Here is a 123,991-nt window from a genome sequence, read left to right as displayed (position 1 = left end):
GCCCTCTCCTTCATTTCTATGTTTCTTTCTCTCTTGCTCTCTTTCTTTGTGCCATTCTTTCAACCCTTAGTCTGTTAAAAGTTGTACTTAGTCTGAAGATGCAGTTATTTTATATTATTATTTAATTGAATTGTGAAAATAATGTGTAATCAAATTTGTATCATTACAATTGTAAACTTCATGTAATTCAGCCCTTGGGCTGCGATGTGTTGTTTTTGCCAATAAATACCATTTTACTACTACTACTACATTCTTTTTAACACTTCAGGGGGCTTTTTTCTTTATGAGATACTACTTTCATAGAGTCATGCTTAAATGTTGACGCACATATGGTTTGCAACGTGCAATCTTATTGATTAATACGCAGTCGAGTATTCCCAAGTGCTTTGGCATTACAAAAGCACCATATGTGTCAGCAAATTGTACATGTGCCTCTACTGATCAGAGATTTGTGTCACAACTGCCAAATGGTATCCATACTCCGATTACAACTTTAGAACAGAATTCAGATTTAAATTAAGTTCAGAAAATGGACCAATGTGCTGTATACATGTACATAGTCAGTGGAGTACTTTCACCTGCAACCTCTCCTAGCGAGTTTTTCAAGAAGCAAATAGTTCATGATTTTCAGTGACTAATTCAATATCAGATGCAGGGATTTCAATAGCTGACAACAAGATCTGTGTATATAGCCAGTCTAGTGCATTTATTCATGAGTGACTTAAAGGGATAGTCCAGGCTGGAAATATTTATATCTCAATCAATAGAGTAACATTCACAAAGCAAAATGCTGAAAATTTGATCAAAATCGGATAACAAATAACGAAGTTATTGAATTTTAAAGATTTGCATTATTCCGGTGAAACAGTTCTAGGCATGTCTTTATAAATATCCAGTATGTAGACTGATGATGTCATATCCCCACTTATTCTTTTGTATTTTATTATTTGAAATTAGGTTTATTCAAAATTTTTCTACCAAGAACTAAAACAATGGGATCGACAACTGATAAGTGCATTAGTTATTTATTGCCGCAACTTATTTCATTACAATGGAGACACATCATTTATGAAAAAATGAAACATTACGATTTCATGTAATAACATAAGAAAAAGGAAAGTGGAGATGTGACATCATCAACCCACCTAATGAATATTCATGACGATGTGCATATAGCTGTTTTCACAAAATATTGATAAAATTTAAAATTCAATAACTTCGTTATTTGTTATCCGATTTTGAAGAAATTTTCAGCATTTTGCTCTGTGAATTTGACTCTAAATATTTAGATATAAATATTTTCAGCCCGGACCATCCCTTTAAAGAACTACTCCTGGGGAGTGTTTTCATGAACCAAAGAGTTCATGATTTTTACTTGATTGATTGATTGATTGAATTTATTTCCGTAAAAAAAACAGATAACAATACATATAAAATTATACATATGAATTGGTAAATAGAAAACGGGAGGATGGCCCTACTCAGCAGCATCAATCATGGTGCTGCTGGTCTACCGAGGGGTCCTCATATAGCATAAAACAAAATTACACATATTAATATAAATTATACATAATATAAGAATAACATACCAAAACAATAAGAAATAAAACTAATCGGTCATAACATCTAGCCCCCACCCCCCCCCCCCCCCCTACGTTAACACACCCTACATTTCAATGCATATGAATTAAGCAACAGAGAATAATGTACAGTCAGACCCAATTTAAGATGTGGTTATTAACTACATTATTAAATGAATTATAAGAAACAGAACATTTAGCATCACGTGGCAATTCATTAAAATATGTCGTACCCCTGTATGAAAACATTCTTCTACAGTATTCAGTCCGTGGTTTAGGGAGAGAAAGATTTTTATCAGAACGGAGAGAATATTTATGAGTAGAAAACTGAAATATATTATTCAAGTAAGGCGCACTAAGACCATTCAGACTCTTATACACCATTAAAAGAGTATGCTTTATACGCCTTGATTTTAATGACTCCCAGTTTAAGAGTTGATGAACAGTATGGTTTGATATATATATTTATACGGATTAATTTTGAGTATTATTCTGCAAGCTCTATTTTGTATCTTTTGCAATTGTTGGGTACATTTCAAATTTGATGAATCAAAGACTACATCAGCATAATCAAACAATGGCAAAATTACTGAACGGTAAATTAATTTCAGACTATCCTCATTTAAACATGAACGAAGCCGACCAAGGAAATTTACTAATTTACTGGTTTTAGCACAAAGTTTATCAATGTGGCAATTCCATTTTAACTCTGGATCAATAAAGACCCCCAAATATTTCACAAATTCTTTAGACTGAATACATTTTCCTGAAATTCTGACATTAAGAGACTTGTGCACAGACAACATATGACGTGACCCAAATAACATACTTTCAGTTTTGTCGATATTAAGACTTAATTTACTTAAACACATCCATTCGTATATACATTTTAGGTCAGCATTTAAATTGCTTTCAATGAGATTTACGTCATTATCAGAAAAATACAAAATAGAATCATCAGCGTATAGATGGATTTCACAGTGCTTAACTTGTTTAACTATGTCATCTATATATATAGTAAATAAAATAGGGCCCAATATTGAGCCCTGTGGTACTCCATAACTCACAAGCAAAGGATCAGATAGCGTAGAGCTAATGAATGTACTGATTTGACGATTACTCAGATAACTTTCGAACCATATGAGACTATCATTAGATATTCCAATTGATTTAAGTTTCTTCAACAAAGTATGATGTTCGACCGTATCGAAAGCCTTTTTCATATCGATAAAAACGGCTCCAGTATATAACCCAGAGTCAGTGGCGCGTAGCCAATCATCCGTAACTCGAATAAGAGACGTTATGGTCGAATGTTTTTTCCTAAAACCAGACTGTTCCATAGAAAGTATATTATTAGTTTGTAGATACTTGGTTAACTGTTTTTGAACTACTTTCTCCATAATTTTGGAAACAGGAGAGAGTATAGCGATTGGACGATAATTTGAAGGGGATGATTTGTCACCCGATTTATGTAAGGGAATTAATTTAGCTTGTTTCCATCTTATTGGTACGACACCATCTGACAATGATTTGTTTATAAGGTAAGTAAGAGAACGGACAACGATGGGGGCAGACAATTTGAGCATATTCATTGAGATACCATCGATTCCAACAGATTTCTTGTTTTTCAAACCACATATGATATTGAATACCTCGTCTTCAGTTACAGTATGAAGCGAAAAAAAAGAATCGGTAGAATCACAATGAGAGGAATTATGGGGAAATGTTGGAGGTATATTAGCAGCAAGGTCAGCACCAATGTTTGCAAAATAGCTATTGAATATATTAGCTCTGGGTTTATCTTTTCTGGTTGTATCAGTGGATTTCGATACGTCTTTAGGCATCACTGATTTAAGAATAGTCCACACATCATTTTGTGTATTTGTCGACGATATTTTATTCAAAAAGAAAGATCGTTTACGTTTTCTAATCCTACTTGTGACCAAGTTCCGCAATTTCTTATATCGGGTCCACAGTTCACCGTACTTCCTCTCCAAAAGTTTTCTTTGAGATTCCACTGTTTCGTTCAACAAATTATATTTAAGTTTCATAGCTTTTGCTTTACATCTGTCTCTCTCATTTATCAACTTTACAATATCAGGACACATCCAGGGAGAGGAATTGTTTTTAACACGTCTTTTACGGATTGGCATGTGTTTGTTAATAACTTCAAAAAAGAGATTCTCCCATACCTCCACAGCTTCGTCAATATCATCTTTATCAGAGACAAGTTGCCAGGGTTGTAATTTTAATTCCTCAATATATGCGTTAGGATCAAAGTTTTTCATTTTTCTATACGTTATGGTGAGAGGTGCATAATTAGTAATATGGTGCTTCCAAACTAGAAAACAAATAGAATGGTCAGAAATACCAGAGTGTATAATACCATGAGATGCAACCATATCAAAACAATTAGTCAACATATGATCAATAAGACTGCATGAGTCTTTTGATATCCTTGTATATTCTTCGGTGTTAATCTGGGATAAAGAATAAATATTATGAATTTGGTTTAAGTGTTTAGTCTCATTACTTGAATTCTGTTTCTTAATGTCACAATTTAAATCACCAACAATAACAATGTTTTTACCAAATGAATCAAGGAAAGAGAGTAATTCTTCATAATAATTAAAAATTCTGATGGAACTATTTGGAGGACGGTACCATGTTGTTAGAATAAAAGATCTCGAGTGGTTGGTACCCACCAACAATGGAATGGCTTCGATATGTTCTAAGCTACTATGATTTAACAGCTGAAATTGTAGGTTGTTTTTTACAAAAATTGCTACACCTCCACCATTTCTATTTCTATCTTTCCGTATTAATTGGTAGCCATCTACATGGACTTCATTATCTAAAACAGAGCCATCAAGCCAAGTTTCATTTAACGATAGAATATGCACATTATTTTCTATCAATATAGTCTTGATTTCTGAAAAATTGCGGAGTAAACTGCGAACATTCAAATGTAGCACTATGAGACCTTTTGGGTGATTTAGTTCTTTGAATTTCAGATTTTTATCTCCCTGTTTATCAGGATGAGACTGAATGAACGAAGATTGTGTGGATGCTACGAATGAGCAAGTCTTGTCATTATCTTCATCAGATATGTAGTTAGGCAAATATTGAAACAAACATTTGGGACATTTCCAGTCTAAAAATTCACATAATGGATCATCATAATCAACAATACTAATTCCAACACATGCGATGTGAACCCATTTATGACATATTGTACAACGTATTCCCTTTTGGTTGTGTTTTACAGGTTTAGAACAACTAACACAAGAAAAAACCCTGACCATTGAAACGGAAAAAAAAATAGATAAACAAACAAATAAATAAATTACTGAATGAAATTAAAATCAAAGTTCAAACAGGCAAGAGCTAAAATAGCAGGATGCACCAAAGTTCAAAGAGTACAATATTGCATACATAGCAAAGTACAACTGAGTTTATTTTCAAACTGATCAAATATTGTCCAAGTCTCCTTCATGCGTGATGAGACGTTTTATTGTTTTTCCGCCACTGGCTGGGAGCAACGCGAAAATCCTTCCGTCAGCGGACCACGAAGCAAGAACCTTTTGACAGTTTTTCACTTTGTATAGAAGTTGTGCGTTGGGCCTGGTTAGATCCTCCTCAATGCCCAACTTTGACCCCTTGAGGACACGCCTCTTCGAAAGGATCAATTCACTCTCAGCCAATTCAGCCAATTCACTGACCAATTCACTCTCAGCCAACCAGATGCAAGGATTTTAGTAGCTTACAACAGTAATCAGTTAAAAAATCACAGTCTCTTTGTTCATGAAATGCTCCCTTGAACTTCCTGCAATCTACAGGTCATTTCCTTTGATCTCTTTTAATCACCACTCGTAATATGATATATGTAAACGGAAAAACTCACTGCAGTTTGTACAAACACGTCACAGTTTAAAGGGCAAGTTCAACCCAATAAAAATTTGGTTTTCTGATAAAATGAGAAAAAAATATGAAACAAGCATTTAATGCACAAAATTTTCATTAAAAATCTTATGTAAAATAAGAAAGTTATTTACATTTTGAAATTTCACTGATTTTTCACAAAACAGATAAACATTTATGTAAAACACAGCGAAAGGCTAATTAATTAGAGTCAGTGATGTCACTCACTCACTACTGTACTCCCTCTTACTATATTTCATTGTTTTGAAATTTGCAGATTTGGCAATAAGGTCACTCTTCATTTGATCATAATTAATTATAATAATGGCAATTCTATATAAAGTTCAGAGAGGAATCAAATTTTGTTTTTCATATTTAGGAGAAAACTTAAATATTTCACTTTCTACAATAAAAAAAATCTAAAGAAATACTGAGTGGAGGAGGTCATCAGATGTTCATAAATCTGTTTTGTGAAAATTAGTAAAATTTGAGAATAATTCACATCAATTGTTAATTATTTGTCAGAGTTATGTTTGCTTGACTTTTTTGCATCCAATTTTGTTGTTGTTGGAGTGGATTTGCCCTTTAAGATTGCTACATTTTATGTAAGTTGTAAATTATGTACGAGTAGATATGCTCCTATTAATACTATAAATCATTTTAAATTATGCCAGTTATGGTTACACTCTTAAATTGAGTTCAAAAATAATTATGATCATCCATTGAAAGGATCATAACTTTGTTATTTTATTCAACATTTCTCAAAAAACTTCCATTGATCAGTTTCTTGGATATAACTTTGAAATGAAACTGTAAACTGGTTTCATTCCCTCTTTTTCAATCCTTCTCTCCTATAGTTCTTTCCTTTAATAGAGCAGGGATTCTAAAATGGTGGCGCGCGCCACTTGTGGCGCACCGAGCCTTGCGGAGTGGCGCTTGAGAGCCGGTACGAAAAAAAATACACCTGTACATGTACATGGCGGGAACGTTTGGTCTACTAGTAACCTGGAATCGATTTTTGATGATAATTTCATAACAAAGGGAAAACAAAAACCGAGTTATATTTGAAACTTAAGTCCTCATTGGTTTTATTTTTATTTGTTCTATGCTTGGTGTATGTGTGTGCAACCGTAACAAAGAGTATGTGCATGCCATCACAATGATAGAGATACGCAAATTATCTCTAAAAGATGATCACAAGTGATCTGAAATCTACATGTATCACGTTTTCAACTATTTCTACGGCTCGTAATTTCGCATTTCCAGATTATACACTGAAAATTGGTAGAATTGCTCAGATGCAGCACTTGAAATGATGAAAATAAATCCATGATTGAACAGAACTCTTATACATGGCAAGCCATAGTTTGATTAATAACTTGGGCTCCGGGCAAAGAACATCTTATTGGAAAATGTGGCATACAGATATAAAATCAAGTTCTTAATTTGCATTTTATTGTAGCATCACGAAATGTAAGTCGGTTAAGTTTTAACCATCAAATAATACGGGAATGAAGTAAGGAATTTTAGACGTACACCTGTATTGACAATCATAAACTTTGTTTCTGATACCGATTATTCAAAATCCAAGGTTGTAAAAGTGACATGCTGCGATGTATTGTCTGTCGTGGAGTCGCGCATATAATGAATGATACATGAGATAGATAGGTGAGATAATTTTCTGCCCTAGCAGCAAAAACAAGTACATGTCACTTCGATCTCTATATCTGAACTAGTGGTATCACCAATATATGTTTTGAAAAGTCACTTATCATTAAAAAAAATGGATTGTGTAGTTTGTTTGCATCTGTATCACTTCTGTTGATATATTGATTAAATCCCCTCTTCATATAAAAGGCCGCTCCTTCGTGCTAGTGGAGCAGAACAGATTCCCAACAAGAAATATGGAGCTTTCACAAAAGTAATTGAGAAGGCTGCTTTAGAGTAAATCTTACCAAGAGTAACCATGAGATTCTGTTCAATCCATTCCCAGTGCTTAATGATGTCTTTCTTGTGAAGAGCTGTTGCAATAGCTGTAGGGAGAATACAATTTCTTAATCAATTCCACCATCAGTTTCATTAGCAACTCACCTAATATTGCATGATTATTTTACTTCATTCCTATTTAACGCCTACATCATTCCTTTTCAATTATAATATTCATGCCATCATAATCCTTATCTCCTTGTCTTCATCATCACTATCAACATTACCACAACCACCCATTCAATCCCCTGATCACACCATTACCAACAGTACCAACATTAAAACCACACTACCTCCAAATTCAACTCAAACACTACTAATAAACACAACCAACATCAAATTCATCCTCAACATACTAATTATCATTGTCCTCCTCAATATCAGCATCTCCAGCATGATTATCATCGTCATCGTAATCATGGTTATCATCATCTTCGCAATCATCATCACCACCCGCACTTCCACCATCATCATCATCATCACCCCCACCATCATTGTCTTCATCATCATCTACACTATCATCCTCATCACCATCATTATCATGGTCATCACTATTACCATCATCATCATTATTGTCGCTATCATTTTCATCATCATCATCATCACTGTCAATATCGTCATCATTATCATCATCATCATCACTGTCACTAGCATCATCATCACCATCATTATCATCATCATTGTCGCTATCATCATCACCATTATAACTAGCATCATCATCATTATAACTAGCATCATCATCATCCTCATCATTATCACAAACATCAATATCATAATCATCGCTATCATCATCATGACCATTATCATTGTCACTTTTATCACCATCCTCATCATCACCATGATTACCATCATTATCACCATCATCATCATCATAATCACCACCACCACCACCATCATCATCATAATCACCAGTCTCATTGTTATCTTCAACATCATCACCGACACTACCAACAACATCATCACCAGCATCATTGTTACCATCACCATTTGCAACCATAATCTTCATCATTCATCACCATCAGCATCACCATCATTGTTGCTATGATCATCCTCATCATCATAATCATCATCATAATCATCATCATCATAAATATCATTATCATCATCATTGTAACTATCGTCATCGTCATCATTGTTGCTATCATCCTCATCATCATCATAATCATCACTACCACCATGACCATTATCACTTTTATCACTAGCATCATCATCATCACGGTCATCATCATCATCATAATCACCACCACCAGCCCCATCATCATCATAATCACCAGTCTCATTGTTATCTTCAACATCATCACCAACATCATTGTTACCATCACCATTTGCAACCATCATCATCATCATTCATCACCATCAGCATCATCATCATCACCTTCATCGTCATCATTATCAGTATTGTGATAAACATCAATCTACATCATGTACTTACTATGGTAAAGCTCCGATTGCGGCGTCTGATGAAGGATACGGTACGGAGCAGACTTGTTGTCAAGGACCGAGTCCAGAGTTCCAATAACAAGAGAAGTCAACCCACCCCCTCCATGTCCCTTCCGCCTCTGGAGGGCAAAATACGGGTTCGCTCGCTCCGTGATCCTGTCATAAAAATGAAAATATGGTCTTTCTCGATCGTATATTTGATTATTCAGATGTAATGTAGGGCAAGACATATACAGCATCCCTGGTTTGGTGTTTCATAAAACTCTTCATAAGTTACGAACGACTTTACAAACGACCATCTGGAATGTGTTCTTAGGTGCAAAGTTGACCAAATAGGAATGTCTTATTTAGCACAAGAAAGGGTCACCAGTCGTGCGTAAAGTCACTCGTTCAGCTTCATGAATCAACCACCAGGTGGGTGTTTCATAAAGCTGTTCGCAAGATACGAATGACTTTACGCACGACTGGTGACCCCTTCTTGTGCTAAATGACACATCCCTATGTCATTCATTTATGACCTAAGAACATGTTCCAGTCATGCGTAAAGTTCTGCGTAACTTTACGAGCAGCTTTATGAAACACCCACCTGGTTTCTAGAGTTCCGGTTGGGTATTTCATAATTCTGTTCGTAATTTACGAGTGACTTTGCAACCGACAGGTGATCCTCTCTTGTGGTAAATGATGAAACCAGATTTCAATTGGTGTTAAGTTTCAAAGGGTCATCAGTTGTTTGTAAAGTCAGTCGTAACTTACAAACAGCTTTATGAAAGAGTGACTTTAAGAACGACTGGTTATCCCAACGTTCATCTGTAACATTGGCGAAGAACAATAACTTATTGTGACAGTGATTTCCCGTTTCAAAAAATGGTCCTTTCCGTTTCTGAAAATCTGTAATTCCGTTTCAACTTGATCTAAAAATGGAAATTCCGTCTTGTCACTGATTATGTACACAGCAAAAACCTGAATTCCGTTTTGCAAAGGTGAATTCCATGAATTTTAACATGAAAAGTATAAGAACCAAACGGAATTTCCGTTTTAATTACCGGTAAAACGGAAAATCACTGTCCCTAAATAAGAACAAGATGGCGGCGTAAACATCAAGCAAGTTTCTCCCATATTTTCATAAATATTTTTCTCGATTTTTTAATGAATTCTTGTTTAAAAATGAACTAAATATCGTAGAAATGTCAGAAATGAAGTTGTATCCCATTTACATGATTTAGCCAGGCTAGATCTTTTAGAAGGAAAGTAGAAATCTCGGGGGCGAAAGTTTCAGATTTTTTCGCGGTACACGCACATGAATGGGACGCGATACCTGGCTCCGTGGAGAGTAAGCGCACGTTAGTAGAATGATTTTTACTCTGCTGGAGCCTCCTGGCTACACCAGCTGTGCACAACGACAAATCGTCCATAGACTGTGTACAACGGATAGATCGTCTCCGCACAGCGATTCGGAGACCGCTGATTGGTCAATCGAGCAGATCACGTCATGACTACGTGGTCGCCAAAATAATTCCTTCGGACTGCGTGCGGAAGTATCGATAGCGATAACGATGTACGGTCACGTTGTGTACGCGGGAAATGGTCTTGGTTCGTGATCGGATCGCTCCGATATCGATCGAAAATTATCGAAACTCTGCGATTTCATGCATATTCACGCGACGCTCCGAAACTTGGAAGCCAATTGACTTTGTGCACGTTGCGATAGACTCTACGAATTCCAACGAACACGATGCCATATCGACGCTAATTCGTAAGATTTTGACGGAAAAGCAAGAAGTAATCGAAATTCGCTTACCTGTGCGGTATCTGTGAGAAAATAGATCCTCCGAGAATACCTTTCATAATTCATATAGAATATAAGAAAGTGAAATTCTAGGTCGATTTAGGTACGAGGTGATAGAGAATTGCACACATGTTTTGGTGGAATACTGTGTGGGGAAAGGGAAGGCTTGCACTACGCATGCTTACTATATTTTCATTCATAAATTGGCTCTCGGCAAAGGCTGCCGGCTGGATGACGTCATGTAATAAGCAAAATGTACACGACCGCTAGCGTTGAACGCTCCGCTATCCGTTGTACACAATTTGTCGCTGTGCTGTGTCTGTGAAGTGTGATGTTCCATTCAGCAGACGACATTCAACACCAGCGCTCAACACAATCTGCCAGAAATACGTCTTAATATTTTCCAAGGTCAATCTATTCCTAACACCAGCATCATTTCAAGACAAGTACGGTGCTGTGGCTCACACCAACACCACATTTCAACACCATACTTGAAATCACCAATTGCCTTTTTGGCAATTCAATTGCCATGATTGCAGTGTTCATTTTGGTTTTGTTTTTTCCAAAAAATACAAATTTACAATTCTGCTCATTTCTTTGAGATTTATTTTATAAATACCCTTAGGCTTAGCTTCATAATAATAAGGAACAATATCACATGAAATTTGTGTGGAATATTGAAGAAATACAGGTTTAATGTTTGGTTCAAACACGCCCCCCCCCCCCCCCCCCCCAACACACACACCTCACAAACACATGCATACACGCCACGCAGAAGATTCGATCAATACTAGAACACAACACCAAAACATATGCATGGGACACGCTTTACTTTTAATCTGCCTCTTCGGCCTAACTTTTCCCGGTGTAATGAGAGAGTCAAAGCAGTAAATTAAAAGTTTATTTTACTCACCAAAGTGCATTCGCAATGAGAACCTCTTCCGGACGAACCCACATTGTGGTGATGGCTCACAAATGTTCTGATCCCAAACAAATGACACCTAACTTCACCGAGACTTCGTAAACATTAACTCACTTCTTCCTAAACCGTGACGTCATCATCTGGGACAGGCGATATCGGACGACCGCGTTGTATACATCTTCGGAAGATACTTGAAGTTTTTTCTGATCTACAGAGATGAATCTCTATGGTCTATTCAAATCACATTATATTCAGCCCGGGGTATGGATTGCCATTTTAAGCACACCAAAAATGCTTAATATATGACAAACCGAAACATAAAATCATATTATGAGCAGAATGGATGAATACACGAATATACATTCAACGTACACCTTATTCCTAAACTTAATTCATTTCACACTCAAATGCCTGTATATATACTCTCATATTATCCCACACCCACCCACCCTGACCCAAACTACATTCAACACCTTATTCATCTCACACTCAAATGTCTAGCTTACATCATCCCACACCCACTCATCCTGACCCAAATTACATTCAACACCTAAACCTTACTCATCTCACACTCAAATGTCTACACCATATCATCCTAGTCCAACTCACCCTGACCCAAACATTCAACACCTACACCTTATTCATCTCACACTCAAATTCCTTCTCTCATTATCATCCCACACCCACTCATTCTGACTCAAACTACATTCAACACCTTATTCATCTCACACTCAAATGTCTACTCTTATATCATCCCACACCTACCCACCATGATCCAAACTACATTCAACACCTTATTCATCTCACACTCAAATGTCTAGCTTACATCATCCCACTTCCACTCACTCACCCTGACCCAGCATGCAAACTACATTCAACACCTACACCTTATTCATCTCACACTCAAATGCCTTCTCTCATTATCATCACACACACACCCTGCCCCAACCCCCACTTTAAAATGCCAGCTCGGGAATGAGAAGGAATCACCTAAACCAAAATCATCGCACATTCAAATGTCTAATTGTCTAGACTTACATCATCCCACTCCAACTCATCCTGACACAATCTACATTCAACACCTAAACCTTATTCACCTCACACTCAAATTCAACCTAGCTTATTTCATATCATCCCACACCTACCCACCCTGACTCAAACTAAATTCAACATCTAAACCTTATTCATCTCACACTCAAATGTCTATACTCTCATATCATCCCACTCACCCACACTGACCCAAACTATACTTAACACCTAAACCTTATTCATCTCACGCTCAAATGCCTACTTACTTTACGAATTCAGTAATTGGATATAGATAGCGACCTAAAAGGATTATATCATTTTCAGCTCATCCTTTGTTTAAGAAGGGTTTTAAATAAACAAAAAAACACAGAGAAATTCTTGCAAGAAGTTCCAAATGTACCATGGTATAAAACTATGGACTATGCAGACATATTATTTTACTGCATACACTATGAAAAAAAATCAAATTAAGGACGTTCCACAGTTAAAGTGAAATCCATGTCATTTTCACCAAACTTTGCACATAGATACTTTAGAACCTTAATATTCGAAATATGCAAAAATTAACATAGGTCCATGTGCTTGATTTTTTGCTATAGAGCTTCAAAGTTCACCCAAATTGATGTTCTTAAGAATTGCGCATTCAAAAGAATTTGACATTTTTAGACCGCCTAAGATTACTACAATGAGTTTAAACCTCCATTACTCATTCAAAATACATGAAAAAGTCATCAAATTTCGCAAGAGAGTTAATAATTGTATCGTTGGAATGGAGAATCTATTAATAGTGCTATTTGTTTGCAATTTTAAGTTTAACAGCACTGTCAGTTCTTAAAAATGGCGTAAAAGATAACAAAATCCCAATCTGAAAAATGTAAAATTTCAGTAACAAAATACAAACGTACAATAAATGCTGCACTTTATTCAAAATCCATGTCATTTTCACCAAAATTTGCAGAGTTGTAGAGGAAGGTATACCTAAGAGGTAGAAACATTAAAAAATAGGGGTTCATGTGCTTGTTTTTAAACTATCAGCATTTTTATTAGAGCAAATGTGCTTTTTAAAACACCAAAAATGGGCCGAATGCTTACCCTTGTAAAAAAGTACTGCGGTAGTACTGCGGTACAAGTACCGCAGTACTACCGCAGTACAAGTACTGCGGTAGTACTCGTGGTAAATTGGTCGGTACTACTGCGGTAGTACCGCGGTAGTACCGCAGTACAGGTACTGCGGTAGTACCGCAGTACCGTGGTACCTATACTGCGGTAGTACTGCAGTAGTACCGCAGTACAGGTACTGCGGTAGTACCGCAGTACCTGTACTGCGGTAGTACCGCGGTACCTATACTGCGGTAGTACCGCAGTAGTACTGCAGTAGTACCGCGGTACCTATACTGCGGTAGTACTGCAGTAGTACCGCAGTACCTGTACTGCGGTACCTGTACTGCGGTACCTGTACTGCGGTAGTACCGCGGTACCTATACTGCGGTAGTACCGCAGTAGTACTGCCGTAGTACCGCAGTACCTGTACTGCGGTAGTACCGCGGTACCTATACTGCGGTAGTACCGCAGTACAGGTACTGCGGTAGAACCGCGGTACCTGTACTGCGGTAGTACCGCGGTACCTGTACTGCGGTAGTACCGCGGTACCTATACTGCGGTACTACCGCAGTAGTACCGCTGTACCTGTAAACCTGTACTGCGATAGTACTGCGATAGTACCGTGGTACCTGTACCATGGTACTACCCTGGTGCTACTGCGGTACTTGCACACCTTTATGAAAACGATCACAATTTCATTTAGCTTAATCACAGTAATAAGAAAATTACAAAAGTATTAATATTATAAAAAGTTTATTTTGAGATATGTATATATATATATATATATATATATATGTTTTAACATCTGTAATCATGTACTTTCTTACTAACATGACTAAGTTTTGGCACACACAATGGCTAAATGGTTGGTTGAGGTAACGGGATTCCTGAAGTTTTAGCACACATAATGGCTGAATGGTTGGTTGAAGTAAAGGCAAGTTAAAGTTATATGCTTAATATTTTACATGATAAAAACTGTAGTGAAAATCATCTGTACTCGAGTTGCAACAAAAACAAAGATATCTAACATCTCTACTTTAGTACTTTTATAACAACTATGACTAACGAGTTTTAGGTTCACGCACAATGTTTGTGGTGAAGGCAAGTTGAGATTACGCTTCATATAAAAAGTCTATACAATTTCCAAGAACTGTTGAGTTGTAAAACACTGTCCACGTACTTGTATCAAAGTTGCAACAAAAACATAAATCTTCCAATCTTTGACAAGGTAAGTAAATAGAAGTAAAACATGATTATTTAAAACCATTAAAACTTAACACATGCATCATATATGTAGAAATTGCAGCAGATAATCTATCAATAATATCTCAAAACTGTAGTTAAAAACATCTCTACTGAGTTGCAACAAAAACATGTAGATATCTAACATCTCTACTTTAGTACTTTTTTATAACTACTATAACTAACGAGTTTTAGGTTCGAGCACAATGTTTATGGTAAAGGCAAGTTGAGATTACGCTTCATATAAAGTCTATAAAATTTTCAAGAACTGTTGAGTTGTAAAACACGTACTTGTATCCAAGTTGGAACAAAAACATACATCAATCAAGTTCCTTCCAATCTTTGACAAGTAACACGAATAATACAGTCAATTCAATCTTTATTTCCAAATAAAGATTGAATTGAGCGGAGAATTAAACTGACCATAAATATATATTATAGGTAATAAAGAGCAAAGAAAATGGGGTTCCATCGGGATTCGAACCCGAGACCTCCGGATTGCTAGCCCGGTGCTCTACCGACTGAGCTATGGACGGCCCTAGTCGATAATTCGTCCCATAAACCCCTTAACTTTCAATGCTCGTATGGTCAGAAGCTATAGAAACCTGACATAAACCCAAAGGATAGAATCAACTTTATAGGCCTATGCGAGGGATCACGGCGAAGTGATGCAGCTTTTTGAATATATAATTAACACGAATAATACAGTCAATTCAATCTTTATTTCCAAATAAAGATTGAATTGAGTGGAGAATTAAACTGAACATAAATATATATTATAGGTAATGAAGAGCAAAGAAAATCTTTGACAAGGTAAGTAAATAGAAGTAAAATATGATTATTTAAAATAATGAATCATAAATAAATAAATGAATCATATATGTAGAAATTGTAGCAGATAATCTATCAATAATATCTCAAAACTGTAGTTAAAAACATCTGTACTGAGTTGCAACAAAAACATGAAGATATCTAACATCTCTACTTTAGTACTTTTTTATAACTACTACAGATAATCTATCAATAATATAACAATATTTGTTACAGCACTTTATCAATGTGACCTTACACAACAAATAAGTAGGGTAAATATATTGTGTACACATATAGAAGACAATGCCTTTAAAATGTTACATGAGCATACTTTGTTATTTGGCACAAGGCAAAGTTTTTAAAGGACGAGAGGAAATTTGCCACTTAAATAAATGGCGTCAAACGCATACACATTATCAAAGTTATTTTTCAGCACACAATGAATACATTTCAGCAATATCTTTGGCAAATAGAGTACGGAACATGAAATAATTTGGTATATTCCCGTCATTCAAAATCATAACAAAAGCAATTTTAATTCCATTCGCTTTTGTTTAAAGACCAGATTAACAATACCAAATGTCTCAAATTTCAATGCATGTTTGAGGCAATTTAGGTTCCCCATATAAATTTTGATGTCTTCCAAGAGACGTAGTTTCTTGTTAGTCTGATTTGATTCCATTCTTCAAGGTGAATTTGGGCTTTTATCCGTAGATCATATATAAATGCCATTTTTTGCACAAAAAAATCTCAAATTGTTTCCTTATCAGATCAAAATTTACTCAACAAGAAAGTTCTTGACACTTATTTGTTTAGAAGGGTGCCAACAAAGAACACTGATTGATGCGTGCGCACTGTCATTTGATATCCACATGCCAAAACATAAAATTTAATATATTAGTACCAGCTGGACGGAAAACACAATACATGCCTAGAATTGATGTGATGGCCCATGAAGAGCTTTTTATCAAAATAGCTTTAGAAACAGGTGAAATGTTAAAGATCATCAAGCGTTGGGATGCTACGCTACAGATCGCCATTTTGAACTAGGCTAGTTTGTGCGCAAGATGGCACTGTGTGTATGATAAACGATGCAGGAGCACCTTTAATATATCAGATAAGGATAATTCTGGCCCCTATTAAAACATTATTATTATTTTTTTTAATGTTGGTCTGTAGCAAGCATTATAGCAATGCCTGTGGTCTAAAACATATTCCAATCAACCAAAAAAATACACAGGAGCGACGGGCGATTCAGAAGTGCCAGAAACGTACCAAACATGGCATACTCGGATAGGTCGCATCATGATGATCATACTAAATTATATTTGGAACAGAATATGCATGTGCTTGTTAAGTCCTCTGATGCTGGCAGTGTTCGGCAGGCCCATGTTACTGACCTCGTCACTGAATGGTGCGAAGAATGTGGCAGGTCGCGCAAATTTGCCTCCTCTGGACAGTGAACAGGGGATAATTAGTAAGTAACAAGACTTAGCTCATTATTAATTAATTAGTCATCTTGACAAAGTGCTTCATTCGGTCTCATCTTGTGGTTCTTGGTTTAATTCTTTGGCTTGGTTCTCTTTCGGTTGAGATCTACGTTTGGCCAACTTAATTTCGTTGCCAACTTTGTTCCGCATAACGATGCGGATTTCCGATGATGACACTCCTGGGAACTTTGACTTGACATGACCTGCAAAGGAACACGTAAAAAACAAAAAAAAAAAGATTATAGTCAAGGTAGGTAAATGAGAATCATAGCACGACTTGGGTGCCAATGGCCACTTGAAATTTTATTTGGCCACTAGAAATAAGAAAGAAGCTCTGTATTAGCCACAAACTTGTTAGGTTCTACAACACACAAGTCTATGATCAAATATATTTAATGTGTTATGTTCACCTGTAAATAAAAAGCTAAGCACTAGCCCTGCATAGATTGGGCAGTGATATCTTTTTATAATAAGTAGGCTGATACGGGCTATTCCAGAGTCAAAGACATTACAAATATGAACTAGATGGATCTTCGATTGCGAACTATAAAAAATCCTGCTTCCGCTATCGCACAATTTAAAGGATGTAACTTGTACTTTGAATACAAAGCTATGAACAAGTTTATACACTACAAGTTTACAAACATTTGGCTCATCAAATGTTCAGCTATTTCATAAAATGTGTACCATCAGGATCCATTACATAATTTGCCCAAATATGTAATGTCCATGATGGCACACATTTTCCACTATAAACGAACAATGAATGAAGAAAATATTATCAAATCAAAATTGCTGGTAGCTTTGTAATCTGAGTAAAAATTACATAATGGACGGGTACATCTGTCAGAAGTGATCATGATATTGGGAAACCCTGTTATAACGAGCTCGCTTATAATGAAGTACAGGTAACCCTGTTTTAACAAGGTGGTCGGGACCATCAAATTTACCTCGTTATATTAAGCGGTACTTCGTTATAAACGGCAGATTTAATAATACATATAAAACACAGATTTACGATCGGGACCAAAGGATTCCCCTCGTTATAAGCGAGTTCGTTATAACGGGGTTTCCCTGTACCGCTTATAACAAGGAGAATCCTTTGGTCCCAATTGTAAATGTGTTTCTATATGTGTTATTGAATCTGCCGTTTATAACGAGATACCGCTTATGACAAGGTAAAATCGATGGTCCCAAACACCTCGTTATAAGGGGCCGAGATTTCTTGTGGGGGGGGGGGGGGTGCGGGCTATAGACTAACCTGGCCTGGTGAGGACTAAATACTGTTAACAATATTGACAGTACACACTTAATGCAACAAATAAATGTTTCTGAAATATTTTGCCGATTTGCAAGCTCGAACCATCATATAATTAGAAATTGTTATCTTGTATACGAGCAGTAATCAATGTTAATCATGGTTATGTACAAATTTTCTTTTTGAATCTGGGCCACTTAGTCGAACTAAAATATTTATACATGAAGTAATTACCTGTGGTCGTGCTGATGATGGCGAGGATTGGGTGGAGGACTGGGTGGAGGAACGAACGGGCGAGGAACGAGCGGGCGAGGATGATGTAGATGACCCTCCTGATGGACAGTTCATCTCTTCATGATCAGCCTGCCAATGAAAACGAAAATCCATATTTCATACCATCAAATATTTACCAAGATTTTACTGCAAAGTAGGTCAAGCAATCAAAGGAAACAAAAGCAAACAGAAAATAGCAAATAGCATAAGAGATTTGCATGCATGTTTCCTCCTCTAAAAAATGACTTCTAAATAGTTACTAATTCCCACTGATTCAGTTTTCATAGACCTATACAATATAACGATCCATCCAGAGTAATTCATCATAAACACAAATGCACGCTGGCCTGGAATCGCTTTGCCTAAAGGAGTGATCACACAGTCATGACTATACCCACAAATGCTGTACACATTTGCCTGCGGTATTAACCTGTACGATCGTAGTTCGCCATGTATCGACCATACCTACATATGCTCAATGCATACTGTATGCATATTTGCGAATGCCACAAGAATGCAGTGAGACAGCAGTAAATATGCGATACTCTTCCATCAAGAAAGAAGAACCAGTACGAGGGTTACACACTTGGTACAATTGCAGTAAGAATGTCATAGGTATTGTCCACCATTCTTACTGCAATCATACTGAGTTCGCAAGACATCGTACTGGTTCTTCTCCATTCTTGATGGAAGTGTCATCGGATTCTTACTGCTTTCTCATGGCATTGGCAAATATGTGAACAGTAGACATAGAGCACTAGTTCGTACCACATGCATACAGCAAATTCGTGGGTATAGTCATGTCCAGTGTGACCACCCCTTAAGATTCACAACATACCTTGAGTCTCGACATCTCCTCCATATCCACTATGAACCCTTTAAAGGTTTCGATGAATTTAGGCACTCCTTGAACAAAAACAAAATAACATAGATATTTATTCATACCACTAAAAATTGAACTATTTAAAACTATGAAGGTATTATATGAAGAAAAATTTGCCAAACCGAAGCTGAATACTCTAGAATGGAGAAGAGAGCTGGAGATTTAATACAAACATAAGATCATGACACAGATAAGAAAAAGTAGAAAACTTCTTTGAGAGATTGGGATACCTCAGAAAAAGAAGCCACTCCATGAATTTCACAAAGTTCAGAAGGCTTATACAGAGTTGTTAACATATGGAACAAGTCCCCTCATTCCAACTTTTTTTTTTACCAACTATTCAACATGAATTATTTAAATGGGCTCAAAAGGGCACCATAAACTAAAGGTTTGTTTAACGAATATGTGAGGTATATGACTATGAGGTATTGTCCAAGCATTTGAATACTAAATAATGGGAGGAAATACTGTACCTTGCAAAAACAACAGCTGTTGCTGTATCTTTTCCCTAACTGCCTTCTCCTTAGTCAGCTTCACCTGCAGATCCTCAGTCTCTCTCCTTGATTTCTCCAACTGCTTTTTCAGGTCAATTATCTCACCACTTGTTCCACTTCCCGTTGCCGTACGTCCATTTGATTTTTTCTGTAAGAATGATAACAAATCGGACACTAGTTAAAAAGTATGGTTTATGAATGTGAACCAGCGCAATTACCTCGTCATAACAGGATTTAGTTAATTTTGACCAATAACAAGGTTTCACTGTGAATTAGGATTTGTAAGATTTTACATGGCAATTAGCATACTTATCTAACTAAATATATTGACTTTGTACATTTATAATGTTGAATTACTTAGCTAAATATGTTCAATGAAAATTTTAAAGGATTCATTCAAATGTGTTAAAATTGTAGCAATCAATAGGAGGGCAAGTCCAAGATAAGGTCCCCTGAGAAGACAAAATTTCATCTTTGCTCAACATTGAAATGTTTGGTGTCATTTTGAAGCATGATAGTTGAAATTTAAAATTCTGTGAAGGAATAAATTGTATCATGCAAATTTATGCAAATTTCAGTGACTTAATTTGCATAAATTAGAAATGCTGTGTTACGTATGGGACAAATATAAAAAATCATTATTATTTAAAGAGGAAGATCAGTAGTGGGCGAGAGGGCGTTGGAACCATTTAACTATTTTGGGAGCTGGAATGAAAATAACTAAAAATACTGAAGTAAGATCATTGATTTTAATGCCATTACTGTCAGCCTCGGAATCATGAGGAAGAAAACAAGTCTTGCAAAACAAAGTTCAGCTTTGCTAATGAACCAGAGACAGATTTTTTTTTTTTACCTCCACCAGTTACTACCAATCAAGAAATTCACATCTTTACAGAGGAAAGTGTAGCTACTGAGTAAGATAAATACAGTGAAGAGGGATAACAAAACAAAAAAAAGAACAAATTTTACAAAAATTATGTGATGATGCAGAAGATGCCCATAAAAAATAGCCTTTCAGAAAAGTTTTGTTAGAAACTGTGACAACATCAAGAATTTTAACTGTGTATTATTTCATATTGTGGCCCCCCTGTTCAAGATTAAATCTACAGGTAGTAAAGATGTATTTGATAAAAGCAAGGGTGTGTATGCTTTCATTTTAGAAATCATGCAACTGTTTCATGGCATTTCATATTTAGGGAAAATACACTAATATAGACCAAGAACGGTGCACGGTGGTTCATTATATTCGCACAGAATGATCATACTTGTTTGTAGATCTATAGCTGGTATTACTCAAGTGGTTCTTCTTGAACAATAGAAAAGGCATTTTCACACAGTTTAATTATACAACTTAAAAGCCCAGTGAATGTATAAAAATTGCCCCCACCCCCAAATAAAAAAAACAAAAAAATATCATCAAAACTTCTATAATAATTAGCACTAGTAAATACATGTTCAAATCAGTTAGTGGTTGATTAGCAGCATGCCCGTATGAAACAAAATAGATAAAAATGAAAAATATAATCAAATATGATTATGGTTGTAAATTTTATTGGAATTTCATTTTCCTGACAATTTGCAAACAAATCTGATTAATTACAGCTTATTTCACTTTGGTAACCAGACCAAAAATCCAATATACGCTTTCCACACACTAAACGAATAGGGGGAAAAATGTCCCATACGTAACACGTCATATCTGTCTTTAATCAGAGCCTGTACTTAGAGCTTTCTGCCTTTTTACATGAAATTTATCCTTGGTAAACTTGAGTGCTGTGACTTTTATCACAGTGAGTTTCAAGGTTTTAAATGAAATACTTTCTGAGCAATTTCAACTTGAAAAAGAAATTAAAAAAATCTCTTTTCTTCTGGTCCCATACGTAACAGCACACATTTTCTCTTCTAAAATCTCATTGTCAAGGTCATTTCTCACAATTTTTTACATGAATACACTTCTCCTGGATATCAATCACCATGGTTAAATTCAATGCAATCAAAGTTCCTTTACACCATTTTTCTGGAAATAAAAGCCTCTGAAATGTCCCATACGTAACACGCGCGTTATCTTGGACTTGCCCAGGACTGAGCATTTAGTTAATTGTCATATAACAGTGATTTTAGGACACTTTGCATATGTGAACAAACTTATAGCTTACTATGCATCAACAGGTACCTTAGATTAATCACGCTTGCAAGTTGCAATTCCAAGGTGTTTAAATAGCTGCACATACCGTTTCATTGGCACCAAACATTTGCTTCCTGAGATCCCTGGCCATCTCATTGCACTGTGAAATTTTTTATTTTGATTTCTGAAAAAGGAAAAGATAGTTTAAGTAAAAACAATTTTATGATTTTTTTTAAATAGTACTGTTTAGCATCTTGGGAATTGTCTAGGCACACAAGTTACACAACCATTGGCGATTGCAGTTACTTCATGAAGAAAAATTTAGCAATATGTAGACGCTTAGAACCATCTGTATTAAGCACCCAAGAAATTTAAAAAAAGAGCAAAAACATGTTATTCTGTTTCTACAAATTGAAAACAAATATCCCTCCTTATACATTTTAACCAGAACATTTGTTTATAAATATGATTGAGCTGCATAATATTGAAACAAAGCCAACAATGTTATTTCTGTAAACTGTAAAGGATTTATTGACTATGTTTGTTGATGAGTTTATAAATGATAACTGGATAGAAAGATTTTGTTAATCTGTCAGTCATCAAAAATTACTTCCAGTGTTGGGATATCATATGACACATGTACACACACCTTTGTTTCTTTTGGTTGAGGCTCCTCATCATCCGTCTCCAACTCAGAAGATGAATACATGTATGTGCGTGTTGGTTTCTTCTTTCTCTTCCCTCTCCCAGTTTCCTTATCAGTCTCCATTGATTGCCCGTCACACATCTTGTTCCTTTTTCTGATGAGATTATCCTTGGATCCTTTAAACAATTTTGAAACAAATTAAAAAATTAACTATACAATTTCAAACAAACTCACTTGGAGCTTTCCCACTCCTCATTTGGTTTGGTTTATGGAAATAATTAATACAAAAATCACTTTTCAAATGTCTCCATAATCATGATAATTGCTTTAACATATCAGGGAGACCCCGAAATTTTTTTTTAACAGGCTAGGGCACTTCTAAAAAATAATCATGCACATAATCATGTTTATGTCAGATTGTCAATTTCTAGTACCTACCTCATCATTCATGCAGCTCGTCAGCGCCACACATACAGACATAACTCTGGGGCGATCCGAATCCACTCAAAAGTGAACAAAAAACTAAAAAAGTTCACATTTGTGCAGTTGGCCACGGGAGGGAAGTCTCGGAAGCCATTAAATGACTGAATTTGTGCCGAATGGAGGGGGAAATCCGATTCTTTTATGGAGGCACAGCAAAGCTAGCATATTGCGTCATATTTTGGTGGTAATTAAGTATTGCATGATTTTATTATTTTAAAGCTGAATTCAGCTGCACAAATGTGAACTTTTTTTGTTCACTTTTGAGTGGATTCGGATCGCCACGCGCAGCGTGGCAATCCTTGGAGTTAACAGACATGTAACTCCGGGGATCGCTAGCGCGACAGCGCTAGTGATCCGGAGCCAAAAATGTCTAATGGGAGTAATGCGCAGCAAAAAACTGCTTTAAAATAATTTCAAAAAAAAAAAAAAAAAAAATCTGCTAGCGATGCCCGGAGTTAAATAACAGACATGTTGATAATGCATGTGAGGCTTGGTCTTGGAAATTTACTAGTACTACGTGATCATGTGGTCAGTGCCACTGTTTACATCGCACTCACTGCAATATACCAACATCATGGCAATGTACGAACATCAGAACATAAATCACAGACAATGTTTATAATATAGAAGAGTAGCTAGTAGAACATTCAAATACAAAGTCAAATTCAGTTAACAAAAATAACGGTAAAGCCTAAAGGTCTACAATTGCACACCCCCCTGGCATTTCAAAAGTGTATGGCCGATTGAGATGAAATTTGCACAAATTGATGCTCTAATAATGATTAATACATTACGATATCGGCATCGACATCCAATGCGATCGCAATGGAGAGTAGTTGTTGCCTCCGATCGTACAACCAATTGTGATCAATCCCAAACAATAATAACGCTGATCATAACATGTGATAAACTTTTTTCCATTATGAATATAAATTATAAGGGAAAAAATAACAGAAAAAAATGTAAAAAGTCTTGTTAATGTTATCACACTCACAGCGTTATAATTGTTTGTGATCCATCACAATTGGTTGTACGATCGGAGGCAACAACTACTCTCCATCGGCATCGCAATCGCAGCCATTGCCATGTTGACACCGATAAGGCGATATCGTGAGTTCCCGCCTTCGAATTTCTTTGCAATTTTTGTCACATATCAATCATTATTAGTTAGAGCATCAATTTGTGCAAATTTCAATCGGCCAAATATTTGTTGAAATGCCAGGGGGGTGTGCAATTGTAGACCTTTTTTTACCAAAATAACAATTTGAATCAATATAGATCTAATTAATAGTACATTGACTGTAATACTGGTAGTGGTACAAGTCAATGGACCATGTCAATTGACTGTTAACCCATCAGTGCCTAAGGCTAAGCCCCGCATATTTGTGGGTAACCCAGAGAGCTCCCGCCCGCTACGCGGGCGGGAGCCCAGAAGCTTACCGTGTATTTTACCATTGTCACCGGACTAGGGTGATTTATGGTCTAAATATTTCTCCAAATGAATTGTGAAAACGGAAAGTATACAATTACCACGATTATATGGATGAAGGTCTAACGAGTGGCAGATTCCTGACATCTGGGCACAGTCTGGAACCTCAAAAAAACGAAAAGTTCTCTCCTTCTACCCAGTCTCGATCGGCCATTTTGTTACGATTTTTAACAAAAATGGCCGATCGAGACGGGGTAGAAGGAGAGAACTTTTAGTTTTTTTGAGGTTCCAGACTGTGCCCAGATGTCAGGAATCTGCCACTCGTTAGACCTTCATCCATATAATCATGGTAATTGTATACTTTCTGTTTTCACAATTCATTTGGAGAAATATTTAGACCATAAATCACCCTAGTCCGGTGACAATGGTAAAATACACGGTAAGCTTCTGGGCTCCCGCCCGCTGTGCGGGCGGGAGCTCTCTGGGTTAATTTGTGGGATGGTAGTGATATTTTAACGAATAATGGCCAACAAAATTTACGACAAATACGAGTTGCCAATTTGTAGAGGAAAACAATGATCAATTTGGCCTTTAGCCTTTAAATAGCTCTCGTCCTTGATGGGTTAATGAGTCACAAGTAGATCTACTAACATACACAAGGTGTTTTACACATATGACAAGAATATATAGATAGGATTAGGAATGGTGGCAGTGAGTGAGCATGTCAACAATAATGTTACATTCCCATGGCCATGCACACGTTTGTCTTCGGCTTCGCAGACGCAGTTTCTTTTTGGAAGGTTTAGATCTATTAATTGAAAGTCGATTTGAACTTGAAGAAAAATATGTAGGCCTACGTTAAATTCTTTAGACTTAAATATTGTATGACATCAGATGTGTTCATTATGAGATTGTGCAGCCGATCATATAATTTTCAATTTGATTTTATGCAGAGAATATGTATTTTTGACATTATTCGTTGACATGTACGTCATTGTAAATATGTATGACCACAATTATCGTATAGTAATGCATGCATGATGCATGGGACTGAGTTGCATGGGTACACCGTACGGACTAGACCAAAAGCTTCGGTCTCTGTTATGTTGGTTGTTCAGCTGAACTCCGTTGGCTTCACTCACCAAATACAGAGACCGAAGTTCTAGCGCGATCTGTACAGGGGACTCAATGGCCATATGTTTATGTGTATTAAGTTTGGATAAAACAGGGCAGTGAAGTTGCGCGACAGCCGAGGTAAGTCACTGTTTTTGTTCCTTTTAACTTGATTTTCCCCGTTTTTTGGCAATTAATGCCAAGAGGGAATATTAATTTGCATTTCGGTCGCGTTAATTTTCAAAAAATTGATTCATTAAAGACAAAAATTGAAGAGCCCCGACGGGGGGATTTTGCATTGTAAGTCCCCTAATGGTGGCTGCACGATAGCGAGCCGTCTGTGTATGAGGAGAAATAAAAAAAATTTAAAAAATGTTTTAAAACTCCTCGAAACAGACGGCTGCCAGCTGTCTACGTACGGACTTACTAATTACAGCCAACACTGTTGCTCGATACTTCTCCGTTTTGCTGCCACTGACCCACATAACTTCAACAGCTTGATCGACATAGCTTTCAGGATCCACATCCTTGTCCGTGTCTAATATCCAAGAAAATGGTCCAATTTCGACGCTGTCATCGCTTTCAAATTCAAAAAGACAGAAGAACTCGTCTGAAGCTGGTGGCGGCATAGTGAAGCTGAGATCTTGAATGAAAAATAGACGATCGCGCGCGCCTTTCTACGATCCAATAAAAAAGGTGCACGCGCGTCACGTGATTTTTCGAGATACGCGCATGCGTCCTTCAGGTGATCACGATTGTCAAACAATCGCGTACATATTACATCGCATGATTTTACTGTTCAATGTCCATATTGCATGTAAAGATTAATTAGCCTATATAAATTTGTGTACAAATCCTGTGGGAATTGTTTTTTTTTTCAAAGAATAGTCAAAACCCTCATTATTTTTCTTTTTCATCACTGCAATCATTTGATTTGGGGCTAAAAGTTGTTGAATAATGTTCAACATTTTTTCCATAAAAAGAAAAACAAAAAAAATATAATATCAAACAAATACATAAGAAATTAAAAACCAAGAAATACATGAGGAATTTGTTGGCTATCACAATTTGTAATGTTAAAAACCAGTTTATTTAGTAAAAATGGATGTTGATACAGATAATAAGCATATTCTGAGCCATATTTAGTGATTAGGAGTACCACGGTAGTACCACGGTAGTACCACGATAGTACCACGGTTCTACAAGTACTTCAATTGTACCGCGGTACTATTGCAAGAGTACCACGGTAGTACCACGATAGTACCACGGTTCTACAAGTACTTCAATTGTACTGCGGTACTACTGCATAAGTACCACGGAAGTACCACGGTAGTACCACGATAGTACCACGGTTCTACAAGTACTTCAATTGTACTGCGGTACTACTGCATAAGTACCACGGTAGTACCACGATAGTACCACGGTTCTACAAGTACTTCAATTGTACTGCGGTACTACTGCATAAGTACCACGGTAGTACCGCGGTAGTACCGCGGTACTACAAGTACTTCAATTGTACCGCAGTAGTACTGTGGTAGTACCGCAGTAGTACCGCGGTAATCGCAGTACTTTTTTACAAGGGTAGTATCTATGTGAAGAAAAAATAAAAACCATTCTACCATTTATTCAAACTCGGGGTAATATTCGTGAATCTTGGCAGCACTGCAGAGTAAAGTATTTTAAAATTGTAGAGAATATTTTTTTGAATGGTCCATGGAATAATTCAATTTTTTAGCTTCATGAAATAACGCATCGGATCTGCAGTTAAAGTGCAGAAGATGAGAAAAATCAGCTCATACCCGCAGTTAATTAATCACCTGTTCATCCATTGTGACGTCAGCGCGCAGAGTGTAAACTATGCGCAGATCATAATGCGCACAAACATAACTGTGGAACGTCCTTAAATGCATGCAGTTGTAGCACCCTTTTGGTATGAGGCGCCGAATGTACCAATATTATATAGAACAATTATTTGTTATATAATCATTATTTATTAAATAATAACTATTATTTATATATAATTGACATTTTATTTGTAAATAACTACTATTATATAAAATATCATTTCTAATTATTTATATATAATTCCAAGTAATACTTCATTATTTGTAAATAATAATAGTTCGACATTCCATTATTTATAAATAATGATTATTTGTTTTTCATTATTTATAAATAATGATTATTTGTTTTTCATTATTTATAAATAATGATTATTTGTTTTTCATTATTTATAAATAATGATTATTTGTTTTTCATTATTTATAAATAATGATTATTTGTTTTTCATTATTTATAAATAATGATTATTTGTTTTTCATTATTTACAAATAATGATTATTTGTTTTTCATTATTTATAAATAATGATTATTTGTTTTTCATTATTTATAAATAATTTGTTGAGTTTTCCATTATTTATAAATAATGATTATTTGTTAAATAATGAAAACGTCTACTTCATTATTTATAAATAATTTTTTCGAGTGCACCATTATTCTCATTATTTATAAATAATCATTATTTAATGTTCGAGTTTTCCATTATTTATAAATAAAGATTATTTGTTAAATAATGAAATATCTACTTCATTATTTATAAATAATAATTTTGTTTCAATATCCCATTATTTATAAATAATCATTATTTATAAACAATTTTTACAGTTTGCCATTATATACAAATAATCATTATTTATATACAAATAACCATTATTTATTAAATAATGCCATTATTTATTAAATAATGCCATTATTTATTAAATAATGGAAAACTCGCTATAACATGCAAATGTGGGACCGCCCATGATATGAATATTCATGATGCGATTTCCTTTTTCGTGATTTTTCTTCACAAATTTTTGTCCATTTCCTCTTCATAATGACATTTCTTGAAGCAATTTTCTAGGGATATGGTCTGATTGTAATATTCTTCATTTTCTATATAACTTCGTCTTCGTAGAAATATCAAAAAGTGTAATTTTATACGATTTTTCCTACAGTTCACAATCCCCATGGGCGCGCGTGTACGGTAGGGACAACCGGTGAATCGACGGAGTGCTCTTCATCGAAATACTACGTTGGTTGGTCCCCGGAAGTGGCGGGCGGAATTTAGCCCGAATCCTCGATGGAAGTCGATCAAGTGCATATGAGCTGAGAGAGTGAAATATCAGTGTACTTGTACAGGCCCTTCTACTTTTTATAAATATTTCTTGTTGCTTTTTTTGTTAAGTTAATTTTTCCTGGTGTAGAAATAAGTTTCAGTTCTAATAATGCACTTCAAATACATTTTGGAGTGTCTGTTTGAGGCGTTTGGGTCGATTTCACCCTGGCACCAAAATGCTCGCAACGACAATACGGGGGCATGATGACCCCTAATTTTTTAAAAACTTATTTTTCTATTGAAAATTATCACAAAATTCACCATAAGTGTGCACGAAAGCCTTCGTATTTCACTTTTAAAACTCCAAAAAGTGCCCAAATGACAAGCTTGGTCGCTTCGCTGTGTCGCTTTCAACTTGAGAACGTTTACGCGTCTGCTTCCCCCCCCCCCCCCCCCTCCTCCGAAAGAAATTCTGTATACGGCCATGCTCTAAAGAGCCTGGCACATTGATTTATGTATACTTCATTTTCATTATTTTTATCTCATTATCATCATGGCCTTACGCAGAATTTTTTCCGGGGGGGGGGGGGTGGGGGGAGCAGGACGCGCGTAAACTTTCTCATAAAAATCTTGAGAAAGCGAAGCGACCAAGCTTGTCATTTGAGCTTGGTCGCGTCGCTGTCTCGCTTTCAAGATTTTTTTGAGAAACTTTACGCGCGTCCTAGCTGCCCCCCCCCCCCCGGTAAAAATTCTGCGTAAGGCCATGTTGATAATGAGATAAAAATAATGAAAATGAAAGTATACATAAATCAATGTGCCAGGCTCTTTAGAGCATGGCCGTATACAGAATTTCTTTCGGAGGAGGGGGGGGGGGAGCAGACGCGTAAACGTTCTCAAGTTGAAAGCGACACAGCGAAGCGACCAAGCTTGTCATTTGGGCACTTTTCGGAGTTTTAAAAGTGAAATACGAAGGCTTTCGTGCACACTTATGGTGAATTTTGTGATAATTTTCAATAGAAAAATAAGTTTTTAAAAATATAGGGGTCATCATGCCCCCGTATTGTCGTTGCGAGCATTTTGGGGCCAGGGTGAAATCGCCCCAAACGCCTCAAACAGACACTCCAAAATGTATTTGAAGTGCATTATTAGAACTGAAACTTATCTCTACACCAGGAAAAATTAACTTAACAAAAAAAGCAACAAGAAATATTTATAAAAAGTAGAAGGGCCTGTACAAGTACACTGATATTTCACTCTCTCAGCTCATATGCACTTGATCGACTTCCATCGAGGATTCGGGCTAAATTCCGCCCGCCACTTCCGGGGACCAACCAACGTAGTATTTCGATGAAGAGCACTCCGTCGATTCACTGGTTGTCCCTACCGTACACGCGCGCCTATGGGGATTGTGAACTGTAGGAAAAATCGTATAAAATTACACTTTTTGATATTTCTACGAAGACGAAGTTATATAGAAAATGAAGAATATTACAATCAGACCATATCCCTAGAAAATTGCTTCAAGAAATGTCATTATGAAGAGGAAATGGACAAAAATTTGTGAAGAAAAATCACGAAAAAGGAAATCGCATCATGAATATTCATATCATGGGCGGTCCCACATTTGCATGTTATAGCGAGTTTTCCATTATTTAATAAATAATGGCATTATTTAATAAATAATGGCATTATTTAATAAATAATGGCATTATTTAATAAATAATGGCATTATTTAATAAATAATGGTTATTTGTATATAAATAATGATTATTTGTATATAATGGCAAACTGTAAAAATTGTTTATAAATAATGATTATTTATAAATAATGGGATATTGAAACAAAATTATTATTTATAAATAATGAAGTAGATATTTCATTATTTAACAAATAATCTTTATTTATAAATAATGGAAAACTCGAACATTAAATAATGATTATTTATAAATAATGAGAATAATGGTGCACTCGAAAAAATTATTTATAAATAATGAAGTAGACGTTTTCATTATTTAACAAATAATCATTATTTATAAATAATGGAAAACTCAACAAATTATTTATAAATAATGAAAAACAAATAATCATTATTTATAAATAATGAAAAACAAATAATCATTATTTGTAAATAATGAAAAACAAATAATCATTATTTATAAATAATGAAAAACAAATAATCATTATTTATAAATAATGAAAAACAAATAATCATTATTTATAAATAATGAAAAACAAATAATCATTATTTATAAATAATGAAAAACAAATAATCATTATTTATAAATAATGAAAAACAAATAATCATTATTTATAAATAATGGAATGTCGAACTATTATTATTTACAAATAATGAAGCATTACTTGGAATTATATATAAATAATTAGAAATGATATTTTATATAATAGTAGTTATTTACAAATAAAATGTAAATTATATATAAATAATATAGTTATTATTTAATAAATAATGATTATATAACAAATAATTGTTCTATATAATAATGGTACATTCGGCGCCTCATATTTTGGTGCTACATAATATTTTATATGTAGTGAAAAGGATAAAGACCTTGTAATAATTACCCCCCCCCCCCCCTTGTATGGATATGGATATTGAACATCCATAACTGGATGGTCAGAGCAGAGAGTTTTTATGACCTCTGTACAGACTGAGAGAGAGTGAGCGAAAGAGAGAGCCAGCGGTCAGTTCTGGGTAGTATGAGTCAGGGGTCTGGTGGTCATTATTCTCAGAAATAATGACGTGAATGACATGAATGACGTAGAAGTATTTTGGGGAAATGTTGATGGACTCTTCCATCTTTGCTACCCTAAAGGGGTTAGCAATTAATGTTTACTGGTTTTTGTTTATTAAAAGAGATGACTAAGGATCAACAAGTATTACTAGTTATAAATATACACACCCCTTTTAAAAAATAATGGTACTGTCGAAAATACCTTTATATAGAAGTTCTGGAGGCATCTTCTTCACAACTTTCGAGATGGAGAGGAAACATCCTCCATAAAGTTACTATCATGTAACTTCTCTTTTTCCTGATTCTCAGGTAAGATCCAAAGTCATCCTTCCATATTTCAGTTTATAAGATAATTTGATAACTGATCTTATAGATTTATTTTTTAATGTTAAGTTACTTTTCCAAAATTGCCTTTTACACATTTGGCTTATTATCAATCTTCGATTGAATAATATACTAAAGTTTAGTTTTATATATCTGATGATAGATATTATTCTATAATCTACATCTTATTGAATGTTTGAATTTCTTATAATTGTTTCTAACCATCTATGATTATTGTTCATGGTAAAGCACTTGTTATTTATGATTGTCTAGCAGCGCGAGCATGGTGCGAGTTTCATATAGTTGAGCCTTTTGAACTTTGCGAACTACAAATTCTAAGCAAGTCGCGAATCCAAAACAACTAAACGGTATTATTCTGGTCAAGCAGATAGGCCGAGTTCCCTATCTTGCCGCGTTAATACTGTGCGGACTCTAATGTATCTTATTAAAGACTTTCCTGAATATCATTGTGCTAAACCATTCTATTTCATTATTGATTTGATATGTTATTGTAAAATGGATTACTGATCCTAGTTATAAAAGTATTGAGATGAAGTTTGATATTTGATATTTAGTATAAGAAATAATTAATCATATTTTGATTAAACTCACAACTTTCGAGATGGAGAGGAAACATCCTCCATAGAGTTACTATCATGTAACTTCTCTTTTTTCTGATTCTCAGGTCACTGGTTGTCTGACCATGAACGGCATCAACGTTTTATGTATTTCTGCACTGAGACCCTCAATGTTAATAGTTTTAATGTTATGGTAGTCTTAATATCAGTAGTTGTTCGACAACTGTTGTAAAAGTTATGTCCAGTTAAGTAAATTCTAAGTATCATTTGAACTATATGTTCATACCCGTTCGGATAATTATGTAACCAAGAGTTACATCACCTTTTATCTTTGTAAATATCATGTATATAATGTTCATTTATTAGTGTAGAATTAAAGGAACATATATCCTTTATATTATGTGTATGTTAGTTTATTTTATGGAGTATTATTATTTACATTAATTAATAACATAGTGTGAATGTTGTTGATTGATGGTGTTTGATTATGTGATGTGTGATTATTACATAGTAAAATAATTACAACCATATAGTTATATTTAAGTTCTACCTCCGTAGACGGACAGGGTGGGGATTCTTTGTTTCAAATCCTTCCGCTGCGCTGTTGTTATTGTAAAGTAAAAGATCCTCCCCCACCCAAAACGGACCCGTGCTACACTTTGACAAAGGGCGCTAAAGGGAAGCGGGATAATATGAGAAATTTGTACAATCCATGGTTCTGTTCAATGGTACAATTTTGAATCATCTTGAGAATATAGGCCATAATGTAAACAAATTTTGATATTTCAGCTTTCCATGGTTTTAGCCAAAATTTAGACCATGGATTAACTTAAACTAGATTTCAGAATACAGGCTTATGCCACTAAATTCCACTAGCTATAACAAAACAAAAAAATACAAATCAGGCATATCGATGTATATGTTTCTATATTTCATATCATTCATTAAAGCTGTTAACACTCTCAAACTATACAAATATATCACCTTACCTCAATACATGGTGACAGTACATAGGCCTTCACGACCAAATTCATTAAACAAAGAAATAAACATAACTTTGTCGTGTCGATGCAAGAACACCCTTGGCAAAACATTTTTGCGCACCCCATCGGTGCAGAAACGCCATTATGCAATGCCCTTTATATGCGTGCTGCCAAGGGCTTTTTTCCGCACATGCGATGCACGAAAGCGTGGTGTTACGCTGGGGCGTTCTCGCATCGAAACGACGACTTACAGACTTAATATTTCAAGTTATTTGTTGCAGAACAAATTCTTTAAATCTAGCATCATGAAATAAAGGTGAATATCGTACATGTACACTGTAAAAAGTGAAGTGCAAAATTAGCACTTAAAGTGCTTGTATAGTGACTGCACTACGAGTGCTGATTTTCTAATTTAAATTTGAACTAGAAACTCAGCAATCGTAGTGCAGTCACTATACAAGCACTGTAAGTGCTAAATTAGCACTTCATTTTTTAAAGTGTAGTAAGCATGCATGTTTTTCTCCACAATAATTGGCTTGGTCCTTGACTCCTCGGCGGCTTGCATATACACGTACAGGTGTTCCATGAAATGCCTCAGAGAGGGATTTACACTGACAAATTTGCTCTGAGCCAATCAGATGCAAGGATTTCAGTAGCTTATAACAAACACTCAGTAACTATTTCTTTCTTGAAATGCTCCCAAAATAAAAACATAGGAATATGTAATCAAAATAGGAGGAGAATATGCAAAGCCAAGGCCCACACTTAAATATTCCATAATAGAATTACATTGTCAAATTCTGGGCCCCGTCTTTTTGAGTTATTATTGATCCAATCAATCGTAACTCTATGGAAATCCATAAGGGTCATAATTTTTTCTGCAGGAAATTTGCAAAATCTCCCACGTAAACAAAGGAGAACACACCAAATTGTCTAGAAATCAATGAATTTATAGATATACATTCATATCTAGATATTTTCTGGAACATGCATTTTATATGTTGACTTTGCTGGCTTTCCATAGTTGCGATTGATCGGATCAACCGCAACCCTGGTGAATTGCAATATATATTAAATTGCAATCTGGGGCTTGTTGCAGACAGAGTTGCATTTAAACGCAAGTCAAAAAATCAATCGCAAGTCAAAAAATCAATCGCAAGTCCCAAATGCGCGCGTGACTTTTAGAGTTGCGGTTGATTGCAACTCTTTCTGCAATGGGCCCCAGGTAAGACAACATTGCTACAATCAAATTTGACCCACCTTCCCCACCCCAAAAAGTCCCCCGCCACCCCAAAAGACTCCCCACCACCCCACCCCAAAGCCCCCAACACCCCACCCCAAAACACCCCCACCACCCCAGCCCAAACACACCCTACCCCACCCCATTCTTAGCACTTATGAGGGTGACAAAATTACTTTTTCCTTTAACATCTCAGCACTTGTGTTTCACAAAGGAAGATAAACAAATCAAATTATGGTCCAAGATTAAAACTAAATGCATACAAAAAAATATGATCTTTCTGAATGAAAATACATACAACTTTAAATAAGTGGGGGAAATAACTGAACATAGTATATAAATACATAGGAGTTAAAACCATTTCAATCATCAAATATTGCACAAAAGCAACAAAAAAAGGTGAATAATAATAACAAGACAGTTCCTGTGAACCCTTGTATAGCAAATATCATATTATAATATAACACATTTTTGCGCTTCAATAGGACTTGAATATTATTAACCTGTGCTCAGGGACGGATCCAGGATTTTCCACAAGGGGGGGGGGACACATTTTCCAGAGGAAAAACTGACAAGCAAAAAAAATGTCTCAAGGTCTTCACTTTCAAAAGGGGGGGGCACATTTCTGTTTTAACAGCATTTTAACATTGTAAAATTTAATTGGGCCTCTCAAAGGGGGGGGCACGGGCTGGCTTTGCCCAACCCATCCCCTCCCCCCCCCCCCCGATCCGTCAGTGCCAGTGCTTTAACCCTGCAGCCTTTTAAAGATGGAGGGAACTGACCAATGCTTTGTGCGGTCTTTCGTTGCCCGTTTGTTATATATATGTCTAGTTTAAAAAAATATTTGAAATAAACATCCATAATGTACAGAAAATGAATTAGCCTAGAATTTAATTCATACAGAGAAACTAAAATGTTTTTTAAGCAGAAAGTACTTGTTTTGTTCCTTGGTAACATAATTAGTGTGGTAAATAAAGAGGCTTTAATAGGAGGAAAATATAATTTGTAAACAAATTTTTGGCATTACTCCTATGTGTTTAAGATTTTCATTCAATTTCGTTCAAACATTACACTACAAATCATGTGTTCATGAAAGGGGATTATAGGAATGAACTCTCAAATAAAATAGATTATTAAAAAATATACGGCTCATTATGATTAAATATCGTTGAGCTATTTTTTTGGCCAAATATAAGCATAACTTGGAAAACACTTACCCATCCACAGCATGTACCAACCATGACAAGGTAACAAAAAATATCTAGCCAAAAAAAATGCATTAAATTCATTTGAAAATTATTGAATTATTAGTATCATTGTTCGCAGTATTCTACTATCGATAATCTAAATTTGTTCCAATTATGGGTATCACCATTAGCTATATGATGTATAAAGGTGGACCTACATGTAGCCTGTCTACAAGGTCATGTGCCTGTAATGATGTTTATATTACATGCCTACCAACTGAAAGCAAAGACTAGTCGCAAAAAGCCGGATGGATGCGAGCGATGTCACAGGGCCTTTAGGAACCATATTATTTGTGCACAATGAAAGGCCCCCCAAAACCACTGAATCAAATCCGGCTATATCCGCACAGTAAAAGGATATATCTTCTAGGGAATTAATATTTGTTTGCTCGACTCACAATATATGCAGCGGAACCTATAGGCTATTTTTCTGAAGTCCAGTTCAATTTAAACTTTTATCAAACTCTGTGCTCAAATTATGGTAAGCCAAGAGTGTCAAAATTTAATTTACAATGTTTGTTTCTTATGTATTCTGTGTTCGACCCCCATGCTTGAATGATGAAGAAAACTATTTCAGTTATTATTCCCAGACAGTCGTGAATAAATTGAGCGCCAAAGTTGCTGACGCGATGAATCTGTACTGCTACTGATTGTTGATGCATTTGGCTGTCCACAGTTAAACTACAACTTAAGATTTGAAATCAAACCAGAGTTCAGAATCATAATAACATAATAATAATAACAATAATAATAACAGCTGTATTTATATATCGCTTTTTGCCTGAGGATACTAAGTACTCGCTATTATTACCCTGGCTTTAGCTCGAGCTACCATCACCGGCGCTCAGTGCATGCAAGGAATCAATCCTGCCGGGTACCGATTCACCTCACCTGGGTCGAGTGCAGCACAGTGTGGATAAATTTCTTGCTGAAGGGAAACATGCCATGGCTAGGATTCAAACTCAAGACCCTCTGTTTGAAAGGCGAGAATCAGAACCACTAGACCACGACGCACCCAAATACAGGGATTAAATAAAAGTATGTATCATTTCTCTCTACATTATGATTTGTCTTCATCTTCTCTCTTTACAAGCACTGTGTAGCCAGGACCTAGTCTCCTGGAAACATAAGAACAATCCTCATTGGCTATCTCTCTATTGTCTTTCCCCTCAGAACCAATCACAGAGTCCGATAGATTGATGTCTCCTTGAGATGGGTTTGTATTCGTTGCTCCCTGAGAGGAGCTACTGGCAGGTAGCTCAGCGGTGATGTTGGGAGGGAGCTGCGAACTGGGTTCAGAGGCTGTCCTGTTTATTGCCGCCTCTTGCGATATTGCACCAATCACGGGTTCCGTCGTAGACCTCCGTAGCTCAGCCACCAGAGAAGCTGTCTGTGATTGGTTGAAAGGTTCTGGCATGGGTTGATCAGAGGCGTCCACCTCCATTGGTGTAGGCTTACTCGTTTCGACCGCCTCATCCTCAACATCCATAGGAATTTCCCTTTCTCCTTTCCCTCCTTCAGTCATCCCCTCACCTTCTCCCCTCTGAATGCCTGCACCTTCTTTGGAATGCTCCATTTCAACACACTGCCCCTGCTTCAGAATGGACTCATCCATTCCACCATAGGGGTGTTCCGATCGGCTTGGAATGTGACTCTCCTCGTATTGCACTTGGTCCATGGCCATCTCTAAACCCTGCTTTCCATCGCCTTCACAGTCCCCACCAAACTTGGGATATTTCCTTGAAGCTGTAGCTCCATCAGCTACTGTAGCCCCTCCATCAACGCTCAACGAATGACCCCTCCCAGCAAATGCAACGTACCCACTGGACGAAGCCTCAAGGTCGACCTCACTCTCGCTCATCTCCAACGACCTCTGACCCAAGGCCACGTCCTTGAACTTCTCAAGGTCGTCCACCTCAGATGAGACGGGGAAGTGACCTAGGGGTTCTAGACAGAGCTCCAGACGATCATTGGGTTGGGAGAAACGGAATCTCTGTCCAACACAAGATAGAAAGAAATACATGTTAGAATAATAATATAATAATAGCTGGATTTATATAGCGCTTTTTGCCTGAGGATAAAAAGCGCTTGCTATTATTACCCAGGCTTTAGCGCGAGCTACCATCATCTGCGCTCAGCGCATTTCAAGAAATTAATCCTGCTGGGACCCATTCACCTCACCTGGGTTGAGTGCAACACAATATGGATAAATTTCTTGCTGAAGGAAAACACGCCATGGCCAGGATTCAAACCCAAAATCCCGTTTGAAAGCAGAGGGTCAGAACCACTAGACCATGACACGCCCACAAAAAGCTATTGATTGATCTAATCGTACTATTTACTATATCTTATGGTGTCAAAATAGACGCAGATTCGAACTTTAACATGCAGAGAAAACCAGTTACACTTAGTACTAACAAGTAAATAACTTGGACATCATGTGGCCTTCCAAGAGCAATAATGAATCATAAATCAATCCAATTAAATAACTCATTAATTTTCTATTCATTTTTATACTTTTTCCAAAAAATGAAATATTGATATTTCAAAACTAATGATAAATAATAAATTTACAAAAAAAGTTACCAATTTTCATTTTAAAACAGTGATTTTGTTATTTTCCTTGTATTGCAAATTTAAAGTGTGTGATAATTAACTCAAGTGAAACGGCTCATTCAGTATAATTAGAAACCAGTTGCAAAAGGGTCTTCAAAAGGAGAAAACTGTAACTCTTTTAAAACAATAAATATATTACCTTCTTGGGTATAGAGGGCAGCATGCAATGTTTGCCATCTTCAAGACCTAGGTCCCTCTCAACAATGTTGTAAAATAACCCCCCTCTTGAGAATAGTTCAGGCTTCCTCTTTGAATAGTTCCACAGGTCCAATCCATTCAATGCAGCCATCAGGGTATGGGAAGTCAGTTGGACCTCTAGATTGCTTTCTGTAGGGGTGTAAATACATGTAGATATTATTGCATTCCTTTCATTCAACTCCACTCACTCAATTGCATTCCTTCCATTTTAAAAATTACATATTTCGAATTGAATTCATTTCATTCAACTTGACTCCTATTTTCACTTTACATTCCTTTCATTAAACTCAACTCCTATTTCACGTGTATTCCTTTCATTCATCTCCACCCATATTCAGAATTGAATTCATTTCATTCAACTCTGATCATAAGACTGGACTCATATTTTCAACTGCATCTCTTTCATTCAACTCAACATATAGCAGGCCAAGGCTTCAAGTCACATATTTTTGATTGAATTCCTTTCATTCAACTCGAGTCGTATTTTACATTGCATTCCTTTTATTAAATAAGATTCAAACTATCAATTCAATTAATTTCATTCAACTCAAATCCTATTTCCCTATTTCAACTCGAGTCAAAATTTCATTGGAATTCTTTTCACTCAACTCAATGCATATTTTCAATTGAATTCCTTCAATTCAACTATTTTCATGTCATGCAACTCAACTCATATCTTCAACTGCATTTCTTTCCTTCAACTCAACTTATATCTCCAAATGAATATCTTTTTATGCAACTCAACTCATATCTTCAACTGAATTTCTTTCATGCAACTCAACTCATATTTTCAATTGCATCTATTTCATTCAACTCAACATATACATGTAGCAGGCCAAGGCTTCAAGTTACATATTTTCAATTGAATTTCTTTCATTCAACTCGACTCAGACTATTACAAATTATAATCTTTTCATTCAACTCGAGTCATATTTTACATTGCATTCCTTTTATTAAACAAGATTCAAACTGTCAATTCAATTAATTTCATTCGACTCAAATCCTAAACATAAGAAATATACAATGTAAACTTAATTTTTGAAATTTTGGCTCCCCATAATTTTAGTACAGGGTTAGACCGTGGTCTAGGTTGAACCTGACTTCAGAATCAGGGCCCTAGGGATAAACTGATGCTTACCGTCACTATCTCTCAAATGGACTCATAATTTTGATTGCATTCCGTTCATTCAACTCTACTCACAAACTGGAGTCATAATTTTGATAGCATTCCTGTCATTCAACTCTATTCATAAACGGGACTCATAATTTTGATTGCATTCCTGTCATTAAACTATACTCATAAACTTGACTCATAATTTGATTGCATTCCTGTCATTCAACTCTACTCATGAACGGGACTCATAATTTTGATTGCATTCCTGTCTCTATTCATAAACTGATCTCCTCATTTTGATTGCATTCCTGTCATTCAACTCTATTTATAAACTGAACTCCTTATTTTGATAGCATTCCTGTCATTCAGTATGATTCTTTTTTTCCATTGATAAATGGATGCTTACCATCACTCTCATGCATCTTGTTGATGTCTTTCTGAAATTCTTTCAGAATAGCACCTTGATTTAATCCTTGTTCGCTGATCCTCTTTTGCTTGGTAGCTGCTATTCCAGATGCCATGTAATGGGGATCAGCTAAATGATAAGAAAGTCACAAAATGATTAAGGTCAATTTTTATTCGTCATTTTCTGTGATATTCCATTATCATAATGCCTATATCAAATGGTCACAAGCTTATCATGTTTTTTTTTTTAACTAACCCATGCCCCCTCATTCTGGTTTAAAGATAAATACCAGTTGTGGGAATAATGTCAAAATGAGTTTGAACAGAATCCAATTAAATTGCCATCAAAGTGTTTGTATATATTATTATTAATAAAAATTATGTGCCAAATAGCTCTGGAAGAAAATGCGTAATTGCTGAGAAATGAGCTATAATAAGCATGAAATTCCATCAAAAGTCAGGTACTTTTCCAAGCAATATCAATACACTGTCCCACACTGCTTTTCTGTGTTTGTGATCAACAGCACTATCGGTTTTGAGCTAAGTTTTTATGATTTCACAAAGATAAGTTTTTATTTATATACCACTTCTAGATATATGATAATATGGTTACATTCATCTTGATTTACAAGACTTTCTCAGGAAATAATTGTTTGCTGCAACTACTTTCTTTTACCTTTAGAACGTTTTTAATAATCTTTAAAACAAAATTGGTTTAATATATATTCTAGAACAAAATGTCATTGCTATGCCAACCCTAGTTCAAAGAAAATAGTAAATAAAACAAAAGAATTTGAACGTATGAAAAGTTTAACAATACCTCTACTAATATCCTGTATGACTTCAACGGTTACTTTATCTCCATTCCTCAATGGCAGCGAACTACCTTCCTCACCACTAGGGGGCGCCCTAAGCTCTTTCGGGGGAAAGCCATACTTGATCCTCTGCTTGGCTGAAGCAATGTGCAACTTAGATTCTATGAGGGTCTGGAGCTGAGAATAAGTAGTTGATGCAGCCAGGACCAGTGTAGTCTGAAAGGCAGAATATGAAAGTAGTTGAATATTGACATTTGAATTCAATAAGCCAGTTCGTAGTTCCTTTCTGCGCATGATCAAAAGATTCAACGCATGATCAGAGGAAGGTCATTTGTACTAAAGTGACATGGTGGTTTAAAATCTAATGAGATAAGCACCAACTTTGATGTCTTGATTATTCATATATTCTTTTGAATTGTGGTTTTCATTTACATCCACAAAAAAAAACAACGCGTCCACGAACGACTGGTATTTCACAGTTTGCCAAGTACATTGTGCAACATGCTATGATATGCATTCAAAGTAGGAATGCAACAAATACCTTCATAAAGTGTTCATTGGTGTGCTATTCTAGTCACCAGGAGGCCGTTTCATAAAGCTGTTCGTGAGTTAAGAGCGACTTTAAGAACGACTGGTGATCCTTTCGTACGCGCTAAACCATCGCCTATGGTGTATACCATTTACCAACATAAAGGATCACCGGTCGTTCTTAAAGTCGTTCTTATCTTACGAACAGCTTTATGAAACACCCACCTGGTCTATTCAATTTCTTCATCCTGCTATGTAAGGCAAGCTTACGTAATATTTTGCTTTGAAATCTGCCTATCATAATGAAAGAAATGAAAGGTCATTTGACCGAAAATTGTCCATGAGTAACTACGAACTGGTCTATAAGGGTCCGGAGCTAACAATAACTAGTTGACACATCCAAGAGATATGTAGTCTGAAAAGTAGAATAAGATAGTAGCTGAATATTGATACTTATATTTGATCAGGGTCTGAAGCTGAGAATAAGTAACTGATGCATCAAAGACCAGTGTATTTAGAAAAGGAGAATATTAATAATGTAGCCGAATATTGAAAATTTAATTCAACCACGGCATACATGTAGTGTCCCTTGGTAATGCATCAATGCACACTTTGTCACTTTCTAACCAGGCGGGTGTTTCATAAAGCTGTTCGTAAGTTAAGAGCGACTTAAAGAACGACTGGTGATCCTTTCTTGTAGTAAATGGTACACACCATTGCATGATTGGCGATGATTTTGCGCGCAAGAAAGGATCACCAGTCGTTCTTAAAGTTGCTCTTAACTTACGAACAGCTTTATGAAACGACCCCCAAGTGTGTGTTTCATAAAGCTGTTCGTAAGTTACGAGCGACTTTAAGAACGACTGGTAAACCTTTCTTGTGGTAAATGGTATATTCATTGGCGATGATTAAGCGCCTAAAAAAGGTTCACCAGTCGTTCTTAAAGTCGCTCTTAACTTACGAACAGCTTTATGAAACGGCCACCAGGTGTTTAATCCAATCAGATACGAATGCCTTTGTAGTATTCATAGAAATTGAATATGAAAACTCTTGAACTGCTCCTCAAGGGGTGGAGAAAGTGCATACATTGTATCCGGCCAAGCCAGGATCCAATAACCTTTGTAATAATGTTTCTGTGTACAGAGACGTCTTTGCAATGCATCAAGGGCTATATAAAAAGCAGAATACAAATATCATACATCATCTATGACTTACGTGTTTCCCGTCAGAGGAGCTAAGCTTGATCCGTATATCACTCGGGGGCTCTATTGTCCTTGACGACACGGTCTCCATGGCAACAAACTTCATCTCCCCGACCCCTGACGAAGATGACGACTGGTTGGATCGATCCAACTGTTCTAAGGATTTCTTTTGTTGATTTTGAGGAGCGTTCTTCGCTATCTTCTTTCTGAGAGCTCTCTCCGTTTCACTCATCGTCAGTTCCTCCTTATGCAGTGATTTTGACTGCAAAAAAAAAATAATAAAGAAATAATGGAAATGATGCCAAGCAATCATAATAACCATCATCATAATAATATCAATAATGTTGTGTCGGTGCAAGAACGCCCTTAACACCTCACCTTCAAGCTTCACAGGCACACAAGAAAAAAATTAAGTGCATTGCATATAGGGCATTTCTGCACCAAAACGATGATGTATAATAAAAACAATAATATCATTATACATACAGATAATAATAATGATAAAAATAGTAATAATAATGTATTAATAATAACGATTATAATAATATTTATGATAATAATAAAATAAGAAGGCATCTATACAAATGGAAATCATCAGTTTCAAGATACTGAAGTGGCTACCCTGGGTGAAATTTGAGAAATTTGAAAAAAAAGTAGTAGTAGTAGTAACAGTAGTAGTAGTAGCAGTAGCAGTAGCAGTAGTAGTAGCAGTAGCAAAAGTAGTAGTAGCAAAAGTAGTAGTAGTAGAAGTAGTAGTAGTAGTAGTAGTAGTAGTAGTAGTAGTAGTAGCAGTAGTAGCAGTAGTAGCAGTAGTAGCAGTAGTAGCAGTAGTAGTAGTAGTAGTAGTAGTAGTAGTAGAAGTAGTAGTAGTAGTAGTAGTAGTAGTAGTAGTAGTAGTAGTATCATCATCATCAGTAGTAGTAGTAGTAGTAGTAGTAGTAGTAGTAGTATGAATTATTATTATTATTATCATCATCATCATCATCATCATCATATTATTATTAAAACTACTACTAATGAAAGTAAAATATGAATGGATTGAACTTACCCCACCGGAGAGGATAATCTTAGATGGTGAATTCATGGATGAAGAGCTTGCAACAGATGCTTCCTTGTTTTTCATCCCCAATTGCTTCCTCGGCGAGTCTCTCCCTTCGATTGGTAAACTCTCCACACCTTCTGTTGGGAGGAATGTTACGTAAGAGCCTCATATCAATGATTATCATCATTACCACCATGTAAATGATGTTTTCCCATGACATATATGTTATGCTCAGAAGGAGGCAAGATGCAATTTGAAAGATAAAGGGGAAAATCTGAAAAATTGTGTACAAAACAAATGGAGAGTTGACCACAATATCTGTCATTCTGAAGGATGTTTGCCAATATGAGAATCCACAAAGAAAGCAAATCAAAGACTTTCTAAACGTCCATAACTTGCTTATTTCAAAACCGATTTTGATGAAACTTGTTTTAAATTGTTCCTCTCATTTTACTCTTTCTAATATTGTGGGTGCGTCGTGGTCTAGTGGTTCTGACTCTCGCCTTTGAAACAGAGGGTAGTGGGTTCGAATCCCAGCCACGGCGTGTTTTCCTTCAGCAAGAAATTTATCCACACTGTGCTGCACTCGACCCAGGTGAGGTGAATGGGTACCCGCAGGAGTAATTCCTTGCATGCACTGAGCGCCGTTGATGGTAGCTCAAGCTAAAGCAGGGGTAACAATAGCAGCGCTTTGTATCCTCAGGCAAAACGCTCTTTATAAATCCAGCTATTATTATTATCAATAATAAGATTGATTCTCTTCTTGGGATTTGGTTTCCTTTAAAACCGTACTACTCTATAGTGAAGTATTGTTACCTGGCTTTTCAGTAGAGCTACTTGAAGCTTCCTCTGGTTTTACCGTTGATGATGTACTCGGGCGAGGCATATCAGACAGTGAGGGTGGTTGGTAGGCTGCCTCCCTGCTTGCAGTCTGTGGGGAATCAATTTTGAGTTAAAGGTAAAAGAAATTAGTTGCAGCAAACAATTATTTCATGAAAAAGCCTTTAAAATCAAGGTCAATTAACACCATATTATCATAGATATAGATCTAATACATTGACATCAGCTTACCTTCATGAAATATGAAATCTTAGCTGAAAACTGATATTCTGATGATAACTAGCACAAAAAGGCATATGTGGGACAGTGTATTAATATTGCGTGGAAAAATACCGGGCATTTTTTGAAAATCATGCTTATCTTGCTCATTTCTCAGCAAAAAAAAAAGATAAGGCATAGTTATATGATACACATAGAATATCTGGTCAAGCAACCCAGGCATTTTTATAGATTCTGCTTAAAAATTCTAAGACGGATGCTGTGCGCTCGGAAACGTCAGACCTAAAATGGGAAGTTAACCCCCTTGGGAAGTTGGTTTTAATAAAAGCAGAAAAATATAACATAGCAGTGAAAATTTGGCTAAAATCAACTTAACATTAACACAGATACAGTTTTTTTAAGTTTTGGTTTTGTGACGTCAGGTGCAATCAGCTCTCTTATTGGTAATACAGTGCTTTTGAGAAACTTGAGAATGATTTCATTTGAGCATTTATTACATAATCAGACATATCATTTGGTACCGGCTTCAATGAGGAAAAAAATTTCAGTCACCATAAACAATTCTGTTCCAACTAGGGCTGTTATCGTTGAGAAAATTCTCTGTCGAAATCATGCTAAAAATATCTGAACCATATCGATAACTATCGACAAAAGAACATAATCAATACACATTTTTTATGCATTATAGCGATGTCACACACTAGCTATAATAATAGCGAAGTGGGGGTGAGATTGTGTTTTGTGGCTAGTTATTTTGTTGAGATTTTGGAGTAATTTCTGTTGCTGTTCTGTGCAGTTTGATGAAAAATACGTTTTTTTCGTGATTTTCTGTTCGAAAAGCCACTTTCAAAGGGCCGTTTCCGTGAATTCCTTGAAATCGCGGAAAATCACTGTGCCCCTACATAATAGTGGGTATTATCGACAAAGAGAGAAAGGTTATCGATATCGCTAAGTGGCAAAAACAAGCGATTATCAACGAGACTATCGATAAAGACATTATCGATAACAGCCCTAGTTCCAACTGGTATTTATGTGTCGATAACAAATTTCTGATGTGTGAAGTACGTTCAAGTTAAATTTTCGTACGTTGTGTAGTATTGCTTTTACCAGCTTCTGTACGAATTGTTCATTACTAAGTTCCCCATGGAAACGTTTATTGACATACAGTATTACTGCGGGTGACGTGACATTTGCTCCTGCGACATATGCTCAGGTCTTCGACGTCTATAAGCGCTTTACAGACATATTATAACCCCGGTCATCGGATCCTTGCATGCCCGCATACAATGTATGCACCTTCTCCACTCCCTGGGGAGCATTCCAACAAGAGTTCCAAGACTCAATTGCTAGGCATACTACATATAGGCTTTCACATCCTACCGGGTACCCATTTAACACCTGGGTGGAGAGCGGCAAAGTGTGGATTAACGCCTTGCCAAAGGACGCTAGGCCATGGTGGGATTCGAACACATGACCCTCTGATTACAAGGCGACAGTCAGAACCGCTACACCACGACGCTTAGGATTATATTAGGATTGTGAAAGAGTTTTTTGTTCAGAATAATGTAAAGATAAGAATTGGGGTTTATTTAGTTCTGGAGGTTAGAGCTTGTGTTTGGCTTAACGTGCAGATTTTCCAATAGAGCATTTGTCGCCAGAGCAAGTTTCATAAAGCCATTTCTGTGGTGTGAAGTACGGTTCCCATGGCATTTGCTCTGGCGACAATTGCTCCACTGTTAATTCCGCACACAAATGGAATGACCAACTTCATCCCTGGACTAACACTTGTACCCCACCCTAAACCTAACAAAAAACCCTATTGCAACCCTAACCCTATCTTAGACGAAATAAAGCCCAGAGCAATTGTCGCCGGAGCAAATGTCGTGTCACCGTGCCATACATACAAGTTAATTTTTCTTACATTGTGTAGTATGGATTCGACCACCTTCTGGACGAGTTGTTCGTTACCGAATTCTCCCGGATAATGTTTATTGACCAGAGACTCTGCAAGTTTGAATGCATTGCTGTTCATGAACGGATCCGGCTCGTTCTGGAACCAAACGACCTCCTCCTCTATCGTCTTTCCCTTCCAAACAAGAGGAACTTTGAATCTACGAAAGATGAAAAAAAAAAAAAACGCATACATGAAAAGGAGCAAAGACAATATGCATGAGTCCTCTTTGATAGTAATTCCCTTCCAAATGGGAGGAACTTTGAATTTAAGAGATGGACAAAAAAGAGAGAAACTAAGAAAAAGGAGCATGGACAAAATGTATAAGTCCTCTTTGATAGTAGTTCCCTTCCAAACAAGAGGAACTTTGAATCTCAGACATATTATAAAAAAGACAAACATACAAAGGGTCAAGGACAATATGTATATTTTGTCTTTGCTATGATAGTCACTCCCTTCCAAGCAAGAGGAAATTTGAATCTTGGGGGTTAGAAAAAGAGGTTCTGATATTTATAGAATTGTCAATCTTTTACTTGTTTACTTGTTACTTGTTTACTTGTTTACTTTTATTTGAAGCATTTAAAAAGCTCCTAAAATCTATCTATTTTCATCTTAATTTTTGTTGAATATTGAAACGAAAATGTTCATGCACCCACACAAATGTAAGATAATTTTATCAGTAATTCCTTAGCTCCCTTATCGTTGATAGGTTATTGCTGATAACCTCTTATTCAAATCCACTTATTTTGGGGGATGTTCTTAAAATGGAATTAAAAAACGATTACAGGCAGGGTTGACCCAACAACAAATGTTTTGTTACAAAATGCATTTAAAATCAATGTCATAAAGCATTAAATGAAATTTGAAATGTTTTTAAAACAATTCTCACTACACGTGAAAATGAAGAAATAAACTTACATTTTAGGAGGGTTATCATACTCCACGCCATCCCAGAAATGTTTATGGCCGCAGTTACAAGTCGTAGAACTTGACGCAGCACTGGTCCTATCGCCGTTCATGTAGACAATACTGCCATCGGTTTTCACCCGGCGAAGCTGCTTGCTAGAAAATACAATAGAAACATCGACATTGTAGACCTTGTGCATTGACGTCATCGTCCCGCCATCTTAGAGGCTGAAGCCATTGCCTTGCATGTGTTTTACTCACTGACTGGGCGTGAAAAGAAGGCAAGACCCTAATGGTTTTCATGAATAACAAAAATAATAAGGGACCTAATACTGATCCCTGAGGAACACCATAGGTGTTATGTCTTATTTCAGAAGATACACTATTTACACATACATATTGAGTTCTTTTGTTCAAGTAACTTAGTAATTGATCATGGGGCTGATCTTAAGCTGAATCATACAAAAAAAATCATTGCAATAAATCATAGAATCAACCGTGTGATCAATATCTAAGCCTTATCTTACTCGGACCAGACCACGTCAAGGCCCTATATGTTATGTGCAATATTAATCCTGAAAAGGTCTGTTATTGGAAGTTATCAGGGCCTGAAATAAAAAAAAAATCCTGAAAACTGGTTTTGCTGCAATATACAATTATAAGTGTAATATGTAAATAACATAGAAGACAGAACACAGCCCTGGGGCACTCCGATACCAATAGATTTAGCCTTGTAATTTCTGTTTTTCAGATGAAGAACAAATATAACAAAATATGTAGCAATTAACAAAAAGAACCAAAAAAAAGCTTTGCAACCATTGCAACTCAACGACCTTTGAAACATAACGACCTTTGAGACACAATGACGAGACCATATATGGCCCTTGAAACCCAACGAATTTTGAGTCTCAATGATCTCTGTGACCCAATAACCATTAAACCCAATTAACCCGATATGCTACGACAGCTACAGTGGCCCACCCTTAAAGAGAGAAGAGCCTAGTTCAAGGTGGTGATAGTTTATCGCTTGGTAAATACAATTGTTGATGTACCAACGGTACAGTACTTCAACCAGGCTGCTACGTTCACCTCGCTTCGTGGTCATCAGATGAGGTTACACGTCCCACATGCTTGCACTGTTACCAGAAAACCTTTATTCCTGATGCCATTACACTGGAATATTCTCCCTGCCACTACAGTTAATTGCATTTCAGTAGCCAGCTTCAAGGATGAGGTGCAGAAAATCTAACTGCGCCAAGACTGCGCTGATTCTTTTTAACCGCAGTAGAATAGATCTTCCACAGCACTGCACATACTCTTGCACAGTTCTACAAGTAAGATGAAACACCAACCTGGTAGACTGTTCTTTCACGGAAGATGATAACTTGAAACTCAACCTTTTTTATCAATTAGGCCTTGAAACTCAATGTGCGACCTTTGAATTCCTTTGAACTTGTGACATTTGAACCCTGCCTTGACATTCATTTAACACTAACCCTTTACACCATGGGCACGTGGCATCCTGATTGAAGGTATGGTCCGGAATGAGTTCATCTGAGGATGCATCGTAGGTACACTGGATGTCTGTTGACAAACAAGAAAAGAAAAAAAAAACACATCAATTTGCTATTTGACATTTTATTGACCATGTAACAGGTAAAATCCCTGATTTTCTGCAATACTGAAGACTAAAACATTTCTCAGAATCTGGGAAGAATCATGAAAAATTATGGAAAATGAAAGCAAACTCCAATAAACAAAACCTTGCATCAGTGGAAAATCTGCCAATCAAACTTGCTTGCCATGTTGAGAATGCCTTCAACAAGTTTTATCTGAATACCACAGTATCCATATAATGGAAACTTACATGTTTTTTCTTAGACTTTACTACTTCCATAATTATTGCTTTAACATATATGTTTTGTCAATAATACTGAAGTACACAGAATATGATGTCCTGAACACCAAAGAATAAGGAATTTGCATTTATGAAAACACAAAACCTTTGGTAAGATTTATAATTATTCATGAGACTATGCAAAGAAATTCCAAATCCTTGATGCTGATAGGCTATTGAGCATGACAAACTTACTAAATAGCAACTTTTTAAAGCAATGGGCCTTTGACCAAAAAAAATACTAACCACCTATAATTAAGGATTAACATAATTATTACCTTGTGTAGGGAAGTCATAGACCCGTCCTTCTTGTAAAGTGCCATTGGTTTGTTTAGCCAATAGGTAGAGTTCTCCTCCTTCCTTGAGACCAGAGGGTGTGCCACTGTAGCCTTGAGGATAGGGTACCTGGGACACTGCAGAACAGATGAGGCATCTGTATAATTGATGATCCTGAACCGATGCTCTGGTATGCTCAATGATCACATTCTGGTGAATACCACCAATACCTGTACATCAAGAATATCAAAAGAAAATTAACTCAACAACAATGGTCCCAGAAACATTGGTTTGTTAAGCCATCAGGTAGAGTTCTCCGCCTTCCTTCAGACCAGAGGATGAGCTATTGTAGCCTTGAGGATAAGGTACCTGAGACACTGCAGATTAGATGAGGCATGACGATCTGCTTCATAGCCATCAGGTTGAGTTCTCCGCCTTCCTTCAGACCAGAGGATGAGCTATTGTAGCCTTGAGGATAAGGTACCTGAGACACTGCAGATTAGATGAGGCATGACGATCTGCTTCATAGCCATCAGGTTGAGTTCTCCGCCTTCCTTCAGACCAGAGGATGAGCTATTGTAGCCTTGAGGATAAGGTACCTGAGACACTGCAGATTAGATGAGGCATGACGATCTGCTTCATAGCCATCAGGTTGAGTTCTCCGCCTTCCTTCAGACCAGAGGATGAGCTATTGTAGCCTTGAGGATAAGGCACCTGAGACACTGCAGATTAGATGAGGCATGACGATCTGCTTCATAGCCATCTGGGGAGTGTTTCATCAACATTTTCATCCAACAAGTTGTCAGATCTGACATCTTTCTCTGATGTTGATTGGCTGAGAGGTACTGTTACTATGGTAACTATCGGATAAAATCCTTTCATGAAACACCCACCAGGTAGAGTTCTCCTCCTTCTCCTTGTGATCTGGGGCCCGTAACACAAAGCTTAGCAATGATCGTAGAACATTTTTCTACGATTGACTACAATGTACAATCAATCGTAACAATCAAGCTTACGATTAATTGCTAACCTTTGTGTTACGGGACCCAGGGTGAGGAGCAGCTCCAACTACACACTTGGTCAATAACTTGCAATATCCTGACTGGAAGGCAATAGCAGTTTCCATGGGCACATCTTGGGAGCAACTAGATGCCTAACAACAAACTGCAAAAGTATATACAGAGTTTGAAATAACACTAGCCCGCTAGCCAATGGCCAGTAAAAATCACAGCAGGCAAACTAAGAATTTAAGTTGCTAGCCCGTGTAACTAGTCAAACTGTTACTTCAGTGTTGCATGTGATATTGTGAATTAATGAAAAATTCGACAAAATAACTTCTGGCGGGCAAGCCAGACAGGCTAGTTGGGGGAAAAAAAATAAGCGCGACCCCTGATATGCTACAAAGCAGCTCCTGATAAAACCAAATTTTATTATTTATTTTATTCATACCTGTTCTCTTAGAGATAAAGTTGTAGACATCAGACACTAATGACGGATGGACACCATGTTTGTCTTGGAACTGATCTTCCATTGCGGTAACTAGACGCTGTACATAATTCTCCTACATATGAAAAAAAATCAAATCAAAACATAACACAGTGTTGCCAACCTCAATTGTGAAAAAAAAATCCTATCCTTTATTTCCTACCCTATTTTCAAGCCTAAAATCTTAAAAAACATACCAAACATCATTCTTACAAATTTCAACAATCCTTCTACAGGAAAAATTCTATTTAGTGTTAATCCCCCCTTAAAAATCCGAATAAATAGGATAAGATCCTTGGCAGCTGTGATGACAGAGCAGGCTTTGGAGTAGCCACTTGCGCTCTGTAGAACAAAGGTTAGTAATCTATCTCTGAATGGTGCCGGCCAATCAAGAGCAGTGATACATGTGCATTTTGTTCAGAACACGGACCAGGAACCAATCAGAAGTGCTCTTTCATGTTCTGTTCATTCCATCATGTTGGGGGGATTATTTGCGACATGCCAAAAACTAGAAAAACGCGCCACATTTAAATTCAACATGGATCCAATAATCACTTCAGCACAAAAATGTTGACCCACTAAGGTGGCTCAGTGGTAGAGCGTCCGCCTCATGAACGGGAGGTTGTGGGTTCGATCCTCGGCCGAGTCATACCAAAGACTTATACAAATGGGACCTTCTGCCTTCTTGCTAGGCGCTCAGCATTTAGATTGGAGAAGGGTAATAATAACATCTTATGTTATGCAGGGCCCGCTGGTAGAGCAGTGTCCTAACTGAAGTGGCTACCCTGGGTAAATAAAACGTTATTATTTTTATTATTCTCAAACATCATGAGAACTGGTGTGTTAGCTCAGTTTGTAGAGCATCCGTCTCAAAACCGAGAGAGTTAGAGTTCATGCCCCAGCCACATCAGACCAAAAGATGTTAAAAGATGGGAGCTGCTGCTACCCTGTTTTACGTTCAACGAATAAAGGGATAGAGCTACGTCGATCTGGCCCTGTGCATTGGCTGCCGGGCCCAGGATAACATGGAAAAAATTAATTTTCGAAATATTTCTATTTCGAACAATAAAATATGGATTTTGATTTTATTTTCATATTGCATATTTAAGACCTGCAATGCCCGTGTAATAGAGGTAAACGATAAAAGGGACAGAGCTAAATTTATTTGAACTGCAACAAATGTATTGTGAAACGCTCGAAGAGATTTTAAAGTTGGTCGTTATGACTAAACACTTACGGTAAGTGCCCTGTCTCCCCCTACGGTGCACATGCCATCGCCATCAAACTCAATGTATCTATTGACCTCTTCTTGCGACGTCCCCCAGGCTTTCGAGAGCATCCACCTTGGTAACCGTGGCAACGGACGACCTGATGGGAATCAAAGGGGAAAGGTCAAGTATCGTGCAGGAATGAGGGAGTTGGAGTATTGCATTGAGTTGTGAACTGCAACTTATAATTTAAGTGCGTCCTAATATTTAGCTTGATTTTTAGCAACGGAATTCGAAGTTGGTGATGTGAAGCAACAAGAGACTCAGAACATGCTCAAACAACCTTGCCTGATATATCAACATGTCACATTAATGGCTTTTCCCCAGTTTCATATCATAATTTAGATTAAATAGAAACTTGCAATGAAGAAAGAGTGAGTGGGTAACATCATCAATTCCCTCATTTGCAGACAGAGAAGAATGTGCATTTAACTGTTTTGTGAAATCAAGCTTAAATCTAAAATGTCACAACTTTCTTTTCTTACCTCTGATTTTGATGAAATTTTCAGTGTTACACTTTTTTCTTAATTTTCTCTTTTTATTTCATTGCTAGGGTTTCAGAGGTTGGCATTACTGGGCCTAATAAGTACACTTAGCGATTGATCAGGTGGTTGATTTGTATTATCGATTTACATTGACTATTGTGTATGTGTACTTTCAAAAAAAAATTTAAAGTTTATTTGTTATTTGACATATTAATTTCATTTCAATTCAAATTTTAGCCTATATTAATTTTAAAATTCTACCAGAGAGAGAGATGGGAAAGGGGTTTGGGACAGGGGGGCAAGACGTTGAATTCAAATACATGTGCCATCTAATATTATTATTATATTTGTATTTTGTTAACTTTTGGACTCCTGCCAATGACCAGCTTTTAAAAAAAAGCTTTCTACAGGTGTTCCATTTTCCATTTATTTCTCTTACTTACAATATTAATTTGCTATGCTTATGTATTTGATCTATTTTTTTGTATATAAGTATGTGTATTTCAACTGTACATATTTTGATGTTTTTTAATGGAAAAAATAAATGAATTGAATTGTATTGAATTGATCAGTCGTAGAAATGATCTCTAGGATCAATCGCTTAGCTTTATTTAACATGGTCCTGTACTTACCTTTGACCCCTACAAGGGCTATGAAGTGGTTTCTTCCAGAGCTGCTCCAAGCGACACAAAGAGGTTTGTTGAGTTTACCGTCCTTTCCACTGCATTCAGCCGGTGTATTTAACACAGGGAGAAATACTCCTACACCGGATAAAAGCAAACACCTTAAATTGAGTTTACATGTACATGTATCATACTTTACGCTGTATTCACCAGGTGTATTTAAGACAGAAAGAAACACTCCTACACCGGATAATAACACACCTTACACCGAGGTCACTATCCTTTTACAGGTGTATTTAACAAGGGAGAAACACTCATACACTGGTATGAAAACAAACACCTTACATTATCCTTCCACTGTATTCAGCAAGTGCATCTAAGACAGGGAGAAACACTCCTACAGCAGAATAAAAGCAAACAACAAATGCTCAGTGATAACAAGTCTGGTATTAGTGCTGGTGTTAGTAAAACACCTTACATTGAGTGATATCAAGTTTGGTGTTAGAGATGGTATTGGTGTTGGAGGTATAATTCAGATTGCTATGAAAACAAACACCTTACATTGAGTGGTTTCAAGTTAGGTGTTATAGCTGGTGTCGGTGTTGTAAGCATAGTTTAGATTGCCTTCCTTAGCTCAAATACATAATGTTTACCAAAAAAATTCAAATCCCAAGACCAGTTTTATTATATGGTGCTGTGCGAAGTACTAAGAATCAACCTATTCAACAATCAAGGATCAAAAAGAAGAAAAATATAGGATAAACCAATTACCTGAATAATCACCAAAGCTTTCTAGTCCACTGAGCGAGTCAAGAAGGACGATAGGTCTTCGAAGGATGTTAGCAAGACCAAAGATATGAATATTCTGGAGCCCCATGGCCTCATTGGGCCCCGGTAGATAGTCTGGGTCACTCTCAGCTATAATCTGGGGCCATTCGCTATTATCCACAAAATCCTTGAACATGTTCTTGTAACGGTCCAAGTTCTCTTCAAAGTGATTCTTGAGGTTTGTTCTCAAGGCGTGCCAGAAGAGTTCACGACCAACGAGAGCCCTGGAGATACCGTGGACGAGACAATGTCCATCCCCATCGGCATGTATCGGTATCAGGACTTCCTCGTCTCCGTTGACTTGTTTGATCTGTTCCAAAGTGTTGCAAAGGTAGTGAGCGCTTCCGGTCTGGTCCCGCCCGTACCCCATGATGTCAATGTGCTCCGGTTGGATCAGAAAGGCACGGCCGCCCAGGTTGGAACAGTTGAAGACGTTGCTCTGCGTCAAGCTCTCCAACGGCTGGGCCTTGCCTTGTTTGTCCATGCCAAAGTTCGTCAGCAGAGGGCTCAGAAGCTTGCAGTGGTAGTTGGACAGACCCAGGACCTTGATGGAATCGGTTGTCTTCTTCGGCGCGAAGTTGCCCATCAGAAGGTTCCGCACCATGTTGTGGAGAACAACATCTGGGTCGGTGACTTCCGCAACGGATCGTAAGGAACGGCATTCATGTATTTGTCCGCAGCTGGTACACTCTACGGTGCGATCATATGATGGGAAGTACAGTTTGGATTGGCAGTGTTCATCTGGGCAGACACCAGAAAGAAAGCAGTGACGCTCGTGTTTCTTCATCCTAACCTTGGAGATCAGGTCCTAGATCCTTAAGAATTTGTGCAAACCTGAAAATAACAACAAAATGGTCATCATTTTGAGGGTGATTGGTGGTGATTTTTCACCTTGATTGCTATGAAAGCATGAATGCTTAAGTTAGCTCAAGCAACCAGAGTACCGACAGCTTAAGGTCCTCTCCTAGGGACCTGGTAATGTGGATTAATGCCTAGGCCCAATACCAAAGGGCACTAGCGCACCAAGTGAGAATCTAACCCACGTCACCAGAATCCGAAATCAAATTATTCAAATTCGCTATTCATTTGTCACTTTGCTACATTATGAAATGTGAAATAAATTAACATGTTCAGCCTCTTGCCATCAGTTTTAAGTATGTTTGCACCCTAGTCTAGCAAAAATGTTAAGATAGCGAAAAAGCGAAAAATTAGCATTTTAATCAAACAGTAAATAGAAAATTGTGACAAAATAACCATTGTTCAATTAGACTCAGCTATGGTGTTAGGGGGGTTGATTTCCAAGTAGTAGTTTAAGCAGACGACATAGATAGCAGACTACACACGACCACTCCATACGTGAGTCACCTGACCCACCGGCTGGAATACACAGACTTTGCACACAGTACACAAACGCAGCACACATGTATACTACACACATAATCCAAGAAGCAATTCTCCACTCAACCCCCGGACGGAGCGGACCTATAGCATACGAGTGAGCTGTGCCTGGCAATATAAGAGTGATATTAAGGTAGGACCTTTTACCGATACATTATATATGAGTGTATGACTGTTTCTTTATACCGGCCCCTCCACAATACAATCAATCTATTTAAATGCACTCTAGGAAGGGTGGGCAATGGCACCAGATTTGTGCTGTAGACATGTGTCCAAAAAGTCAATGGGTGGATTTGCCTCAAATTTTCATTCTATATTTTGAGAGCACAATGTAGTAAAATGTAGCAACATCTTCACATTTTCTGGTAGCCAAGTTGATTATCTATCAATGTGACATGTTTCCATGGCAGCTCACAGAGGCTCAAACAGTCTAGGTAAGCATAAAGACTTAAAAATGCCAATTTTCAGCCACTAGCTCACACAGTATAGCCTATGGCCTGGGGATACTCCTGCACAATTCTACAAGTACGATGATACACCAACCTGATGGACTGTACTTTAACGGATGATGATGATGATGGGCCTAAATACTGGTATGCATTTCCAGACACATTTTATGGAGCATTTCAGCCTTATTTTTCACTATTTAGGAAATGTAATGGTAAGTTTTGAGCAATGTTTTTGACAATAATGCTAATAAAGAATATATTACTGGCCATGAGAAGGTATCGGATTTGCGTCCGAAATTTTTTCAAATGACATGAGGCTTTTTTTCATTATTCATTATTTACTTCCAGTACCTACTTTTGACGATATTCTTGCTATCTACTTGCATATAGTGTATGCAAACATTACTGTACAGTGGCAAATTGTATAGAACGGATAGCGGTGAGTTCAACACTAGCGGGCGTGTACATTTTGCTTATTACATGACGTCATCCAGCCACTGCATGCCGAGAGCCAATTTATGAATGAAAATATAGTAAGCATGCGCACTGCAAGCCTTCCATTTCCCCACACAGTATTCCACCAAAACATGTGTGCAATTCTCTATCACCTTGTACCTAAATCGACCTAGAATTTCACTTTCCCATAATTTATATGAATTATGAAAGGTACTCTTGGAGGATCTATTTTCTCACCGATACCACACAGGTAAGTGAATTTCAATTACTTCTTGCTTTTCGGTCAAAATCTTACGAATTAGCGTCGATATGGTACCGTGTTCGTTGGAGTTTGTAGAGTCTATCGCAACGTGTACAAAGTCAATTGATTTCCGGGTTTCGGAGCGTCGCGTGAATATGCATGAAATTGCTGAGTCTCGATAATTTTCGATCGATACTGGAGCGATCCAATCACGAACCAAGACCATTTCCCGCGGACACAACGTGACCGGTTATCGCTATCGATACTTCCGCACGCAGTCCGGAGGAATTATTTTGGCGACCACGTAGTCATGACGTGATCTGCGCGATTGTCCAATCAGCGGTCTCCGAATCGCTGTGCGTAGACGATCAATCTTTTGTACACAGTCTATAGACGATTTGTCGTTGTGGTTTATTTCTTTCATTTTTCTTTGCCTTGGCTTTGGTCTAAAGTTAGTTTAGATCTATTTTTATTTTCATTTTTTGCTCCTTTTCATACATTTTTTCTCTCTCTTTCTCTGAGAACTCCTCTTTTTCTTTCATTTTTTTTAATTCATTTCTCATTCTCTTTTTCCTTCTTTTGCCAGCTTCTTTCTCTTTCCTGTGTTTTTTTCTTCCTTAACTTATTCCTTTCTCTCTTTCCTTCCTTCATTTTATTTCCTTCCTGACAGTAGAGGCGCACGGCCAATATTGGAGACTGTCTCCAATGTGGGAGATTATCTCCAATATCAGAGACTTTTGTAAGAAATTTGGGTATCCAATTTCAGAGACAGTCTCCAGTTTTGGAGACCAATTTCCTTTGTTTACATTTTCTGCAAAAGGATTACCTTGGCGGCAAATAAAAATGTGATAAGCAGATTCCTCATGAAAAATTACCCCTTTTCACCGTCTACTTTAAAAATTCACCGTCTACCTTTGTTTTGATAAGGATTTTTGTTGTAAATCACACACAAAACAAATGGGCTTCTGACCTCAGTGAGACAAAATTTTGGGTGGAAAAAATCATGCTTTTGTTGGTGTTGTTTCTTTTGTCCTTATGCAAAGCAAGTTCCCAATGTGGGAGATTGTCTCCCCTATTGGAGAGAGTCTCCCATATTGGCCATGCGCCTCTAGTATGATGGTGGGCCCTAAGTCTGCGCACCTAACAATTTGAGTTAAGATTTAACATGAATTTCTTCTTATTTCACAAAATCTTTTGGATAATAATGTTCCTTATATTATTGAGAGTAAGTATACCAAATTTCTCATTAAAAAATGAAAGAGAATATAGGATTTTCTTGAAAAAACCTTGGGCAGTCATTTTCAGATTGAAAAAAAAAATGGTACCCCATGTCTGCGCACTCATTCACTTTGCACACGATTCGGAGATTTTGATGAGAAAGGCTGTATTTTGAGGGCGTCACATGAAATGCCCTGAATTCATTATTTTTTCACCATTTTGAGTCGGATTTTTTTATGAATACCTGTCTATGTATTGCATGTGTAAAGTTCGTGCTCGTTGCGTATCTTCTTTTACTAGAATCGCGCAGATACGCGGGTGCGCAGACTTGGGAGACCGCGCAGACATGGGGGAACTGACCATAGTCCATACTGCCTGAAGTTCCTCTAGAGTCTAGTCTTAGTCTTACTAGTTACTTTTCTTATTTCCTCCTCTCTTATTTTTTTATTGTAGTCTAACTCTAAGTTGTAATAATGTTAAGAAAATGTTGGGCAAATATTTGAAGTTTTTATCTCTCTTTTTTGTGTTGTATGGACATCGCACCATATGGAGTCTTGTGTCGTTCTTGTTCATGTGCAATCCAAATTGCCGTGCCACGGAATCGTGATGACCGTATTTAACTTGCGTGCATAAAAATTGCATGCGCTGGTGATGGTAAAAGCTTCCAACTCTTTTCCACAGTGCGGGCGCGCGTTCTTTCATTTGAACGAGTAACTTTAGTTTCCGATAAAAATTGAGGCCCAAAACTCGAATTTAGAAATCAATAGGATTATCAAGATTATTCTTACCTTGTTTCAGACCTTGTTTTCAGTCCATTCTGGAAACTTGCACTCGTACAGTGAGCGTGTAAATTAAAATTATCTCATAGAATTCAGCCTCTTATTTATTACGTTATAAATATTCCCCGAGGCCAATTGTATTGTGCAATGTTTACAAAAAAAAATCTGAGCTGAGTACCTGTACCGTAATTTAAATGCAACGAATTCCGAACGTAGAGAGCGTCAACACTGACTTGTATGTAGAGACAAACTGTTCAATTCAATACAAAGTAATATAAATCATATACAAATTTAAGGATTGACATTATGATTTTAAAGAAAAGCAGTATGAAATAAAGGACATTATAGAAATGAGGGGTCCACCAAGAGCTGGTGTGGTTCCCCCTTGCGTACGTGATAATTAGGAAAGAAAAAAAAAAGAGGAGAACTGAAATCACACGGGGAGGTCTCTGGCATGAATGATGATTTGCGCATATTTAGAAAAGAAAGAAAGAAAAAAAAAATAAGAAAGAAAGAGAGAAAGAAAGAAGATCGAAGGACAAGACAAGAAAGGAAAAGATTTGATAAGAAGAACACGGCGATAAACAGATAAGAAAGGGGATTTCATGGTTGTTCAAGGAATATTTTCGTAAAGAAACAACAATAAACAATTCATTTTGATAGCAAGATCCTAAAATCATTTAGGGCCTACTCACTATTTCAAGAAAATACAGCTAGAACTACTCATTTTAATATTTTCAAACAGGCCAAAACTTATTCAAATGAAGAAAAAAAATGCAAAAGTAAGGAAATAAAGTCTATACTGTTAATTCTGAGAAAATCTATGGGACACGAAATGAGCTTGGCGAAAACCTCGTGAAGTTTCAAGTTAATGCCAATTTCGCAATTCACTCCTATTTACCGAATCATTACAAAATATTACGATAGGAATAACGTTTGGGGGATTTTTGAAGTTTCATTGACATCACATATAAGATAGAGGAAAATTATGACGTTTTGTGGGTTTTTGGGTCGGAATCGAAGCTACCTAAAGTGGAAATTATCAATACAGTTTTTGGTCCACCCCGCAAACTCTTGTGAGCTTGTTTAAAGGACAAGTCCATCCCAACAAAAAGTTGATATGAATAAAAAGAGAAAGATCCAACAAGCTTAACCCTGAAAGTTTCATCAAAATCGGATGTAAAATAAGAAAGTTATGACATTTTAAAATGTCACTTAATGTCACAAAACAGTTATACGCACATCCTGGTCGGTATGCAAATGAGGAGACTGATGACGTCATCCACTTACTATTTCTTTTGTATTTTATTGGATGAGATATAGAAAAAAAATCCTCATTTTCTCTTCATTGTCAAGTGAAACAATAATCAACTCCTTCCTGAACATGTGGACTTATCATTATTCAGTACTATAATGTTTTACTATTTTTTTATATAGTCAAGTTGGTCCTTATTGTCAAATCTGTAAAAAAAAATATTGTATAATTCAAAGAATAAAAACAAAAGAAATAGTGAGTGAGGGACATGATCGACTGTCTCATTTGCATGCATAGATTACGCGTTATGTGTATGTATCTCTATGTTTGCATGTCACTCTGTTGTGCATATCACTGTTTTGAGAAAAATAAGGAAAACTTTAAAATGTCATAACTTTCTTATTTTACATCCGATTTTGCTGAAATTTTCTGCGTTATGCTAGTTTGATTTTTTTTTTCTATTTTAATTATTCAAATCAACATTTTTCTGGGGTGGACTTGACCGTTAACAGACTACAATTAATTCGCACAAATAGGAGTTTCAAGAAACCTTTATCAAAGTTATTTACGATCAATAATAATAACATAGTATTGGCAAACCATCAACATATGACGATATTAAAGCAGATACGAACCAATGGCGCCATCTCAAGTCCTCAACTACTCATACCTGGCCAGTTTCCTGACCCATAATGCTAGTGTAGTCTAGTAATATAGACCCACTTGAATGATAACATGTAATTAACTACACAATACATTTTATACCGCAATAGTTAAGTTACAAAGTAGCAAAACAGTTACTTTTCCTCTCAAAACATTTTAGTTTCTCGATACAAGTACAATTAGGTCAATTTATTATCTGTAGTCTTAAGATATCTGAAAACGTATATTTTAAGACTATGTATTTATAACACACAGCCAATGAGAGACCACACACAGTTCACTTCCGCTTTAAAAAATGTATGCAATGCAATAATGCTTTACTATACTTCTTCTTTAATTGATGCTCATATTTCTTCCTTGAGTTTCTTGACAATGACTATATCGTCTGCCGTTATAGCCCCTGTTTCTGGATAGACCGAGACCAATGATTCCGTCCCGTCTATCTAAAGGTCAAGTCCATGCACCCCAGATAATGGTGTTGATATGAAAGAATAGATAAAATCAAACAAGCATAACGCTGACATTTCAACGAAATCGGAAGAAAGCCACGGCATTTTTAAGTTTCGCTGATTTTTCACAATTTTATATGCATTCAGTGGTTACACTTCGTAATTCCGAAGGTTCATAATTCCGAAGGTTCTTTATTCCGAAGGTTCGTAATTCCGAAACACGTAAATTGCCGATACCTCGATGTTCGTTAATCCGAAAACGAAAAAGGGTTCGTTAATCCGAACATTTGTGGCGTAATGCGGAAGGTTCGTTAATCCGAACAGGAAATGAGAGTCGTAGTTCCGAAGGTTCATTAGTCCGAAAACGAATGGAGGTTTGTAATTCCGAAGGTTCGTTAATTCGAAAACGAAATGAGGCTCGTAATTCCGAAGGTTCGTTAGTCCGAAAACGAAATGAACAACGAACCTCATTTCGTTTTCGGATAAACGAACCTTCGGAACAACGAACCTTATTTCGCTTTCGGATTAACGAACCTTCGGAATAACGAAGCTTCGGAATTACGAATGTATACGGCATTGGGTTACACTGCAAATGAAAGAGTCAACGATGTACCTCACTCACCATTTCTTTTTCTTTTTTTATTGTTTGAATTATCCAATATTTCATTTTTTACAGATTTGACGGAACCATGAAAACCAAGAGTATAATACCACATGTTCAGGCAAAAATAAAATTTTGTTTCACAGGACAATGAAGAGAAAATTGGTATATTTCATATTTCAGATAATAAAATACACAAGAATTAGTGAGTGAGTGACGTCATCAGTTCCCTTCATTTGCATAGATGGACCAGGATGTGCATATAACTTTTGTTATTTCAAAGGTCTTCACTTTCAAAAGGGGGCACGCTTCTGTTTTAAAGGCATTTTTACATTAAAAATCTTAATTGTGCCTCTCAAAAGGGATGTGATTCTTTTTTATTTAGTAAGGAGATTATGAGCATTTTCCTGTAGAAAAAAAAATTATGGTATGGATTACCATACAGTCGAGATTGACTGGATCTATCGTAACTCTTGGTAAGACGGTGCCCAGGTCCCTCGGAGAGGACCTTACACAGCAAAAACTACGGTGTTAACCGGTGTACATAGAGGACCACATCGGTTATTTTACACTGGTGTTAAATTTACAGTGTTAGTTTAACACCTATAGGTGTTATTACAACACCTTTGGTTGTTACATTTACACTCTATGGTGTTATGTCCAATCTCTAGGGTGTAATTTCAATACCTCAGGGTGTGGTCCTCTCTTAACACCAACTGGTGTCAGTTTTAACACCACAGTTTTTACAGTGTAAGCCTTTGGTCCTCAACATAATTTGTTGCTTTTAAGCATTCAAGATTAATTGCTATATAACAACAATCAGGTTGAAAAAAAAACAAAAGAATCAGCACCACACTACCACTACAACAGCCACAACCACCACCGTGACCACCGCCACTACCACAGATCACTAAAACCTACACCATGTAAACACCCTGTCAAGTCAAATATACATAGATAAATTATAGGCCTATTAGTTATACCCTTTTCTAGTGATTTGTTAAAAAAACCAAACATTTATAGACATATATCAGGTTAAATTCTCTTGGCATGTTAAACATATCTGTTTAAAAAAGAATGTAGTTATTATTTTCCAAAAGTATATATTTCACCACCTTCATCAACTTGTCCTATAGTAAATAATAAATCATCTTTGCATGATACTAATACAATATTCTTGGCACCATCACAATATTCACCTATTAACACTCAGAATGATAATATATCCTGCAAGCCTACATAATAAAATCAAAATCCGTTTTTTTTTACAATAAAAAAATATGTGATATTAAAATAATATTATGTACTCACAATTTCTCGTTGGTTTTACTTCCGTAATATAACGATTCTAATTTTGCAAATGTGGAATCCCAAGAAGAGCCAGACACTCAGGTTGTCATTAACAACAACTTGTTGTATTCACCGAGAGCTGAATATAGTATTTTGATGAAGACGATCAACTCGTTATACCTGTGTGCAGTATCTCTGACGAGTAGTATGTCTGTTGAATTACAGTACTGGCTTAGAATAAAATTTTAGCTAAATTTACAATAATTTTATCCCATAGACCCAATCAATTGATAATGATAATGAGTTTGGGATCTCTGATAATAATATTCTTAGAAAGTATTCTGAAGTATACGCCCCTCTAAATATTATTGGCTATTGACTTATCCCTACTGTATTTGATTGGTTAAAAGCTTTCTCGGCTGTACCAGCCGAAAGTGGTACGTGTATACGAAACAGAGCGCGCATTTCTCTAGGAATTTTGTCTGACCGTTTTATTTGGCTGTTCCGTAAGTAGATCATTCCACATGCGTTCGTGTATATGCTCTTTCCTTTTGTGGTATTATGCAGAGAGTGGCGTAATCCGTTCCGAGTAGTGGGGAATGATATAGCAATGTATTGACACTTTCGTGAAAGTTCAAAATTTCGGGGGCTTCCCCGCGTCAAGGGCCCGGGGGGGGGGGGCACTTACATTGACGAGTGGATAGCATGCGCGACCAAAAAAACACGTAAAAAGGATGTCTTTTTCAAGATAGGGCACGTTACGTACGTTATAATACGTAACGTGATAAGGGTGTCAAAAACAAAAAATAATCAAAAAAGGATATCTATTTCGCTAGGAAAGCTACGTGTTTAGGGTCAAATTTAAAACAAATTGAAATGTTTTATAAAGGATGTCCTTTTTGCCCCAACACTACGCGTTTAGAGTCCGATTTGCGCGAGGTGTGGAAGGTGGGGCCGTACTAAACCAAATGATGTGTAAAGGTAAAGCCGACGACCGACGTACGGACCCGTGACATAACAATAAAATATCGCTATACTTGTTTAGGGGTTCATTTCAGGGAATACTTGCCAAGAGTATCATTATGTTTCCAATACTTGTTAAGGGTAGGGTTTCAGACGCTAAAACTTGTTAAGGGGTACATTTTCAGAATATGGAAAATACGTGTTTAGGGTGCTTTTCGAGACCCCATGGTCGCGCATGGTATCCACGTACTCGTCAATGGAAGTGCCCCCCCCCCCTATATGGGGGTAAATAAAACGTGTCAATATTACCATCTATCACGTTTTGTAATGAAAGTTAAAAAACATGATGCGATTTTTTTTTGTCGATGGCTGTTGTAATGGTTTTCTTGTGAAAGAGATTATTGATTTACAGATGGGTTGACCATGCATATGACTGTGCGAGCGAGCAAATTTTCAGTGGTTTGAAGACTGAATGGTATCCAGAAATGTCTTTCACGGGGTGTAAGTGTCAAAGACTGAAAGCTAGCGGCGAGCGAGTGTAGTGAGCTATAGCTTTGAAAAAGTTGTTTCAGTCGTTTGAAATAAAATTCATATATTACTGAGGAAATTAAGGTTCACTTGCTTATCAATCAACGAAATGAAAATCGTGAAGAAAAATGAAACGAAATATAAAGCTGCTATTCCAGAACGAAAGTTTGAGCAATCCTTATATCTATTTAATGAAAACTCATTTACTCACTGGTTAGAAGTGACATGAGAATGAGAAAAACTGATGTTATGTTGATTATCGGGAATAATCCCTACTGGAAAGAAGCCAGTGTTCCACAGTGTGTTCACAGTGTGGAACACAATGTGAAATCACCTTCACGCTGTTAAATTTCAGCATTTAAACCATAGAGCTATTACAGAAATAGCTCTATGTTTAAACGGTGTGAATCGCATACTCACATAGTCCCCCTTGTGAACACGCTGTAAACAGTCACACTGTCGCTTTTACCTATTCCTCTAGCTGCAGGCACAAAGCCCGATCGGAACTTTGATTAACAAGTAGGTCTTCACACAAGACTAGCATAATTATATGAGATTGAGGGCCCTCGTTATATGCACAAGTCATTGTATTCTTCGTATTTAGACCACTTAACTCGACTGAAGGGTTTTCACAGCAGAATAACTTCTACTATGACCCCCTCCCCCTCTCAACCCGTAGTAAAGAGGGCTTTCATCGGGTTCTAGGACAACTACCCCCTGGACAATCACCCCCCGGACAACTACCCCCCGGACAATTACCCCCCGAGGACAATTACCCCCCGGACAATTACCCCCCGGACAATTACCCCCCGAGGACAACTACCCCCCGAGGACAATTACCCCCCGGACAATTACCCCCCGGACAACTACCCCCCGGACAATTACCCCCCGGACAATTACCCCCGGACAACTACCCCCCGGACAATTACCCCCCGGACAACTACCCCCCGGACAATTACCCCCCGGACAACTACCCCCCGGACAACTACCCCCCGGACAATTACCCCCCGGAAAATTACCCCCCGGACATTTACCCCCCGGAAAATTACCCCCTGGACAACTACCCCCCCGGACAATTACCCCCAGACAATTACCTTCAGAAAATCCCCCCTTCTATCCAGCATCAATGTTAGAATAAGGCGGGACCCATTGTAAGTTTTGGTTGGTGGCACAGGTTTCCGAAATATTTTCTACTTTATCTTACTTTAATAACTTTTTCTTTCTCTTTTATATTGCTCTTTCTCCTGTTTTCTCACTTTCTTCTTTTTTCCTTTTTTGTTTTTGTTTAGCGGCGCCTTCTGCATCATGAAAAATGGGGGGGGGGGCTTGCACCCGAAACCTCCCGTTTGGCTATGCATATATACATCAGAAAATTTGTAAACTGGCCCTCATTCTAAGTTTTCATAGAACAATTGAACACGATTAGTCATAATAATCACATATGCTGAATATCCCTGATTCCAACTGATCTGATTTTTTTAAATATTTATTTTGGGTTTAATTTCAGGTAAGAAATCAGGCAAATAGATAAAACGTAAAAAAAACACCTTAATAGGTAGAAAAATTGAAAGTCGATAACGCAACTATGAACACTAACACTGTCAAGTAGACCTATAAATCTGTTTTTTTAACAGTTCAACTAACAAGAAGCTAAGAATTATGAAACAATTGGTGCACATTCCAGATTAAGATGTGGCTTTATAACTTAATACAGTTAGCTAAAAAACTTTATGCAAAGATAATACACACAAGAACACCTTGTAAATTACAAGGTGTGTTTGTGTGTATTATTCTTGGGTGAAAGCAATTAAACATTAAAGAAGGAAATTAAGTACCAAATTTACTAAATTGTAAACAATATGACATAATCAAATACAGTGTTTTTTCTATACAAATTGGCAATCATGATAGTATACAATTCGTTTAAGGTGCATTTTAAGGACGGTTTGTAAGAATTTATAAAGAAGTAGGCCCATGCAAATCAAATAATGCGACCGAGCACCGTGAGCTGAAAATATTAATATTTAGACCATAAAACGGACATTTTACAGAGCACTTGAAAAATCAATTTGTAAATTAAAACAATAATGAAAGCTCGATATCCGAGATGAAATATGTTTTGTATATTGACTTCGAAACTTGATATTTTAAGCTCCATATCAGCCTATATTGAGCATGATATTAATCTCATCGAAAAAGCAATGCGAGCGCGAAGCGCGAGCGGAAAATACTTGATATTCCGGTATGAAAATTGTGAATTTGAGCACTATCTAAAGCATTGTGAATGGAAATTGTGAAGTGGATGTGGAAAGCACTTAATAAATGATGCGAGTGTGAAGCGCGAGCTGATATCTTCATTATTATTTTGACCTAGGACCTGGACATTCTAGGTCTAAGGACATTTTGTCATCATATGAAAATGATGACAACTTTCTTATTCCTCTTCCTGAGCGCGATATGAAACATATGAAACTGTGATATTGTCGATATTTTTTTCTGAAAAGGGACAATTTAGTCATTAAGAATTCATGAAAATTTTATTATCATATTTATTAATGTAATAAGCCTAAATGAGTGAGTAAAATGTGTTGACACTGAGGCCTGAAAACTGGATATTTTAAGCACTTTTGTAATCATGAATAGGATATGTGAGTTGATATATTTTAAACAAAAATGCGAGCGCAAATCGTAAGACGAAATTTTTGGTAAACTGTCATAAAAGGGGGGTTTTAAGTAGTTTGTTATATAATTTGGCAAATCAAATAATGCGAGCGCATAGCGCAAGCTGCAAGTTATATTCACACCATAAAACGGACATTTAACAGAGCACTTAAAAATCAGTTTGTAAATCAAACAAAATTATGAATATTGTCCGAGCTGAAATATGCTTTGTAAAATCGACTTCAAAACTTGACATTTTAAGCTACATATCAGCCTATTTAGCAAGATGTGTATCTCATCGAACAGGCTATGCGAGCCCGAAGCGCGAGCGAAAAAATTAATATAGTGACATGAAATATATTTTTTTATCATTTTCCAAGTCATCCCCTGACCTTTTTTTTTTTCACTCGTCTCCCTCTTATTTTAACTCTTATTTTAACTCTTATTTTTCCTCCTTTCTTTCCCCTTCTTTTTCTTTTTTCTTTCTTTCCCCCCTTTTTTCTTCATTTGTTTTGCTCTGCCGATAGGGGGGGGGGGGGCGGGCCCCTCGCCCCCCCCTGGATCCGCCTATGGATGGAGCTCAATTTTACAGCTTTCCTACGGCGTACGTTTGATTCCAAGATACTCGAGAATGCCTTGAGTACTTCTTACGTCAAACGTACGGCCGACGTATGACTCTGTGCACTCCCTTTGTCTATATAGGGGGTAATTGTCCGGGGGGTAGTTGTCCGGGGGGTAGTTGTCCGGGGGGTAGTTGTCCGGGGGGTAATTGTCCGGGGGGTAGTTGTCCGGGGGGTAGTTGTCCGGGGGTAATTGTCCGGGGGGTAATTGTCCGGGGGGGTAGTTGTCCGGGGGGTAATTGTCCGGGGGGTAGTTGTCCGGGGGGTAATTGTCCGGGGGGTAGTTGTCCGGGGGGTAGTTGTCCGGGGGGTAATTGTCCGGGGGGTAATTGTCCTCGGGGGGTAGTTGTCCTCAGGGGGTAATTGTCCGGGGGGTAATTGTCCGGGGGGTAATTGTCCTAGGGGGGTAATTGTCCGGGGGGTAGTTGTCCGGGGGGTGATTGTCCAGGGGGTAGTTGTCCTGATACCCTTTCATCGGTTTATGATCAAAGTGATAACCACATATTTCAAAATCATTGGAATCAAACAATTAAAAAATGTATTGATTATTATCATACTCTCGTGATGCAGCGAATACAAGGGTTTATTTCCAATTGGTCTAATACCAAGTCGTCCAATGACCAACTCGTCTACTATCATTTGGTCTACGTCTACCATCATCAACTATCCGCATGCAGGGGCGTCGATCCATTTTTCAGATTGGGGGGGCAAAATCATGAATCAGCGTTCCAAAGGGCTCGATCACAAAAAACACCCACCCACCCACACACACACATAGGCATATATATATATATGTCATATATATATATATATATATATATATGTGTGTGTAAAGTTATACATGTACAACAGCTTTGGCAACTATTTTATTTAAATATTGTAAAGAAATGGATGAAGAGAACAATGGTAGGCGTAGCTTAAATCAAGGTTCCCCAGAGCTATCTACCCTTTGGAAAAATTGGTGATGCCGAAAAAATGTCTCTGACGGGAATCGAACCCGGGCCCCCAGCTTTGAACGCCGGTGCCTTAACCACTAGACCACAGAGACGGGTTAGTGGCTAGGGCGACCCCGATCCGATTGTCATTGTTCGAAACCCACCTTGATTTGATTTGATTTGATTTGATTTATTTATTTACCAACAATATTCACATGTTTACAGGTTATAAAACAAATTGCATAACAGTTACACATGTATAAAAATACAATGGTAAATGGGACCAGAAAATAGCACAAGTGCTAATCGAGCCTGGCCCTACAAATATTACAAAATGCACATTTAAGAAGGAAAAACAAAACAAAACAAAAATCTAAATTACAATATATTCCTTGTAATGGGTTATCATCAACATTTTTTGAAGTATCTTAATTGTATTAATTATTTACTGTAGACTTACACGTTGATGGCGTGAATTTATGAAGACAAATAACTTTTTAGAGAATTCCTAAAACTTTTTCTTGATTTCTTCAATTTGATTTCGACTGGTACTTTATTCCAGAAATTGCTACCTAGAAAAGAAAGTGAAAATTGACCTTGACCTTCACCCGACAAAGGAAATTATAATTGGTATAGTGTCGAAAATTTGTCTATCTGACGGTCAATCGGATCGGGGTCGCCCTAGCCACTAACCCGTCTCTGTGGTCTAGTGGTTAAGGCACCGGCGTTCAAAGCTGGGGGCCCAGGTTCGATTCCCGGCAGAGACATTTTTCGGCATCACCAATTTTTCCAAAGGGTAGATAGCTCTGGGGAACCTTGATTTAAGCTACGCCTACCATTGTTCTCTTCATCCATTTCTTTACAATATATATATGTGACACGTCCTGTCAAAAGCAGACAGAATTCGATTTTTTGAAACATAATTTTTTCTAAGATTATGATTCTCCATTTCTCAAGCTTTAATTTGGTATATAGCACATGCTAAGGGACATAGTATTTGCTGAGAAAATAGTCTTTAAATGTCCCAGGTACGAGAGTTTATAAAAAGTATTTTTACGAGAAAATCGCTTCTGAAGTTTCGCCCGCTTTCAGACTTCTCGGAGCCTTTTTCACATGTTTCACGCGGAAAGTCATCCTTTCATTGAATGAAAGTGCTTAGCAACTGTCAATGATTTACAATAAAATTGGGTTTTCCTGAATCCTTGAGATCTCTCCTCAAAGAAAATAAGTTTTTGTAATCGTTTCAACCATTAATTATACGTTTTTTTTAGAGAGAAACACAAGCTATTTTATTGGACCGTGAGGCATTTTGCGTGCCTTTTGCCGTGTCTGGTATTGTTCTCTGTCTATTGTCACATCGTGCTTTCAGGCGCGATTGTGCGTGGCGTCCATGTTGAATGCGGACTAAACATTTTTGAGTCTATACCAGCGCCTGTATCGGCCCTATACTACCATGAGTCTAATCCGGGAGTTTAATCTCCTCATTTTTCTTCTCCTTCATCTCTTCCTTCTTTTTTGAAGTTATTATCAATTTCGTGGCATCTTAAGAACTTTCATCACCTTTATGAGAAGAGTTTAAAACGTAAAATGCCGGGGTAAAATGAGTAAAGCGAACTGTGTTTATACCACCGTAAAAACCAACACACAGAGGCACACGCCGTCTTTGTTTTTATTCCGCTTTATTTTTCTTCCATTAATTCCATGAAGGATATTTTCACAGATGTGTTTCTTAAAATCATGCAAGAAGTCTAACATCCCCCAACTCATAGACCCCGCTTTTAAGGATTTGAAAATCTTTCTTTTGAAAATGTTAAAAACGCTGATAAAAAAATCGTAATCATGATTAAAAGAAACTTTCTTAATTCTGCATATCCTTGATAATTTCAATGAAATTAATTAATCGTCACATACGACAGTTTTTTTAATACGTCTTGTCCTTGGTTATTTCGCGTTCATTGTTCATTATCAAATCTGTCTTTTTTCTACGTAAAGGCCTATGCTTGCACCATCAAAAGTAATAATAGGAATCTGGACAGATTGGTTTCTGATTGTGTTGTTTGTATTTCGTCATGAAGGCCTACTTAAGCCAGACACAGATGCTAACTCGAACATAATTGTTTGTTTTTTATTATAATTTTATATCATAACTTTTTTATTAAACCACAAGCAAGATTCAGTATTGATGCCATGTTTTTTATCAACCATCAAAGAACGCTATCATGCCTATGACAAATTAAGATTAAGCTTATTAGTCATTATTTCATTTTAATAGCCAGTACTATTGAGATACGGATAATAGATCAAGCTCCTATTATTTTTAGAAAAATCATCATTCATAATCAACATTTTTACCATTACAGGCCTATCATCATTATCATTTTTATTTTATATCTATGATTACTGTTATTATCGTTAGTATTACTGTCATTGTTATTTCCATGTTATTTTTTTCAATTATCATGATTATTGATGGTGATGAATTAGGCCATCAATTTCTTTCTTTTTCTTACATAATTCACTATTGTGAAAGGGGCTTCACTTGGATAGCGCAAACTTTGACGTTCGATTTAGTTTCTTTATTTATTCTTTTAAACTAATAGATTAGCACACGTTCACGGATCGGACTATCAATATTTTCTAAAAATTTGAAAATCTTTAATTCTTTTGAAAATGCCATCTCCGGGAAAAAAAATGTTTTAAATAATGAAAAGATTCTGATCATGGCCTATGATAGAGAAAGTACCTGTTATCATTGTCTCCTTGATAGTATCCTTTGTAATTCTAAGGAAATTAATCCTCAAAACCGTGTTTTGAATACGTTTTGCCCTTGGCTCTTATTTCGCGATTATACGCGAGCTCATTATCCATCGCCCACGCCCCCGCCCGGCCCAGTGCCATTATCGCCACACCTACGCCTTTAGAATTCGCATCCTCTTTGTAAACTTTTCTTAAAAACATGCTTTTGAGAACACTAAAAGCGATGCCTTTGATCTATTTGAAGCGCGGGCGGGAAGGCGAGGGGGATGCTTCCTTTCTTTACCCTAATCTAGCTTTTATAATTAGAAGAAGAAAAGAACCTAAGCCTTTTGAAGTATTTTACAAAAACTTTGCACCTGGCGCAGGCCGGGAGCATCCCCACCCCCATCGCTACACCCTGGACTATCTTCATTGTTCATTATCAAATCTGTCTTTTTTTTCTACGTAAAGGCCTATATATGCTTGCACCATCAAAAGTAAAAAAATAGGAATCGTAACAGTTTTTTTTTATTTATTTTTGTAATGATTGCGTTGTTAGCATTTCGTCATGAATAGGCCTACCAAAGCCAGACACAGATGCTAACTCGAACATGCTTGTTTTGTTTTTTATTATTATTTTCTATCACAATAACGTTAAACCACAACCAAGATTCAGTATTAATGCCATGTTTCTTCTCACCCATCAGAGAACGTTATTATGCCTATAGCTATAGGCCTATAGCAAGAAAACACTAAGATTAAGCCTAGTAGTTTATGATTCCTATTGATTAGAATTATTTTATTTTGATAGCCATAACTGTTGAGATACGGAAAAGGCAGTACAAGCTCAATTTGATTTTTATATTTAATTATTGATTTTCTTTTAATTATCATAATTATCATTTTGACGATTATCATCACCATCATCCCTGTAATTATAATTGTTATTTTATTTATTTATTTATTTAGTTATTTGGTATTATTTATACAGGGTAACCCCATCAGTAGTCAAATACTGTTGTACTTGGGGGCCCTGTATAACATGAAACAAAACAAAATACAAACATAATGAAAAATACAAATCCTGAACATAAACAGATGGAAATTTCAAGTACAAATCTAATAGCAAAATTTTGTATTATCATTATTATTATCTTCGTTAGTATTATACTATTATTATCATTGTAGTTACCCTGAATCACGATTATCGTCGGGTGATTGTGATTGATTAAGCAATCAATATTTTTTCTTGTTTCATCTCTCTATTGGATTTGTTGGTATCTTTGTTAACATTTCGCTAATGCTATTGTTTCTTCAAACGACATGAGAAAATTTGACGGCGAGAGGTTTGAATCATAAAGGGTTTGATATGATTCTAATCCTATCAGTTCACAAAGTGTACGGTAAACAGTATACATTTCCAGATCCCGCTTTCCCTATCTTGAATAAGTGATTATGATTATTCCCGCTACAGTTTTAGTTCAGTTCAGTTTTTATTTTTTTTCTCATTTCCCAAAAAATACAAATTTCATAGAAGTATCATGACAATAATGCAAAGTAGAATACATGCAATCTACCTTTCAGTTATATTTATATATTTTCAGTTACATTTATAAATGTGAAACCAAAATTGATAAAAACTCATTGCAATAAAAAAAAAACTATGGTGAATTAATAATATTTCGCTAGAAATGGAGAGGTCCACTTAGAAGCTGGATCATAGACCCCTCGGATAACAATAGTTATAATGAATTCCATGTGAAATAAATACCTATGACAATGGCCAACGGAGAGAACCATGCAAAAAAAGACATGGGAATACACAGTGAACCAACATAGTGAGGGGAAAATGATAGATTTGATCTCTTTCGTTCTGTTGAACTTTATAAATCAACACGCATTCACTGACGATCAATATTTTAAAGAATTTGAGAAACATTCTTTTGAAAATGCCATCTCAAGTTTACCGCTTAATGAAAAAATCCTGATAATGGGCCTAAGATTAAATAAAAGATTTTCTCAACTCAGCATATCCTTTGTAATTCAATGAAATTAATCCTCACTTACAAACCGTGTTTTGAATACGTTTTGTCCTTGGCTTTTATTGAGACCCAATGATCGAGCTCATCGCCCACGCCCCCGCCCCCGCCCCCGCCCCCGCCCCCGCCCTTCCCAGTTGTATTACAACCTCCCCGCCCGCGCTTCAAAAAGATAGATCAAAAGCATCGCTTTTCAAAGAATCGAACGTAAGAACTGATTTCGGCAAAGTCGTAATAAAACACTTGATTGATACTGAGAGTAATGATGACGCGATCGAAAGCTGTATTGTGTTGTTATGTAAGCACGAGCGGAATGACAATGTCTGATTAAAACGCGAGTTTAAATGGCTTCAGCGAGCTCATCGATTTCAGCTAAATCCCACTATGAATAGCCAGCCAATCAACAATAGCGTACGTTGCTAGGGGCGGAGCTTAGTACAGCGCGAAGATTTGAGCTTGCTGAACGAGCGGAGTGTCAGAAAAGTTCGAACTGACCGAAAAAAAAACACTCGCAGAAAAACAGCTTTTTCGACACTTTCCCGTTATCATTTTCGATTGATTTTTTGACAGAGTATACTTGAAATATAAACATCCCTAAAATGGAAAAAAAAAATTCGACATTTTTGAAGATTTTTAACATTTTACTCATTTTCTCAATACGGTATCGAGCGAATTCTGTCTGATTTCGACAGGTCAAGTCACATATATATATATATATATATATATATATATGACTCCCTACAGACACGTATCTCACCAACAAAATAATGCGAGCGCGAAGCGCGAGCTGAAATTTTTTAGTATACTGACCTTAAAACAGGAAAAGCAGGACTGTTTGTAGTGACCCATGAGGAGGATACATATCTTACTAAACAGATAATGCGAGTGCCTAGAGCGAGCTGAAATTTCTTTATATTCTGACCTGAAAGCTTGATATATTGTAAGCATTTTTAGTACCAATGATTAAGATTGGTATCTAAAAGAACAATAGATGCGAGCGCGAAGCGTGAGCTGAAAATTTTGATATTTCGATCTGAAAAAATGACAGTTTAATGGCCGTTTGATAAAAACAAGATGTATATTATTGAAAATCGAAGCGGTAGTTCTTTGGAGGTTTAGAACTTAAAACAGGACATTATACTCACCTATTTAATCATGAAAAGTATGGCTTTTTGCTATAGAAATGATGCGAGCGCAAAGCGCGAGTTAAAATTTTGTATATTCCAATCTGGAAAGCGGACATTTTGAGCACGATTTGTGTATCTCAATCTCGCTTGCTGAACATTACAATCTTATTTTATTTTTGCACATCCGGAATTATTGGGGGGCAAAACGATATGTTTGCCCCCCCCCCCCAATATTTTCATTGGTGGGGCGATCGCCCCCCCCTGCCCCCCCCCCCCCAGGATCGACGCCTCTGTCCGCATGGTCTAATGGCCATATTTCGTCCACTCACCATTTTCGTATATAATAACCAGTTACACTGTTAGAAAATTTCTACTTATAAAAAAAAAATTCCTGCAGCAGAGTCTCGAGAACACCTGTAATCTTACTGCACTGAGTAATATTACATGCATTTGTGTAAAATTACAGAAAATAGATATTTGGTGTATGTAACCTTACAAATTTATTGTAATAAAACTGTTTTCACCCTTTTTAAAACAGACCTGTTCTGTAAAATTCTATAAAAAATTGTATGAAATCTTTCCTGTTTTAACAATTTACAGATTGATTTGGTTACTTCTTTCTGTAAAATCTGTTTTTTTAATTTTTCTTCTGTAAAATCTTATGTTTTTCTAACAGTGCACCCGTTTCGTCCATATATTGGATCAAGTGTTAATTGGATGAGATGAATGAAAAGAAAATGGGTATTAGACCAACTGGTTATGAGACGAAATGGTCATAGACTAACTGGTGATTAGAAGAAGTGATTATTGGACCAAATGGCTGTTAGACGAAATGTTGAAGGATGAGATGACATTAGACTTAATGAAAGTATAGGCAATGTCATGAGTGGACGACTTGGCAGAAGACGAATCGGCAGTTTACCAGTATAACATCTGTAATAATTGCCTGTGTGTGTGTGTGTGTGTGTGGGGGGGGGTGATATATCCATCACCATCCCCGGGATCCGGGATGTACACCAGTGTCACAAGGCTTCCCTGTTAGGGATAATCCTAATCCTGAGTAATCTGACTCACAAATAGTGTGACGTTTGACCAACGTCAATATCACTTGGAAAACTCTCACCGGCATGACCGGAAATGTTCTTCTTCCTTCCAAAGAATTTCATTCATAACTTTCGATTGTTTTACTACTACTACGATGACTACTATTTTTTTTTTGGCTGTTGTATAGAACCTACATAATTTTATGGTAGATAAGGAATAACCAAGTTCAAAATACACCAATTTCTCCCTTTCTTCAATAACATGCATTTAAAAAAAAAAAGAAATCTACAGCTGACATCAAGTCTCACGATTCTAGTATTCCTCAGAAATTTTACTCTTCACCTTTCTTTTATGTGACCCCAACAAAAAGTCGATTTGAATAAAAAGAGAAAATTCCAACAAGCATTACACTAAAAATTACATTGAAATCAAATGTAAAATAGGAAAGTTAGTGACATATTAAAGTTTCCCTTGATTTCATAAAACAGTTATATGCATATCCTGGTCGGTATGCAAATGAGGAGACTGATGACGTCATCCACTCTGACCACTCACTATTTCTTTTGTATTTTATTATGAAATATGAAATATTATAATTTTCTCCTCATTGCCAAGAGAAACAACGATTATACTTCATCCCTGAACATGTGGAATTAGCATTAAATACTATTTAGTTCAGTCAAGTCGGTCCTTATTGTCAAATCTGTAAAAAATTAAATATTGTATAAGTCAAACAATAAAAAAAAAAAAATAGCGAGTGAAGGACATCATCGTCTGTCTCATTTGCATGTCATTGAGTTGTGCATATCACTGTTTTGTGAAAAATGAGCGAAATTTTAAAACTTCCTTATTTTACATCAGATTTTGATGAAATTTTCAGCGTTATGCTAGATTGATTTTCTCTATTTATTCAAAACAACATTTTTCTGGGGTGGACTTGATCTTTAAGGGTATGGTGTTGGATGTTGGGGTCACACAGCCCTACCCTTTCCAAAATGGAGTGCCGCCCCCGCCCTAGTTTGAAGGCACAGACCCTGATAGAAACTTTTATCAAGAAGTGTGTTTTCCCCACAAAGACTAGCGCACATAAAACTTGCTGGGTCAATTCAGAGTGAGCGAAAAGGCACTCAGTACACAGTTTATTGTAGGATTTGCATTCGGACCCCTCAACTCGAGAGAAGGGATCGCTGAGCAGACTACCCCCCCCCCTCCGCCATAACGGGTTTCGAACAATCGAATTTCTTCTGTCATATTCCCATCCCGGGGGGAGGGGGCACTTACATTGACGAGTGGATACCATGCGCGACCAAAAAACACGTAAAAAGGAAGGATGTCTTTTTTAAAATAGGGCACGTTACGTACGTAACGTAATAAGGGTGTCAAAAACACTAAAATAATGAAAAAGGGTATCTATTTTCGCTAGGAAAGCTACGTGTTTAGGGTCAAATTTGTGAGGGTGTACAAAATCAAGACTAAAATGTTTATAAAGGATGTACTTTTTGCCCAAAGAGTCAACACTACGTGTTTAGAGTATGATTTGCGCGAGGTGTGGGAGGTGGGGCTGTACTAAACCCAAGAGGTAAAGGTAAAACCGACGACAGTGACATAACAATGAAAATATCGTTGTACTTGTTTAGGGGGTCAATTCAGGGAATACTTGCCAAGAGTATTGTTTAGTTTCCAATACTTGTTAACATGGTTAAGGGTAGGGTTTCACACACCAATACTTGTTAAGGGGTGCATTTTCAGAATATGGAAAATACGTGTTTAGGGTGCTTTTCGAGACCCCAGGGTCGCGCATGGTATCCACTCGTCAATGGAAGTGCCCCCCCCCGGGATTCCCATTCGACCGTTATTTGCTTTTTTTCACTCGAAACGTTATATCTTTGGAATTGACTATATATTTTCGCTCGGCAACGATCTTTCGTATAAACAATTTCAACTGAAATAGAGCAATGTCTATGTGATTCAAAACATAAATCACCAAATTCACCTACGAAGAAATTCGCAACATTAACAAATATTTCGGAAGGAGCTAATGCATTATCCGAAGCAACTGCACTCTTTATATTTCCCGTCCCATAAGTCCTCACCACCGGCTCTTCCGGTTACAATGTGCATGTGAATGATTTTGCACAGATCTAAAAACCTCCATCATGGTTATAATTGACGGAGTTGTTAGCACAAAGGGAAAGTTCATCCTGAAGAAAAGTTTGTTGTAAAATAGCAGAAAAAATGATTTAAAAAATATTGGTGAAAGTTTGAGGAAAATCCATTATTATAATTTTAAGTTTTGGATTTGTGGCGTCATGCATAAACGAGCAGCTGCCCCATAATTATGTGATGTATACATATAAAATGCATGAATTTCATTATTTTAATGGTTCCTGATGACTTATTTTTATTTTCTCTTCATGATCGGGTGTGAAATCGTTGTCTATTGATATAAAAAGGTACAGTTAAAAACCGTTTTCAATTTTCTAAGAAAATGACAATTCATTTATTTTTTTACCATTCGCTATGTCGGAATGCCGCTCGCACATGACGTCAAAAATCACATATTTGAAATTCTAATAACTTTTTAATAAACCTTTGATGGATTTTTCTCAAACCTTCTCCAATATTGTTTATTAAAATGTATCAGCTATTTTTTAAAATTATTTTTTTGTCAGAGTGAACTTCCTCTTTAAAACGCTGCAACACAAATACAAAAAAAGTTCAGATTTAGTATGTTGTGAGTCACCTTGTTTACCTGAAATAGCTTGGGGAAAGTTGTGTCGGATAGTTGTCCGGAAAAGTTCCTAAGAAAAAAGTGCGTCCGGTAATGATCCATGGGCGGAAATCCCAGGGGGGGACAGGGACGTGTCCCCCCTACTCAAAATAGTAGGGGGGACACAATATCAAATTCCCCCCTACTATTTGTCTGTTTGTGGTCTTTTATGATGGTAAGAAATACATGATTCAAAATCGTATTAAAACATGTATTTTAGGACGAGATCACCTTGCTTTGGGGATGATAACCTTTTTTTTTGCTTATCAAATTTATTTTCGTCGAAATGACCTTAAATTTGGGGTGGCAACCCTATTTTTTTTTTTGCTTGTCAAATTTTCCAGCCCTTGTCCCCCCCCCCCCTACCTTTTGGGAGAGATTTCCGCCCCTCCGGTAATCCTGGAGGATGATTATCCAATATTATTTTGGGTAACATCCAATCTTATACAACGTTGTTTACTATGAAACTTACAGTTGTTTAAACAGTTTAAACAAGTGAATAAATATTTAAACAACAAAGTTGAGCCTTGAACCCTTAATACTTAACAAATTTAGCATGGTTGTTTAAGATTTTGAATAACTACTGTAAGGTCATATAGTAAACTGCGTTGTATAAAGTTCTAAACATGTTTTTTTTTCGTCATGAAGGGTGAAAGGGAGTAGCTTAATTGGGTAAACTTCCAAGAGAATGCTATAGGGGTTAGGGTTTATTTTCAATTGGTTTAATAATAATAATAATAATACCAACATGCTTATATAGCGCATATCACTGCCAAATGCGTCCCTATGCGCTTAATTGGATATTATTACCCTGGCTTTAGCCTCGCAGCCGTTTACAGCGCGTTGGCATTTCAAAGAATAAATTCCTGCCAGGTACCCATTTACCTCACCTGGGTCGAGTGCAGCACAATGTGGATAAATTTCTTGCCGAAGGAAATTACGCCATGGCTGGGATTTGAACCCACGACCCTATGTTTCAAAGTCCGAAGATTAATGCCAATCGGTCCAATTACCAACTTGTCTACTATCATTTGGTCTACCATCAGTTCGTCCACTACCCACGTTGTCTATTTGCCTTTTCGTGACGAGTGAGTATTGAGAAAAGCCAATCCGAGAAATACATCTTGTTTCAACATAATTATGACGGTCATTTATTTATGTTATTACACATAATCAAGGTCCTTAGGTTGCAAAACAATTTACGTTTCCACCTCAAAGAAAGCAATTCGCACTGCATGCTAAATGGAACACCAAATATGTCAAATAATCAAAATAAACCTTACACGACAAAGGTCATAATTTCAATCTACCATGGATGTTAGGATGTTATTTTAACCATGACAAAATGTGGTTATTGACAGGATACATTGCAAAAACTCCGGTGTTGATTTAACACCAGCCCGGAATCTATGTATGTCCACACCAGAGAAGTATTGAAACACACCAGTTTGGAATCAAACCCATGCCGTTTTAATACCTATTGGTGTTGTATAAACACCTATCTGGTGTTAGACCAAAACCAAACTGGTGTTGTTTAACACTTCTCTGGTGTGGACCTATATAGATTCCGGGCTGGAGTTAAATCAACACCGGTGTTTTTGCAGTGTATGGTTTTCATTGGTTTATCATAACCACAGTCGTCATGAAAAGACACTATGACAAGCATTATCTACAACCCCGGGGGCCACTTGCATTGACGAGTGGATACCATGAGCGACCCCAAAAACGTAAAAAGTATGTCTTTTTCAATATAGGGCACGTTACGTACGTAACGTAATAAGGGTGTCAAAAACAGAGCACTAAAATAATGAAAAAAGGGTGTCTATTTTCACTAGGTAGCTACGCGTTTAGGGTCGAATTTGCGACGGTACAAAAAGACTAAATTGTTGCCCCAAGTGGAGGTGGGGCTGTACTAAACCCAACCTTAGGCAAAGGTAAAACCGACGACCGACGTCCGTGACACAACAATTAAAATATTGCTGTACCTGTTTAGGGGTTCTATTCAGGGAATACTTGCCAAGAGTATCGTTTTGTTTCCGATACTTGGTAAGGGTATAGGGTTTTATCACACGCCAATACTTGTTAAGGGGTGCATTTTCAGAACATGGAAATTACGTGTTTAGGGTGCTTTCCGAGACCACATGGTCGCGCATGGTATCCACTCGTCAATGGAAGTGGCCCCCGGGTCTAATTACAATGCATCGATTCCCTTGAAAATGCAATTAAAATCACAATGGAGAGCTCATAGAGGCTTTTGTCGAGAGTAATTGGTGGACTGGCCTGGACAGTAGATCATCCGAAGATTTGCACCGGACGAACAATTGCAAATATGTCGTTGTCCAGAGTCGAGATTCCGATGCTGTTCCGGTCCATCAACTTTCGACAAAAGCCTTTCAGCTCTCCGTTGTGATTTGACTTGTATATTCAAAGGAATTTTGTGCGTTGTAGAGTGTCTCCGTAGTAAATGCGAAAAGTTCGGATGTTTGAGCTATAAAGAATTAATGTGAATGTTGATAGAATGAACATAAATTTTTACATAATTTCTCTCAAAGACAAAATTAATATAGTTTCGGAGACTGGTACTAATGGTTATGAGCTATGAGCCAAATACCTGAAGGATTTCTGTAGCCTATAACAAAACAAAAAAAAGCCAGTGAGAAAAATCACTATGCCTGCCATAAAGTTCCCCCGTCAAATTTGACATTCAAATCAAAACTTACCATTAGTTTGCCATGGAATATAGGTTCGAATAGAAGCCTGGACATTACAATTATAATATAGGGTATTTATATTGCGCACATATCCACCTTGTTAGGTGCTCAAGGCGCTCCTATATTACCCGGCTAAGCTAAGCGTTCATAGCGCACACAGCTTTTTAAGGAATTACTTCCTACCGGTACCCATTTACCTCACCTGGGTTGAGTGCAGCACACTGTGGATCAGTTTCTTGTTGAAAGAAATTACGCCATGGCTGGGATTCGAACCCACGACCCTCTGTTTCAAAGTCCGAAGACTAATCCACTGGGCCACAACGCTATCTGTAGTAAGTTTAGAATATGTGTTTAAGAAGGGGTTGATCATGTATAGAGACTTAGCAAATTGCAATAAGATTAACGAAGTTCAAACAATTCCTGAGATCTTTTTTAGCATTGGAGTTAGAAATCAAAAGACTAAATTCCAACATTATTCACGAAATTCATCCAAATTTAGAGGATTACTATTGCAAGCCTAGAAGTAGCAAAATGCACTTGGATTAACGAAATTCAACCAAATCTAGAGGGATTTTTTAAATATATAAATTGTAGTTTAGACATAAGCAGAACACATTAAGATATATGAAATTCAAATATTGTTTTTAATTGGATCGAGATTAATAGACTAACATTGGGAATATCAAAATTCAACTAAATGTAGATTTATTTTATTATTGCAGTCTAGGGATTAGCAGACAGCATTTGGGATTAACTAAGTGTAACGAAAGTCTTGATTTTTTTCTCATAATTACAGACTGCGGTTGGATTAACAAAATACAACCAAATCTAGTTTATTATTATTGCAGTTTTGAGAATTCTTGACCGCATTAGAATTAACAAAAATTCTATTCGAGTCTAGATTTTAATTTAAAAAAAAGTCATTGCAGTTTATAGAGATCAGCAAACTGCGTTTGGATTAACGAAGTTTAACCAAATCTTCACTAGTTTCTCGACGTCATCGTGGACATGCATCACCATGAATTCTTTGTTCCTGAGGGAACATGTATCGGTCGGACCCATTCTGTAGTGAAAGCCATCATTGTAAATCAAAGGCACATCTAATCTCCTCAGGAGGATACCAACGAATACATCATCCCTTGAGGACACCAACGGTGTCCGCAGCGACTCCTTGAGAAGACGATCTATAAGGTCTATGGAGAGGATGTAGCCCCCGCCAACGCAATACTGAGGGAAGACCCTGCCATTGTATTCCTCAGACGCTACATGGTACTTCTTATCCTGATTTTTGTTGCGGTATTCCCTTCCGCCGTCTCCGAGGTAGAGTTCTTGAAGACCTTTGCCATGGCTGTTCATTTCCTGCAGAAGGTGCAAGATGTTTCTGAGGTTGGCGAATACGTCGTCATCACCCTTGAGGAAGTATTTTGCATTGTTGCAGTGTTTAGCTGTCCAGGTTAAACCAAACATATGTTTTAAGGTCAGGTTCTTGAAGGTATCCAAGAAATTCCCTTCCAGGAGATCGCCGTCCTGCCCGTGCTCCTCGTCTAGAGATAATCTCAGTGCAGGATCGGGTGGGTAGGGTTGTCCGATGAGAAACAACACTTTGACCTTCCTTGAGAGAGAACTCAAGAATCCCTTGTTGGCCCAGGTTTGTCGGATGGCATCTCTGGAGGTCTTGCGGGCTGGATGGGATGCGATGAGAACCAGCATGAACACATCCGGATCAGTGCAAGTGACGTCAGAACTTTGCTTCACAGTTGTCAACACCGTTTCAAAATACTTGGCATTGTTTGCTGATTTTCCAGCGTAGATGATGTCCATGTCGGGGTCCTCACATTCCTTCATGAACGTCTTGTCTTTCAGTTCTTCCCATATTTTGGGGATATGGTAAAAGCTGGGAGAGATTGCGGTGAAGTGTGAACTTATTGGACAAGCGTCGTTGGGTTCAATATGTTTAAGAGAGAAAGCGTTGCTCTGTCTGACTTCCCAGCCATACTCTTCTGCAGTCAGACCTATCAAGGCGTCGGCAAATGGAACCAGTGACGGCGTTGACCAAGTGTATTTGTAATAGCTCATAGCCAGATCAAAAGGAATGACAATGCCAGCTTGCAAAGAGCAGTAAGGTGGGTAGTATTCTCGATTTAAAACGGCACTTCCGACGTAGAATTCACTCGGGGAGTTATGGTCCACCCTGGAGGTGTTCGATCGAGCCCCGAGAATAAATTGAGGATGTTTTTCCCTTTTGAAGATCTGCAGAACCTTCGGCAGTTTTTCCAGCCATATGAAGGTATTGTCTCTTGCCTCGATGATGTACTTGATTCGAGAACAAAACGCAAAAGTCCATCGAAGCCCCAGCAGAGATTTCAAGGTCGTTGCTCGGACAGTATCGGTGAAATTCCCAACCAAGATATCCCCATGGGCATCCGACTCTTCTTGGAGCAGCTTTTCTTCGCTCTGACTTTCTGGTCCACCCATGACAAACTGCACAAGGACACCGAGTTTCTGGCGTTCCTCAGGGTTCGCCCATGTCTCCCGTATTTTACCTCTGAGTGCCCTCTGAGATGGGGAAGAATGTAGAATGATTACCACGCTCACAGAACGACGAACATCTTTCCTGTCATCAGGACCAACTTCCTGGCATTTACTAGAAAAGCCCAGCAGATCTACAAGAGCTTCCGACAGGTACTTCCAGTGCCTTCCCCTGTAGCTGAAACTCTTCGCTTTGTCAACTCGTAATTTATTTGGAGCTTGTATCCAGGTCATTGCATGCAAGAAGTCCCCTTTCATTCCTCCAGGACCTTGGACACTCGAAAAAGTCTCCTGGCGGCTTTCAAGTGTTTCTATTAGGATGATGACGAGAGCGATGGCTATTCCTACACTGATAGCTTTGGCCAGGGTCTTCCGAGTGGAGCGGTTTAAAAATGCCATCGTGATAACACCTTGAACAGATCTCCTCCAAATCAAAGTGGACACAGTCTAGTCTTTACAAAGGAATATATGCCCTCTACTGCGAATAATCCTAATCTTCTCGATGAAATATTGTCACTTTGATCCTTATTCCTCATAAGGTGTTCAAGATACAAGTATGAAAAGAAATCTTCATACTGAAACAACACAGAATTAGACACATGTTGAGATCATTTACATACTAGAAGGGCTTTCGTTTCACACAAAAAAGAACAAAAAATGCGAATCGATATTCGAATAGAATTGTTCACACGGACAATGTTTCTATCACCCAGATTGAACACTTGTAGAATGGTGCATGTGTGACACACGGAGTAAGATTTTTCATCAGGCGGGCAGTGTGAACACTTTCTTTATGAATGGATAAAACGTGCTATAATGACAATAGGCATATCCAGAACAGCGCAGTTAAATTCATATTTCAGATCACCACCTGTTGTCGATGGATATTCTCTATTCAGTACTCAAACCTTAGCTAGTTTACTTACCACCAATACGATCAAAATCAGGCAGTATATTACCATGCGCGGAATAGGGAGGGGGGTGGCAAAACCCCACATTTCGTGCCCCTCCCCATTTAATGACTTAAAAAAATCAAATGCTTCTTATGGTGGTGACCTGTGTCCCATGGCTTGTCATAGAACAACCCCCCATCTTGAATTCGCCCCTGGATCAGAATATTTCTCTTTAGTCAATATAATACCAATAATTTAAACATGCAGCTAAGAAAAAGGGCAAGCTGTGTCTATTTTGACCATGAAGCCGAATGTTTTAAGGTTAGTTTCAGTCTATAAGATTTTCATTTGAAATCTAACTCTAGATCTGGAGAGAAGTATTGATCTTTTGTATAATACATTTTTTTTTTCAGGGAGAAAGGAAAAAGGGTATAACTATACTCTGTTTGCTGATGTTCTCTCTAACTCATAAATTCCATTAGTCAATATTTTCATTTTTGTTAATTCATTTATTATACATGTCATCCATTTATTTGACTCCTCTACCCTTTAAATCCACTTAGTCATCATTCATTCATTCTATCATTCATTCGTTCATTCATTCTATCATTCATTCTATCATTCATTAATTCATTTTATCATTCATTCACTCACTCATTCATTGATTGATTCATTCACTCATTCATTTGTTCTATCATTCATTCATTTATTCATTCGTTCATTCATTCATTCATTCATTCTATCATTCATTCATTCATTTATTCGTTCTTTCATTCATTCTATCATTCATTCATTCTATCATTCATTCTATCATTCATTCATTCATTCTATCTATCATTCATTCATTCATTCATAATTCATTCATTCATAATTCATTTATTCATAATTTCGTTCATTCTATCATCCATCCATCCATCCATTCATTCATAATTCATTCATTCTTTCATTCATTCATCCGTTCATCATTCCATATATTCAACCATCCATCCATTTTTCATTAGCCATCCATTCATTCAGTCATTCATCAAACAACTATTTGCTAATTCATCCATCGATCCTTCAATTTATTCATCCATCCAATCCCAATCTTCTTATTATCTATTCATCCATCTGTCCAGCCATTGAACTCTCATATTTATCGATGACGCATAAACTTAATGAGTCATATTCAACTAAACTTTATAATATGTAAGTACGACATCACCATCATGATGATCATCATCACCACCATCACATCATATCATCATCATCAACACCATCACCACCACCAACATCATCATCATCATATCATTATATCATCATCATCACCATCATCATCATCACAGCCATCACCATCATCACTAATATCATCACCATCACCATCATAATCATCATCATCACCACCACCACCATCATCACCATCATCATAATCATCATCACCACCACAATCATCATTATCATCATCACCATCACCACCACCATCATCTCTTTTCATTGTTCCTGTAACTGTTTGGCAAGACCAATCCCGAAACTATATTCAAACACAACACGACATTCCTTTTTATTAAAGAAGAAAGCGCAATTTATTTAGTCATTGAATTACCAAGCTTTAAAATAACAAAAAGTCATATCATATTATCATATGTGATGCAAAAATACACAAAGTATTTTCATCAATTCAAGAATACAGTATATTTTTATGCATTTTTTCTTTTCTATTGGCTTTTGTGACAATGTAACATTTTTTTTCTCACAGGTCAAAAAGATAAAGTGAAAGAGAGTGAAAGGATCTTTACATAACATCTCAAATTTTTAACAGAAGAAATGAGATGGATAGACAAAGCTTCCAAATGTGACCTACCACTCCAAAACCACCAATAAGTCGCCAGGTAAGGTTCTCTGTAAAAAACCAAAGTAGCAATTTAGTCTCCAAAAACCAAAAATAAAATAAACAGCTTATCTGAAAGAGCAATTCTTCTTCTTCATACTGTAAAAATTCGAAGTCATGAAATTGAATAAAAGATAAGATATAATAGTTTCTTGGGCACTACTTTTGGGGACTGATGGGAAGTTTCACTGAGATTACACAGTATGTACATCTCATGCTTGAGTGAACCCCAAACTCAAAACCTTGTTTTCTCCTTATTTTTTTAAGCTCTTGCTGAATTTCCTCTGCATTCAGTCAAGTACTTGTAATGGTTATTGTTGGCCAATTTTAACATATATATCATTTTAAAGCTTAGGAAATGAATTTTCAAGCTCAATAAAAATCTCAGTATTCGTTTGGGTCGACTTATTGTTGGTTTGGGGGTGGCAGGTCACAAATATATGGCATACAAAATGATTGGATCACCCCTAGTATAAACCCGATACCATTATAAATATTCCATCATAACAAATATTTCTCAAAGAATATAGATAAAAATTTCACATCAATTATATCATAAAAATATAGCCGCAATAAACAGCATACAGAAATGGCTTAAATCTTCAATGTCTGAAAACACCTAGTTGTGAAAGATCCCGTCCCCATTTTATATATGATTGAATTTAAAAAAAAAGGTTGCATGTGTTACAATGTCAAAGAATGTGATGTGCATACTGTTTGATGTCATATAACATTTTTTTTTCTACTCATGGGTGAGTTTAATCCACTCTTGTTATATACAAACTTACAGATTCATCTAGCCAATTGATTAAAGTTAATCCATACACATCGCACCAAAGTATGACATCATAAATTTCTCTTTTGTGCCTTTTCAAGACCATATTTTGGTAGAGCACGATGAAAAACCTCCACACACCAAATTTGACACAAAGTGGTTCATGATGTGCTAGCTCTCTTGGAAAGAACAGTGTATCCCACAGTGTAAGCCACAGTGTGGAACACAATGTGAAATCACCTTCACACTGTTCAATTTGAGCATTTTAACAGTGTGAACACACACATTCACAGTCGACCATGTGAACACACTGTGAACAGTCACACTGTCTGGGTGTTCACAGTGTGAAAATATCTCCACACTGATGAAATTTGAGCATTTCAACAGTGTGGATCACATAATCACAGTCAACTTTGTGAACACACATATTCACAGTCACACTGTCGAGGTGCTCACAGCGTGAAAATATCTTCACACTGATGAATATGAACATTTTAACAGTGTGAATAATACTTTCACATAGTTCACTATGTGACCACACTGTGACCATCCTGTATGACACTGTGTGCCTTCCAGCAAGTAAGGTATAGTAAAATGATGAATAGACCCCAAATCCGGCCAATCTATATATGATTACAGTGGGGGCTAAGTTGTTCTTCATTAAACGTAAACTTAGGCCCCCATGGACCGATTCCCACCAAATTCGGGGTGCGGATATTTCCCATCATGCTCTATGGTCATGAAAAGTGCATGCACAAAAAGTCTTTGCGACACCATTGCTCTCATTACTTTGCGTGAATTTTGGATCAATGTGTCGAATTGCTCTCCCTCCCTTTCTGGCCCCTGGTACATAAAAGTTGCTATTAACTTTGCCATCCAATGGTTACTTCTCTGAAGTCCTTGATTCTGATTGGCTGCTTAGCATTGTTACCATGGTAGTTACCATTGGATGGCAAAGTTACCATAATAGTAAATTTTATGCAACGTGGCCCTGTTAGTACTGGCAAAAATATTGAATAAAATGTGTCGTATAAAAAATCTCTAGAACCTCTATTACTGATTTAGTGAATCTAAAAGCCTTACTATCTATTCTCTGATCAAGTAGAAACTAAATCTGCATTAAAACATTAATATAAAGAATGTGGAACCCAAATGTGTCATTTCAGCTATGAATACAGATACACTACGACGCTAAGTAGGATGGGGGGTCCGATGTCTGGGCACTTAAGCAGATCAAAACATCACCTTTTGCTCCAAGCTTTTCTAACGTACTTGTATAATCATCAGATAGTAAGAAATAATTGTAAAGGTTTGTGCTTTGTAATATTGTCCGACATTACTTTTAATTATTATGAAGAAAGCAGAACATTTCAGCTATGAATACAGATCCACTATGATGCTAAGTAGGATTGGGGGTGCGATGTCTGGGCACTTAAGCGCATAAAAACATCACCTTTTGCTCCGCGTTTTCCTAACATACAATCACCAGATAGTAAAAATCATTTTAAAGGTTCGTGCTTTGTAATATTGTCCAACATTACTTTTAATGAGCAGAGCTATAAAATTATTGCTTGCAAATTCTTGAAATTGCTCTCTTGTCCGGACAAAGAACCCCTCCGGTATAAAGACACCTGGTTATATTACAAAAATTTGGTGACATGAAGTTTGCTCCTGCGACATTTGCTCCTGTCTTAGTATCTCAGAGGGCTTAGGGATAGAGTTAGCATTGTAATAGAGTCTTAGGTTCAGAATAATGTAGAGATTAGGATTAGGGTTTATTTTGTTTTGGAGGTTAGGATTTATGGTTGGCTTAACGTGCAGATTTTCCATTGGAGCAATTGTCGCTGGAGCAAATATCATGAAACCCAAAATTCATATGATAGTTAAAATCATCAAATGTCATACTGCAACTTGTATTTACCATATCAACATAAAGACACAGGATTTATCAATACTGGGTCACCCATGCCTATTGCCTAACATCTAAATCAATATATGGGTCTATACTACAAAAACCTGACTCGTGAACAATGAGTCTTGATGGAATGCTTCATATGTTATGCAAACAATATAAAACAAACACAAAATGTAGTTTTAAGAATTTATAAACCCCTTTCTTAACTTCTTCTAGTATAAGTATACATAAGCCATCTTGCCTATTAAATTGATGATCTGTAACATAGATTCTGCATGCACTACATTAATCTAAATGTGAATTTGTTCATTATCACATGTTGTTCTTATTTCTATTTCCTCATTAACAAAAAACTCCAAACATTGCAGAGCAATCTCCCGTTTTATATCCATCTACATATATATACCGAAATAAACAAGTTGCATAATAATAATAAAAACAGAGTTCTACAAATACCTTATGTAGCAAAATAAATTTTCATTCATAATTTTCTTTCATATCGTGGCAATTTTTATTCAAATTTTTAAAAATCCATTACAAATATATTGAATCTGGCTTAATTTACAAATACACGAACAATTTCTTCTCATACATTTAAATCATAATGATAAAACTAAAGATACATAAATAAACAAATGTACAGATGTTTACCAACATGGTCTGGCAATATGATGCTACTGCAATGAATTTAAGTAAAATGATTGGTTGATCATTTCATCGTAATTGATTGCCCAACGGATCTCACAACTTTCCTTGTCGACATTGATCTACTCAACTATGCAACCCTCTCTATGGTTGAGATAAATTTAATGTCACCCCTCAAATTAGGGGGGAAATCGTACCGTTTTCCCCATAACATACAGAAGTTAAAAAGAAATCAAATATGGATAAAACACAAGTAAAATTAACAAATGAATAAAGAAAGATGTCATTAAAAAAATTGCCAGTGATTACTGTTTTCATTACATTGCCAATTTAGAGGTCATAATGATCAGATCCCTGGAATAATGTGGTGTTTGCATTTTTAAGAACTTAGACAAAGAGAGAAACATAGCAACTCATACATGTATACAGGATTTTAAGAAAAATCAGGCCTGTTACGTGAAAGAATCAACACTCCAACTCGTCACCTTCTCTATGGAATGCCAAGACGAGCAATAGTTTATTTATTTATCTTATCATAATTTTTTTCTCATTTTTTTATTTTATTTATTTATTTATTAATTTATTTATTCATTTAGTCATAGATTTCTTTATTAATTAGTTTATTAATTTATATAAACATATATTTATCTTTTTATTTTTACAAATATTTATTTATTTACTTATCTATTTACTGATCGATTGATTTTAAAATTAATTAATTAATTCATACATTCATTCATTTATTTATTCATTTATATTTGTAGATTGGCTCCATCAGTAACTGGAATACTGTTGTTCTCGGAGGCCCTGATTGTCTGTAAACAGACAAATGTCTTTCGCTTGCAAAGTAAGTGGGTCTGCATTCTGTCCAATCAACATTTAGCATTTTCTGTATTTAAGCCGACCCCGAGACATCCCGCTTGGCTTTCCATAATGATGGTGTAGAGCTGGAGATACTGATGCTTTCATCGAATGGGCACCTGTCGTCAATTTTTCTGTAAACAGACAAATGTCTATCGCTTGCAAAGTAAGTGGGTCTGCATTCTGTCCAATCAACATTTAGCATTTTCTTTATTTAAGCCGAACCCGAGACATCCCGCTTGGCTTTCCATAATGATGGTGTAGAGCTGGAGATACTGATGCTTTCATCGAATGGGCACCTGTCATCCACCAATGTCTCAGAATCGACATGATGAAGTGACTTCAAAATTACAGCAAAAGGACTGTGACATGCTCAAATTCACAAACATGGCGAAGATTAAAACATCACAGATAGAGACCCGACAATCTGTGCCCCGTCTTACAAAGCGTCGCGATTGATCCGATTGACCACAACTATGGAAAGCCAGCAACCTCAACATCTAAAATGCATCGTTGTCTTCACAATTCAGTGTGCCTTCACTCTGATTACAAAGAACCTTGTGCAAATTTCCTGTAGGAGAAGTTATGACAATGATGGATTTCCATACAGTTGAGTTTGATTGGATCAATCACTACTCTTTATAAGACGAGACACAAAACTTAGAAAAAATACCAACATAGCTTAATAGGCTACACATAAGAATGATTTGTTGTATTTATCAAATGTTTGAGTAACTGGGTAAAAAATGTTATACAAATCAACCTCCCACAATGAAAGCCCACTATAACCTATCTTATTGTCTGTATAATAATATTCAATATACAAAAGCTAATATCATTTGAGCAATCTAATTATTCAGGATTTAGGTGTATACAAGCAATTTTGCATCAAACATGCTAAACAAATGTTTAAACTTTGTGAAAAATATTCCATTAATATATAAAATGTACATTTATCATTAATTATAATAATTATTATTAATATCAATAGCACTGTTATACTTTCAGCATTTTGCTTTTTGTTTTGTATTATATATGAGTTCATGAAGCATGGTGATTGGTTAATTTGAAAAATGGAAGCTTCTGATTGGTCACTCATCTTCTATATCGGCCATGGCTGCTGCCCTTGCTGCCTTGATTTCCCATGAAGCATCCTATGAAAAAAAAAGAATATATAGAAAAATAAACTGTTGAATTTGAAAGATTTATCCCCCCCCCAAAAAAAAAAATATATGAATAGACCAGTTTGTAGTTACTTCATGGACAATTTTGGTCAAATGACCTTTCATTTCTTTCATTATGATAGGCAGATTTCAAAGCAAGATATTACGTAAGCTTGCCTTACATAGCAGGGTGAAGTAATTGAATAAACCAGGTGACTAGAATAGCACACCAATGAACACTTTATGAAGGTATTTGTTGCATTCCTACTTTGAATGCATATCATAGCATGTTGCACAATGTACTTGGCAAACTGTGAAATACCAGTCGTTCGTGGACGCATTGTTGTTTTTGTGGATGTAAATGAAAACCACAATTCAAAACAATATATGAATAATCAAGACATCAAAGTTGGTGCTTATCTCATTAGATTTTAAACCACCATGTCACTTAGTACAAATGACCTTCCTCTGATCATGCGTAGAATCTTTTGATCATGCGCAGAAAGGAACTACGAACTGGCTTATTGGTATCATGACACATTATACATGTAGGAGAAGTTCATCCTGATTAGAGAGGCATTTCAATGAAATCAGAAAATGAAAGAAAAGTATTGGTGAAGGTTTGATTAAGGTCTATACAAGAATAAGGAACTTTTAAAATGAATTACCTGCTTTGGGGGGTAATTTTTCGACAATTATATGTTATCTAGCAAAATCCTTTTTTACTGCTATCTAACTACATTTGGGTGGTCTTTTTATTTGACTCTGTTCTAACAAATTCTGGGATCGTTGCCACAGTTGGAATTTATGTTCTTAACAATTTCTTTTGAATAATTGTGTGAGAAAAGAAGAAGGGCAGTGGAATTATGCATAAGTACACTCTGGCATGCCACAAGGGTGTGCCACAAGGGTCTAAATTAGGACCATTTTACATCGGTACACTCTGGTGTGCCACAAGGGATTTCATTGGGACCACTTTGCATTCGCAGAGAATCATTTTTTCCTGGTATCGCATTCCACTTTGCTCCACATTTTTGAAAGACTGCTATGCATAAAGTCTTTTGTATAGCATATTTTTACATAGGACTGTACATTACTTAGTTGAGAGCTTTCCTCTTATGACCAAAAAAGCTATTCAAATTTGTAAAGCCAAATTGTTCCCTGCATCAGTACATTGGTGTGCCACAAGGGACTTCAATGGGACCATTATGTTTAAGTACACCGTGGTGTGCCACAAGGGACTAAATAAGGACCACTTTGAGTTCCATGTTTCCAGATGCACACTGAAACAACGTAAGTGTATTCCCTACAGGACATAGTTACTTTTCACTGTGCATCGTATATTTACTAGTGTATGCATCTGTAAGCTGTGTGTAATTCTTGCTGCGAGTTGCAGTTAGTAGATGCACCTTTTAAATTGATAAATCAAATCAATTCAAACTTACAACGCTGCTATCTTCTTCCTCCTCTTCCTGCTCCTCCTCTCTCTCTTCCATGATTCCATTCTCGTGTTCCACCACACCATTCGTTTGTTCATCCCCATCATAGTACGCAGAGAAACGCTTCGGTTTACTCTCCGCCTTCTCGGTTGTCACGTCAGCGTTATGAACTTCGCCCGACTCCCATTTTGCCTTCAGGGAGCTTGCACTGCCACCTGCAAGAGGAAAAAAAAACACACAACAGGCATAAGATAGGGAAATATAAAATAAATAGGTGAAAACGTGATATGGATTCCAACCTAATGATTGGCTGAAGTCTATCACATGACCCGTATACAAATAATGCACAGATAAGAGTGCATCGGTAGGTTTTGTGAGCATACAAAGGAAACTATTGAACTGTCAAACTACACTAGTTTCCATGCTTACCGCACGCTCACTAGTCTTACTAATGCACGAACAAACCTGTGTATCATTTGTTTTATAGAATGGTGGAATTCTTTAGCGATAACTTAACTTGTTTACAACAATGCATTAGTAATTACCGATGCATGGCTGGCCATGCATCGGTAATTATTATATGACACCTAGATAGATCCTTGTGATTTGATTGGTTGTTTGATATCGTTTATTCAGCCCATTTTGCAATGACGTCATCAACCGTGCAATTTTGGATCCATTCATCGTGCAATTTTGGATCCATACGATTTTGTCCATTGCACTGGCGCACCGAGACTGCAGCTGCAGGCACCAGCAGTGCGCATGTTGTAATGACGTAACAATCAACAGACCGAACTCGCACTGCATGAGCATGTTTTGCATCGAAATTCATAAATTTCATATGAAAAAAAAAAAGTAGGTTTCATATAAACCAAATAATGAATGTTTTTTCATTCGTGCAATAGACAGAATACTTCATTCAGTGAAAGAGGAAATAATGATCCATTTCATCTTTCACCTCATGAAGTATTCTGTCCATTGCACTCATAAACATTCATTATTTGTATACTAATGCATGGTACCCATTCTATGATTTATCCTAGCTAACAGGCTAACTTTATGATCACTCTCATTGATGGCTTATTCTATCGACCAGTCATAGTTTTGATAAGGAGATGGTTTATCTAATAAGCAGGATCTACATCACTACCTTATCAAACACCTCATTTTGCTCAGATATTAAAGGACAAGTCCACCCCAACAAAAAGTTGATTTGCGTAAAAGGAGAAAATCCAACAAGCATAACACTGAAAATTTCATCAAAATCGGATGTAAAATAAGAAAGTTATGACATTTTAAAGTTTTGCTTAATTTCACAAAACATTTATATGCACATCCTGGTTAGTATGCAAATGAGGAAACTGATGACGTCATCCCCTCACTATTTCTTTTGTATTTTATTATACGAAATAGGGAATATTCTATTTTTCTCATCATTGTCAAGTGAAACAACGATCAATTCCTCCCCGAACATGTGGAATGAGCATTGTTAAATATTATATGATTCAGTCAAGTTGGTCCTTATTCTCAAATCTATAAAAAATGATATATTGTATAATTCAAACAATAAAAAACAAAAGAAATAGTGAGTGAGGGACATCATCGAATGTCTCATTTGAGTTGTGCATATCACTGTTTTGGGAAAAATAAGCAAAACTTTAAAGTGTCATAACTTTCTTATTTTACATCCGATTTTGATGAAATTTTCAGCGTTTTGCTGGTTTGATTTTTCTCTATTTATTCAAATCAACATTTTTCTTGGGTGGACTTGACCTTTAAAGAGAATAATTGCCTTCACTTGTTACCTATGATAAAGTCCAAATACCCTCAGCTATGCCTTGGGCATGTTAGAACAGTTCCAAACGTACCTCATGCATATAATTCTTACTAATGCCCTAGATGTGTATTCTCTGTATACTACTCTATGTAGAATCCATATTGCATACCTTTCGACGTCAGATAGTCATCGCTGCTTGCCGATGACTTGACAATATCAGTTCTTTCTTCAGGTGTGTTCTCCGAAATCACCATCTAAATATAAAACAGAAGAGATAAAGATACACCATCTTAGTCCACTTGTTGACATCTCTATCAATCTCTAGATCTCCCTTAGAAACACATAGGCCATTGTTCTGACTTGGGTTTTTATGTAATAACTAAAATTGTTTTCTTCATTATTATTAAGCATGGGTAAACAGCAAAATCAATATAAGAAACAATGCAAATAAACTCTTTATATTTTTGCTTTCCCATAATTATAGCACAGACTTTGACCATCATCTAAGTTAAACCAGACTTCTCAATATCGAGGTTCCCACATAAATTTGAACACAGAATTCAATGACTTTTCCATGAATAAATTGCTGCTTTCCATGACTTCCCGTGATGTCCCGGGAGTTATGTAGAATCTGGGATATCACAAAACTGGGAAAAATGGAAATCATGAACACCAATTATAATAGCAGAGTATGATCACAGAGTATGAAAGTTACGAGACATGACAAACTGGAAAGCTGCCATAGCAAAGAGGTTAATGCAATTCCATGACTTTTCACAAATTTTTCTTATTCCCCGACTTTCCATGACCACACATTTTTCCAGGATATTCCGTGACTGTGGGATCCTGGAATATGGGCTACTGAACCTTGTGTAATTGCAATAATGCAAAGGTCTATATGGTGTTGTCATACTGAGCGAGACTTCCGCACTAAACGAGCAATTTGCAATCGAATTCCACATTTAATGTCTTGGAGCGTTTTATAATGAATGTTCCAACCTGAAAAATCTGAATGACAACGAAAAGCGACATTGATATCTGAGCATGGGTAGATAGGGTTGCCTGACATAGCAGCTTTCAATTTATGCAAACTGGATTCAAATCACTGAGCCTCACTGATTAAACAAAACAAGTGAAGTGAATAGTCCTCAAGATTTTAATAGTTGAAAGGTGCATCAAATATTTGAATGTCCTACAGAATCAGTCTATTGTTCACCCATGGTGTATCCTGGGTGCTCAATAACTTTTTAGAAGCACTTGCCTGTCGGGCAAGTAAATTTTTAAATAGTTGGAATATACATGTACTTGCCCCAAAATCTATTTCACTTGCCCGAATCTTTGAAAAAAAATGTTTTACCTCTTCAAAAGAAAGTTTTGCGGTTTTATAAACCATTGACCCTTTTCTCTCTTTTGACATGAACTGATCTACCTTGTTATTGCATTTTATAAACCATTGACCCTTTTCTCTCTTTTGACATGAACTGATCTACCTTGTTTTTGCATTTTTATAAACCATTGACCCTTTTCTCTCTTTTGACATGAACTGATCTACCTTGTTATTGCATTTTATAAACCATTGACCCTTTTCTCTCTTTTGACATGAACTGATCTACCTTGTTTTTGCATTTTGCATTTTGCATTTTGCGGTTTTATAAACCATTGACCCTTTTCTCTCTTTTGACATGAACGGATCTACCTTGTTTTTGCATTTCTTTTTCCAAAGTGACCAAAATTAGGGTCAATATCATATCATATCAACCCTAATTTTGGTCATTCTACTGTGAGAATTTTGCTTGCCCAATTCGGGCACGTAGTTTTGGTCTTTACTTCAAAACACTTGCCTGACTCTAACTTTTACTTGCCCAGGGCAATCGGGAAAGTGCTTATGTAGCGCCCTGCCTGGAAGTATTCTCTATCAGAAGAGGATAGCAAGTGAATCATAAAGTAACTCTACATTGTGAGCACCTAAGTAGAAGTGCTCCAAAAGAATTCATCATGTTCTTAAAACATCTGTGGGTATTCATGAGCTAACAACAAAACAGGGTCCCATAGTTACTTTCACGGTAAATTTACCCAACTACCATGGCGACGATGCTCAATAGCCAATCAAAATCAAGGATTCCATGTGCAACGTTCGATGGCAAAGTTACAATTGTAGTAACTCTTAGCAACAAGGACCGGGCCCCGTTGCATAAAACTTACCATTGTGGTAACTTGTCTGGAATCCTTGATTTTGATTGGCTGTTGATGAGCGTTACCATGGTAGTTACCATAATAGTAACTCTTATGCAACAAGGACAAGTAGGACTTAAATCGCACTTAAATGCTGATGCGATCTGAAACGCAACGCACAATCTTATTGATCAATGCTCAGTAGTGCGGGTCCTCTTTGCACGATCTGACCAATGTGGTTATGCCTTTTACACCGCAAGCAACTAGCCATTAAGTGCGACTCTAAGTCATACTGAAATCTTTGTGAAACACCCCCCTGGTCTATTGGACTTACCGTCATACTGTAACTATCTAATGACTGCGGCGTCCTCTCTAGTGACGGCTTTGGCTTCTCCGGGACCCTCTCGACCTGTCCGGTCTCCCATCTCTTTTTCAGCGACCGCGTGCTCTCCGCGGACTTCATCGGCTCGTCCAACGTCGTCGACGAGCTGACCACGTCCTCTTTTCTCGTTGGTGTGCTCTCAGAGACCTGATCCTCTATCTTGTAGTCTTCAAGAGAGCGAGGACTACGATCTAAAGCAGCTCGAGGTTTCTCCGGCACGTTGCTGACGTTGCCCTTTTCGAAGAGACTTCGGAGCGACCTTGCTTGTCCTATATGGGAATACACATAACATTCAAACATTTATTTTCACACAGGCTTTAACCCATAGAGATACACAGCTTTCTTAGATTCAAAATTAATATTTTTTTATTCATCAAATTGGCAACAATCATAATTTTTATATGCATTTTCAATTTTGTATACTTTGAAAAAATAAAGAATAGGTATAACACCAATCAAAATTCAACAAAAGTTTTTAAACTAATTTTGTTTCATCGGGTTGACAATAAAGAGTGTGTTTAAATCTTCCTTTGCTTCTCAAATTGGCAACTCCTCAAATTGGTTACCATCACTAATTTGCTATTCATTTTCATACTTTAAGAAAATGAAACGATACAACATGAGTCTAAATTTATGATGAATTCATGAATTAATTTACAAGGCGAGAGTCAGAACCACTACATCCAGCTCCTCCATCTTTTCATTGCTGCTACTCATTATTATTACAAGGGAGACATATCATTCACACATGTACGAAAAAATAAAATAATGATTTCATTTAATAACATAAGTAAAAGGAAAGTGGGGATATGACATCATCAGCCCACCTAATGAATATTCATGAGGATGTGCATACAATTGTTTACACAAAATATTGCTTAAGTTTAAAATTCAATAATTTTTATTTGGTATCAGGTTTTGATGAAATTTTCAGCATTTTACTCTATTTACTTTTATAGATGCATAATTTACTTTCAGCCCGGAGTACCAATTTAACCCTTTGAGTGCAGGAGTAAAATGAATCAAGAGAAGCTCGAACGAACCTGACTTGATCCCAGGATCCTCAGCCGTAGACTCTGCATTGACGACATCCTCACGCTTCGGCTTCTGCGGAGGCTGATAAACCCTCCTTTCTTCCGGCCTACTGATCTCGATCTTTTCCCTTGGCTTCTCCTCAATGTTTGAAATCCTCTCCGTCTCGAAGCGATTCCTGAGTGATTTCGAGAGGCCTCTCTTAATGCCAGGGTCCTCCGATGTATCCGAGCTCCTGATGACATCGTCTCTGATGACCGGCGTGCTCTCCGCTACGTGACCCTCGGTGGTGTTTTCATACTCGGCGAGGGATCCGACGTTGACAGGGTCGCGACTGGTCTTGGCCTCTAGATTTGTCACTCCACCCACCTCAAACATACTCTTGAACTTCCCGATCCCGTCCGATGAGGTCTTCACCTCCTCCTGCGCTTCGTCCGCATGGAAAATGTCCTCCTTCCGCACGGGAGTGTTCTCTGCAACGCCCTTCTCCGCAGGCGCGTCGTATATATTGATGGACTTGGTGGCTATGCTGGCAGGGGTGGAATTTTGGAAGTCTCCGCTTTCAAATCTTGACTTGACCGAGCTCGTTCCTCCTTCTACTTGCATTGATTCTTCGGGTGTGTCTGAGGAACGGATCAAACTGGGCGGGGCGCTCTCTTCTGATTGGTTCATCGAGGCAGAGATCGGTGCTTCTACTAGTCTGGGTGATTCTATAGTACTTCCTTCCATACTGAAAATTAATCATAATAACAAAACAAATAATCAGAAACATTATATGGTGGTGATTGGTGGTGATTTCTTACCTGATTGCTAAGAAAGCATGAATGCTTGTAAGCAAGCAACCAGAGGACCGACGGCTTAAGGTCCTCTCTGAAGGACCTGGTACTGAGGATAAATGCCTTACCAAAGGGCACTAGCGCACCAAGTGGGAATCGAACCCGGGTCACCGGAATACGAATCCCCGCTCTACCGACTGAGCTATCGCGCCTCCTTTCATATTATAAGATTGGTGGATCCTTTCCACACCAAATCATAATTTTGGGACTAACATAATCAAACATGATGGTAGAAAATGTTACCATAAAGGAATTATACGCCTATTGACTCAAGACAAAAATTACATTCTTCAAGTTGGTGTCAGGCACAGACCCACCCCCCCCCTCCATGCTCCCACACTATTTTAGTTGTATTTTATTTTTTCTACTTTAGATATTTTTTTGCTAGTTAACAAATGTTTGATAAGAAGCTGCTCCCTCCAAGTCTTGATAACCTTGCATGTGTTTTTTGTTCTCCATTTTTTCCCCTCATTTTTTTAAAAATAGGGCCCTCTCCTCACTTAAATCCAGGATACACCCCCAGTTGATATGATATTAAGCCGAAGAACAACAATTTAGCCCTGCAGGTGCTAATCATTCATCTACATGTATAGGGTGATTAATATTTTGCGCATGAATGCAAAGCGCACAATCGACCATGCACCTTATAGCATAGCCCCCGGGGGCCACTGTCATTAGAAAGCAGACACCATATTCGTTCTTGGACTTTCAGAATGGTCCCTAGACAAGTAATCATCCTTTGATCACCGAGCCATAACAGAGTATCCTTTATAAGCTTTTTTATGGTTTTCCAATTTCCATGCTAAACAATGCCTTATATATTCCATTTCTATGATAGTAGGAAATACTAGTAGTAGTAGTAGTTGTAGTAGTAGTAGTAGTAGTAGTAGTAGTAGTAGTAGTAGTAGCAGTAGTAGTAGTAGTAGTAGTTGTAGTAGTAGTAGTAGTAGTAGTAGTAGTAGTAGTTGTAGTAGTAGTAGAAGTAGTAGTAGTAGAAGTAGTAGTCGTAGTAGTAGTAGTCGTAGTAGTAGTAGTAGTAGTAGTAGTAGTAGCAGTAGTAGTAGTAGTTGTAGTAGTAGTAGTAGAAGTAGTAGTAGTAGAAGTAGTAGTAGAAGTAGTAGTAGTAGTAGTAGTAGTAGTAGTAGTAGTAGTAGTAGTAGTAGTAGTAGTAGTAGAAGTAGTAGTAGTAGTAGTAGCAGTAGTAGTAGTAGTAGTAGTAGTAGTAGTAGTAGTAGTAGTAGTAGTAGTAGTAGTAGTAGTAGTAGTAGTAGAAGTAGTAGTAGTAGTAGTAGTAGTAGTAGTAGTAGTAGTAGTAGTAGTAGTAGTAGTAGTAGGAGTAGTAGTAGGAGCAGTAGTAGTAGTAGTAGTAGTAGTAGTAGCAGCAGCAGCAGCAGCAGCAGCAGCAGCAGCAGCAGCAGCAGTAGTATTAGTAGTAGTAGCAGAAGTAGTAGTAGTAGTAGTAGTAATAGTATGGTATTATGCACTGATCATAGCAGCCCATAGGCTGAATTACATTCAGTTTACAAGTTAAAAATGATACAATTACAATCATCCAAATGCAGAATATCCTATTCCACACCCTACATGTACAGTACTATGTATGTGCACTGGGCTGTTGAAAGTACAGTTTGTACTCTTTTCAATGTACCACATATATCGCCTGGCTGTGAAAAACAAGCCTTTTTGAGTGCTTCTCTTGACAACGATGGTGTCCACCTTGTACTGACAGTGCCCCCCCTCTCCCCTCCCCTCCGGTGCCCCGCGCAGAAGGATATCATTATATTCATCATATTGCATAGGATTCTAATACCAAATGACATAATCCTGTTGATGTATAAACAAAGAATTGAGTTTACTCCCTGATAAAAAGGGCATATATAATTGCATCCGACGTGGCATCCATTACTTGGTGTTTATATAGCATGCTTGAGTTCACGCCCCCAAATTGCTTTCCATTTTATTCCTTTTTTTTTTCAAGAACAAATGATAGGGGGATGAGTTCATCTTTATCCATGAAAGAATGGAGGAGCTTTTTATGAAATGAATAGTCAGTGATCTTCACCATATATTGTTATAAGCTACTGAAATCCTTGCATCTGATTGGCTAAGAGTAAATTAGTAGTCAAAATCACTGTCAGAACTATTCATGAAATACTCCTACTACAGTGTGTTTTATCTTCCCTTTACACATAGTTTTACAGATATTTGAAAATTGATTTCAAACTCAAAACTCCATGGCCTGAAGTCTGAAATTTGGTTTAATGTAAAGGCCAACGCACACCTTACGATTGGTCTGTGACCCGATTTTAGAATAAAAGTAAAATTTGAGGCTAATATTGAACCATGGAATTCATGAAATATCATACTGCGTAATGTTCTACATCACCGAACAAATACCTATGTCCAAACCTGTGACCATTCTATCATCCTTATTAGAATAAAAAGTATCTATTTATAATGATGGCATAGCAATCGTACGACTGGCTGCGATTTGAAATAAATTTGGCCTTGACTCCAAAACAAAGAATTGTAATCATCTAAAATTGTGATAATAGTATACTTAGTTATTTTGAACCTCAAATAAAAAAGATACTTTCCATTATCAGAAAATGAGAATAATGTGATTTGTTCCATAATCGGATCATGGAATAGACATAAGGTGTGCCTTCAACCATAATATAATTTAAAAATATGTATAAAAATTATTCATGAAAGGGGTGGAAGTGATATCATGCATACCTTCTGTCGTTGTTGATGGAATCTATGTTCTCGCCAAAATCTGCGGAAGAAAAAGAAGAGAAAGATGGTTTATTAGTACAATCTGAAAGAAAATTACCTTGATTTGCTACATAGAGATGTTACATGCTCGGGCCCCCATTACAAAAATCTTAGCGATTAATCACGGGCTGATTTTTACGATTGATCATACACAAAACACAATGGAATCAATCGTGGAAATTAGCCCCTGGATCCATCGCTGGGCTTTATGTTACAGGGCATTGATGACAGACAGGACATGGAAGTACGAAAAGGGATGATAACAATTAAAAAAAATAAACAGTTCTTGTATAGCGCATATCACATTATAATGTCTCTATGCGCTTCCAAAGGACTTGGTTATTATAAGTATTACCCCGGCTTTAGCTTGGTGGCAGTGATCACTTACAGCATACACGCATTTCAAGGTTTTACTTTCCAGCAGGTACCCATTTACCTCACCTGGGTTGAGTGCAACACAATGGGGATAAATTTCTTGCTCTGAAGGAATTACGCCATGGCTGGGATTCGAACCCATGACCTACTGTTTCAAAGTCTGAAGACTAGTCCACTGGGCCACATTACACTCCAAATTAGGGATGTTAGATTTGAATCAGTTTGCTTGGCTTCCTTTCAAATTTTGAACAACATCTCAACATTCACCAATACATGCATCACACTGACAACAGATAGTTGTGTCGGTGCAAGAACGCTTTTAACACCACGATGCGCTCAAAATCACTCTTGACAGCACGCATAAACTGTAAGCACATTGCGTGAGGGTGTTTCTGCACCAATGGGGTGCGCGAACATGTGTTTGTTAAGGGCGTTCTTGCACTGACATGACATGATACCGAGAGTCAAAGCAAACTCACTACAATGATATCCAATTCCACCTCTTCAAAAATAACGAGCGAAGAATGAAGTATGCCACTTGGATGTATCACTATGAGCAAACTTTTAACTAAATGGCGACCAAAACATTTTTGATCAGCACATGACTGGCGAGTGATGTTGAACTAAAGGAGACTTAGGTAATACTGATGCTAGAGTATATGACAGTAATGAAGGAGATGACTGCGCAGTTTTCTCCCGACACGACTTCATCTGACCTCGATACAGTACGCGGACAAAGGCAGTGATGCTATCAGAAGATTCTTGGCTGAGCATGAAAATATAACAATAGCCTTTCACGTGTTTGATGTGAGCGCCAGGCATCAAGGCTGAGCGGATGGAGAATGGGTGCTTTCATCATAAGAGGAGTCTTCACCAGGAGAAAATTAGCGTTTAGCCTGCTGCTGCTGGTCCGATGAATTAACCCAATCAGAGAAAATTGAGCCTATTTTCTGTTGCACACTCTAAACTCCAAGGATCTAAAATAAATCCAGATCGGCTGTGAATAGTGACCAGCCGAATTTTGAATTTATTTTAAATCTTAAAGATTAACTTTTAAATCTCAAAAGATTTAAATTCAAATCTGTTAGATTTATATCTAAATCAACATGGTTTAAATCTAAATCTAATATTCGGCTGGTCACTATTCACAGCTGATCTGGATTTATTTTAAATCCTTGGAATTCAGAGTGTATTATATGTATATATATCTATATCTTCTTGTCTTACTTAATACTTTTGAAGTCTTGCAGCATCAGATGTATCGCTCACTTTTAGCGTATCAGCAATGACAATATTCTTGCCGCATCAGACTCATAACGGGAAAGACAAAACATAGATTATAGGCTACCTTCAGAGGATTCTAACACCTCATTCAGCGGCCTGTTCTGCGCTTTCCACAGAAGAGTGCGAACATTACTGATTTAGCGTCTTCTGGATAACATCAAAGAGAACGGGGGTGTTTCATAAAACTGTTTGTAAGTTCAGAGCGACTGTAAGAACGACTGGTGATCCTTTCTTGTGGTAAATGATGTTCACAATTATATGTTCATTGGTGATTATTAAGCACGCAAGAAAGGTTCACCAGGGGCCCATCTTCCAAAGAGTTGCGATTAATCTGATCGATCGCAACTATGGAAAGCCAGCAAAGTCAACATATAAAATGCATGTTTGTTCAAAAAAAATTCTAGATATGAATGCATATCCATAAATTCATTGATTTCTTGACAATTTGGTGTGTCCTCCTTTGTTTACAAAGGAAATTTTGCAAATTTCCTGTATAAACCCAGACTTCAGTGACAAGGGCAACCTGAAAGCATACCTGTATATGAGTGTTTTTGATAGACATTGACTTATTGTTCAGACATGTATTATGTGTAAACGTTTTTTGTTGTTCTGCTCTGAAGCGACTTGAGCATCTAATCAAGATGGAAAGTGCGCTATACAAATCTCATGTATTATTATCATTAAAAAATCATGACACCGCTGGATTTCCATAGAGTTACGACTGATTGGATCAATCGTAACTCTTTGTAAGACGGGCCCTGTCATTCTTAAAGTCGCCCTTAAACTTACGAACAGCTTTATGAAACACCCACCCGGTACTTAAGCTGGCGCAACCACTTTGTTCTGATGAAGACCCACCTTCAGAGCACACGCCCAGATGAAGATGATGCGGATGAAGCACAATGGCCTCAGGGGAAGTCTTTGTGCTCTCAGCATAATACTGCTGTACCATCAGACAGCACACGGCCTGCTCAGACAGTACATTGCATAAGGCTATCTACTGGTGTACATTTCATTCATACCATTAAAAAAAAATCCATATTCCATTTTTGATTGAAACCCAACCACAACACATTTTTGAAACTGCAATGGCAATTTTTTCTTATACATTTTGCGGGGAAAATCAAATAGTGTCCATAAACATCTTACCCTTGTGTATTTTCAACAATAGCTCTGCACCGAAACCAATCCACATGATTTTTTTTAACGAAAGGTGACCCTTCCTTTATCAAATGTTTTGGGGCCGCAGAAATCCATTTGACTTAGGCGAAATTCAAATTAGATGTTATCAACACATGTCTTGCATATTCTGGTCTGAAATAATGCTTTGAGTTTGGCGTTCATCAAAGGTCAAATTATGCAAAGCAAAGTCTACGTTATAAAACAACACAAAGTACTACTATCTAAGAAATTTTTCTTACAACTAGTTTGTATAAAATTCAAGCAAACGTTTGACAGTAATTGTTTGAAATAGAACATACTCACTATCCATGTTTTCATATATCCATGTTTTCATATCTATTTAGGATTTCTTTGTTTCACAAGAGGAAATGATGTTGCATGCAACAAATGCGTTAACTTTTTAAAATGATGTCATGCCTGATTATACAGCATAATGTTCCAGTCTGAATGGGGCCATATGATTAGGCGGGTATGAATTATGAAGCCATCTGCTTGCTTGCATGCGTTTATGTGATGCACGTGATCGTAGATAGAATGTATCTGATTTGAAAACCTTTCTTTCATCACCGTAAAAATGAGTCAGAGACAGTTCTTTGTCTTTCTTCAGAGACTGGTCTAAGTGTTTTTTTTTCCTTCCAACTACCCCCCCTGCCCCGAACATCTCAGGGCCCGGTCTTACAAAGAGTTACGATTGATCCAATCAAAAAATTAGGGGCTCTTTTTTTGCTACATCGGGGCGATTGCTGAAATTCGGGGGCAATTTCGTTAATTTCAAGGGCTTTTCTTTGCTTGACCTGCAATATTCTGATATTTTCGCACAGTGCATAAAGCAAAGTCTGAAGTAGTGAGACTAGAATCACTATGTCCTGTGGCTGGCTTTTATTTGACATGGACAGAGCCTTTGGTGTCTAGTCTTCACTGAAGACATGGTACAATTGTGGAAAAGGTTTACGGTTCACCATGTGTAATATAAAGAAGGGAAGGAAATACAGGCAGAAAGATTTAAATGCAAAGATGAGAAAGGATGAAAAGAGGAAATTAGAAGTATTTTTTTCTTGAAAGTGAGTGAAGTCCTGAAAAGGACTGTAAACCAGATGAGATGAGCTGAATATGGCTTGAGTAGTGATAGTTTGAGTAGTAGCCGGATGAAGTGAAGAGAGGTTACTGGACGTTTCGGGCAGGTTGACTGTCCGTCTTCAGGAGTGGTACAATTGGTTTTAAAGGGATGGTCCGGGCTGAAAGTAGTTATAGCTTAATAAATAGAGTAAAATTCACTGAGCAAAATGCCAAAAATTTCATCAAAATCGGATAACAAATAACAAAGTTATTGAATTTTAAAGTTAAGCAATATTTTGTGAAAACAGTCATCATGAATATTCATTAGGTGGGCTGATGATGTCACATCCCCACTTGTTCTTTTGTATTTTATTATATGAAATTAGGTTTATTCAAATTTTTTCCTCCAAGAACTAGAAAATTTGAATTGACAACTGATTTAGTGCATTAGATATTTATTGATGCAACTTATTTCATTATAAGGGAGACATATTATTCACACAAGTATGAAATAATGAAAAAATTATGATGTTATGTAATAATAAGAAAACGGAAAGTGGAGCTGTGACATCATCAGCCCACCTAATGAATATTCATGACGACTGTTTTCACAAAATATTGCTAAACTTTAAACTTCAATAACTGTATTATTTGTTATCCGATTTTGATGAAATTTTAGGCATTTTGCTCAGTGAATTCTACTCTATGTATTAAGATATATTTTCAGCCCGGACTATCCCTTTAAGTGTCAAATAAGAGTCTGCGCTTGCAGACTAATACACTACTTGGAGACAATGAGATGATCGTTAATAAATTGCTGTCAGTCGGGTTTATTTTGATCTAAGAATTCCTATCATTGATGTTGTGGGCGTGTTGGAATGAATAAGCTCTCCGTAAGGTTCTTGGAACTGGCTACCAGTATTTCGTACACAGTGGCATAATGAGCCAAAATTTGACAGGGCCATAAATGGCGTATCCGGCAAAATTGATAAATTTGGGAGAGAAGCATATATTCTTTTGGCACATATATTAACCAATCAACAACAACATAGCGGGCAAAAAAATCCAACATTATTTTCTTCAAAAATCAAATTTTGTGATAGATTTTGACATAATATTCAGAAAACAATATATTTCACCCTTCTCTCTCTTTCCTTTTCTATTTTTTCTTAGTCATGAAAGCATTCCCTCAAGCCCCCCAACATGGTCTTCAAGAAAATTGCAAATTGGTAGGGACTAAAAACCATCATCGTCCACAAGCATAAGGGTAGTCAAACATGCACTAATATGAAATCAAATAAAGTAAACTTAAGACTTATATTGTCTACCTCATTATTTTCATATTCATCAGTTGAATATTAATGAAGATAATGGTATGATTCACATTGAGACCCCCACCCCCCCTTCCTAAGAAATTGATGAACTCGAGTGAGACATCATGACTCAACATCTATCCTATATTCTCCTCTCTCTCTCTCATCTTATCCCTCTCTCTTCCATCTAATCATAAAATGCTTTCGTGCTCTCTCTGTGTGTGCCCCTGCTCCATGGAATATTCTCCCTGCCCACATTCAGAATTCTCCCATAGTTGATGTATTAAGAAATCCGACTAAAAACGTATCTTTTCAATCAACAAAACAAGTACACTGTTGCAATGACCAATTATCTGTTATCATCTTGCTATTTCAATTATAGATTTGTTGTATATGATTGATATTTACATACCTCTTAATGTTGTACAGTTAAAATTCACACTTTGTTTCTATTTGAATTTATTATGTTTTACTTGTTTTATTTACCTTCAATTCAAGTTTTAAAGCGTTGATACGCTTACAGGGCATGACGGTGGCTATTCATGTTCGACACTCTGCGACATCGACTCTGGAATAGGTCAAAGGTCATTTCTCGGTATTTACACCCGTGTGACGGTGTCAGACAGTGTCAAGTATTGTGTTCTGCCCCCCCCCAATTAATAAAACTTAGAATGTGAAAAATTCGCAATAAAAGTTAAAAGCTCCTGTAATCCTTCAAACTGATTGGCTGATAGTTATAGAAACTGTTCATTTGTTATGATAACAAGTCTTTATGACATCAGACCCTGAGCTTGTACTGGTGACTGCACATTTTTTTGTCAAAAAGTAAATTATAATGAAGTTTCATTACAACTTTTAAAAGTCTCCTTTTTAATCTCTCCCTATTCTTCGTTCTGACATTCCAAATTATTTTGTGAACCATTCTCTCCTTGTATCCCCCTTTTGCTAATACCATATTTGCTAGAGCTCTTGTTATAACATTTTACTCTGTACAAATTTAGGGTAATTTAGCCCTTGTTGCAAATAAAATGCTTAAATTTCAATTTTTTAATGGCTCCTGATGACTACAAAATGTTCTTCTTTCAAGAGCAGGTGTCAAATAATTTGTCTGTTTAATATACTGGGGGTACAGTAAAAACCGTTTTGTAATTTCATTGTTTTTTTAATCAAATACATGAGAAGCTGCTCGCATTTGATGTGACAAATCAAAAATTAAAATTCTAAGAACTTTTCAAATCTTTGATGGATTTCCGTCAATCCTATTTTTTTCTGCTATTTTTACAAGAAGCTTTTGTCAGGGTAAAATGGGCCCCGTCTTACAAAGAGTTATGATTGATCCAATCGATCATAACTCTATGGAAATCCATCAGTGTCATAATTTTTTCTACAAGAAATTTGCCAAATGTCCTTTGTAAACAAAGGAGAGCACACCAAATTGTCAAGAAATCAAGGAATTTATGGATATGCATTCATATCTAGAATAAATAAAAAAAACATGCATTATATATGTTGGCTTTGCTGGCTTTCCATAGTTACGATTGATTGGACCAATCACAACTCTTTGTAAGACGGGGCCCTGAAGTCCCCTTTAAAGGAATAGTGCATAGGCTTATGGGAACTATTGATGAATGACATACAGGTGATTCCATCATTACACGGATGAGAGAGAAACGATAGTTGAGGAATGATCATGTGACACCTGATAGCATCAGTCCTTGGATTAGAGAGAGATGAGATGATGATATGATAGACGGCGAAATGATGTCTTAATACATCAAGATCTGGGTCCCGTCTTACAAAGAGTTGCGATCGATCCGATCAACCACAACTATGGAAAGCCAGCAATGACAACATATATATTTGTGTAGGCCTACATACATATACTTGCATTTTAAACCATCAGTTCTTTGATTAGAGAGATAATGAAAAGATGTCTTAATAAATTAAGATTACAAAGGTGAGAAAGAAAAGGGGGGGGGGGAGGCCTCTACTAAACCACCACTAAATAAATGCTTATTATTTGTCATAACAAAACAGTATTCATATATTTTCTTTCAAATTTCCTACATTTTACTACACAATGAAGGTGCCTAAGATCGCATAAAAATTGAGACAAAACATGGAAAAGCCATGGAGAAATTAATATCGCCATGGTAAAACAAGTGCAATTGGAACCTACATTTCCCCCTTGGCCACTTTTCACAATAATCCCTATCCTTTTGTAAGCCTACTGAATTCTGACACCCATCAAATTAAACCCACACCACAGGCAGATATGCGTTTCTTGTCTTATTAAGAAAAACTACACTGTAAAAACTGTGGTGTTAATACTGACACCGATTGGTGTTAATAGAGGACCACACCCTGAAGTGTTAAAATAACACCCTAGAGATTGAACATAACACCAAAGAGTGCAAATGTAACAACCATATGTGTTGTAATAACACCTATAGTTGTAAAACTAACACCACCAATTTAACACCGGTGTAAAACAACTGGTGTGGTCCTCTATGTACACCGGTTAACACCACAGTTTTTGCTGTGTACCCCCTTTTTTCAAGGTACAGATATTATACTCCTATGTGTACACAAATCTAGTGCCGTGGATCCTTACCAATTTCAAATAAGATGTCACCTTTTCAAAGTCACTATTCCACGTCAAGTGAATCGCTATTAAATCCATTCAAGGTTCCTAATGTCTAGAGAAATACTTGCAGCATGTTATGAATAAAACTTGCTCCAATTGAAGATGGCATTCCATGAGAACAAGACGAAAAATATCTCCTGACAGAGAGAGACAGAGAAATTCTAACAGGTCTCACAGTGCTTCTCCAATTTCCTCAATAGCAACACGAGACAAAATAGTTTACAGGACAGACGACACTCTGAATGATATTTGATTCCTGGTCATAGAAAGTTGCGAGTTATCAGACAAAATCTCCCAAGGAATTTGTTGAGCATTTTTATCATGAAGGAAGATTCCACATAAACAGCTACCGGTGACAATACAAATGGATACACGGAGGTTTAATTCCTCGTCTAATCTAAAGAGTTGAGAGTTACCAGACCGAAACCTCTTTATAGAAATTTGTTTGGTATTTGCTGTCACAAATGGAGATGCCGCGGTGCTTCTGCATACAGGGATGAAGTCGATGAATGCCTCCAAACCGGCACGACGCGAGGTGACTCTGATCTGCCGAATGAAGTGACTCATATGACTTTACCAGCTCCCAAAACGAATGTGAATTTGAGTTATTCAACTCCGACCAACCTGCCTGTGTTTAGATCTAAGCGAGGCTGTGGAGATTGTATGGAGAGAGAGAGGGAAAGAAATGGAGAGAGAGGAAGAGCGTTGGGTGTGTGTGTTGGAGGACATGATCCAACGACCCTTCACTACATCCACCCCTCCCCCTTACTCCAGGGGAAGAGGAGGGGGGGGGGGGGGTGAATCTGTATTGGGTGGGTGAATTCTGCATTGCCTTTTCTGTGTGTTTTTGCCATTACATGTGAATTGCATGGGGATGGAATTGACAGATCTCCCCGGTTTGGTGGCGGTGGTGAGAACCATTCATAAGGGTTGGATGTTGAGAAAATGAAAACCTTGCCAAGTTTGATGGGGACAAAATAATTCTAGATGTCTCCAAGGAAGTGTTCACATTGTCATTCAAAATCAAAATTGCATATTTTCCTATTTCACTTCAAACTTTCCACTCATTTGTTCAGACATTTCACTTTCATTTGTCTTTGCATTTCCATAGCATTGGTTGAAAATTTAAGTCAATTTTTCAGTATTTTCTTTTATCATTTGATGACAATTAATTTAAATGAAGTCCATTTTGCCCAGTGGCGGTATTTTCTCGCTTGCGGTTCCAAAGGGGATTCACTTAATAACTTGTTATGGAGCTCACATTCTTTAAAAAAAAAACCCAAAACAGACCTCCAACCCATGTAATTAGAAAATAGAAATGAATTTGACACAAAATATAGGAAACGGTACTTCCCAAAGGAGTATACAGTAAGTGCCCATGAAAAGTAGGAAAATCATATCAAAACCATCTCAAAATGGTCTAAAATTCACATTCTTTCCTCACCAAATTCAGAATGGTCGATATTTAAAATAATTGCTTCCCCCTTTAACGGATGGCCCATACGACCAAGCTGAATGAGGATGTACATGTATGGGAGGCTGCTGCCGTTGCGTGGTTGTACCGGCGCTGCCACACGAGGGCAGCCACACGAGTGCCTACCAAATTGACAGACGACTGAGAAGCAGGAGGGAGCGACTGTGTTGGTAATCATGCAATGTCGATGAGGATACCACACTAGGGGCCGGTTTCACAGAATACCCTGTTCATACTTCATACAATCCCAGAGATGCTAATCTTCTTTAAAAAATTATTCTTACAGAGAAAAACTAAAGAGTATTTCTTGAAAAAAAAGGGATCCTTTTAAATTTCTTTTTTTAGAAACGATCTCAAGCCTGTATCAATATTATTATTATTACCATTGTTATCATTATCATCATCATCACCATCACCATCATCATCATTATCATCACCATCATCATCATTATCATCACCATCATCATCATTATCATCATAATCACCACTGTCATCATCTTTAATCATCACTGTTATCATCATCATCATCATCATCATCACTGTCATCCTCATCATCATTATCCTACTCCTCCTTATCATCATCATCGGTATAGATCTAATGTTTATTATTAAAGCACTGTTTATTTTATGCATGCCTTTGGAAGTTTAAGCCTTTTGTCTATGACAATACATTCTACATTTGATTCAGATGAGATGGGATAGTGATACAAAGACAAGCTGGTACCAGTAAACACTTCACTTTAGAGCATCTACTATAAACATCTGTCCATCAATTCATCATAACCAAGGTGCATTTCATGAAACAAATCAGTCACTAACAGCTGTTACAAGCCACTGAAATCCTTGCATCTGATTGGCAGAGGGCAGATTAGTCTGTGAAAATCAATGAGAAATCCCTTCATGAAATCCCCCCCCCCCCCCCCGTCATCCCATATGTAAAAGTTAAGAATTGGTACTCATCGATAACTGGTTGTTTGATTAATAGGACTTGTTTAACAGAATGAAGGTTTATTCTAGTTCAATGCCCACTCAACTCCTAAAGCCCAGCGAACACTATGCGACGCGATCGCATCAAGATTCGATTGCAACAAAATCACAGAGTGCGCGCCAACCTACAACGCGCTGCAACTGCGACCCGCTTTGTTGCAATAGGATCGCAGACCAAATTTCAGACATTTGACATGTCAAATCTTTCTGCGATTTTGCTAATATCAGCCAATCAGATTGGTCCGAGACGATGACGTCATGGCCAATTTTCTGCGCTGCTGCAGCGCAGAAAACACACAAGAGAAGGGGCACCAGGAGATGTAGCACGCTGCAGAACTGCCCTATGGGTGCGCTGGCCTGCAATGCAACTGCACTGCGATTCGACTGGCAACTTGTTGGAATGGGATCTCAGTGCTATCGCGTTGCACAGTGCGCGCTGGGCTTAACCCGACTCCATCGATATCCCACCATGGCTTACACCGAGGTTGGGCCTATTTCAGGTATTTGCAATGTTTTGTTTGCACTAAGGGGGGGGGGGGGTGCTATCAAAAGGTTGCACGACCAATAAAACATCCAGAAAAAAAAAAGAAAGTGGGTGTTTCCATGCCATAACCCAACTTTTTCTGTCACCCCATGATTCTGTTTCTGTTCAAGGAACTCAGCAAAGCAGCTTTCCCTTGCATCAACACCAAGCTGGTATAAAACCAATTCTTTGGAAACATTTTACATCTAAGTCATAGTGGCCAACTGTAATAGACATTTCTCATTCACTTGTGGCAGCAATATCACTCTGTGATTGGCCGGTTTGAAATGAAGAAGTGATTTGGATAAAAATAGAAAATAAATCAAACCATCAGTGATGAATATTCATTTTAGATAGACCAATCACAGAATGAGAATGCTCCAGTGAATGGGAAAATGGGGTACTAGAAAGTGGGGTCAGAGGGTGTCATGAAAAACTGGGGGGGGGGGGTCAAGTTTTGGTAACACCCCTTCGAAGGGCACTCTACAGATAAGTGAGAAGTCAGATAGCTTCAGAATGCACTTGCAAGTGATTTATCATAATCGTATCACAGATAAATATGAAGAGTGTGAATGCGCCCCTTGACCTAGCCCACACAGCAGGGAACATCCTTGACCTATTCATACAGGGCTAATGATACCAAACCATCCATCAAATCAGTGATTGGTGTCTTTCAGATGATTGTTTTTAGCGGTATTCTGACGGGTAAACTGCCAATTCGTCTATTGCCAACTCGTCCACTCATCACATGGTCTACCTTCATTTAGTCTATAGCCATTCCGCCCATCAACATTTCGTCTAACAACTATTTGGTCCAATAATCACTTCGTCTAATCACCAGTTCATCTATGACCATTTGGTATACTAACCAGTTGGTCTAATACCCATTTTCTTTTCAGTCATTTCGCTTAATTAACACTTATCCAATTAGACAAAATGGATTATGGACTAAATGGCTCTTGGACCAACTGGTTATTAGACGAAATGGCGATTAGACTAAATTATAGTAGACGAGTTGGTAATTAGACGAATTGGCATTAGACCAATAGGAAATAAACCATTCTGACATAGCAAATAATTATAAATCGTAATATAACACTTTCTTTGACAGCGTTTTAAACACAATTATACAAATGATGTTTAAAATTTTAAGCACGGTGTTTAAGCCTATCAGTCTCACAAATATTGTTGAAAGATTTAAACAAGTTTGTATAAAAAATATAAACAAGTTGTTTCAGCCTGGTGGGATAGCACCTAAACAAGCGTATAACGATGCATTTCCTCAATCACATACAGATCAGCAAAAAAGGGTTCTACTCTCTCTCGTGTGCATGTCCCTAACGACTCCATACAGGGTCATTCACACTAGCAGCAGAGAGTAAACCTTTAAAACACATATGTAAAAGTCATCATAAAAGAATGATCAAACGTAAATGCCAATTGTGGTAACACTCTTAAAATAAGGTTAAACAAAATCCAATGAAATAACCACCCGAGTGTTTGTATGTGTCAAATGAATCTGGTCCTGGTCGGAAATGCGTAGGCCTCATTGCTGAGAAATGAGCACAATAACCATGGCATTCCGTCGTCGTTGGATGACTCTATTTTTCCAAGCAATAATAAATCCATAAAACAAGTTTACTCATAAATTATGGTTCTATATTGGCATTCAGTCATTGTACTTGCTTTTCAGGTACAGGTTTAGATATCAGGATTTCATGAAATTAGGATTACATAAACATTGACATACTCAGGGGTCATGCAGAACAAAGATGAAACAGATGTCTGTTCTCTTTGTTCTTAAAGGACAAGTCTACCCCAACAAAAAGTTGATTTGAATAAAAGGAGAAAAATCCAACAAGCATAACACTGAATATTTCATCCCAATCGGATGTAAAATAAGAAAGTTATGACAATTTAAATTTTTACAAAACAGTTATAATAACACAAAACAGTTATATGCACATCCTGGTCGGTATGCAAATGAGGAAACCGATGACATCATCCACTCACTACTTCTTTTGTATTTTATTATATGAAATATGAAATATTCTATTTTCTTCACATTAACAAGTGAAACAATGATTAATCCCTCCCTGAACATGTGAAATTAGCATTGTTTAATACTATATGGTTCAGTCAAGTTGGTCCTTATTGTCAAATCTGTAAAAAAATGAATGTATAATTCAAACAGTAAAAAAACCCAAAAGAACTAGTGAGCGATGGACATCATTGCCTGTCTCATTTGCATGTCACTGAGTTATGCATATCACTGTTTTGTGAAAAATATTAAGCAAAACTTCAAAAAGTCATCTTTCTTATTTTACATCCGATTTTGATGAAATACTCAGTGTTTTGCTGGTTTGATTTTTCTCTATTTATTCAAATCAATATTTTTCTGGGTTGGACTTGACCTTTAATTTAAAAATGAAATGATACTAATAAAAACATTTTTTATACTATCGATGTCGATTCATAAAGGACCACCTTTTTAAGAATCCTTAACTTTAAAGCTAAATGAAAGTAGTTGCAGTAAAACACTGATTTCGTGAGAAAGTCTGTAAAACCAAGGTTAAGTATTACTTCATCATTGTGGATCTAGATCTGGTAGTTACATAAACTGAACTTTGTGAAATCATAAAATCTAAGCTGAAAAACGATCACACTGAAGATCGCCAACACAGATAGGCACACATGGGACAGTGTATATTAGCATTGCTGAAATAAAGACCCGACGGAAGTGCCCGAATCTGCGCTTATTTTGCTTATTTCTCAGCAATTACACAATTTCTTCCAGAATCCTGACACATATTTTTTATTCATACAAACAGACACTTGGGTGGTCATTATATTGGATTCTGTAAAAAGTCATTTTGAGATCGTTACCACAACTGGCATTTATCTTAAATTTTTTTTGAAGAACTAAGAACTGTCACTGCCAATATCTGTGATGGACTATACAGCACAAAGATCCATATTGACTCTGATTGAAATGAAAAATGAAGGAAGTGCCTGGACAAGGAGACTACAACAATGATAGTAATTGCATCATAATTGGTAAAAGAATGTAAGTTATGGAGTATCGTCTGAGGGGAACTAGGGGCTTGACTATAGGCGGTTTCAAACCGCCTCGATCACAAGAATCCCCGTTAAATTACGAGAACATTTTTAGGCTAAAAAATACCCATTAATTATTCCTGCATTCACACCGCCACGAAACATACCCTTCGGGTTAAATTCCCGAAGTTAGGAGCATGCGCAGTATGGTCTAATAAGCAGGCAAGGCGCGAGATTCAAAACCACTAGCCCAGCAGCCACCCACGGCGCCCGCGCCCAACGACACGCTTGGCTAAAAGTTCCCGTAAATTGCTTTCACATTGCCAAAATACCTGCGACCTTGGAAAAATCCCCACGAAAGTTCTCGTAATTTCGCCAAGTACCTACTATTTAGCGGGTATTTTGTTTCGGGGAAATTACGCGTAGTTTGCTTTCACATTACCAAAATACCTTGTATTTTCTGATCGGGGTAAATTTTCACGATCAGAGAATACCTGGAACTGACGAACTTCGAGGCGGTCTGAAACCACCTTATGAGGAGTGTCTTCACCAGAGGGCACACATGAATAATTTATCCGCGCCCAATGCATTCTGGACAGGCATAAAGATCACATGACTTAATTGATCAAAATAATAATATTCATCAAACACAGACAAAATGTATGTATATCAAAGTATAAAATTAAAAGACATTGCTATGTTCATATTCTTTCATAATTAGGGCTTTTGGGGGGAGCTAGACTGCATTTTTGTATTTAATTTCAATTAAATATTAACCGCAATGCAGTTTCTTTTTTCTCACCTAGAACTGACCGAAATTATAATTAAAATTTGTTTGAGCTGGACGAATACCCGATTAACATATCTGGTTTTGTTGCACTATTCATTGTGATTAATGTCAAAGAATTAAAACGAAATCTATGGAGGGATTGATTTTTTATGATTTTTTTGATGAGCAATGATTTAACTCATGAGTGAAATGGGGGTGTAATTACAGAGGCGGTGCTGCACCAGCCCGAGTTTGCTCAATCTCGAGATTTTAGTCCGATGGGCCCTCTTTGCGATTAATCTCGAGATTCAAGAAATCCTGTCTCCACCATCGCAAGAAGAGACGATTCCTGCTTGAGCGAGACATCGATGCATTATGGTCTGACGCCGTGAATAAAATATTCCTGAGTGCTTCTGCACTTGCGAATTAGTGGGATAATTTGTAAATTTGTGTGCTATTTTTCAAATAATCCCAAGTTGACTTCGGATTGCAATCTCGAGATTAATCCTACGAACTAGCACGATAATTGCATCTCCATTATAAATAATCTCGAGATTGATCAGATCCGGCTAATTTGCCTGATCAGAAATAGCGCGCTAATTTGAAAACTCGGGCTGGTGAAGACGGCCCTTCATGTGTGCTCTAGACTGAAGGGATTGTGGATCAAGGGGGGGGGCACAACATTTAATCTTTCTCTCTACCCTATACCAAGATGATATGAAAGGAATGTCAATCACCCCATTCATATGTCAGCTATCAATAAAAATTTAAGGATGTAACCCTCTTGGAGATGTATTTAAAGGGATGGTCCAGGCTGGAAATATTTATATCTCAATAAATAAGGTAAAATTCGCAGAGCAAAATGCTGAAAATCTGATCAAAATCGGATAACAAATAACAAAGATATTGGATTTTTTAAAAGATGTTCATTATTCCGGTGAAACAGTTTTAAGCACGTCTTCATGAATATTCAGTAAGTGGGCTGATGATGTCATCATGTTCTTTTGTATTTTATTATATGAAATTAGGTTTATTCAAAAATTTTCTACCAAGAACTAAAATAATGGGATTGACAACTGATTAAGTGCATTAGTTATTTATTGCCGCAACTTATTTCATCATAATGGAGACACATCATTAACACATGTATGAAAAAATGAAACATTTGTGAGTTCATGTAATAACATAAGAAAACGGAAAGTGGGAATGTGACATCATCAACTCACCTAATGAATATTCATGACAATGTGCATATAACTGTTTTCACAAAATATTGATAAATTTTAAAATTCAATAACTTTGTCATTTGTTATCCGATTTCGATGAAATTTTCAGCATTTTTCTCTGTGAATTTTACTCTATTTATTTACATATAAATATTTTCAGCCCAGACCATCCCTTTAAACAGGGTCAGTGAATTTACCAATAGGGCTATCTTAGGCCTTATTTTACATCGGAAGGGGCGGGCGGGGCACTCTCAGTAGAAGGTAGACATCCTGCGCGTCTACGGGCAATCAAAATGGACCATTAACCCTTTATGTCATATGGACTGATATTTGCAAATGGGTCCCCATTCATCGCTAAATTATTTTTGTAGATTGCCAGTTTAGCATGAATGTATAAATAGAATAGAAATATTTCCCATATTCCTAAAAAAAGATATAAGCCTCCCCCCCCGGGGGGGGGGGGGGGGGGGGTACTCGACCAAAAAAGTAGTAGGTATGTGCCGCTGGCGAGACAAAAAAGGGGGCCTAGGAGCGGGCTTATTGTAAAAAGGAGGGTCCTCAGGACGGGCTTCGGAACTACAAATGTTTGTGAAAACTGGGGTCCTTGGAACGGGTCGCCTGCATGTGAGTGCGTATGCATCCCTATGGAACGTGCATGCAGCAGCGGCGGCAAGGGCGCCGGGTGCGCTAGCACAGAGGCGATGGTCGGACAGCACTCTGCGGCCGCTTTTCACCAAAATTGCGGCTCATTGTCGCAGATCAATGCGACCGGAACGGCGTAACGGAAAATATGCGAAGCTTTGGAGCGGATTTCTTTCTTCTTTTTTCTCGATAAGAAAATGCTATGCTTTGGAGCGGCTTTCTTTGTTCTTTTTCTCGATAAGACAAAAATGCAATGCCTTGGAACGGAAATTTGAGTGTAAAAATGTGGGTCCCCTCCGCGGCACATACCCACTATGCATTATATACTGAGTGCCCCCCCCCCCCCCCGGCCTCCCCCTCCGATACGTGCTATTTGATTTGGCTAAAACTGATCGATCAATGAGTTTATAATATATTGTTGATTTCATGATATACAATGTAGTTAACAAGTAGTCATCCATTTGTTTCCATTGTAGTTAATACCTGACTTTATCAATTTGCTGATTTGTCTACTGCCAACTCGTCAACTCACCACATGGTCTATCTTAATTTAGTCTCATGCAATTTTGTCTATCAACATTTTCTCTAACAACCGTTTGGTCCAATCATCACTTTGTCTAATCACCAGTTCATCTATGACCATTTCATCTCATAACCATTTGGTCAAATATCCATTTCATTTTGATCACTAAGTCCAATTAGACTAAATCTAAACAGCTATTGGACCAACTCGTTATTAGACCAAATGGTGATTGGACGAAATGGCATTCAGAACATGTAGATAGTGGACGAATTGATGGTAGATCAAATGATAGACAGTAGACAAATTGGTAATTTGACGAATTGGCATAAGACCAACTGAAAATAAACCAGTCAAATTCTGCCTACTCCAAATGGTTGAAACTCTATGGGCAGTGAACAAGAGAGGGCGACATTACCATCATCATTCAGGCACAAGCAAATGCTTCCAGGGGAGCATTTCATGAAACCAAGTAGTTTTTTGTTAAAAACTACTGAAATCCATACATCTGATTGGCTCAGAACAATTTTAAGAACAACTTTGGTCATTGAAAAATTCCTGAAGAATTCTATTACATCCAAGAAACTATCATTTGACAGGGACCGCAGAACATTTTAGAAAGTTTTGCTGACAAAAAAAATCACAATCAAATCATTTCTTATGTTTTTGTACACGGTTTTTGCAGCCACTGGCTTAAGTAGAGGATTTTTTTTTTTTTAAAGATTTTATTATTTTCAATCATTTAACTCTTCAAACAGTCCTTCATAGAGAAGTTTCATACTAAAAAAAATCATCATCTGTTGGTTAGTTACACTTCATCCCAAAGTCATTTATTTATTTTTCTTCAATTTTTGTTTGAATTGATTTTCATTCTTTCTTTTAATTTTCTTCTTCTACGTTTTTTAACTGGCTTTCGAATACATTGCTTCATGAAGATCAAATGTTGTATACATACTTATTTTAAGCTGCTTAGTTTAGAATTAGTACATTTCTGCCAACAGATATTCAGATATGGGATGGTTTTCATACACACCGATGGTTTTCCCATACTTTAAACGTTAAGAACCCACTGCACTATTCGTATAAGAGTAGGGGGAAACCCCGGTGTAGTGGTCCACCTGCATTCCCCCCCAATCAGTTATATCAGGAGGAGAGACCTGCGGGTCATAGTGATTCAGTTCGCTTTTCGCCTCCCAGGCACAGGTGACGCCAAACAAAATAATAATAATTAAAAAAAAAACACTTTTGTCAAATTTGAAATGTTTTTCATCACATCTGAAGAGTATAATCTTTTGCTGTTTAATTTTTTATTATAAAATATTTCCTACTATCATGAAAAACCCCTTAAAACTCATATTGATCACTTATACCTTGCCCACAAAAGCGTTCACAAGCTACTCAGTTTGGCAAAATTCATAAATATTCTACTCATTTTCATGTCATGAAAAAATTATATGGATAAACCTGAGTCAAAGTTAATGATTGAAGAATAATTTGAAAAAAAATTGCCAATTTGCATTCTTTCATCATTATTTAAGTAATTGTTCTAACTATTATTTCCAATGCGATGCATTCTTTATTCAGATATGGCATCAAATGCTGGCACTGGGAATCATTTTTTTTAAATACATTTTTCTCTCTCTCTCTAGAATGTAATTGCTAACATTCAGGTTAAAGAGGAACTGAGTAGGTGCTTTCAGACTGCCTCAAGTTCATCAGTTCCAGGTATTTTCTGATTGGGAAATCTGCCCTGATCTAACCCGATCAAAAATTACCCGGTAATTTTGGCAGGGTGAAAGCAAATTATACATAATATCCCCGAAAGAAAATACCCGCTAAATAGTAGGTACTAGGTCAAAATTACGAGAAATGTTGCGCGGATTTTTCTAAGTTCAGAGGTATTTTTTTGGCAGTGTGAAAACAAATTATGGGAACGTTCTTTGTCCAGGGTTCATAGATGGGCGCAGGCGCCGTGGGTGGCTGCTGAGCTTGCGACTTTGAATCTCGTGCCTAATTGCCTGCTTATCTGATCATACTGCCCATGCTCGTAACTTTGAGAACTTACCATAAAGGGTCTTCCTCGGATCGGTATGAACGTGGAAAATAATTATTGGTTATTTTAAGGCCTAAACAAGGACTCGTGAATTAACGGGTACTCTGGTCATCGAGGGGGTCTGAATACGCCTTTTGGGGTATTTTGCTGGAGACACTCTACCTCTATGGGTTAAGAAATTCCATTTGTTAATCAATTCAATCAATCAATCTATCAATCAATCTATCATTCAATTTATCAATCAATCAATCTATTCATCAATCTATCAATCAATTCATCAATCTATCTATTCAATCAATCAATCAATCAATCAATCAACTAATTAAACAACAAATCAACCAATCCATCAATCAACCAACCAATCAATCAACTAAACAATCAAAGCTATCTCTAAATAATTAATTATCATTACAATGCTATATCAAATCTAGCTTGTTAATGTTAGAAAACAGAACATGAAAAGAAAACTTGTTACCTGATATTGAAATTTTTTGAATGGCAATTACCTAGCTGACTATCAAACAGAGACAGCAGAAGACGGATGTTAGTGAATTACATTCAAGTAAGTGAGAGAATGATGTCAACCATTGCGGCTTGAAAATGTTAAGAATGTATAAAGAGAATTAAGTATTAATTTTCCTTTTTCTAGAAAAGATTTCTTGCTTGGCATTGAACCCAAGGTCTAGCTTAAAGGTTATTTGATATAATATCTGTGAAACTCGCACTGCACAGAGACTAACAATAGAACCATTTTCTAAGCACTTTCAATCTAAGATGGCAAGCTAGAATTGTAAATAAGTTATGGGTAAATTGCCACTTGGTCCAACGTGGGGCCTGTTTCATTAAGGACTTGCAACTGTTGTAACTTTGCCAGCTACTATGGAAACCTTGATAATGATTGGCTGCAGAGCCCTGTTACCATGGTAGTTGCCAATTATGGCAAAGTTACAACAGTTGCAAGTCCTTTATGAAAAGGGCGACTGGATTGGTCTAATGCCATTTGGTCTCATCCCAACTAGTCTATGCCGAGTAGGTCTCATCTTTCTTATTCTAATGCATGCTTAGTATCATGTCACTTGTTTTCATCTCAATTGGTCTACATTTGGTCTGGTCTCGTGATACATGGTCCTATTTCAACTGGTCTATTGCATGTTTGGTCTCATCCTACATGGTCTTATCTCAATTGGCCTAGTGCATGTTTGGTCTCATTCCTCAAGGTCTAATCCAATTCTTTAACAACCAATTCCTCCATGAACTGGAATAGAATAAAATGTAAAGAGACCATTTGGTGTAGGACCAAATGGTATAAGACAGACTAGTATAAAATTGACTGGTATAATACCAATTGGTAAAAGGCCAATTGCTATAAGACCAACTGGTATCAGGCCAACTAGTACAAGACCAACTAGTATAAGATTGGCTGGTATAAGAACTGGTTTAAGACCAACTGGTATAGGCAAACTAGTGTGTATTAGACTAAGTGGTATAAGACAAATTGGTAAAAGACCAATTGCTTTAAGACCCACTGGTATGAGACCAACTGGTATAAAACCAATTGGTATAAGATCAATTAGTATAAGATCAGCTGGTATAAGCCAAACTGGTTTAAGACCAACTGGTATAAGACCAACTGGTACAAAACCAATTGGTATAAGACCAATTAATATAAGACCAACTGGTATAAGCCAAACCGGCAAAAGACCAATTGGTATAAGACCAAATGGAATAAAACCAATTGGTATAAGACCAATTCTTATAAGATCAACTGGTATAAGCCAAACCGGTTTAAGACCAACTGGTATAAGCCAAAACGGCAAAAGACCAATTGGTGTAAGACCCAACTAGTTTCAGATCAACCTGTAAAAAAGACAAATTGGTATATAAGACCAACTGGTATAGGGGAAAGGGAGAAAGATAAACATGACATCATAATAAAAAATGGAGCAACA

At 37.1% G+C, this 123,991-nt stretch overlaps 4 protein-coding genes, 1 long non-coding RNA gene and 1 other non-coding gene across 10 annotated transcripts; all 6 read right to left on the bottom strand.

The window, feature by feature from the left end:
- Positions 1-4,481: 4,481 nt before the first annotated feature.
- On the bottom strand, positions 4,482-11,773 carry LOC135154517 (uncharacterized). The gene is made up of 3 exons (XR_010293861.1): positions 11,627-11,773; positions 8,920-9,083; positions 4,482-7,534 (listed from the first exon to the last, which is right to left on the bottom strand). It is a non-coding gene; the product is annotated as an uncharacterized LOC135154517 (long non-coding RNA).
- A 2,728-nt stretch (positions 11,774-14,501) lies between these two features.
- On the bottom strand, positions 14,502-26,969 carry LOC129269975 (uncharacterized). 5 transcript variants are annotated; one of them, XM_064100814.1, is made up of 7 exons: positions 26,442-26,969; positions 22,993-23,165; positions 22,450-22,527; positions 20,198-20,366; positions 19,680-19,747; positions 18,803-18,931; positions 14,502-17,513 (listed from the first exon to the last, which is right to left on the bottom strand). In XM_064100814.1, the coding sequence occupies exons 3-7, from the start codon at positions 22,492-22,494 to the stop codon at positions 17,382-17,384; spliced, it is 543 nt and encodes a 180-aa protein (XP_063956884.1). In that variant the 5' UTR covers positions 22,495-22,527; positions 22,993-23,165; positions 26,442-26,969; the 3' UTR covers positions 14,502-17,381. The 5 variants fall into 5 exon arrangements, with proteins under 5 accessions (XP_063956884.1, XP_063956885.1, XP_063956886.1 ...); XM_064100815.1 differs by having other exon boundaries at positions 26,449-26,969; XM_064100816.1 differs by having other exon boundaries at positions 26,456-26,969.
- On the bottom strand, positions 15,471-15,541 carry TRNAA-AGC (transfer RNA alanine (anticodon AGC)). The gene has a single exon. It is a non-coding gene; the product is annotated as a tRNA-Ala (tRNA).
- A 9,001-nt stretch (positions 26,970-35,970) lies between the features above and the next one.
- On the bottom strand, positions 35,971-59,696 carry LOC129263437 (deubiquitinating protein VCPIP1-like). The gene is made up of 16 exons (XM_064100813.1): positions 59,488-59,696; positions 54,881-55,771; positions 54,119-54,247; positions 52,971-53,101; positions 51,698-51,809; positions 50,251-50,478; positions 49,572-49,659; positions 48,088-48,231; positions 47,140-47,329; positions 44,976-45,090; positions 44,166-44,296; positions 43,131-43,379; positions 41,393-41,603; positions 40,574-40,702; positions 38,995-39,182; positions 35,971-38,232 (listed from the first exon to the last, which is right to left on the bottom strand). The coding sequence occupies exons 2-16, from the start codon at positions 55,722-55,724 to the stop codon at positions 37,300-37,302; spliced, it is 3,822 nt and encodes a 1,273-aa protein (XP_063956883.1). The 5' UTR covers positions 55,725-55,771; positions 59,488-59,696; the 3' UTR covers positions 35,971-37,299.
- A 23,104-nt stretch (positions 59,697-82,800) lies between these two features.
- Positions 82,801-84,799, bottom strand: LOC129262989 (uncharacterized). The gene has a single exon (XM_054900944.2). It carries the CDS (start codon positions 84,796-84,798, stop codon positions 82,810-82,812), a length of 1,989 nt encoding a protein of 662 aa, XP_054756919.2. The 5' UTR covers position 84,799; the 3' UTR covers positions 82,801-82,809.
- Positions 84,800-91,978: 7,179 nt separating this feature from the next.
- On the bottom strand, positions 91,979-102,961 carry LOC129263861 (neurofilament heavy polypeptide-like). The gene is made up of 6 exons (XM_054901774.2): positions 102,896-102,961; positions 99,332-100,050; positions 98,241-98,557; positions 95,904-95,988; positions 93,964-94,172; positions 91,979-92,509 (listed from the first exon to the last, which is right to left on the bottom strand). Exons 2-6 carry the CDS (start codon positions 100,047-100,049, stop codon positions 92,447-92,449), a joined length of 1,392 nt encoding a protein of 463 aa, XP_054757749.2. The 5' UTR covers position 100,050; positions 102,896-102,961; the 3' UTR covers positions 91,979-92,446.
- Positions 102,962-123,991: the final 21,030 nt, after the last annotated feature.

The sequence above is a fragment of the Lytechinus pictus genome, chromosome 6, assembly GCF_037042905.1.
Source record: "Lytechinus pictus isolate F3 Inbred chromosome 6, Lp3.0, whole genome shotgun sequence".
Taxonomy (NCBI): Eukaryota; Metazoa; Echinodermata; class Echinoidea; order Temnopleuroida; family Toxopneustidae; genus Lytechinus; species Lytechinus pictus.
Note: the sequence above shows the minus strand (reverse complement) of the source record. Positions and strands in the feature narration are given on the sequence as shown.

What these genes read in the sequence shown, in the direction of transcription:
- LOC129263437 (XM_064100813.1), bottom strand. Translation starts at nt 55,724, where the DNA reads ATGAAGAAACACGAGCGTCACTGCTTTCTTTCTGGTGTCTGCCCAGAT. An exon ending in TATGATAACCCTCCTAAAAT is followed by an intron (nt 47,330 to 48,087) that starts GTAAGTTTATTT and finishes CATCTTTCGTAG; the next exon opens with ATTCAAAGTTCCTCTTGTTT. An exon ending in TCGAATCCATACTACACAAT is followed by an intron (nt 45,091 to 47,139) that starts GTAAGAAAAATT and finishes GATTCCCCACAG; the next exon opens with ACTGCAAGCAGGGAGGCAGC.
- LOC129262989 (XM_054900944.2), bottom strand. Translation starts at nt 84,798, where the DNA reads ATGGCATTTTTAAACCGCTCCACTCGGAAGACCCTGGCCAAAGCTATC.
- LOC129269975 (XM_064100814.1), bottom strand. Translation starts at nt 22,494, where the DNA reads ATGGCCAGGGATCTCAGGAAGCAAATGTTTGGTGCCAATGAAACG. An exon ending in ACAGCTGTTGTTTTTGCAAG is followed by an intron (nt 19,748 to 20,197) that starts GTACAGTATTTC and finishes TTTTTGTTCAAG; the next exon opens with GAGTGCCTAAATTCATCGAA. An exon ending in AGGAGATGTCGAGACTCAAG is followed by an intron (nt 18,932 to 19,679) that starts GTATGTTGTGAA and finishes TTTCATTGGCAG; the next exon opens with GCTGATCATGAAGAGATGAA.
- LOC129263861 (XM_054901774.2), bottom strand. Translation starts at nt 100,049, where the DNA reads ATGGAAGGAAGTACTATAGAATCACCCAGACTAGTAGAAGCACCGATC. An exon ending in GGATCCTGGGATCAAGTCAG is followed by an intron (nt 98,558 to 99,331) that starts GTTCGTTCGAGC and finishes ATTCCCATATAG; the next exon opens with GACAAGCAAGGTCGCTCCGA. An exon ending in AGGAAGAAGATAGCAGCGTT is followed by an intron (nt 92,510 to 93,963) that starts GTAAGTTTGAAT and finishes TTTTTTTCATAG; the next exon opens with GATGCTTCATGGGAAATCAA.